Here is a 144179-nt window from a genome sequence, read left to right as displayed (position 1 = left end):
AGGCCCAAACGTATTGTGAGGGTCTGCTGGGAACGTCTGGCAGAGTCTCCTGTCAGAGAGAGTTTCAACTCACACCTCCGGGAGAGCTTCGACCATGTACCGGGGAGGCGGGGGACATTGAGTCCGAGTGGGCCATGTTCCGTGCCTCCATTGTCAAGGCGGCTGACCGGAGCTGTGGCCGCAAGGTGGTCGGTGCCTGTCGGGGCGGCAATCCCCGAACCCGCTGGTGGACACCGGCGGTGAGGGATGCCGTCAAGCTGAAGAAGGAGTCCTATAGGGCCTTTTTGGCTTGTAGGACTCCGGAGGCAGCAGACAGGTACCGGCAGACCAAGCGGAGCGCAGCTAGGGCGGTCTCTGAGGCAAAAACCCGGACATGGGAGGAGTTCGGTGAGGCCATGGAAAAAGACTTCCGGACGGCTTCGAAGAGATTCTGGACCACCATCCGGCGTCTCAGGAGGGGGAAGCAGTGCACCGTAAACACTGTGTACGGTGGGGACGGTGCGCTGCTGACCTCGACTCGGGACGTTGTGGATCGGTGGAAGGAATACTTCGAAGACCTCCTCAATCCCACCAACACGCCTTCTGGTAAGGAAGCAGGGCCTGGGGGCTTGGGTGTGGGCTCTCCTATCTCTGGGGTGGAGGTCGCCGAGGTGGTTAAAAAGCTCCTCGGTGGCAGGGCCCCGGGGGTGGATGAGATCCACCCCGAGTTCCTCAAGGCCCTGGATGCTGTGGGGCTGTCATGGTTGACACGACTCTGCAGCATCGCGTGGACATCGGGGGCAGTGCCTCTGGATTGGCAGACTGGGGTGGTGGTCCCTCTTTTTAAGAAGGGGGACCGGAGGGTGTGTTCCAATTACAGGGGAATCACACTCCTCAGCCTTCCTGGTAAGGTCTATTCGGGGGTGCTGGAGAGGAGGGTCCGTCGGATAGTCGAATCTCGGATTCAGGAGGAGCAGTGTGGTTTTCGTCCGGGCCGTGGAACAGCTCTACACCCTCTGCAGGATCTTTGAGGGTGCATGGGAGTTTGCCCAACCAGTCCACATGTGTTTTGTGGACTTGGAGAAGGCATTCGACCGTGTCCCTCGGGGGATCCTGTGGGGGGTTCTCCGGGAGTATGGGGTATCGGACTCCCTGATAAGGGCCGTCCGTTCCCTGTATGACAGGTGTCAGAGCTTGGTCCGCATTTCCGGCAATAAGTCGGACTTGTTTCCGGTGAGAGTTGGACTCCGCCAGGGCTGCCCTTTGTCACCGATCCTGTTCATAATTTTTATGGACAGGATTTCTAGGCGCAGCCAGGGTGTAGAGGGGGTCCGGTTTGGTGACCTCAGGATTGGGTCACTGCTTTTTGCAGATGATGTGGTCCTGTTGGCTTCATCAGACCGTGACCTCCAACTCTCACTGGATCGGTTCGCAGCCGAGTGTGAAGCGTCCGGGATGAAAATCAGCACCTCCAAATCCGAGGCCATGGTCCTCAACCGGAAAAGGGTGGAGTGCACTCTTCGGGTCGGGGATGAGATTCTGCCTCAAGTGGAGGAGTTCAAGTACCTCGGGGTCTTGTTCACGAGTGAGGGAAGGATGTAACGGGAGATCGACAGGCGGATCGGTGCGGCGTCTGCAGTAATGCGGACTCTGCACAGATCCGTCGTGGTGAAGAGAGAGCTGAGCCGAAAGGCGAAGCTCTCGATTTACCAGTCGATCTTCGTTCCTACCCTCACCTATGGTCATGAGCTTTGGGTAGTGACCGAAAGAACAAGATCGCGGGTACAAGCGGCCGAAATGAGCTTCCTCCGTAGGGTGGCTGGGCTCTCCCTTAGAGATAGGGTGAGAAGCTCAGTTATCCGGAGGGAGCTCGGAGTAGACCCGCTGCTCCTCCACGTCGAGAGGAGCCAGATGAGGTGGTTCGGGCATCTAATCAGGATGCCTCCCGGACGCCTCCCTGGTGAGGTGTTCAGGGCACGTCCCACCGGTAGGAGACCCCGGGGAAGACCCAGGACACGCTGGAGAGACTATGTCTCTCGGCTGGCCTGGGAACGCCTCGGGGTCCCCCTGGAAGAGCTGGACGAAGTGGCTGGGGAGAGGGAAGTCTGGGCTTCCCTGCTTAGGCTGCTGCCCCCGCGACCCGACCCCGGATAAGCGGCAAGAAGATGGATGGATGGATGGAACCTGAGGACAAGCTGGCTGTAGCTCCCAAGGCTTTACAGAAGGCTTTCCACACCTGAGAGATGAACTGAGGACCCCTGTCAGAAACAATGTCTATGGGAATTCCATGAAGTCTGAAGACATGCAAAACTAGAAGTTCAGCTGTGGTGAACGCAGAAGGCAGTTTAGGGAGAGCAATAAAATGAGCAGCCTTAGAAAATCTATCGACTATAGTGAGTATCACCGTCATACCACTAGGAGGGAGGTAACCCAGTAACAAAGTCCAAAGAGATGTGTGACCAAGGCCGACCGGGAACTGGAAGCGGGCGCAGCGGTCCAGCGGGAGGCCTGATTAGCGGCCTTGCTACGAGCACAGGTGGTGCAGGCTGCCACAAACTCCTTGGCATCCGCGTCCATGTTAGGCCACCAAAAATGCCTTTTCAGGATGGCAATAGTGCGCCTAGTGCCAGGATGACAGGCAAACCGGGAGACGTGGCCCCACTGCAGCAACTGGGAGCGAACAGAGCTGGGGACAAACAGGCGGTTGACTGGGCCGGTGCCTGGGTCAGGTTGGATCACTTGAGCATCCCGCACAGTCTTTTCAATGCCCCAAGTGAGCATGGCCACTACCCGCGAGAGAGCATCTGGCTTCACATTTCTAGACCCAGGACGATAGGTGAGCGAGAAGTTGAATCGACTGAAGAGACCCCAACGGGCTTGGCGAGAGTTCAACCTCTTAGCCGTCTGGATGTAAGCGAGGTTCTTGTGATCTGTCCAGACGATGAACGGCTTCTCTGCCCCCTCCAGCCAGTGCCTCCACTCCTCCAGAGCTAGCTTGACGGCTAGTAGCTCCCGGTTGCCGACATCATAGTTCTGCTCTGCAGGGGACAGACGACGAGACAGAAAAGCACATGGATGCAGACGATTATCGGGACCCACATACTGAGACAGCACAGCCGACACCAGAATCAGAAGCATCGACTTCCACAATGAACTGCTTACTGGTGTCAGGCTGTACAAGAATAGGTGCAGAAGTGAACAACTTTTTAAGCTTCAGAAAAGCCATGTTAGCCTCCTCTGTCCACCTAAACGTCACTTTGACAGACGTTAGTTTAGTCAGGGGTGAGGCAACCTTACTGTAGTCCCGAATGAAGCGCCGGTAAAAATCGGCAAATCCCAAAAAACGCTGCAATTCCTTCCTGGAGGTTGGGACCGGCCGCTTCTCCACTGCCTGGACCTTGGCTGAATCAGCCATGAGACGACCACTCTGAACAATGTAGCCGAGGAATGAGACAGAGTTAGTGTGGAACTCACATTTCTCAGCTTTAACGAACAGCTTGTTTTCCAACAGACGGGAGAGGACTTGTCTGACATGGGTGACATGTTCATCAATAGAACGAGAAAAAAAAAAATCAGGATATCGTCAAGGTAGACAAAAACAAATCTGTTGAGGAAATCTCTCAGGATGTCATTAATCAGATTTTGAAAAACTGCAGGAGCATTGGTGAGACCAAACGGCATTACCAAATACTCAAAATGGCCTAGTGGAGTGTTGAAAGCTGTCTTCCACTCGTCCCCCTCCCTGATGCGAATGAGATGGTAAGCATTCCTGAGATCTAGTTTAGTGAAGATTGTTGCACCATGAAGGAGTTCGAAGGCAGAGTTGAGTAAGGGGAGTGGGTATTTGTTCTTAATGGTAATGTTGTTCAAACCCTGAAAATCAATGCAGGGACGGAGAGTATTGTCTTTCTTGTCGACAAAGAAAAAAACAGCTCCTACAGGTGAGGAAGAGGGCCGAATTATGCCCGCAGCTAGGGACTCAGAGATATATTTCTCCATGGCTACACGTTCTGGCTTGGAAAGGTTGTACAAACGGCTGGATGGGAGGGGTGCCCCAGGCAGCAGGTCAATAGGACAATCATAAGGTCTGTGTGGAGGAAGCGATAAGGCCTTACTTTTACTGAAGACTTCCCTGAGGTCGTGGTACTCGCTGGGTACAGCAGTCAAATCAGGAAACTCAGTTTTGTTGGTTTCAGACTGGGGATTAACACAAGGTGGTCAAGCCGAATGAAGGCAGAAAGAATGACAGTGGAGACTCCAACCCCTAATGGCGCCTGTGGGCCAATCAATGTGTGGGTTATGGAGCATTAGCCAAGGGTGTCCTAATACCAGAGGTGTGCGTGGAGCTGAGATTACCTTTAGAGTGATCTGTTCATGATGGTTGCCAGAGACGATGAGGGTTACCAGGGAAGTTTGATGTGTGATCTGTGTAAACATGTTACCGTCCAATGCCAAGGCAGGAATAGGTCTGTCCAACTTCTCCAACTGGCACCCCAGTAGAGTAGCAACCTCCGAGTCAATGAGGTTATCCTCGGCGCCAGAATCAATTAGGGCCTGTAGAGATAGCACAGTCTGTCCACACATAACAGAAGCAGGTACCAGCAAACGAGACAATTCAGGGGATTTGACTATAGGTGCAGAGGGGCTCGTCAGGACCCCCAAACTTACTGACGAGCCTCCCCTTTTGGCCGAGTCGGGCAGGTGGCCACTAAGTGTCCCAATTTGCCACAGTTCAGGCACTCACCGGACCTCAGACGACGCTGGCGCTCCTCTGGTGACAGTTTGGCTCTACCGAGTAGCATGGGCTCGTCAACGGGTGAGACCAAGGCCGGTGGAGCAGGAGTGCCTGACCGAGCTGGCAAGAGGGACGGTGACCATCTCCGAGGTGCTGATTCAGTAGAAGAGGAAGGAGCATATCTCTGGCGTCGTCGCTCTCGTAGCCGGTTGTCCAGACGGATGGCTAAGGACACAAGAGAAGAAACACTGGAAGGTTCATCTCTGGCAGCCAGCTCATCCTTAAGCTGCTCAGAGAGACCGTTCAAGAATACTGCCTGTAAAGCAGCACCATCCCAATTTGCATCAGCTGCCAGAGTCCAAAATTCAACAGCGTAGTCAGCCACGGTTCTGGTGCCTTGCTTCAGCCTTAAAAGACGAGCTGCCGCGTCTCCCCCATAATTAGGATGATCAAAAACAGTTTTTAGCTTTTCTTTGAAGACAGCGAATGGCAAAACACAAAAGTCCTCATGGGAACCAGCCGCTTCTGCCCAAGCCAAAGCTCTCCCCCTCAGTAACCCCAGCACGTAACGTGTCTTGGCTGCGTCAGAGGAAAAAGATGCCAGACGTTGAGCAAAGACCAGTCCACATTGCAACAAAAATCCTCGGCATAGATCCAAATTGCCATCAAATGGCTCAGGGTCACTCACGTGAGAGTCCTTGGGGGAAAGGGTGGTTGGAGATGACTCCGGAGCCGAGCTGGCCTGTGAGGAGTGGATTGTGGAAGCCAGGGAAGTAACCTGCCTGGAAACCTCCATTACACTGGCGGACAGAGCCTGGTTACTCTCAAACAGAGCACGGATTATGTGATCATGCTGTCCGATGATGGTGCCCTGATTAAATAGTGTCTGATGAGTTGGATCTGCGGGGTCCATTGTAAATGGCCAGTTCGTTCTGTCAGGAGTTTACTAAACAGAACAAAAAGACTGGACCCACAATGCAGATCTGAAACCAATGAAGGTTTATTCAGGCAACAAAAACAGAAGCAAAAATGCAGCAGGAGATGACAGGGCTGGGCGAGGCGAGGCTGAGGGCAGGCAAATGGCTGGGAAGAGAGGAGAAAAACAAAAACAGGTAAGTCAAAAGCAAGGTAAATCCAAAAACATCCAAAACGGGGTCAAGGTTTACAAAATACTAGATCAAAGAGCCGTGAGCGTTACCACTGTGGGTGAAACAACGAACTGGCGATGAGTGGAGGAAGAGACCGGCTTATAAATGCTGTAGAGCAGGAAACGAGGTGATGAATCTCAGGTGTGCAGAAGAGGGTGGCTGCAGAAGTTCCCAGAAGGCCCCGCCCAGCCCTGGAGGAAAGAAAACATGGACAGAAAAAAGGAGCAGCGGCGAACTGGATCCTGACAGCTAGAACCCGTGGCACTAACTATCTAATTTTTTCAGGTACCTGCAATTCAGGAACTATATATAACATTTTAAATTTTGAAATGTATAACTCACCGGATTAAGTCTACTCTCTTCTAACAAAGGAACCTGAGACCAAAAGGCTAGTGTCCATGTTTGTAAATGTGTTTGCGGCTCAAACTGCTCCAAGTACACAACATTTGAGAGAGTGTTGGGAGAGGGAAATAGGCACTGTTATCTTAGAGGATGCATGGTGTAAAACTGTAAACAACATTCATTCTTTTCATCTTATATGTGTAAAATGAAAACAGTACGATGGTACACTGGCACATATGTTCTGGTTTTGCAACAAACTCCGTAGATTTTGGTGCGAGGTTTTCCACTTCTACTCTGAGGTTTATGGATACAATCTCCCTCCAGACCCAGATACAGGAATCCCTGGTCTCAACAGCTCGAGACTCTTAAAAACTGGAAGGTTCTGTCAATCCAGTATGGGGAGGTTATTGCTAAGAAATTATTCTCAAAATCTGGAACAAAGTTATAGCTCCAAGTTTTGAAGCCTGGCTCACAGAGCTCTTAAATACCTTATATCTGGAAATTCGATTTGAGATATCAGGGAAAACAGATTCCATCAGATAAGGCAACCATTTCTTGATTATCTTTCACAGTGGAGAGGACCCTCATGACACCTCAATGTCTTGATTGCGTTTAAATATTTATTCGTCTGTAATTTTTTAAAGTATAATTTGATTACAATCACAGATGGCCACAGATAATCTCGTTTTAGAGTACAGTTTTTCCCCCTTTTCTTTTTTTTCCTTTTCCCAACCTGCTTTGGGGGAGAGGGGTGGGAAGAAAGGGGTGGTAGTTCGGATTGTAATTACCTTGATGTTCTGTTTTGTACATCTGAAAATGAGTAAATAAAGTATTTTTTTAAAAAACAAGTCAATCTCGGGGGGACTAAAATCAGAATAAGTCATTTCTGTTGTGTTGAGACATGGTATTGAGTTCAGTACTGATGGAATTATTTCCTTGAATTTAGTGACATCACCGTCAGACAGACATCTAGTAAGAACATGTCTGTCTAAGTCCAGTAATAGAAATAGTCAGAACAAGGTCGAGGATGTGGTTATTCAGCTGAATGGCTGCGCTGTGGTCACCGGAGCTGATCGCTGCCACTCTAATCAATGAGAGTGTTTCCACCAGGAGTGCCGTGGCACGTCTCAGGAGGCTCTCTGCACACGCTCCCAGTGTGAGTTGACACCGGGCATAGGACGGAGCAAAACCATGGCGCAGCTGTTTTACACCACTGACGAACCCGGTGGAAATCCTGGGTAGGTCTGGTCCTGTGCTGTGCTCAGTGTGCTGTGTGAGAGGGGGAGTGGCCAGCGGCCAGAGCTTCTTTTACCGATATATTTATCTATATCGTTAACATTTCTTATCCAAACAACGTCAAACTAACTTGTGTCCGTAGCAAGACACCTGTCACATTTGAAATCAATTGGACAAACAGTTCGAGAGATATGCGAATGACAGACGTCGCTGTCATTTATAGATAGATAGATAATGAAATAAATGCAGTGTTAGATTTGTCATTATCAGCATCCACATCAATATTGAAGTCACTAAAAAATTTGACAAAAACTCTGAGAAGTTGGATAAAAATCCAGCATACGGGCCAGGAGGACGGTATAAAAAAAACTGGCTGTAAAGTTTTCCAGGTTGGATAAGAAAGGCTGAGAACAAGACTTTCAAATGATTTATAACTAAGTTTAGGTCTGGGGTTGACATATTCTTCCTGACACAGCCAAGTTTCAGACAGAATAAGTCAATATGATAATTCAATATTATATCATTTATTAATACACCTTTAGAGGAGAGAAATCTAATGCTTAGGAGTCCACATTTAACTCTCCTATTTTGTTGTTCTATTGCTGAAGTGTTTTTTATTCAGATTTTTGTGACTCCTCTTCCATTTACAGCTGATTTAATTGGTTTAGGTGGTCGGGGGACAGACACAGTTTCTATATGCTATTAGAAGCACAGAGAAGAGTGTAAGACTGCAGCTCTGTCTCCTAATCTGGACTAGTCTCTGGGTTGTCATCGGTTCAGGCTAATAGATTTGGCCATATTTCTAGATATGAGAGCAACTCCATCCAAAGTGGGATGTATGCCGTCTCTCCTAATCAGACCAGGTCTTCCCCAGAAAGTCCCACATTATTATCTGGACATCACCTCGACAATCAGCGATTGAATGATTACATGCGGCTATACATGTAATCACTGATCAAATTAGGCAGAGGCCCAGAGAAAACTACAGAGTCCGACATTGTTTTTGCAAAGGTACACACAAATCAAAATGAATTTTTGTGACCTCCGATTGGCGTAATAAGGTGTCATGTTCACCAGCATATATTATCATTTTACTGTATCTACATTTATCCTTAGCCAGCAGTTTTAAACCTGACTCTATGCCGACCGCTCTGGCCCCAGGAATACATTTGACTATGGTCGCTGGTGACGCTAATTTCACATTTCAGACTATAAAGATGCCAATAATCAGAGTCTGTTTCTCAGCATGTGTGTTGCGGAGTGGGGCGAAACATGAAGTGGTTTGTGGTGAACCGTGGGCTTCTGTTTGGGGCCACGCTTCTTATGAGCAGTCACCCAGGCAACCTGGTTTCCCGGCTGCTCGGGAACTACCAGGGGATTAGCAGCTATACTAGGACTGGAGCTGACTGGCTTTCCATGGTACGGAGCCGTGCTTCTAACTCAGTAAGCCTCGCCTCCAAGGCTACAAACAAACTACACTTAGTGCAAGTACCAATACCATCAAAAGAGGCAGAGGAGTAGCTAAACATGACACACCGAGCAAGAGCAAGAGCAAGAGAGAGAAGCCATGTCTAACCGCTGACCAAGACTAGTCCTGGAGCTAACAGGAGAGCAAAAATAACAACAGATGTTAAATTAGCGGGAGGTCGCTAAAAGATCGGAAAAGCAAGAAGTGCTTAGACCAAACTATTGTATGCTTAAGTGTACAATGGATACATATCCACAGGAATGAAGAATATATCAAAGTTAGCTGAGTAGAGAGCAGCAGAAATGCTAACAGTAACGCAGTCGAAAACCGGAAAAGACGGAATACGCTTACCACAACATGTCAGCACAAGCATGTCTCGTGACTTCCTGTTTCCTGAAAATTAACTCTCCTCTCGTTTCAGGTCACTTGCCCTTCCTCATGTGTCACAGGTCTGATTGTCTTCCCTGATTCCTGATTGTGTCCACCTGTTCCCCATTACCCTCATGTGTTTTATAGTCTGCGTCTTCATTTGTCTTGTGCCAGAGTCTCTCGTTCTGTCGTGCACCCCAGCCAGTCTCCACAGTCCATGTTATTCCTCAGCCTTGTTATTCTCACGTCAAGTAAGCCTGTGTTCTTTGCCTCCTTGCGAGTGATCTTTTGTTTGTATTTTTTTCATAGATTAACCGTAGTAGTCAGTTTAGTGTCTTAGAGTTTTGTAGAGCCTCCGATTTTCTGCTTTATTTTCTCTTTTGTGAACGGAGTTTGGTTCCTCCAGTGTTTAGTTTTCCTAGTTGTGGCTTTTTTGTTTACCTCCTAGTGGAGTGATTTTCTGTTGTTTTAGTCCTTAGTTTTTTAGGCCTTTTTCCCTCCTCGTTAGGAGTGGTTTTATTTTATTAGAAGATATTCTCCCTGTTTATTTTTTCTCCCTAGATTTCCTGCCTTGATAGAGTAAAGTTTTTTTCTAGCCTGTTGTTTTGTCACATTGGTGCGCGGATCGTGAGAGGAGCGCTTAGGAGAGAATGAGTTTTTAGGGATAGATGCAATTTTTTAATTGGCCAAAATATATATTTAAAAAATAATCCTTGAGACACAGGAGGGAAATTATTCTGTATATTATACAGTTGGTTTGACATCCTGAGATGAAAGGGTCAGGGAGCATAATAACTTTATTTATTGTAATTGTAAAAAATTGATGAAATGATATTTGTAAAATAATCCTTGAGGCACATGAGGGATATTAGTCTGTATGTTATACAGTTGGTTTGACATCATTCACTCAAATGGTTGAAGTGCAAAATAGGTTTGTATTTTGAATGTTGAATATTAAACTAATTTAATGTCTCTATGAAAGGAAGCGCTCTGCCCCAAACGTCTGTGCTGTAATAAAGTGACATTGTGTGATCAGAGTGCTGTCTGTTTATATTGTCCAATTTATTAATATTCTAGCTATAATCTCATGAATTAACGCATTAACAGGGTCAGCAATTTTCTGCCAGCATTCCTTCCTGGCTTTTGCTGCATCAGTGTTGCTTTTGGCCTGGATGATGTGTTTGAATTCTTCATATTGTTGAAGAATAATTGTCTGCTCCTCCATGGTAAAGTAGTCTGCTCTGCAGGGTTTCTCCATGTTTGTGATTGGTCAGACTCTGCAAACACCACCCCTTTATGTGAGCGCGCAGTGATCCAGATTGGAAAACCCTGGGTTCAATTACCAAGTTGATAACCAGCTTCGTAGTACCGCTTGCAGTTGCAGCCATTTTTAACTCAGACTTAATAATTAACCCCAGACCTAAACTTAGTTATAAATCATTCGAAGGTCTTGTTCTCAGTCTTTCTCATCCAGCCAGTTTTATTTGTTGTAATATACCGTCCTCCTGGCCCGTATGCCCAATTTTTATCTGACTTCTCAGAGTTTTTATCAAATTTAGTCCTTAGTACTGATAAAGTAATCATAGTAGGTGACTTTAACATTAATGTGGATGTTGATAATGACAGCCTTAAGACTGCATTTAGTGCATTATTGGATTCAATTGGCTTCTCTCAAAATGTGAATGAACCCACTCACTGTTATAACCACACCCTCGACCTTGTTCTGACATATGGTATTGAAGTTGAACATTTAATAGTTTTCCCTCATAATCCTTCTTTATCAGACCATTATTTAATAACGTTTGAATTCCTATTACTGGACTATACGCAGTTAGACAAACATGTTCTTACTAGATGTCTGTCTGATGGTGTTGTCACTAAATTTAAAGAAATAATTCCATCAGTACTGAACTCAATGCCATGTCTCAATACAACAGAGATGACTTATTCTGATTTTAGTCCCCCCCAGATTGACTGTGTTGTGGATAGTACTGCAGACTCACTGAGAACAACTCTGAACTCCATCACCCCTCCATAAAAGAAGGTAATTAAACAACAGAGAACAGCTCCATGGTACAATTCCCAAACTAGACAATTAAAGCAAACTTCACGAAAATTAGAAAGATTATGGCGTTCTACTAAATTAGAAGAATCTCACTTAACCTGGCAAAACAGTCTTAAAGCATATAAGAAGGCCCTCCGTAACACCAGAGTCGCCTACTACTTATCACTAATAGAGGAGAATAAAAACTGTCCAAAGTTTCTTTGGCTAAACTGACAAAGAGCCACAATACTACTGATCCATGTATTCCTTTAACTCTCAGTAGTGATGACTTCATGAGTTTCTTTAATGATAAAATTTTAACTATTAGGGACAAAATCATTCACCTCCTGCCCTCAATAAGCACTGACTTATCCTCTAATACAGAATACCTAGAAATCGCTGTTAAACCTGATACTTTAGACTGTTTTTCTACTGTCGACCATATAGAATTAACTTCAATGATTACTTCATCCAAACCATCAACTTGTCTCTTAGACCCGATTCCAACTAGGCTGCTCAAGGAAGTATTTCCCTCAGTTAGCACTTCCTTATTAGATATGACTAATCTGTCTTTGGTGACAGGTTATGTAACGCAGTCCTTTAAGGTAGCTGTAATTAAACCACTTCTTAAAAAATCTACTCTTGATTCAGAGGTTCTAGCCAACTATAGGCCGATATCGAACCTTCCCTTTATCTCTAAGATCCTTGAGAAAGCAGTTGTTAATCAGCTGTGTAACTTTCTACATAGTAACAGTTTATTTGAGAATTTTCAGTCTGGATTTAGAGCTCATCATAGCACAGAGACCGCACTAGTAAAAGTTACAAATGACCTTTTAACCTCATCAGACAATGGACTTCCCCAGCAGGTGGACCTGCTATCTGGCACCCTATCCGGCTCGTTGACCAATCAGTGCATGGGGCGAAGTGATAAAAGGAGGCTGTGCCCCTCCCTCGGTCTCTCACTGTTATGTTTGTTGCTCTCAATGAACACACCGGCATAGGTTTTCATGCAGCTTTACTGACCAACTTCAGGTAGACATCTTGAGCAGTCACGTCACCAACATGTGACCGCATATATGGCATTATGGGTAATGTAGTTCAACCAGTACTACCAACACATCTCCCCTTCTTAAAGAAAAGAAACACATCTGCTTTCTTTTACCACATCATTATCCTGAAAATCTGCATAACACATTAAACCAACATTAGAAAAATATATTATGCCAAAAAAACATGTAACCAACAATCAGTGAATATTGACACACACATTCACCACTAAAATCTTTTTTTTTTTTTTTTTAGGTTTTCAAAAACACAACCCATTACATGCTATCAATCAGTCTGTCTGGTTTCTTAACAGTCCTTCTTGGTCTATTGGATATGTTAGGCACAGCAGGTCTGCTGGACACTTCAGGCACAGTAGATGCTGTAACTCCAGTGCCTGCAACATCTGGATGTGTCTGCTTGTCTGAACAAACCTGCAGCTGGTTGTCATGTACCTCTGCTTGCTTGGGTGAAGACTCAGGAGTGTCCATGGTTTGATTTGACTCGTACGACAAGCAGACACATCCAGATGTTGCAGGCACTGGAGTTACAGCATCTACTGTGCCTGAAGTGTCCAGCAGACCTGCTGTGCCTAACATATCCAATAGACCAAGAAGGACTGTTAAGAAACCAGACAGACTGATTGATAGCATGTAATGGGTTGTGTTTTTCTCATGAGATTTTTCACCACTTTCACTGAACTTTCTGCCAGGCCGTTGGATCTCGGGTAATGCGAGCTTGAAGTGATGTGATGGAAACCCCACTCCCTTGCAAACGAGGCAAACTCACCACTGGAGAATTGGGGGCCGTTGTCTGACACCACTTCGCATGGAACCCTGTGTCTGGAAAATACAGCTTTCAAGAAAGTGATTACTGCATTACTGGTCGTTGACTGTAATGTGGCGACCTCTGGGTAGTTTGAAAAGTAATCTGTCAGAACAATATTACTTTTTCCATTACAGTCAAACAAATCTACTCCCACCTTGTAGAAGGGCCTATCAGGCACGACGTGTGGCATGAGCGGCTCTGCTTGCTGCCTGGACCTGTAGGTGAGACATATTTCACAGGAAGCAGTGGTCTGACTGATGTCTTGGTTCATTCTTGGCCAATACATGACCTCACGGGCTCTGCGCTTGCACTTTTCCTCCCCTAGATGTCCTTCATGTATTTTGCCAAGCATCTCTTTGCGCAGCGCCACTGGAATTACGAACTTGTTTCCCTTGAACACAACATCATTTACAACAGACAGTTCATCTCTGCATGCCCAGTAGTCCTGAATCTGTCTGGGGCAGTCATTTTTCTGTGCTGGCCAACCTGACAATATTGCCTGCTTGAGCTTTTCCATTGTGTCGTCCAACTCTGTGGCTTGTCTGATGTGCTCCATCCTGTCATCAGAAACAGGCAGGGAAGTGATGATCATGTTGACATAAGCCTCAATGTCTGCATTTGTTCTGTCGTCTGCTCTTTCACTTTTGTCCACTGCCCGTGACAGAGCGTCAGCAGCGAACATATACTTCCCAGGTGTGTAGATCATTTTGAAGTCGTACCTCTGCAGCCGTATTAACATTCTTTGTATGCGCATGGGACAGTCGTTCAGCCGCTTTGACATGATGGAGACCAGCGGTTTGTGGTCAGTCTCCACTTCAAACGCTTGTCCATAGACATACTGGTGAAAACGCTCACACCCATATGTGCTAGCCAAGAGTTCTTTTTCTATCTGAGCGTAATTACGCTCTGCACTGCTCAGGGCTCTTGAGGCGTAAGCCACCGGCTGCCATGCTGCCTCATGCTGCTGCAGAAGAACTGCTCCGAGTCCAAACTGGGATGCATCAGCTGTAATTCTTACTTGCTTGTCTGGATCAAAGAACTTCAGCACTGGCTCCTCAGTTAAGAGTCTTTTGAGAGTCTGGAAACTCTCTTCCTGTTCGTGTGACCACACCCACTCATTTTTCTGCTCCAAAAGACATCTGAGTGGTGCTGATTGAGTGGACAACATTGGGACGAACTTGGCCAAATATGTTACCATGCCCAAAAAACGTCTGACTTCTTCTTTGTTTTTGTGTCTGTCCATGTTCACAATAGCAGATGTCTTTCTGGGGTCTGGCTGCACCCCATCCTCTGAAACAACATCCCCCACAAAGGTCAGCCTCTTTACTCCTAGTTCACACTTTTCTCTGTTCAGTTTCAGGTTTACTTTTCGGGTGGTGTCCAGTACCTGTTTCAGCCTGATGTCGTGTTCCTCCTTGGTGGACCCCCAAACAATGATGTCGTCCATCATGGTACGGAGCAGACAGGATCCCATATGGCAGGCGTAGAAAGCGATAACGCCCCTCTGGAGTGTTAAACGTGCAGAGTTTTGAACTGGCGTCATCGAGCTTCATCTGCTAGAACCCTGACGACGCATCAAGCTTGCTGAACCACTTGGCACCTGCAAACTGAGACATGATCTCGTCCCTAGTGGGCAGTTTAAAGTGCTCCCTCTTAATCGCTTTATTCAAGTCTTTTGGGTCTAAGCATGTTCTCAGTGATCCATTTTTCTTTTGAACGACCACTAGTGAGCTCACCCAGTCCGTTGGCTCGTCCACTTTTTGTATGACTTTTAGCTTTTCCATGCGGGCAAGTTCTTCCTTTAATTTTTCTCTTAGTGCGAACGGCACCTTTCTGCATGCATGGACAACAGGAGCCACAGTTTCATCAATATGGATTTTGTGCACCCCCGGCAAACATCCAAGTCCTTCAAAAACATCCCTGTATTCCTCCATGAAAGGATGCTGATCCCTCTGAGGCTGTGATGCAACCACATAAACTCTCTTGACCAGGTGGAGTTTTTCACAAGCTTTCAGGCCTAATATGGGCTGTACCTCGTGTGCCACGATCAGCAGCTGAGCCTTCAGACGTTGTCCCCCGTGCTCGAACGTTGCCACACAGCGCCCTTTAACTGGAACCGTCTCCAGTGTAGCCTCGCACTCTAGTCCTGGCAGGATAAATTTTGCTTTTAACTGTGAGTTGTCTGTAATCAGCCTCAGACATCAGATTTGCTTGTGCTCCCGTATCAAGCTTAAATGGCATAATTGTGTCATTCACAGTTATTGGCACTATCCATTCATCATCTCCTGTATCCTCTGACAGTTCAAACACATCATCTTCTTTAAGCAAACAGTCCACAAATAATTCCTCTGGCTCTTCTTCCAGTGCGTTCACTTTCTTTTTCACAGTCACATTAGCTATACAGCACTTTGCATAATGGTTCATTTTGCCACAATTATTGCAAGTCTTACCAAATGCTGGACATTTGTTCGGCAGGTGTGCACCTCCACATCTTTTACAGGCGCCACTCTCTTTTTCCTCTGTGTGAGAATCTGCGTGTCTTTGCCTTGGAAATCTTTTTGTTGGCCGGCCGTCTGCTTTCACTGCGTGCACAGCCGCGCCGTCCCTCCGCAGCTCCTTCGCCTGCGCCCGTGTGGTCTCTGCCGCTCTGCACATTTGCACTGCTTTGTCCAGGTTTACGTCTTTTTCACGCAACAGCCGTTCCCTCAGTGCGTTGTCTGGTATTCCTGTGACTATTTTATCCTTAATGAGTTGGTCCTTTAGATCGCCGAATTCACATGACTTTGCCAATGTCAACAGCTCCGCATAATACTGATCAAAACTCACTCCTTGTTTCTGATCACAAATAAAAAACTTGTATCTCTCGTACGTGACGTTTGTGCTCGGTACAAAGTACTCTTCAAACTTCGTCATTATGACATCTAGTTTCAGCTCACCGTCACTTATGTGGAAACTGTTGTATATTTCCAGAGCCTCTTCGCTGATCACATGGAGGAGAATGGAAGCTTTTTTCTTCTCGTCGTCTCCACCCGCTCCACTTGCATCCAGGTAAATGTTGAATCTCCGTCAAACCTCATCGACGACGGTGGAGTGAGTAAGTTATCCATGGCGTTGCTCTGTTTGTCTTGTGATATCCAGGTGCTCTCGCGTCGACCACTATCAGCTGTGTTGATGCTAGCTGTAGCCTGCTGCTAACGGCGATGTCGGCGTCGGCGTCCAACTGCTGCTTTTCCTCTCGCTCTTCGGCGAAGGTCTCCCTCCGTCCGAGAATCTCAGCGCGGACCATGAGATCCCACTTCTGACACCATGTTATGTTTGTTGCTCTCAATGAACACACCGGCATAGGTTTTCATGCAGCTTTACTGACCAACTTCAGGTAGACATCTTGAGCAGTCACGTCACCAACATGTGACCGCATATATGGCATTATGGGTAATGTAGTTCAACCAGTACTACCAACACACTCACTTCCTGGCTCGAAGGCCCGCCCGCTTCCTGGCCGCACGTTACCTTATCCGCTCCCGCCGCGGTTGACCCTTTTTGTCAAGGTGGTTGCTGTCCTGCTGCAGTTGGTATGGAGGACTTAACACATAGGCATGCACACCGTAGGTACTGCTCTGGCCGTAGCCTGTTAGCCCAGGAGTTGTTCGTTTTCTTAGCAGACCCTGAACGCATCACCAGCCAAATAGTGGAGGCTCTGCTTGTCACTCCTCTGAGCAGACCCTCCTCGCTCTTCCCCTCTGGTGGACGCTCGCTGGTTGGGACCGGCTGAACTCTCCGGACGCTTAAGTTAAATACAGGAACTTCGCCGACCCTTTTCTGTGTGTGTGGCAGCTGTTTTGCCCGGGATCCACCGGTTTGGCTGCGCTGCGGCGGACTGTCGCTGGCTGTGCTTGAGGATCCTGCCTTTGCTGCTGCATGCCGCTTCGCTGCTACCTGTTTTGTTTGACTGTCTCCAGCAAGTAATTGCTCTCCACACTGCAACAGACTGTTGCTGGCTGCGCTTGACGCTTCTGCCTCCCTTGCTGCTGCATGCCACTTTGCTGCTACCTGCTTTGCTGACTGTCTCTCGCCAGTAGCTGCTCGTCCCCCGGGCCAGTAGCTGCTCGGTTTCCGGGGACCGGTTTCTCTCTCAATAACCAGCGTTAGTGACATTCGCCGGTCGTATCGGCCGTGTGCGCTGGGTGTGGATGTGTGGACTGGGATAGTTTGAATGGTTATACCTGGTTTTTGGCTGTGGGGGTGAGCGTATGAGTGTATGTGTGTGGGGGGTTTAGCAGGGTCAGGCTATCTTAATTGTTTCTTTGTATTTTTCTTTTGAATTTATTGGTTGTTGATTTTCCTTACTTTTTCTCGTCATGAAATGATTAATGTTTAATTGTTAATTTAGCATTGTTTCCTATTTCTTTGCTCTTTTTGTTTTCTTTTCTTTTAAAGTAATTTGTTAATTGAATAGTAATTAATTGAATAATTCTTTTTGTCCGATTTTTGTGGATTTCTAGTCTTAGGTTGTGCAGTTATATCTCTATTTTTTGGTTGCTTTATTTTGATGTCTATATTTTATCTATTTGTATTATTATTGTGCAGTTTGATTGTGTGTTTTGCAGTTGACTAATTGTGCTTCTTTCTCCTTCCCCTCTAGTTGCTGAGAGACAGCAGTGGTGGTGGTGTCCCGGGTGTCGGTTTCCCCTCTGTGTGCTGTGATTTTGTGTGCTGTGATCTTGGGTGTAGGTTTTCTTATTATTGAACTTCACAATTTTTCTTGTGTGTCACGTACGAGTGGGGTGTTCATATTTTTTGGATTCCCTCCGCTTGGCCTCAGTTGCTTTAGAAGGTCAGCAAGTTAGTTTCTTTGAATTGTATTGTAATGAGTGCTATGTTTGTTAAATAAATTAATTGATGATTGTTAAACTTGTGAACCACGTCTCTTGCCCTCACTTAGTGTAACGTCCCTGTGTGCCTTCTCTATTATTAAATATTAAGAATTCCCTGGGTGAAATTCCCAGGGTGGCGTTGTTGGTCCTCATTCCAAGGTTAATCAATTTGGATCTTGAGGAAGAATCAGAGTTCTCCCTCGTATCGCCACATTCTGTTAGATCTTAGTGCTGTATTTGACACTATTGATCATCAAATCCTGTTGCAGAGACTTGAACATTTAATTGGCATTAAAGGAACAGCATTGAAATGGTTTAAATCATATTTATCTGATAGATTTAAGTTTGTAAATGTTAATGATAAATCCTCCATGCAAACAAAAGTTAGACATGGTGTTCCTCAAGGCTCAGTGCTTGGACCAATACTATTCTCCTTATATATGCTTCCTTTAGGAAACATTATCCGGAATCACACGGAATCACAAATTTTCATTGTTATGCAAATGATACTCAAATATATTTATCAATAAAGCCAAATGAAATTAACCAATTAACTAAACTACAAACATGCATTAAGGACATAAAGGCCTGGATGACCTGTAACTTCCTGTTATTAAACTAGAAAAAACTGAAGTTATTGTGCTTGGCCATAAACACCTTAGAAATTCATTATCAAATGACATAACTACTCTGGATGGCATTACTCTGGCCTCCAGCACCACTGTAAGGAACCTAGGAGTTATATTTGATCAGGATCTGTCCTTTAATTCCCACATAAAACACATTTTAAAGACTGCCTTCTTTCATCTGCATAATATTGCAAAAATTAGACATATCCTGTCTCAAAATGATGCTGAAAAACTAATCCATGCATTTGTTACTTCTAGGCTGGACTACTGTAATTCATTATTATCAGACTGTCCTAACAAGTCTCTAAAGACTCTCCAGCTGGTCCAGAATGCAGCTGCTCGTGTTCTGACAAAAACTAGAAAGAGATCATATTACTCCCATCTTGGCTTCACTGCATTGGCTTCCTGTAAAATTCAGAATAGAATTCAAAATCCTTCTCCCCACCTTCAAAGCTCTTAATGGTAGGGTCCATCATATCTTTAAGAGCTGATAGTACCTTATGTACCTATTAGAATACTGCACTCCCAGCATGCAGGTCTACTTGTGGTTCCTAGTATCTCTGAAAGTAGAACAGGAAGCAGAGCCTTCAGCTATCAGGCTCCTCTCCTGTGGAACCATCTTCCAGATTTGGTCCGGGGGGCAGACACCCTCCCTACATTTAAGAGTAGGCTTAAAACTTTCGTTTTGATAAAGCTTATCGTTAGGGCTCTTAGAGCTCTTATAGCTTATGCTGCTATAGGCTCATCTATATCCATTAACATTCATGTTCTATTAATTGCATTCAATAACCTAAACTTATTCCCCGGAGTTGTCTGTGCTTTCTCGTCTCACAGGTAATCTGGGCCTGTAGACGTCCGGATGACAGATTTCAGTCCCGGACCTTCTAGCTTCATTGTTGATTTTCATTGTGCTTCTCTCCTCTATCCTTCCTTTCTCTCCTCTCATCCCCAACCGGTCGAGGCAGATGACCGCCCACTCTGAGTCTGGTTCTGCCTGAGGTTTCTTCCTGTTAAAAGGGAGTTTTTTCTTGCCACTGTTGCCAAGTGCTTGCTCATGTGGGAATGCTGGGTCTCTTTAAAGTTAAAACCTGAAGAGTTCTATGTGTAAAGTGCCTTGAGATAACTTTGTTGTGATTTGGCGCTATACAAATAAAAATTGATTGATTGATTGATTGAAATCCAGAAATATCGTTGTCCCTCTTGCAGATCAGCACTGCTGACCTGAACCTTTTATTTCTTTCATCCATGAGTTACTCCACTCCTTGGATATAATAAGCAGTGGCAGGTGTATTCAGGTTGTATGTTTTGGATTTTTTTTTTCTAAAATTCACTTTATTTCACTTACATTTGACAGCAACAAAAAACCAGAATGAAAATAACTGAAAAAATATGACTTTCTATTAAGTTTAGTATGAGTCTGACCCCTCACATCCATTTGCTGTTAGCTAATTTTAGCAATTGTCTATAAGCACATTAGATGTTTATGGCAAATAAACACTAATGCACAAATGAAACAAGGCAAGAATTGTCATTGTCCCTGATTTTTAAAGTGATGATGGAAGAGGATGATACATAAATACATACATGCTATTATGATCTACCACTTATCATTTGCATGATCATGGAGGCCTGAAGCAGACCTTGCGTATGGTACAACATGCACACAGGGCTAACTGTCCTAGTTAAATAAAAGTGAAACAAACCCAGAATATTCAAGTTTTGTATGTTCCTAAGTTGCTGGTGCTGACCTGTTTAGACACTGTGGAGAGTCACAGCAACACTTCAACCTCTTTTTTCTAAATGGCCACACAGTTCGTAAGCCCCAGTGGTGCTGCTCAGATTTTTAAAAAATGGATTACTTAATGAGGCCAAAAGTGGAAGTTTGTAATCATACAAGACGGTCACTTATATTCTTTACATCCTTTAACCAGGTAAAAGTGTCATTACGATTAAATCTCTTTTATAAGAGTGACCTATGAAAACGATCAGCATAAACAAGTAATCAATTAATTTGTAACCAAGTGTCAGCCATCACCGGTTTATAAAAGAGTTTAAAAACTGCTTTGAGAAAACGTTAAAATATACAATTTGATGCCAAAAACATGAAAATGAGCCTTGTAAGCTGCTTCTTTCTGGGTCAAAATGAAGGATACTGATTTGTCCCACTGTTTTCCCAGTTAGTTGTTACATTGAGTAGCAGGAGATATTTTTGTGGACATACACAGTAGACAGAGGCACACAAAGGACAATACATTTTGGTAAAATGTAGGATGGCAGGAAGACTGATGAAAGATACATCCTGTGGATGCACTGATCATAGGGCAACCCAGCCAGGGTTGATCAGGTCCCAGCTTGTATCCCAGCAGCATTCGACCACGGATCGGCCTTCTTGATCCAAAGCCACCTTTGGCTTTCTCTGCAGCTTCAGTCGCGGCTTGAATAGCATTCTTCTTCACCTCCCCGATGATTCAAAGCAGCATGAAGACTTTACAGAGCGATTGCCCTGCAAATCCTTTGCAGCCCACTTCCAGAGGCTCACAGCGAGTTTGTCAGCCCTGGCCTTCCACCAGCTCCTGGTACTTGGTGCGCTTCCTTTCATTAGCTTCGCCCATGTGCTCTTCCCAGGGCACTGTGAGCTCCAGAATGATCAGTCGCTTGTTGGAGTCTGAGTCAGTGGTCATGTCTAGTCTGAGCTATGTTGATGTCATTTTGGCTGGGAAATGTAGCTGTTTGCGAAGATCCACTTCGAGTGGCCAGTCGGTGGCAATGACAAGGAGGCCAGACTTTGTTCCCAGTAGTGCGTGGGGGTTCTCTCCGGCTTTGAGGAAGGTGATGGACTTTGGCTTGTGGTGGCCCTTGATGGTGTTGATGGCAATGGCAATGCTTTCAGCAACTGCCCTAAGCACCTGGTCATGGCGCCAGCGGTAGCGCCCGTCACCGAGGGCTTTTGGGCAGCTGCTAAGGAGATGTTCCAAGGTTCCCCTTGCTGGACATAGGGGACAGGAGGATGTTTCGCTTTTGCCCCAGACTTGGAGGTTTGCTGAACTTAGTAGTTCATCATACACGGTAGGAATCTGCTCTCCAGATGTTGGCCTAGGTGATCTTTCGTTGCAGAACACTTTCCCACTTAGTCCATGCTCCTTGCTGACTCATTCCTTCTATCCTGCTGGTTCATACTTACTCCACACCTGCCCGCACTTCCTCCTAGACAAGATGTTGCCACTCCTTGCCTTGAGTGTTGTTGACCCTGGTTGTTGGGAAGTAGCCAATGCCTACACACCCTATCGCTATTGACCCCCCAGCGCCTTCTGCCTCAGCCGTGACTCAGCCACCTCGAAAGATTTGTCTGCTCTCCACTTCCTGCCTGTTTGCAACTGAATGCCAGCTGAAGCCACCTTAGGATCCCTGGATTCTCTGTATTGCAATGCTTCCAGAGTCCTTGACACCATAAATTCTTCAGTGATTGGGAGCTGCAGGATGTTGCTGGTGCCATACAGAGCAGCACTGCTCAGTCTGCGAGGTAACTCGAGCCATCTTCTTAAGAAGCTGCTGATTTTTCTCTCCAGTGCCTCGACTATGTCTCATTATGCCTGTTTTAGTTTGTTTTGACCAGAATTACATCTTAGTCTGTAGTATTAGTAGCTTTTACTATCCCACAACTATGTGGGATACATGTGACCATCTCTCCTTGTGTCATAGAGATGATCTCAGAGAGGTGTTGAGCTGGTTTACAGGACGTGGTTCATAACCTGTGGCATTATTTAAACAACATGCTTGTTTAACTTGATTTTTTTTTAATAGACACTTTTTTTGAACATAATAATATTAAAAGTAGTTATACAACTACAGTTGTCCAGTAGAAGTAGTATGAAATATTTCAAGAGTCATTTTCAGCATAGTTGCTTTATATTGATTCAGTGCTTCAGAAAGATTAGTTCACCCATCATTGTTTTTGAGGTTTTGTACAAAGCAAAGGAGTTCTGCATATGATTAGATTGCATGCCAGCACAGGAAACACATTATGGCAAATGATTTGTGTCACTTTTAACTTTTTCATTATTAAATAAAATACCACCATCTTTTTCTATCTTCATCAAAATGCTGTGAGTGGCTTATCATATGCCCATGTTGGGCAGGTTATTAGTTTACAAACTATTTCAGGGCTAAGATAGCATACATATTTTTGTGGAAGTTTGTGTTTAGCCCTTTCCTGTTTGAACATGACAATGTGCCCACGCACAAAGCCAGGTCCATAAATGAATTCTTTTCCCAATTTAATGTGTAATAATTTGACAAGCCTGCACAGAACCCTAACTTAAATCTCATCCAACCCAATGTGATTTTAATTTCAGGTCCTGCTTTCCAGATTTTAGCCAGTGCCTCAAGTTTGTTTGAGACTTCTAGTGGACTATAATTGGAGGTAAAAGATAATTATATTATTTAATGTAATTAATTGATTGCTGGCAGTGGGCCACTCATTTAATGTGTTTTTTTCTCTATAGACTGCCACTGCTGTTTTGTTTAGTTTTTCTTTGGTCCAGTTGTTTAGTTCTGTTACTTTTAGCAGTTTCTTATTTTCCTGTTATTTGATCTAGCTATTTATTTGTTTAGATTAATAAGTCTCTTTTTGGTTTGACTGTGGTTGCTCTTGTTCTTTGACCTTTGTACATTTTTGACTATTATTTTGACATTATTTTCCCTCAGGAAAGAAAGTATTTATCATTGAGATGTAGAAATTGAATTGCTTGTCTTTCTCTTTGTTTTCTTTTTTGTGTATGAGTGTAGTGTTTGGAGTGACTGGGTCAGTGGTCGCTAGTCCTAGGGTTCTGGTGATAGGGTCTCGCCTCCCTCCCTGCCCCCCCTCTCTCTGATTGTGTGGGTTAGTAGTTTGTTTTGTTTTACACTGCCATCACTATTTTATTTTTGCCTTAACCTCTTAACCCAGGCGAAAAAAATGTATACTTTAACATACTAAATTTAAGCACACTTAGTGTACTTCATAAGAACAAAATTATTGTACTCAAAGTGTGTTATTTTCGAGTACTAAAAACATACTTAGTATACTAATGATATATCATTAGTGCTACTTAAGATATACTAAAATACAACTTAGTGTACTTGACTGTACTATTTTGAGACACCATTAAGATCAACTTAAATATACTTAAGTACAATTTTCTCTACTAATACTGTACTTATTTATAATGTTCTTTAATTCGATTTAAAGTATACTTTAATCCACTTTTCAGATTACTATTAATACATTTAGAATATACTGGAAATGTATTTCTAATTTAATCATAATGTGTTGCCATTGCATTTTAAATATATTTACAAAAATTAAATAAAAATTAAAAAGTTGTACTTAAGTATATTATAGTTCATCTTAATGGTGTCTCAAAATAGTACAGATAAGTACACTAAGTTGTACTTTAGTATGTCTTAAGTAGCACTAATGATATATCGTTAGTATACTAAGTACATTGTTAGCACATCGAAAATAATATACTGTGAGTACACTAATTATGCGCGCAGAAAGTATACTAGGTGTACTTCATTAAAGTACACTTCAACCGTACACACAAAGTATAATTTTTTTATAATTAATTTGAATTTCAAATTACTTTTAAGTAAACAAAAAATAATTAGAACATACTTGAAGTAGAAAAAAAGTTGGAAAAAAGTTTATTTTTAACATGCACGGCATTACAGGGAAAATGTGCATAAATAAAGTACATTTAAATACAACTTAAAGATGTACAGTTTAGTGTTGGTACATCTAAACAACATTTTCAAACAGTTTCTCTTCATCGTAACATTTGTATTCAAATCTGGATCATTTGACCCCAGAGAATTCTTTTCAGTTATACTCTTTAACAAGTTCACTAAAAAACAATAATAAAAGGAAAAAAAGAAAAAAGAAACAATCCCTGTGTTAGCACTACCCTGCTAGCTGTGCACCGCAGAGAAGCTAGTAATAATGACATGTGAAACATTGACACAGTTTGTTTAAACTCAAAATGTATGTCCACCAAAAAATAAACAAACAAAAACGATTACAGTCAGTTACTGATGTTACTGCTTACTGTTTCTTTTTGGTCACAAAATTGTCATTGTTACATTTTCTCCGAATCACTGCCCTCACATCAGACACATTTGTTCCTGGAAATTCAGCAATAACTGTATCTGTAAAATAGAAAAGGACATATAAAATGGTATTACAAATCATGCTTTTCCAGAGTTATCACATTAGCAAAAAGGGGGCGTACATACATGAGGACAACCTGAAACATGTTGCTTCTGGCTATGGCCAAAGCAAGGGTAGAGGCATAAAAAGAAAATGATGATAAGGAAAAATAGACTTAACCAATACTTACCAACAAGGGCACTCAGCTTTTCTGGATGTAGTTGCTCTTTCGCTGTTCCAGTAGGCTGGTTTTCCTGTGAGAGTCGAGGATGCCAAAACATCCCGCCCAAAGATGAGCACAGCTAAGTGCTCACATTACCGAACATTCTTGTTCGATTTAGTCTTCGGAAACAGCTTTTGCTGACCTGCACCCCCGTGTTGCCCAGGGAAATCTGTGTCCAGGAAATAGAGTTAGTCAATTATTAGAAATGGCATAAGGAATACGTTGTTGGAATGCATTTCTTAAAAGACAAAGCCGAACTATAGAATGCCAAATGTTAGTTAAGTTGTAATTTCTGCAAGTGGTCTTCAATGAATTAAAGTATAATTTCTGAACAACTGCATGCTGAAATGGAAAATACAGTTTCTATCAAATACAGTATGTGCAAAATGTGGGTTGAGACTACAGAGACAAAACTGCTAACAGTCAAGTAGTTTACAACAGTTTTGGATGAAATGTTTCCTGTAATAAAAAGGCAGTATTTACAAAACTTGTATAAATGCAAAACATACCATTTCTGGAGCTGGACTGGAAGAACCAGAACTTGTACTGTCAGTGTCCATGACAGGTGGCATTCTCTTCATGGTTGTAATAAGATCTGTGACACACTTGACTAAGGCTGGTATTTCTGCATTAAGGAAAAAAAACACAACAGTCACAGATATATGAGAGATAAGACTTCTATCGATACATTTACTGACATAAAAAACATTTCTTCTTTGTATGAATACCTTTCAGAGCATCCATCACTTCCTGTTGCATGTTAACACTGGATCTGGATTGATCCATCAGGACACTCTCCTCTTCTTCACTTTCCCCTTGGCAGAGGTCCTGCATAAATCAAAATGTCAACAATGCTATGTTAGTATGACTCACCTGGAGTGTATCGTTGTGTTTCTTAAATTTTTTGCCAGCGAAGGTGGATTATTGTGAAGCCGCTTCGCCATGCTCGCATGTTTTGAAACATAAATTGTTTTAAAGCAGGAGGGGGCACAGGTGAATTTCAGGGCTGTGTCACGCAGATTAGCGTCCCTTTGGTAAAATTCCCCCTGGGTTTACGTTCCTTTTCCCCACGATAACAGCATTTCAGTCAAATTATGTCATTTTCCGTGTTAAAAAGTAGATTCCATTTTTATTGCTCAATTCCGCGATTCCGTGATCGCGGAAACAATAGGGCCCTACTTCTAGTTTTATTTCTTGCGTTTTGTAAATACTTGAATACTACTATGTCTGTATCGTCTTCACTTGTCAAGGGGGTGGAGGTTGTTGGATTTCTTCTCTGTCTCTTGCAGCCTTTGTCATCTTCGGCTTCTTAAACAAAGGGCAGAAAAAGTAAAATGTTAAACTGCAAAGGCAAGAGAGGGGTAGATGTTTGTAGAATCTATCACCTACTGTACAGCTTATTAAGGTATTGTCAGACCATATTTCACCAGAGGAACAGTACTCACTACGGCTGGGCAATATGACAAAAACTATAATCACAATATATTTTTTCCATATTGATCGATCTCGGTATTTATCATGATATGTAGTTTTTGTTGATATAGCCAGTTCAGGGAGCATCCTGAAAAACAAGCGATTCATTGAAACTTAACAATAAAGTTGAATAACATGAAATATTATATTTTACTTTAAAAAAACAAAACAATTTAAACAACATTTTATCACAATCCCGAATCAAGATCGTATTATCGCCCAGCCCTAGCACTCACATACATTTTGTACCTACCTAACCCTAACCCTAACCCATATCATACAATGTGTCATGTGTTGTAGTAGTTTTTGTACTTACTAAACAGTCAGTATTTCAAAACTAACACAGCTGGAGTGCCACCATCCACTTCTGCAACTGCACTGCTGTCAAACCTAAAGCCACTTATTATGAAAAATGTGTCTTATCCTCCCACAATATTCCCGTAAATACTTACATTTGTTTGAAGAACTTGTTATGGGTCAATCTGTGTTTCATCTTCATCTGAAGTGAGACTGGAAGTTGCAGTAATTCTTTTTTTCTGTACCGAAGAGAAAGAATGTATTACATGACAACAACATATGAACTATACCATAGATGCTTTCTGGTGAAGAGATTTTTTAGAAAAACATTTCAACTAAAAAACATCATAGTATTACAGTGTCATAATTCATTAAGGATTTTATGTGTTACAATTAAAAATAATTCAGTGGGTGACATTCACTTCATATCATTTTTCATAAACAAGATGAGACAAGATATTAAAAGCATAACCAACTTACAAATAGTGATTTCAGTGAATCAAGACTTGTGTGAAGTGTGATACGAAATGGAGCAGCATTTTAAACCTGCAGGTGTTTTAATCTGATATGAAATGCAAAGAGAGGAGGGAGGGCAAAAGGAAAAAACAACCGCTGTGGTAAGTGCTAGTGCAGGGTTAGGGTTAGTTAACATTGAAACTACCAACACAAGCAACAAAAATAACCTTTGGTTTGCTTCCATCATGTGTTGTGGTACAAGGTGTGGTCCTTCTCCTTGCAACTGCCATGTGCCAGATGTCCTCATCCTTGAGGAAGGCTTCTTTTTTTCCATCAACTCCTTGTAGTTGTCTGTAACCACAACCATACATCAGGCAAACTGTCAAAACCATGTTTTTTCCCTCTTTTACTCAATATTTTAGATATTTTGTATGTCTCGTGAAATGCACCACAGTCAATCTAATATTATACACAACAAGTCACTTTAAGTCTTTTTATAAACATAGTTACATAAAAATTAAATTACATACAAGGTTAACATTAACAACATTAGCATGAGTCACTGGCAAATTCTTTATCAAATCATCACTAACACGTATGGGGATCATCCCTATGTTCCCCGCTTTGTATGTGACCGGGGAACATAGGGATGATCCAGTCTGCAGTTAGCCAGTTAGCTGAGTTAGCCGCCGAGATAGCAGCAGAGTTAGCTGCCGAGCTAGCAACCGAGTTAGCCGCCGAGCTAGCAGCCGAATTAGCAACCGAGTTAGCCGCGATCGGGGAACATAGGACCCGGGGAACATAGGTACGCTCCCCACGTAGTGGCTGGCAAGTGCTAGCATAACAAATTTGTACAAACAATTTTTTCTTGTTCTTTTCTTTTCATTGGGCAATTGTCCATTTATGGTTAGTGCCACACAAAACTTTTGCTAAACATTCTCCACACAGCACGCTCACAAATGTTCACACAAAATGTTATCTCAAGTTGCACAAAGTTAGTACCATTTACGCTAGCATTAGCTGCCGCTAACAGCTAGCTAGTTAGTTATTAGCTAATGCAGCTTGTGAATGATAAGTTTGCCTATTAACTTGTTTAACTTAGTCATTGTAGAAACAATATTCATTCAAAAGATACTTCACACCATGCACGAGCAATACAAACCTAACCGAGTACAAACCGAGTAGAAGCAGTTTTACGGCCACCTTGTTTTTAGGTGCTTTCCTGGTGCCCCAGCACACTTGTGTCAATCCGTCTTCACTCGAGAGGTCCGGCCGTTTTAATACCTGAACAAGCTGCTGTCTGTACTGAGGCGTCACAATGTCAGTACTTTCGCCGTGAATTGTGTTGTCCCTAAAATAAAGCATCCCAAACTTGAACTGCGCCATTGTAACTCAACTACGACCACGCTTCCCTCAGCATCATTCAAGCAGGTTGCATTCAGGGGTAACCAATCAGCGGCACAAGTACTTCAGGGTCAATTTGAAAAATGTCCACCACATGCATGACTGTTTTCATGCAAAATCAAAGACTTTCAAAAGATTCATTTTTCAGTCAAGCAGCAAAGCAAATTTCCTGTTATCTACACAGCTTAATATGTTCTTAAGTGTAATGTGTTTTTTGATTGCTGTCAAATGTAACGAAACAATCCAAGCTTTGGAATATGTACTTTCCATGTGATGATAAGAAATACACAAGGTTGTACTGTTTTTTTATTAGAAATACTGGTGACTACTGCATTATATAAAAGCACATGGTCAATTGAAGTGCTCTGTTGTTGATGTTCATGTTTATTCAAAATTCACCATTAAATTTGGATGGATGGATTTTTAAATATTGCATAAAAACAACGGAGGTGTTGAAGTAATCCAAATACTTTATAACACTAATTGCTAACATTTTTAAAATTGAAATAGAAAAGTAAGGATATTTTTTCAATTAGAAAAGGTATTATTACATAACAGCATTGTTGCATTTTGCTGGTACATTAATTTAAAAAGTTGAAGAGAAAAGGTCAGCTACAGAAATTAACTGTTATTGTACATGCTTTTAAATTGATCTTAGCACACTAAAAGAAAAGGCTACATACTGATGAATTTGTTCTGGTTTATAGTGTACTTATGAAGACTACACTAATTTACCACTGAAGTAGTATTTAATTATTAATATACTTATTTTAAGTACACTTTAACACTGCTGTGCTAACAATGATATGAAAAAAAGTGTTATAAAAGTGAATTTATTGAAAGGGTGCTAAAAGTGCACTTCATAAAAGTAGATGCAAATACACTAACATTAAACTTATATTTAAAGCATTCGAGGTACATAATACTAATCAAACACTTACATATATTTCAGTGTTAGTATATTTTATATGAATATACTTAATATGAATTTAAGTATTAGTACTAAGTAGTGTACTTTATCTAAGTAAACTGTAGTACTGAGGGAATAATATATTTGTAATTAATACATTTATAATATATTTTTGGTTTACTTTATTTTAACATATAAAGTACATTAAAGTATATTACTTTTTTTACCTGGGAAGCCCTAGCCATATTTTCAGAAAAAAACGCCTAAAAAGACATACTCAAAGTAAATGATGAATTGCTTCACAATTAAAAGGTTCATATGCATTCCCTTGGTGTCTGGAGACATCTAGGGACCTCAGGGAATGTATTCCCAGTGTCAGAAATAGTGTGTCTGTTATTAATACCTGAGTAAATTGGAATAAAGCAAAGGAGAAATGTGAAATTTCTATCCTTGCCTATTTTTTTTTTTATTTGACAGAGGATAACACCATGCTAACAATAATTCCATGCACACAGATGCCACTGATCACCTTCAGCAACTCCTTGACTACAAATGTACCAAATTTGATTGATAGAATTTGAGCACAGGGCAAAGCCCCCACAAAGGTTTTAATAAGGATAAGACTAGGCGGACATTCATTTGGCATTATTTGGCACAGTTTGGCACCAAAGTGTGCCAAATAGGTTATTTTCCACTTCCAAAGGAAACTGACTGACTTACAGGAGTCTATTAACATTTACTGGAGCTTTTGGATATGAAATTTACCTTGTGGCCCATCAACTACTACCACTGTGCACAGTATAAAATCAATTAAAAAAACCCCAAAAAACTAAATTGTATAAAGTTTTGTAAAACTTGTAAAAGCATTTTTCACAAGACAAACAACAATGAAAATCCTGTAAACTATGTACAAATATAAAAAATATATAAGAACAATGATCATAATAAAAAAGAATAAGAATAATAAATAAGAATAAAACAATGAACTGTGCATAATATCACTGAGGTGAAAGACCCTTCTTTGACTGAGAGGGGGCTGGGGCAGGGACGGGGGAGGGTGACACTCTTGTTGTAGATGCAGAGACTCTCTGTGATCTGCGTGTCATGTATCTTGAGGAAGCAGAACCGCGCCTTGTCTTCCTTGCACAAACACCTCATCTTTATCATCCTCGCTAGAAAGAGGAGATGTCGCTTCAGCTGGAGGGCTGCTGGTACCAGAGGGACCTGGGGTCTCATCCAGTTGGTCATCTTCTTGGCTTTGGAGACAAATGGAGATAAATGATGAGAATCACTCCACATACGTCTACCCAATTCATCATAACATGTTTAGCCAAAAGAGATAAATCTACTACAAATAGTGATTGCAGCACAAATAATGGAAAAAACAAACAAACATACAAGCAGGTTGGTGAAATGAAATCAAAAACATAAAATTCACACTTTTAGCTATTATCAAATGTCTGCACATGTGGGACTAATGCCAGGTTGTAAAGGTTTTCAGGCTATGTGATAATAGTGAAAATAAAAATAAAAAATCACTAACATGAAATCAAACAGTAAAATATCAGATTTGGTGAAAGGTCAGGCTTGAAAAAAAAAAACCCGCCATCTTGTTGCTGGTCCCTTTACACGGATCAACTGTTAGAGTGAGAGTGTAGGTGAAATAAAACATGAATGTTTTCAGGCTATCTGATAATAGTAACAGAATCACTAACATTAAATAAATAAGTAAAATATCAGATTTTGTGAAAAACATGCAGACAAAACCCAAGTACAAAAGAAAACAAAACTTCAAAGTAGGCGCTGCCATTTTGTGGCTCGTCCCTTTACACAGATAAGCTGGCACTATTGTTTGAAAAGGTGAAATAAAACCAAAACAGTCGCTATTGTCTGCAAAATTGCCAACATGAAACTTACTCATAAACTGGATCCCTGCGCAGCAGAATATAGGTGTCCTCCTCTTCATCATATTCAGCATTGCTGCTATCAGATGAGTCTGCAACCTTGACATCACTCCTGTTCTAGATTTTGTCCAAGGCATCCAGTATTGTAAATCTGTTTTGTTTTTGCTTCTCAGTCATTGTAAAACTTGCTAAATGTCCTCAAAATACAACGGTTGATAGTGCTCGTGCATAATGTGTAAAGATCGCTTGTATCAACAATGGTTACGCATGAAAGGACCGACGGATATTACCCGGGTTACTTATAGTCTCATAGGAGTGTGACATATCGTTGGAAAGCTCGCGAGATGTAGAATATCACTGCAGTGTCATTGACTCTGAAATACCAACACACGACCAGTAGGTGGAGGCAAAAGACCGTGTTTGAAATTGAGCAGTGAGGATGCTGTATCTGCAATATAGGCCACCATGGCGTCCATTTTGATCGGAGAACTGTACAGATAGACTCAAAATGACCAAGAAAGGGTAAGGAAACAATATTAGTTGCTGTTGATGACATTTGCTTTTTATTTTATTTTATATTTTATGGAATATTGAGACATAAACACAGAATTTCAAATTTTGACGATAAAATGCTGAATTGTGCTGCATATTTTCTACGGGGCTGACACGAGCTGGTTAGGTCAGCTTATGTTTTTCTTGGTGTCAGCAGAACGATGAGCTTCTCTAGTTTAATTTGACACCTAACATGACTGAGTCGAGCAAGCAGATATATGTGTACTACTACGTTTCATTTCGACTGTCCCTTATATTCACAGAGCTGTTATTTTTTTAATTAATTGTTTAAATTATTGCCAAACAAACTGTGTTTGAGAAAAATACACTTGGACTGTTGTTTTGGTAGAGTTGAAGCCTCATCTTTTGGAAACATTTGAAAAAAAAAACACCACGGCGTTTTATTAACTTTTTAGAGGCAGTAAACCATTGTAGCGCTCACCCGACCCGGTACCGGGTCCGTCGGGTCTAACAGGTTAATTTGCGATGTATGAGGGTGGGGTGCGAGGGTTTGGCGAGTGCTCTAACCCAGAGCTGGTGACTCGGACTTGCGACTCGTACTCGAGTCGCACTTAAGTCGCACTACACATTTATATTCTCATTATTTATTATCTGTCATTCGTCTTCTCTGTTTGCATTTGGGATGTGATCTGGCTGTGACTGAGGATGACAGTAAACACCAACATCACGCGTGCGTCGTGTGTACGCGCATTTCGAGCAGAGCCCGTCTACTACTGTATACTGTATTAGAAACTCTCTGATTTCAAGACAATAGCGAGTGAAAGAAGCCCAACAGGAGTCCCTTGGATCGTTACATTTGGCTACAATGCCTTCACACAGTCAGCCAACAAACGGACAGCAGTGTGTGTTATCATTTACAACATTACTAAGACACAGTTATTTCTTGTTAAGGAAAATATTTGTTTTTTGGTTGTTTTTTTTCAGGAATGTGAAAGAGGTTTTAAAGAACCAGTTTTTCATTTTTAAGTTAGTAAGTCAAATGAGTACAACTCATAATTTACTTGCACCATTGTGGGTGTGTTTTTTCATTTATTGTTCAAATGCAAAATATTGTGTGCCTGTTATCATAATACATTGTTGGTGCGATATATTTCTTTTATTGTATTTTACAGCATTGTTAAAAAAAACTCTTGTTAAAGAAAAATACAGTTATGAAATTGAATTATTTTTTCCACATCACATTGCTGTAGATTCTAGTGAAACAATCATCAATACTGTCTTATATAGAGGATTTTACAGCTTTTACAGGACTCTCACTCAAAGACTTGAGACTTGACTTGGACTTGCAAAAAATGACTTGTGAACACCTCTGCTCTAACCCAATCTGACTTGTGTCCCCTCTGCAGCTGCAACCACAGCTGGTCATAATATAGCTCTCCTTCAGAGTCTCATGTTATTATATCATAGATTCTAATAAAGTAACACAGCATTTCATAGTTGATTTTATGGCTTGATAAATAATAAATATTGTTATCCTGGGGGAAACCGCTTGTCTCTGTCCATTATTGACTATCACTTTGTCATCTTGGGTATTCAAAAGGATTTTCTTTACCCAAAAATTAAGGTGTCTCACTGCATAGTCACATTATCGTCCAACATCTGTAACTAACACTGTAGCTGAATGTTAACAAATCCCATCCAAAGTCAGGTAGAAAGCCTGCAATTGGAAGAGTGTAAACTGTTAAAGTAGCAGATTAATGCCCATGGTTTTGTAATGACATGTTCAACAATTACATATCGAATGGATGTAATGTCTGTGTGTCCACACACTTTTAGCCATGTAATGTGGCCTGCCTGAAGTTGTAATCGGCCGCAAAATACACTGGGATGTTTAAACATTGTGACAACATTCTTGATCATCCTTATTTTATGTTTTACTACTTTAGAGATTACAATTTCAATAAATGTATAGTTATCTACAGCTAGCTTCACTTTCAGTTTTAGCTGTGCAGAAGCTTGGCTGTGTCTTTCATCTCACAATCCAAATGCCTTAATTTTTTGCATTAACTATTAAAGATTACTGAAACATTTCCTGTAATCCCATTGCATGTAATCTGTCACTTTCCAAACCTGCATAGCCACTCTACAACAACCAATATAAGATTATAATAATCTCAGTATATGGAGATGAGAGAACACTTGTTCTTTGCTGGTAGAGAATATGATTCAATACACGTCATGTGTTATGAACTAAAAACCTTAACTCTTTTCTGCAGTTTAAAAGGTCTTCAAGCTCTCAGTTTTAACCCTTGAGGCACTGTGGTGAACTTTATCACCCTCCGAGTGAGAAGAATGGATTAATTTAAGACCAAGTCAACACTCTTTTTAGTTTTCTTTATTGCCAATAGTGGAGACAGAACTCTATCAAATCTGAGGCTGCTGAGGTGTCCCTGGTCAAAATGGAGCCTTCATTTCTGTCTGTCTCTGCGTGCTCTCTGTTTGCACAATCTTTTTATACTGAAGTTACACCCCACAAATGCATACGTCCTAAGCATGAACACAGGACACAATCAATTACTTGTTTATGTTCCCATGATCCAATACCTCCTGATGTTAATTACCATTATATAGAATGGTTCCATTATACAGGATAGTATCAGCTGTCCTCCTGTCTCTCGGGCTATTATGAATGGAGGTTCATATCAAGTTCACACAGATCTTATGACTCTGACCGTTATATAAACTATAATATAGGCCTACACACAAAACTTTAAGAAATACATAATACATTGATCTGTAGCAGAAAATACACTACAGCACCCTTAAAAAAGCATCCACTTTTTCACCGAGGGACCCAAAACGGTCCCTCCCATAAAAGTGTAATAAAAATGTAATATATTAATTTTTTTCTTTTACTTTCACCTCATCATATCTTTTCAACAACTTCAGACCTAACCATACATATAAAGTTTTTTATTATTTTTTCATATTTTTTGTGTTTTTATGCCCTTTTTGTCATAAGAACCCTAGATTTTTTCAATGGGAAAAAGACAAAATATGCAATATTTTCCAAATATTAGGTGCAAAGTGGAATATTTGGGATGAGGTTATTACAGCCTTGACTAGGTCAATGATTGATAACAACATTGATTTTTGATGCATTATTATTTTTGGAGCAATGAGCGTTTATTCAAAAAACATCCACTTTTTCACCTAGGGACCCAAAACGGTCCCTCTCAAAAAAGTGTGATAAAAATGTAATATAAAAAATGTTTTTTTTTCACTTTCACCACATCAAATCTTTTCAACAACTTCAGACCTAACCATAGATATAAAGTTTTTTATTATAATTTTTTCATACTTGTTTATTATTTTTTCATATTTGTTTGTTTTTACGGCCATTTTGTTTTTATGCCCAATATACCCAATATATATATATATATTTTTACTTTCACCACATCAAATCTTTTCAACAACTTCAGACCTAACCATAGATATAAAGTTTTTTGTTATTTTTTATGTTTTTATGCCCTTTTTGGTTCTCAAAATCCTCACTACTGGTAATATCCTCCTCAGTAGCCCCGTTTCCACTAAAGAAAGGTCCTGGTAAAATTTAGGAGGCGGGACCTTTACAGGAACGTCCTCTCACTCTGTCCTCTCAGCTGTTTTGTCTCCATAGCAGAGAAGGACCCAGATAGGACCCACCGTGACGTCACAGAGGCGACTCGCCAAAAACATAAAGAAAATGACGAGGAGATAAACATGGAGGAGGTGAACATGGAAAGTGCTGAGGTGGTTGGTTCTGGTTTGTGTGTTCGTGTACATGGCGGTGGACACTATGGACTTATTTTCAAGCGGTGTAGACGCTTTCTACTACTGTTCATCTTCTGCTGGTTTTTTAAAAATGCTGCTATTTTAGTGCTTTCTGTTGATGCCACATACCGCTTTGAGTATACCCAATCCAAACCCAAACATGCACCTGCGTAAACATGCGAGGAGGCTCTCTCTTGATCAAGAAAAGAGCCCTTTTGGCCTTTGATGATTTGAATTTCACACACACACACACACACACACACAGACAAAATATATCCTCAACCACATTCACACCACTCTTCAATCATCAATCCCAATACACCAAGACCATTTTTATACTGTTCAGCTTTTTTATTGCCATGCATTTTGCAAGGTAAGAGAACTAGGCCTCCATTGAAACTTTACATGATAAAGCTCTGCTGCCCCTGGTGGTTTTGGGGGGGTCATCACACCTAAAACCTAATTTCCCTTTATTTTGAAGGTAGATTTATTAGGTATTTGTGGGAAAAGCATTATAATATGTGAGGATTATGGTATATCAAAAATATGTGGTTATAATGGGAGTCAATGGGACCAAATCGGTCCCTAAGGTAAAGAGTGTCGGCATTATGCATATCTCCTATTCTATGCACCTTGTAATAGAGGGGATTGTGGAATTTTAAAAAATTATAATAAAAAACAAATCCTGGCCAAGTTTCATACAATTAGCCTTTAAACTGACAGATATATTGAGAATCAAAAACATAAAATAAGCAGAATGTACATGTTTGGGCCCTAAGGTGCCTGGAGGGTTAAACTCAAAAGTCATGTACTTTACTACACAAAGGCAAAGTTTTTAAAAGATATTTTACACAAGATTTTTAGCTGAAAACATCAATATGTTGCCCCTATAGATTCACTATCCTGCAGGAAAATCTATTGATTGAATTGCAGCTTTGAGAAAGAAACAAATGCACTCTACAAATACTAGCACAGTCTACAGAGTAAAAAATCTGTTTTGAACAAAAGTTCTAATCTCTATGGGTCCAAGCCCACGCTGTGGTATTCATCCAGGTTTTCTGGTGTTAGGTGCGGCAGAGCAGCTTGGAGGCTTGGAGGCTGCTTAGTCTCTTGTTTCGAAGCTCTGGGGGACTCACACACTTCAGTGCATCCCGAGGTGACAGGGTGACCTCAGTCTGTCCCATCCACCGCACCAAGGAGATGATGTTACAGTCACACAGCCAGGGGTTGTCATGGAGGTACAGCTTCTTCAGGTCTGAGAGGAATCGGAAAGGAAAAGTGATCACAACAAGTGAATCACACTGGCATCACTAAACAACGCAGTCCTCTCTACTTCTACAATTATGTAGTTACAATTACTTCTACAGTCACTCCTTTGAAAATGGCAGCTGTGGCTGCAGGCTGCAAGTAAGTCTTACCAGGCATACGGGCCAACACGTTTCCATCCACTGTCTTCAGGTGATTTCCACTGAGAGCCAGCTGAGAAAGCATGGGCATGTTTTTGAACACATCAGGTGGCAGGTAGTCTAGCTCATTATTCCTCAGGTAGAGTTCCTATTGCAAGATTTAGCAACAAAGCAGAATATGCATTATCACAAACATACTGTATAGATTATACAAACACCGAAAACTGGTGCTATCTGATATGAGCATGTCATCATTCTGGCAACTGTGATGCTAGTAACTCCTTCTGCTGGGACAAAACAATATTTGTAAATATAAATGCGCTGATATATCACAGCAACAGAATTTCACAAAAAAGACTAAGAGCCTGCTGATTTTCTTATATGACCACTCCACCAAGTGCTTTTACATTACATGTCTCATTCACCCAATCATACACATTCATACACTGTTGGCGCAGCAACAGGAACAATTTTGGGTTAAGTATCTTGACCAAAGACACATCGGCATGTGGACAGGAGGAGCCGGCACAAAGCCAGGTCTTATTGGTGGACAACCAATAAGACCTATGCCACAGCCGTGAAAGAAATGTTGAAAGAAATTTATTAGACAGAATAGCAAAGAATTACATCTGACGATTTGACATGATGATGGTGCTTGATGAAAAACTAAGGTATTGAAGTTCACAAGGACCATTAATTTCTGCATTAAATCCAAAAGTAATCCATTCAACAGATCTTGAATGAAGGGGATCATCAAGTCAGTAGGATTCATCATTTGGGGACAATTAATCTCTAAATTCATCCAATTGTCAATAATTCAGTCTGGACCAGTGTTGTACTAAATGAGGGGCCAATCCCTGGGGCCATGCAGCCAGTATGCCTAATAATGTATGCATTAAGTTTGAAGTGAAAAGGTTTCTTTTGTTTCATCTGATTTCCTTTTTATGTATAAAACCCAGTTGAAACAAGGAAAATACCTTTTTGTCCTGTTTCAACTGGGTCGTTACCTGCAAGCTGCCAAGACCATCCAACGCTGATCGGCTTAGTGTGGACACAAGGTTGTTGTCTAGAACCAGCATCTCCAGAGATCGCAATGGCTTGAATACTCCAGCAGGAATGGTTTTCACACTGAATGGGGTGATAAAATCAGATTCTCTTTATCAACATCAATACAATGTGCAACTACTGTATGTAGAAACCATGGCAAAAGCAAAACTTTGAAACTTATATAAAGCCATGTCCTACAGCTGTATAGTTGTTCATTTTCAGAAGTGTTAGCATGGGGAGATGAACCAAATAATACATTTTGTTATCTAGACACATTGATGTATGTGCTGATGGCAGAACCAAAGGATAACCTACATATCTTAAAACCTTTAACATCCACCACATATTTTAGGAGCTACCCTAACACTAGGAGTCTGATTCTCACTGGATATACCCACAAAAGGAAAACAATCTTCTTTTGGCTTTGCTAGGCATATTTAAAAATTGTCCAAAGGGCATATGTGGTGTGACCTGTTGTTGTCTAAGTTGAGGAACAAGAGCTGTCTGAGTCCAGTGAAGGCCTTAGGAGAGATCCTCTCAATGCGATTCAGGGAAAGATCTAAAACTTTGAGAGCAATCAAAGGCTTAAAGGCGCTAGGCGGGAGCATCGTCAATGCGTTGAGAGGAAGATCCAGATCTGACAGGTTCCTCATGCCAGTGAACATCTCAGGTTTAAGTATGCTAATCTGGTTTTGTCCCAGCATGAGGAAGCGAAGGTTCAGGAGGTCCTACAGACATGAAAGAACAACAGTTTTTGTGGTCAGATTATTAATTAGTAATGTGATTACTGTACTCTCCAAACTAGACTGCTTCCAAATGTCTTTACCTGGAATCCCCTTGGTGGAAGGTTGGTGATGTGGTTGCCATAAAGATTGAGAAGCATCAGCTGCTCTGCACCAGAGAGAGCCTGAGGGTGCATGGACTTGATAGCATTTCGTTCCAGGTTGATACTCTCAATCTTTGGAACTGATCTCAGAGCTTTGGACTTTAGGTCTGTGATGCCATTCTCACCTTTACAAAGCAGAAATGGAGTGAGTTAGTAATGCATATTATATAAATGATGTATCCTGAACATTACAACAATCTGAGGGATGACTTCGTTACCATAAAGTACCCACCCAGTTTGAGGATCCAGGCATCAGAGGGAAGATTGGAGGGAAAGACACGAAGCCCTCTCTTATGACAGTTGACCTCTGACTTTTCTGGGCTTGACTTTCTGGAGCATTTACAGGTATCAGGACAGACATCTGCTCCAGCCTGAGCCATCCACAGCATTGCAACAATCAACCACACAAGGTACTGCATTTCCCCTGTAGAAAGGATGGTTTTGAGAGAAAGGCAGAGAGATTGAGAAAGAGATGACTTGACACTGAGAAAGTAGTTTCAGTTATTTTGATTGGAATTGTTTCATTTTGATAGTTTTTTCTTCCATTATAAAATATTTCATGAATGTTAGAGTTGAATACTTGGAATTAATATTAATGCATTTCTGGTAATTTCATCAAAATTTACCCTGTTGTCCAGAGGAAATAGTTCCAGGAGCAGAAGATTTTTAACATGAGTGTGTGCTTTTTTGTCTCTGTTCCTGTGTCTTGTGATACTAAGACTTCAGATCATATGTTCTGGAACAAAGACACACCTACAAAACCTCATTAACATTAAAGCTTATTTGTCATAGGTATAGGTTGTGTGTATATCCTTACAGGCAAAAATACTGAATGCATTTCTTCCATTAGCAGATTTTTAAAATATTTTACATGGTAGCCTCCAATGTTTCATCAGTATTTTTTTGCTAGCAATCTTCCTTTTCACTGCCTTTGTTGGCACTAGGAATGGGCATTTGAATACATTTCCTTGATCAATCATTGGGAAAATTAACAATCATCATTATTGATGAATTATTATTTTTATATCTCAAAAATGCCATGAAAATACAAAATACAGCATGATTTTCCTCAATAAAATCATTATTTCAATAACTTATTGTCCGACAACAATTCTCTTAGATAAGACAGTAAAAGTTCAACTGTTTAACTTAATCAAATGCAGTGCTCGTAAAAGCAACTGAGCCAGACCTCTTCACATATGTATCTCTTCAGCAAAACGTAATCAAAAAACATAATATTACTCAAGACTGACAGTTTTTGCCGAGATATAACGTTAAATGACTTCAAAGGAGAAACAAAAATGGAGAGTGAATGAGAGAGATAGTGGTGAATGTCCACTCCTAACAAAGTGAAGTAAATCCAGCCAACTGATTCTTGTTGAGGAAGGTTAGCATGTTAGTATGTAAGCATGCTTAGGGGACAGTGAGCGCAGCATGGTTACAATGAACTCCGTCATTTTTTAATTTGAAATGGTCCCATGCCAAACTTCGTCTTGACCTCTTCATGTTTACGTTTGATATCTACTGCAGCTCGAAGGTAGCTGAACCGCTATCTCCCCGTTGGTAAGATGCCTTATTGCTGCCACATAGTGAAATGATCATCAAAATTCTTAATGGCAAATTATCAATCCTCGATTGATCATGCCCACCCTTAGTTGGCACACTACATTTCTTTGCATGTAATGGCCACCAACTATCGATCAGCAACATACCGCAAAACCAGTGCCAGGAAAGTGTCTTTGTGCGTGTGTGCGATACAAACAAAACAACCTACGCATAAAAACATTAGCTTAAAATAAAAACACTTTGAAAGAACTGTAAACTACAACTGGTAAGTGATTATAAAAACCCTGACGTTACACCTAAACACTGAAGAACAATGGTCTTGTGCTTCAAACCACCAGAGCAAAATAGCAAAATGGCTCCATATGATGAATCTTCCTTCACTACCATTAATATAGTTGTAACTAATACTGTACTATAAACATGGAAACACTTTCCTATAAAACCAGATGTATTAGAACGCACAATAGCTAAACAAAAACTATTCTATGGTTGGCACTAGATTTGTTTCCTCAAGTATGTGTACTTGTAAGAATTGTTAAGATATATATAATCCCTTAAGTGATACATCTTATCTTACATCCCATCCGTAGTAGATAGACATCATTGATATAGATACAAATCATAGATGCACATATCAATACATGCTCATCTGGACCATCATGAGATACAAGTTGTAATTTGTCTCTTTACAGCTTTTAACATTAAAAAGGTTTTGGTTTCAGGTTTAAGTAAGCCAAAGACAGCAAAAATACTATACAAAGGGATGTGTAAAATCCGAAATGTGTTTGCTGCTAATCCCAATTCCTGAACTAGATAAGAGTGTGCAGAGACAGCTTTTGAAACATCAAAAGCAAAGCAGAAGAACAAACCAAGGTCTCCCACACTGCAGTGACACAAAGAGCAGCTTTTCATCAACAGGACTGAGCAAAAACATTAATGCCTTAGCACCTCTTAAATAACTAAGCTGTCTGATGTGCATTTTATTGCTCCCATTTGACTCACAAGACTGATCCTGAGCTTATTTGAAAGTAGTCAAATTGTTTACCTCCTGCTGGGTACCACTTACCTGTACAAGCTATCATCACACTTTGAAAACACCACTTGATTTTGCTGTTGCTTGTCCACTTTGTTAGTAGGTCAAGTTTCAATTTTTCCTTTAGAGGCGTCCGTTACTGTACACTGTTCTGTGAGTTCCCTGCTGTCTGTGGCTTTGCCTCCTCTTTGCCTTAAAAAACGATTTTGTAGATATACAAATTATACTTTTAAGTCCTTTTAGTATCAAAGGAAGCTCTGCAAAATCCACAGCTCACACTTTGTGCTGGAACAAGTAGAGACACCCAAGCCTGACACAAGAGTAGCTATAAAACAGTTTTTCTGTGTAACCGTGTGAGAACAGCCTCAGTATCAGTAGACAGTGAAAGCAGTGTGCGAAATTTCCAGAGCAGCAAGTTCTGCAATGTCACAGAGTCCAGAGAAATGTGGCAGCCACACACATTATGGCACAGATCCATGTTATGCAGCCATCTCCACAAAGTGTGTGGTTTGGTGGGTGAGTGTTGAATTGAGTGTTGATTGATTCTGTCCTCTTGGCCATTCAATGTGAAGGCATTTTTGCAAACAGTTCCATTTAGGACTTGAGTCAGAAGGAATATTTCCTCCAACATCTTGGGAAATATGCTTATTCAGTTTTTCACAAAGGAGTTACATGAAAATTTGATTATGTAATGTATGGTAAATAATAAGATACAGCCAGCAGCCGGTTAGCTTAGCTTAGCATAAGGACTGGAAAAAAAGGGATATCAACCAGTGTCGCTCTGTTCAGAGCCGGTAAAAAATTCCCCCTACCAGTGTAGCTCACTGTTATTCCCTTACTAAGACATACGGAAGATAACTCATTACATTTCATGAGTCAATTGGCCAGCTAGCTATGTGATATTAAAAAAGGGCTAAGAGAGCGTAAATGCATCCAAGAGGAATTGGAGACAGGTTTGTTTACCCTACACAGTTATAAGAAATAATGTAAAAAAAAAAACAACAACAAAAAAACAACATGGCAGTATACTAGCAGCTGGGGCACCAATACAGTACTGTACAATAACCATCTATTAAAACATACAGTAATTTTCTGTTATTAAAATACAATTCATAGCTAATTAGGGCCCGAGCGATGACCAGCGCAATGCCCTATTGTATTTGTCCTGATTATTCTTCTCTTTATTAGGGCCCGAGCGCTGACCAATGTGAAGTCCTATTGTATTTGCCAAGATTATTAGGGCCCGAGCGCTGACCAGCGCGAAGCCCTATTGTATCTGTAAGGATTATTAGGGCCCGAGCGCTGACCAGCGCGAAGCCCTATTGTATTTGTCCGGATTATTAGGGCTCGAGCGCTGACCAGCACGAAGCCCTATTGTATTTGCCAAGATTATTATTAGGGCCCGAGCGCTGACCAGCGCGAAGCCCCATTGTATTTTCCAAGATTATTAGGGCCCGAGCACTGACCAGCGCGAAGCCCTATTGTGTCTGTCCGGATTATTAGGGCCCAAGCACTACAGTGCCCAAAGAAGTCTCTTGGACTCACTCCAACAGGAAGTCGGTCATTTTGAAGTGAATTAGCAATTTGGCCACGGTTTGATACAATTTTCAGACCATGTACTTAAATGAATTCTTCCAACAGATTTAATCCGACCAACTTCATATTGACTCTGTGTCATCCCAAGACCTTGAAGATGCGTCACGGCAAGTCTCGGTCAGGCGTGGCGTGGTGGGGGAGCTTGGGCCCGGTCATCGCTGCTTGCAGCTTTAATTAGGGCCCGAGCGCTGACTAGTGCAAAGCCCTATTGTATCTGTCCGGATTATTCTTTTCTTTTTTCTTGTGACAAAGTAACAGCCTTTTTGCTCCCCTAAACGTGCCAAAGCACTAAACAGTACGAAGGCCCTATTGTAATTGAAGAAACTATTAGGGCCCAAGCACTACAGTGCGAAGGCCCTATTGTAATCGTAAAGATTATTATTAGTCTTACAAAACGAATACGTTTTTGACAGCCTAAACGTGCCCCAAAACTCACCAAAATTTGAAATCATGTACGACCTGGTGAAAAATTTGATATTTTAAGGACTGCCAAAATGAGCGTTGTAAAATGGCTTAATAGCGCCCCCTAGAAAATTTTTAAAAATTGAGCCCCTCGACTCAGATTGACGTAGACAAACGAAATTTGGTACACATATGTATCGTGTAAAGACGCACAAAAAAGTCTCTTGGACCCATACCCTCACTCCTACAGGAAGTCGGCCATTTTGTATCAAATCTGCGTTTTTGGCACCATTTTGGCGTTTTCCACGTATCGTACTTTAACAAACTTGTCCTAGGGATTTAATCTGACCGACTTCAAATTCACTCAGAAACAACTTGAGACACTGGAGATGAAAAGTTATCAAAAACTTTCTGATTAGGGATTTGGTTGCTTCGTGACGATGTGAAGAATTTTGACGTTTCGCCATTACGCAGGAACTGCTGGCCAAATGGGGGTACTGCACCCCGGTAGAAGATTAAGAAAATTGAGCCCCTCCCTCCAGATTGACATAGATTAACAAAACTTGGTATATATATGTATTGTGTAAAGACGCACAAAAAAGTCTTTTGTACCCATATCTTCACTCCAACAGGACGTTGAATTGAATTTTGAATTTTGAATTTTGGCGCTATTGTCTCCATTTGACTCAGAAGATGTGTTGCGACAAGTCTCGCTCAGTCGTGGCGTGGCGGCGGAGCGTGGGCCCGGTCATCGCTGCTTGCAGCTTGAATTATTCTTCTTCTTTTTTTTCTCTCACAACAACGCCCTTTTTGCCCCCCTAAACGTGCCCCAGAACTCACCAAAGTTTGCATGCAAGCCAGACCCGGCTGAAAATTTGATATTTTATGGTTTGCATAAATGGGCGTGGCAAAATGGCTCTCTAGCGCCCCCTGCAAAATCAATAATATCGAGCCCCTCACCAAGGTTCCATTACAGCACATTTGACCTCAAATTAAAATACAAAGTAAAAGAAGCCTGATAATGAAAAATATTAAATAAAAATAATAGCTGAGTAGTTATTCACTAAACAACTATTTTTGCAATATCTAAGCAGTTTCTTCACATTACATCTCAAATCTGAATATGCCATCGATTGCTCATGTAGGAAAACCTACAAAAGCACATTTAATTCATGTTTTTACCTTGTCTATTCAAAAAAATACACTCAATGATAGATTTCAGCCTGGCGGCGGCGGCCGTGTTGGTTTTCTCAAGTTTGAAGAATTTTGGGGCATTTTTGAGCTTCATATACAGCAGATTTGGATTCAGCGCCCCCTTAATACCCCTAGAAACATTGTATATTATAAATATTCACAAAATGCCTTCGGGGTTCTGATTTTGTGAAAACTGACCCTGTCTAAAACAGATACCCAGTTGCCTGTTTTAGCTGCCCAATAAGTGTTTTCTGTATTATTAAATTGCACTTGCCAAATTGACCAGGACTGACATCTTAAGGATTACAACATAACACATTTTTCCATATGATGAATGTTTTAACTTCATGTGCAGAATGATGTATGAGTTAGATGGCTGTTTTCACATTAATTTGCTGAAGGATGAACGTTTGTCTGTACTCACCTTAAATCTTCAGATTTGTGATATCACAAATTAGTTAGTACTGAGTGGTGGTCCAGTGTGCAATAAAAACAGGTGTGATGTGAAAATGTGAAGTCGTCAGTACATTGAGCACAAAGTTTTCAGTGAAATGGAGACATGTGTTCAACAGTTAAACTTGTGAAATTAATAATACTTGCATATTTATAGATTTAGGATTTTTTCAATCAGGGAGAATAAGTATTTCAGAATTTGTATAAGGTGTTCTGACTTTCTTACGGACTATTTTTGTATGTCTTGAAATATGTCTGGAAGGGACCTTTAACTACTAACTCCTCACATTCAGTCTTCTTCAGGGAGGATAAATGCATACTTGCAGTTCCAAAAATGTATTTTCTTCATCAAATAATCCTAGTTTAACAGCAGAAAACATTGTCTTTTTAATTCCATTTCTTTTCAGATATGTGCAACATTTAGCAAAACAGCCTGACCACACTTCATGGTGTTGGAGAGAAACCCCTACCACTATCACATTCAGTGAAAATCCTTCTAAGTCTGCGACATTACAATTAAAGTAGTGATTCTTTTTGGGTTTCATACCATACCACAGTAAGGTCCAACAGGCAGTGAGGAGCCCATCATACAGCTTCAAAAAGTGTTGACAATCAGTCATCCTCACTGATTTGGGTAAAGGTGACAGTCACCACCCTCTCTGGGTGCCATGGAGACATGTCACAGTGGGTATTTAAATGTGATTTAAGCGTGTTTTCACTGTGGGTTCAAATTTAACTTCATACAGTGTATTTCTTTCTCTTTGCCACAAGAGGGAGTATTCACCAAGGTGAGCGCCTGTAGATGAGCTGCAAGACTCCTGCTCCTCTGACAATAAACACAACTTATATAAATGATCAGTGTCTGCTTTTCCTGGAAAAAACTAGTAATGTGTGTTATCTTTTGACAACTTATTCCTAAGAACTCTTAGAGCTCTTCTGATGTCATTTGGGCATTTGGATGATCATACCATGTAAATTTCTAATATGTTATATGTTTTCACATGTGAATTGTGCATTTTTTTCATGTGAAGATAATTGTGAAGAAACTATGGTGCAATGGAGTCACAAATATCACTGGCAGAGATGTTTTCAGGAAATTCATTCTGAAGAGGAACTGCCTTTTAGAATTGCTAATACTATCTCTTGAAGAATTGGCCTGTTAAATGTTGTGTAATTAGGGCCCAAGCGCTGACCAGCGCAAAGCCCTATTGTTTTTGCCAAGATTATTAGGGCCAACAGCGCGAAGACCTATTGTTTTTGCCATGATTATCCTCTTTATTTTTCTTCTGACAAAGTAACGGCCTTTTTGCCCCCCTAAACGTGCCCCAAAAGTCACTAAAGTTTGCATGCAAGCCAGACCTGGTGAAAATTTTTATATTTTATGGTTTGCATAAATGGGCGTGGCAAAATGGCTCTCTAGCGCCCCCTGCAAAATCAATAAAATTGAGCCCCTCGCCAAAGATTGACATAGAGAAACGAAACTCCGTACACATGTTCATCATGTCAAGACGCACCAAAAAGTCTCTTGGACACATACTGTTGTGTTTTCTGTGGAGTTGCATAATTTGTGGAGTTTTGTTATTTCTTATTTACATGTTTATTCAAATACTTATTTACGTTAAACCAGAGCTACAAATGCAGTCATAGAGAAACGTTTGAGGTGTCGCAGCCTAATAGTGTAGTGTCTCTTTAAGAGAGAGGTGTGCTGTGAGAACATATGACCGGTGTTTACTACGTTAAAAGGAAGCGCGAGATTCATTTAGTTTGTAGTAACTTTCAACCCGGTGTGCAGCCACTTGGTAAGTTCTCTCTTAATTTCAAATGCTTTCTTGTCTGCTTTAATGTTGTACGCTTCATGTCGTCTGCTGTCGTCATGCTATGTTGTTTATTGTGCTTATGTCCGTTGCATGTTAGAGAACACTATGCTCCGGTGACGAAAGTTAAGCAGTTTGGTCAAGTGATAAAGACAACGCTATTCTCCAAAGTTAAAAGCTGATGCGGTGGCAAGCTGTGGGATGTAAAGCTGACATTTAGACTTCTAATATTGCATTGTACCTTCCGTGTCCGTTTGTATCTATTCTCCTTAGCTTTATAAATGTTTGAATGAATCGCGGGCCGGTATATTCCCTGGTTTGCCGCGGGGCATTTTGGGAGCTGTAGTTCAGCTGTAGTTTCCTGCTTAGCCTATACAAAACGAATGCACTTTTGGCTTTTGATTGAATTTAATATGGTGCTTAATATTGACTTATGAAGCGCACATTCAAATTATGAAATTAGTATTTTGAAATTAAATGATTTATATATTTGTATTTTGATGAATGTATGATTTGGTAAATATGTTGATATTTATAATGGGATATGGGTTAATGTTATTTAATGTAACTTATTGTTGCTTATTGGGCTATTGAGGTAAAAGATTGATGGGCTGTGTTTGTAGTGTGCACATGAAATTTGAAAAGCTGCATTCTTCATTCTTTTCAGGTTTATTACCTGACTGATTCCCTTTTGTGGAAAAAATAAACAAAAACAAATGTGGAATACCGAGTAATATCCGTTTTGTACACTGGGTTGCGCTTTCCGTGGGGAGAACACGGAACACATACCCTGACACCAACAGGAATTCGGCCATTTTGAATCAAATTATTGATTTTAATGCCGATTTTGGCATCATATTTGAACAAACTAGTCCTAGAGATTTCATCCCATCCACTTCAAATTCACACAGAGTCATCTTGAGACATTGGAGATGATGATGAAACTTTTTTGCCAGTCATTCCTGGTTGCCGTGGTGACGCGGTGAATTTCGATGTCTCGCCATGAAATTTCAAACCCTCATAACGTGACTCCACATGGTCTGAGCTTTTCCACATTTCAGATGCTTGTTCAGCGTCCTGGTCTGAACACATGTACAGTCTCATATTTAGTGACAGTCATAGCGCCACCTCCTGGCAACAGGAAGTCACTTGCTTCATTCTTTCACTAATTACTCCCATAATCGTAAGTATTTACACCTGAAATTGACACAGCTGAGACATAAGACCTTGGTGATGCTACATTCTCCGACTGAGACACAGCCCAACATGCATGGGGGCGCGAGGGCCCGTTCATCGCTGCTTGCAGCTTTAATTCTTCTTCTTCCTGCTCTCAACGAAGGCGGGCGCATCTCTCCCTCTCTCTCCTTCTCCCTTATCTTCCCTGCTTTGCTTCTCACGTCTCGTCCTGTCTTGTCTCAACTTGGAGCCTCTCTCTGCACTGCTCTCTAAATCTGAAATCATGGAATTGGTCAACTGGTCTCTCAACGCAATTGACAGAATTTTCTCGACGAGAAGCCTGGGTTCGGGGGAACCTGTCTGTCCTGATGGAACGTTCGCCGCTGGCTACACGATGGACTCCTAGGAGAGGTGGAGGGTCGTGTGCCTGGCGATTCTTTCCGTTGAGGACATCGAGGATGTCTACATATTCGGAACCATGATAACAGGCTATCATGCTGATTGGATTAGGCATTGCCCTGGTGTATCGGAAAATTCGGGGGTCGGTGTCAGCAGTGCAAATCTCCACGAAGCTGCCCGACATGATTGAGGGAGTGGGCAGAGCTGTTAGCACTCAGACTGCAATTATGAACCGCAACATGGAAAACATGGACAGAGCTATTAGTGCTCAGAATGTGGTCATAGATCGCAACATGGGAATTATCTTGGAGAAGCTTTCGGCTTTTGGCGGGCAAAGGGATCGATCTGAAGACCAGAAATGGACAAGACAGTAAGTCGTGTCTATTGAAATGTGACTGCTCGTCTTAACCCAAACAATCATAATCTAATCTGCATTTCGGCCTTCCGCAGCACCGGCCTTGGCCAAGGCCGCTGCTGAAAACAACTCCCCCATGAGATCGCTGCAGTGAGAAGACCTGTATTGTTTTCCCTTCCTCACGGACTCGGCCTGGGACACAATCAGGGACGTCTCCATGGCAACTTGCTGTGTTATCGCGATGACACCCTACGAACTGAGGCACTGATTGTGAAGCGGGACGAAGAAACTCTCCGGGCTTATGTACACACATGCATCCATGGACACTTACACACATGAACATATACTACACTTCCCCACCCCCCCCCATCCCACGCCTTCGCCGCTTTTACCCCCCAGTGCGACAGGCGGGGTCCGATGGCGGTGCCGAAGATGGCTGCGGCCGCGGCTGGCTGCCCGTCTGAACTGGAACACCTCCCTCTCCTTTTCCCCCCTACCCCGGTGCAAAAGTTTTTTTTTTGGTGTTTTTAATGTTGTAAAATGTGCCTATATGTGCTCATGTTGCTGGGGTTTTGTTCCCGTTCCCACACTGTACTCACGAGAGCACAGTCTGGGTGCTGCTTTTTTTTTTATCCCCTTCTCTCCTCGTTTTCCTTCCCCTTTTCTCCCCTCTTTATTGTGCTCAGTTATCCAGTTCTGTCTTGTTATGTATTGTATGTTGTATATGTACGGACGGGTGATTGCTGTAATTTCACTGTACTTGTACTTGTACTTGTTATAGTGACAAATAAAGCTAATAAAGCTATTCTATAATTGTTTTTTTATTATATGCTCTGCTATTCGTACTTATCTATTGTTCTTTATTCTTTCTTATTGCTGCTCTCTGTATAAAATGTTTTAGAGCTTTAATCTAAACAAACCCAACATGACCAACAATTCACACATTAAACATTTCAGAATTGCTAAGCTGTCAATTACAACAAACTTCTTTAGAAAACACCAGTTAGTTTAGTCTAATGTGATTGACAGTTCCGGCTGTCATTCACACCCTCCCGTCAGCTGTTGTCACTCTAACTCCTGCTGACTGTAATTTTAGGAGATGACAAAAGTGGAGCCGCGGAAATTAAAGAAGATTTGGTTATTTCTCTACAAAAACATCCTTTCACAAGACTTTAGAGGAAAAAACGAGGATAAAGCAGCTTGGACCGACCTGGTTTACAGCTCCAGCTGCAGGTGAGGACAAGCTGAGACCCGGAGCTTCTCCCGCTGCGGTTATGAGAGACAGTTGGCAACAGAGCCCTGCAGCCATCCAGACAACACCACCACATACATAGCTATGTTTTTAGATAGATTCAGTCCGTATCAGTGTGTGACCAAGTCCAGTAAATACAATGAGGAACAGGTATCAAGAGTACCAACAGAGGCTGCAATTGCTGGACAATTGACACAAGCAAATTTTACAGGTAAGAGCCGTAGTCGTGCAGTCAATAAATAATATTTATTTGCAAAAATGAAATGAAGGACCTAAAGATAAACAGGTTAATTTTATAACAAAAGCCTTTTTATTATACAATGATAATACTAAAATAAGTACTATGTCAACTACTAAAATAAAATTAACAAATACTAGACGGGGCACTCACTGCGGGGAGATTCTATCGCCAAACCCAACAACCACCGTGTGTACACCATGAGTACTGCCAACCACTGCAAACTGCAACAGAAAGGGCATATCTACACACCAATAAAGTGACCACTGCACTGCAAACCTACCACCATGCATGCAGTGTGTGTATCCCAGACATACTCCCCGCAGGTCTTCCCTCTGCCTAGAACAAAAGACAAAACAAATAGTAAAAAGTAGTAGTAGTAAAAATAAACAAATCCTGGTCTACAGTGACTCATAGCATGGCTAGAATTATGAGCCGCTTACCTCTTCAACAGGGGGTTACAAACTCACATAGGGCTGAACATAGGGCTGTGTGTACACAGTGCTGTGGGAACATAGACATGCTCCCAGTCCATCAGTCTGATAATCATACAACACAGTTATAAGAGTGATGGCAGCTTTACCTCTGTAAATTTATATGATGCCTTTGTCCACTACTCTGCGGCGTACCCTGACTTTGTGGAGGCAGTCAGGTTCCACCGTGCGTTTGTGGAGGCATGGGCAAAGTCAGAAGGGACAGGCACATCTTTTTTCATCTTACTGAAATACTGTATTTCTCTTCTTTTTTTTTTTAAATTTTCTTTTTATTGTTTTCCTTTTTTTTAAGTAGACAGTACAAATGAAACAAACAATAACAAGTCAACAGACAGGGTCATCAGTAGCCATGTGGGAACTTTGACATTCAGGTATGTTATACAGTATAGCAATGGATCGTTCAGATAAGAAAAAAAAAAAGGTGAGGACAAGCTGAGACCAGGAGCTTCTCCCGCTGCGGTTATGAGAGACAGTTGGCAACAGAGCCCTGCAGCCATCCAGACAACACCACCACATACATAGCTATGTTTTTAGATAGATTCAGTCCGTATCAGTGTGTGACCAAGTCCAGTAAATACAATGAGGAACAGGTATCAAGAGTACCAACAGAGGCTGCAATTGCTGGACAATTGACACAAGCAAATTTTACAGGTAAGAGCCGTAGTCGTGCAGTCAATAAATAATATTTATTTGCAAAAATGAAATGAAGGACCTAAAGATAAACAGGTTAATTTTATAACAAAAGCCTTTTTATTATACAATGATAATACTAAAATAAGTACTATGTCAACTACTAAAATAAAATTAACAAATACTAGACGGGGCACTCACTGCGGGGAGATTCTATCGCCAAACCCAACAACCACCGTGTGTACACCATGAGTACTGCCAACCACTGCAAACTGCAACAGAAAGGGCATATCTACACACCAATAAAGTGACCACTGCACTGCAAACCTACCACCATGCATGCAGTGTGTGTATCCCAGACATACTCCCCGCAGGTCTTCCCTCTGCCTAGAACAAAAGACAAAACAAATAGTAAAAAGTAGTAGTAGTAAAAATAAACAAATCCTGGTCTACAGTGACTCATAGCATGGCTAGAATTATGAGCCGCTTACCTCTTCAACAGGGGGTTACAAACTCACATAGGGCTGAACATAGGGCTGTGTGTACACAGTGCTGTGGGAACATAGACATGCTCCCAGTCCATCAGTCTGATAATCATACAACACAGTTATAAGAGTGATGGCAGCTTTACCTCTGTAAATTTATATGATGCCTTTGTCCACTACTCTGCGGCGTACCCTGACTTTGTGGAGGCAGTCAGGTTCCACCGTGCGTTTGTGGAGGCATGGGCAAAGTCAGAAGGGACAGGCATCTTTTTTCATCTTACTGAAATACTGTATTTCTCTCTTTTGTTTTTTTTAATTTTCTTTTTATTGTTTTCCTTTTTTTTAAGTAGACAGTACAAATAAAACAAACAATAACAAGTCAACAGACAGGGTCATCAGTAGCCATGTGGGAACTTTGACATTCAGGTATGTTATACAGTATAGCAATGGATCGTTCAGATAAGAAAAAAAAATAAAATAAAAAAATAAGAAAAAAAAAAACAGGATCACATTAGAATCATCATGGGATATCCATAGTCTATTATCACTATGTCTCAGAGTCCTTCACAGTTGCCAGTGTTCCTCGTGCCTGTCGGGGTTCTCCATGAGGCCTCAGTCACAACCATGGGTAGCAACAGCAATAGTAATAGAGTAATAGAATAATAATAAAAAAAAAATAAATAAAATAAAATAATAATAATAATAATAATACAAGGGGGAGAAAAATAATAAAATACAATATTATACACGGTTTAAGTAATGCTTCCATTTCCTCCAACCTTTTGTATATTTGTCAACAGCACCTCTTAGAGAGAGGGTCATTTTTTCCATAGTGTGGATTTCTTTCACTAATTCAATCCATTCTATTATTGTTGGGGGTTCTTTGTCCAACCATTTCCTGGTTATACATTTTTTACTGCTTACTAGTAATATTTGCAACAAATATCGATCATGTTTTCCCAGTTCTGATGGCAAGTTACCTAAATAAATAATGCTGAAATCGAGAGTAATCTTTAGGCCGGTTATTAATCTAATTTCTGTCGTCACATCTGTCCAGAACTGGACTACAACCGGACACTCCCAAAATATATGGAAGTGACCCGCAGACATATTACCACATTTTTTCCAACAGTGACTGTGTTCAGGATTTTTGGTTTGTGATTTTTTTATTTTGGGTGTTATAAAGAACCTTACGATGTTCTTCCAGGCAAACTCCCTCCAAAGATCAGAACTGGTAGTTATAGATTGTGTGTTACAGATATTTAACCATTCATCGTTGGTTAGTGTTATGTTGGTTTCTCTTTCCCATCTGGATTTAATGTATATCGTGGATGTACCTCTCTCCAATTGCAGTGCTGAGTAAATCAAAGAGATTATTTTCCTATTCTTATTACCCTTATATGCATCAACAAATATCTTTATCAGAGTCACACCCATCTCCCCTGTGGTTTTAATATTCTTATCAAAATAATTCCTCAGTTGGAGATATCTAAAAAAATCTTGTTTCTCCAAACAAAATGTTTCTTTGAACCGTTGAAAGCAGTCTAAGTGATTGTTAGATGATGTCATACAATAGGAGGTAATACCTTTAGTTATCCAGTGTTTAAACCTGTTATCTAGCTTTGCTGGGGTGAATTCAGTATCATATGCAATCCACCGTAGTATTCTTGCATTCCTTTCAATTCTCCCCTTTTTAAGTTGTTTATACCAAATGTGTAATGGTACAGTGGTCCATGTGTTCAGATTTTCTAAATATTTTTCCTGTAGTGTTCTGTCCCCCACAAGAGCTTGGAGAGGTACCTCGATCTGATTTTGTTCTAGGTCCTTCCATTTAGCTTCATATTTTGGGTCGCACCAATACACTAAGGACCGCAATTGTGCTGCCTTATAATAATCTTCCAGACAAGGCAACGCTCTCCCGCCTTTATTTTTAGGAAGCTGTAGGGTCTGGAATTTAATCCTGGGTCTTTGTTTTCCCCAAATAAAAGAGGATATCATTTTATTCCAATTATTGAATTGTTTAGGGGGTATTTCAATGGGGAGTGATTGAAAAAGAAAGAGCAGCTTTGGTAATATACTCATTTTCACTGCATCTATTCTGTTATACATGTTCATGGGCAACAGTGACCATCGGTCCAGGTCAACTTTAATACTCGCAGTTATAGGGTTGTAATTGAGATCGTAGATGGTTGAAAGATCTTTCGGTATTTGAACCCCTAAGTACTTAATTACTTTATCTTTCCACTTGAAATTACACAGTTTATTAATTCTATCTGGTGGTTTATAATTAAAGGTAAGTGTTTGTGTTTTGTTTAAATTCAGTTTATATCCTGAGTACCAACCGAATTCTTGGAGAAGGGACATTAGTTTAGGCAGGCTTACGTTGGGATTAGTAAGTGTTAAAAGGATATCGTCCGCATATAAACAGATTTTATGTTGTGAATCTCCCATCTGTACACCTGTTATATCATTGGCTTCTCTGACTGCCTGAGCCAGGGGCTCAATAAATAAGGCAAAAAAAGTGGGACTAAGGGGGCATCCTTGTCTGCATCCTCTCTCAAGGAGAACTGATTGAGAAAGGTTTCCATTTATTTTAATTCTGGTTGAGGGGATGTGATAGAGAGATCTTAAACATTTAATTATTTGATCATTAAAGCCGAATCTTTTAAGGGTTAAATACAAATATTCCCAGCGAACCGAGTCAAAAGCTTTTTCGGCGTCCAAGCTAATGACTACAGATTCAATATCATTGTTTCTTATATGATCAACAAGGTGGAGTGCCCGTCTCACATTGTCTTGGGTCTGTCTGTGTTTAACGAAGCCCGTTTGGTCTGTATCTATGAGGTCTGGGATTATATCTTCCAATCTTTTGGCTAATATCGATGCAAATAATCTGTAGTCAATATTCAAAACAGATATTGGCCTGTAGGAACTGCAGTTTGTCTTGTCCTTACCAGGCTTAGGAATTACTGAGATTACTGCTTGTCTCCATGACACAGGGGGTTCTCCGCCATTGAGAACATAGTTAAAACTTTCTTTAAGCATCGGTAGTATTATTTCCCTGAATAATTTATAAAATTCTGAGGGGTAACCGTCAGCGCCTGGCATTTTATTTGACTTAAGATTTGAAATGGCCTTATTTATTTCTTCATCTGTTATCTCTCGGGTTATTATTCTGTTCTGCTCTGTTCCTATAGATGGTAAGTCCAACGATGTCAGGAACTCAGTTATAGCTCCTATTTCAGACGCTTCAGGTTGGGCATATAAATTTGTGTAATACGTCTCAAAAGCTTTTTGTATATCTTCCAATTTATGGTATGTCTTATTAGTTTGGGGATCTTTTATTTTATGTATACACCTCTCTGTCTGCTGTTTGCGTATTCGCCACGCCAGGAGTCTCTTGGATTTGGGACCATTCTCATAGAAATTTTGTTTGATGAACTTAGCCCTTTCAGATATCTGCTTTTCATAAATATTATTTAAGGTTTGTTTTGTATTTAAAATCTGTTTTAGGACATCAGGGTTGTTATTTACTATGTGTTTACTCTCCAAATATTTTAATTTTCCAGTCAGATCCTTAATTTGTTTATCTCTTTCCTTTTTCTTTTGGGTGGACCATGTTATAAGTTTGCCCCTCAAAACTGCCTTAGCAGCATCCCAGAGCGTACTTGGAGACACAGATCCATTATTGTTATAAGTGATATAGTCTTTGATTTCGTTCTTTACATATTTCTGACAGTGAGGGTCGTTCAAAAGACTTGTGTTAAGTCTCCACAAAGTGTCCTTGGGTTTACTATCTAGATGTAATGTTAAGTATACCCCTGCATGATCAGAAATGTCCCTTGTTCCTATATCACAGTTTATAATCCTATGTCTGTCAAAGTTGGACATGAAAAAATAATCGATTCTTGAGTAAACTAAATGGGGGTGGGAAAAAAAAGTAAAATATTTATCATGTGGGTGTAGGTCTCTCCATATGTCAATCATGCCTAATATTTTAAGAAATTTTTTAATATATACTGCTTCAGCTCCTATCTTCTTTAATTTATTTGATGAGTCCATGATTGGGCAAAGCTGAGTGTTCCAATCTCCCCCACATATTAACACCCCAGATGCTTCCACCGATATTAGATCAAATATCTTTTTGATCAACTGTTTATTATTTCCCAGAGGTCTATAGACATTCAGTAAAGTGACTTCCTTATGGTCAATAAAACCCTTAACTAGGACATAACGCCCTTCATTATCAACAATTTGAGAGGAAAACATAAAGTTTATTCTATTTGAAATTAGTATTGCAACTCCTCTTGAATTTCCCTTGTCAAAAGATGAATAGTATGTGTTTTTAAAACCCATTTTTTTCAGCTTATCATGTTCGATGTCTGGGAGATGCGTTTCTTGCCAAAAAATTATATCCTGTTTTTCTCTCTTCATCTTAGCAATAGTTTTACTTCTTTTTATAGGGTTATGTAACCCGTTTACATTCAGAGTGATAACTTTATATGTTTGATGAACCATCTTAACTGACAAAAGGGAAAATGTAGTACTTATTCACCTGAATAATAACCTGACAAGATGACCTGAACAAAACAACTTCTGTCTGTGAATCAAAATAGAACTGAACATATAATTACACATTACAAACTCAAATGACTTCCAGTTCTGAAGTATGAACTCAACTTCAGAGTTCGGTGGGGAAACCCTTAACCATGAAGGGACCCCTGCCTGTGCATTCTGGTGTCTCTGAATAAGGATGTTTACATTCAGAGCAGTGCACATTACGAGGCAAGCATAATTTCCGTGCTTAACGGTCGTTTTTAAATGTAAGGATAGTATAGGACAAATCGCTTAATGTTTTTTTTTTTTTTTTTTAAATTAACTTACACCCTCATATTGCTTACCGGTCTCTTACGTCTGTTTATTTACACAATAACGTTCATGTAGCATCCGGGTTCCGACGGAATGTTTTAAGTTTCTCCTGGATGTGTCTCAGGTGATCACGGCGCGGTCTTGCACCTGCTTTTTCCCAGGGGGGTTGTCTCGGTCCTGTCGCGGCTGCGGGTCTGGTCCCATGGCGGCCGCCCTGGAACTGTCCAGTGTGTATCCTCTCTTTTTGAGATCATCCGTTGCCTCCGCTGGGTCGTTGTAGAAGACTGGTCCGGTACTGAAAAACACTTTCAGTTTTGCTGGATACAGAGTCTGGAAGCGCAGCCCGTTCTCTTTCAGTATCTTCCTGATGCCGGCGTAGGCTTTCCGCTTTTTTAGTATTTCGGTTGGGAAGTCCTGTTCAAAAAACACTCTTTTTCCCTCGACAGTAATATCCCTCTTCTTCCAAGCGGCTCGGAGAACCGTTTCTTTTGTTTTATATTCCTGGAAGTAGATCACTATCGACCTCGGACTGGACCCCTCCGGTGGTTTGGATCCGAGAGACCGATGGCAGCGCTGTATCCCTAGTCTGGGCTCGGAAAGAGACAGTTGGGACCTGATGAACTTCTCCACGTAGTCCTGTATATCCTCGCCTTCAGACCCCTCAGGGATTCCGTGGATGCGTATATTATTCCGGCGGGAGCGGGCCTCCAGGTCTGTGAGCTGGGCTTGCATGCTCTGCTGGATTTCCAACGTGTGTGAAAGCAGTTCACTGATCTCGGCGCTCTGCTCCTCCACAGCTCCCACTCGTTGCTCCGCTTCTCCCACTCTCTCCGTTATTTCTTGTAACTCAATACCAATAAAGCTGAGCTTCTGGTTGATTTCCTCTCTGAAATCCGTCAGTTCTTTCTTCAGAACTCCTAAAGTCTCGGAGTGTTCTTTCTTCATGTCTATGCGGATCGCTTTTATCTCGGCGATGATGTTAGCTTGAATAGCATCCATGTCCTCTTGCTTAGCTTGGTTGCTAGCAGTCTCGTTGTCGTCTTCGTTTTCTGACAAATTGTCGTTGATACACTGGTCCTGTTGCGATTTTCCTTTCGTCTTATTTTTCGTGCCCCCTCCCATGTTCAAACACGCGTTTTTTAGACTTACAACGCTGATATCTCAGAGGGGTAGAGAACGACCATGCAGGAGCTCGTGTGCTACGCTGTTGCTCGCTTCAGCGCCATGCCGGAAGTCGTCTACTGTATTTCTCTTTAAGCCTCCCAAGTACTGGCCCCTCTCTCTCTCCGGCTGCATCCACCTCCTACCATCACTACCACCACAGCAGCACCACATGAGGGGGCTGATGGGGAGGCAACCCAGGAGCACCACCACCCCAAGGAACCTCCAACAGCCCTCATCTTGGACCAGCCTGCAGAGTCACCAGCTCCCTCCACACCAGCACCATCGGCACCACCACCTGCTGCAGAGGACTTGGAGGAGATGCCCGGGCCTGCCTTCCTCCCTCCCTCACCACCAGCTAGCTGTCTGTCAAACAGTAAATGTTACCTGTCAGGTCTCAGAGGTCAGTGCTGTCCCCATCCATGAAGTCATTTCCTAAGATATTAAAGTGCTTTGTATGTTTGTCTTGTACTCCCTCCAGCTACTGCCTGTGTCCTGTATTGGAAAATGTATGTAAGCTCTAACTTCGTCAAAAAGAGAATCAAATACACAAGATACACTTTCTGCTTGTCATGAAAATTGTTTTTCTAACTCTGTATACAACCAAACTGCAGAACTGTATGCCCTGTTTTACCTTTGCAACTATGTATCTCCTGCTTTCATTGTCAGTGACTTGTTTTTTAGTGTTTGCTAACCAAGCTATCCATTCCGTCAGCTTGAGATGATCATGCGCTTTCCTTGAGCGCTGATTGGTTGACATCTCCCTGTCATGCACAAAGCGAACAAAGAATGATAACTTCATCCAAACCATCAACTTGTCTCTTAGACCCGATTCCAGGCTGCTCAAGGAAGTATTCCCCTCAGTTAGCACTTCTTTATTAGATATGATTAATCTGTCTTTGGTGACAGGTTATGTACTACAGTCCTTTAAGGTAGCTGTAATTAAACCACTTCTTAAAAAGCCTATTCTTGATTCAGAGGTTCTAGCCAACTATTGGCCGATATCGAACCTTCCCTTTCTCTCCAAGATCCTTGAGAAAGCAGTTGCTAATCAGCTGTGTAATTTTCTACATAGTAACAGTTTATTTGAGAATTTTCAGTCTGGATTTAGAGCTCATCATAGCACAGAGACTGCACTGGTGAAAGTTACAAATTACCTTTTGACTTCATCAGACAATGGACTTTTTCTCTGTCCTTGTTCTGTTAGATCTTAGTGCTGCCTTTGACCATCAAATCCTCCTGAGACTTGAACATTTAATGGGAATTGAAATGGTTTAAATCATATTTATCTGATAGATTTCAGTTTGTAAATGTTAATGATAAATCTTCCATGCAAACAAAAGTTAGACATGGTGTTCCTCAAGGTTCAGTGCTTGTACCAATACTATTCTCCTTACATGTGCTTCCTTTAGGAAACATTATCCGGAATCACTCAATAAATGTTCATTGTTATGCAAATGATACTCAATTATATCTATCAATAAAGCCAAATGAAATTAACCAATTAACTAAACTACAAACGTGCATTAAGGACATAAGGGCCTGGATGACCTGTAACTTCCTGTTATGAAACTAGAAAAAACTGAAGTTATTGTGCTTGGCCATAAACACCTTAGGAATTCATTATCAAATGACATAACTACTCTGGATGGCATTACTCTGGCCTTCAGCTCCACTGTAAGGAACCTAGGAGTTATATTTATGTGTAAAGTGCCTTGAGATAACTTTGTTGTGATTTGGCGCTATACAAATAAAGATTGATTGATTGATTTAAAGAATAATGGGTTGATTCTTATTGCGGGAAGGCGGGTAGCCCGAATGTATTAAAAGTGTTGCTTATCTTAGATTTGGCAGACTTCCCTGTACAATGCCTCATCATCTGGTCAGAGTCACCTTTGACGCTCCAATGAGTAAATTGGACCAGGTTTGATATAGAGACTGACAAGGTCTCTCTCTTGGACAAACAAAAATCCGTTAACATTCCATGGAGCAACCAAAGTGACAAGAACTACATAAAAGTGGTGTCTCTTTCGGACGTCATAATTTGTCGGAGAGACCATCAGATGAGAGTCACACAGACTGCGATCATAAACTAAAAGACATATTCCTGACTTCCCCCCCTCTGTGTCTCCTGAAACCACACAGAGCATGAAAGCGAGAAAATTAGTGTCTTAGTAAATAGTGTGGTTTAAACAATATCAATTACTTATATCAGTATCAATTACCTAAAGACACCTCCATTGTAACAACTATTACAGCGATCACAGATAAATGTGTATTTGAAGAACTGTCATTATAATTTCTCCTTTCATCAACACAAATGTTGGTATGAGAATGTTTACTTGATGTGAGAAAGTGTTACATTGATGTTATGCTTACATTATGGTGATTATCAATTATCTATCATGGAATAAGTAGAATAGCAATGTGTTATGCTTGATCATATTAATCCTTTTCCCGGGTTCCCGGGTAAAAATAAGATAAGATAAGATATTTCTTTATTAGTCGCACAGTGGGGAAATTTGCAGTGTTACAGCAGCAAGTGGACAGTAAAAATGGAAGAGCATCAATAAGAAAGAATAAAGAACAAATAGATAAGTACGAATAGTAGAGCATATAATAAAAAACAATTACAGGCCAATTCTTGAAGAAATAGTATTAGCAATTCTAATAGGCAGTTCCCTTTCAGAATGAAAGTCCTGAACACATCTCTGTCAGTGATATTTGTGACTCCATTGTGCCATAGTTTTCCATTATGGAACAATTTTTCATGCTTATGGTTTTGGATTTAAAGGTGCAGTGTGTAATTAGCGTTGTTTTTAACGGTATCTAACGGTGAAATTCTAGATTGCAACACTCCGCCATGTGTTTGATTGTCCTAGTAGCACATGCTAACATTAGCAACATAATGCTAAACAAAGCTAACGGTTATTTTATTGTAAGGTTTTGTATTGTTGATAGCGCTGGCAGGATACATGTTTTATTATACGTCTGCAGAGTGAAGTATCGGAGGTTAGAGGAAGAGGAAGAGGGCGTGGGACAGGCAGAGGTGCGGCCGCAGGCAGGGCCAGGTGAGGCGGGATAGGGAGGAGAGCGAACACCGGCAGCAAGGGAAGAAGTGGAGGCTGGAAACCCTCCGGAGGGACGCGCCTGAGGTTTATAACGTTATTAAATTATATTCCTTTCCGTCCTGCATGGTATTAACAACACACAGTGGTTTTTAGATAGCAGTTCTGTGCTTTACATTACTGTAGTCTATATGACGTGTTATCAGTGTAACGTGAGTCATTGTAAATATCAGCTACACTACTGAATGATTATATAAATACCATATAGGACCAGTATCAAAATGATTGTTGTAGACATGTTGGAAAACGCTGGACAGCCCAGTCCATATTCTGCACTGATATTACCATATTTCCAACAAAATATCATGAAACTTATGTGGCAAAATGGAGAGGGGGAAATTGTCGGACTACGCCAACTGGTGGCCAAATGAGGGAGAGTTATCAACTACGCCACCTGGGGATTAACACCCAGGAAATACATCAACCCATAGGTCACGCAGATTCGCTCACAGAGGATGGAGACGGACTTCACAATGTACAAAGTTTATTAACGAAGAATTGCAATAATTAAAATGACATGCTAATACAAAGCCTGAGCGCCAAACAACCAAAATTATATTAATTCGGTAACAGAAAAATAATAAATCAATAAATCAAACAATAAATAAAAGGAACAGGGCTAGGATCTAAGTTGAGCGACAGACTACACGAAACCAAAGGGGGAGAAGGAAAACAACACAAATCAAAGAAAACCACTACAAACCAAACCACCACGTATCACACCAAATGAAGGGGAGTGCGAGGGGAACCACCACCCGGGGGCCTGCCGCACACTATGCCAGCTCCTGTCCTGGAAAAGAAAAGAAAAGAAAACAATTATAATACCGCATACAGGAAAAAAAGGGACACTCAGGCAAATGTAAATTGCACAATTTAAAAAGAGATTAATACTAACATGCACGCACACACACCCACACACACAAGAATAAAATCTACTACACAAAGGGCAAAAAAAACAACCACCAATACACAGAACACAAAAATAAACAGCAAACAATGAAACAAAACACCAAAACTCAGCTGTGGACGGGTACCAGGAATGGTAACTTAATTACAGACAGGTCCACAGCTGAAAACAAAAAAATACACGAGAAAGAAAATAATCTAAACCAATAAACAAAAATAGTAAATGAAGAAATTAATCAAACAAAAGTTGTGATGAGAGGATAAGCCCCAAAACTGCGTGAGCAGCGGACACTAACGAGATTTATTGTCCCGTTAAATCAAACCATATCCAGTGGCAACAATAGCAGTAAACGGAGTGACAGCACCAGGGCTGGAGGCCGCAAAAAGCCGTCTCCCAGATTGCCCAGTTAGTGGTGCACGTCACTGGGCTGGACACTGCAGCCCCACGCCGAGCGCTGGAGGAGGAGAGGAGGCCTGTGGCCTCGACAGCTACAGCAGGCAGGGAACAGGACAACTTTAATAAATAGCTATTTAAGATAGCAGATCATAGGTGTAAATAATGGCAAAACTTACCCGAGCAAAACGAGCTTAGCACCATGCCCAACACGCAATTACCAATTCACGGTGAGGGCAGAGAGCAGACACCACTCCTCAGGATCCCCACAACTGCATGCCACAACGGCACGGCCGACAACGCTGTAAAGTGGTCAAACAACGGCAGCTATCATACCATTATGCCCCATGGAAAATAAATGTATGGCAGCACCCATGCTTTCCTTAAGTCACCGGTTTGGTGCAAAACAGCTGAGCACGCCAGAGAGAGCCCTCGCCAAATGAACAGCCAGGTAGTAGTGAGCGCACCAGCCAAGCTTGGCCAGATAAGCAAGTGGCTTACGGTGTAATCAGGCACAGGTGAGATTGATTGGGTGGAGGTGGAGCAGCGCTAGACCTGCCACCCCCACTTTCTGCGTCGTCACCCCGATGACGAACTACTAGTTAAAAAAGTACACTAAACTAGGACCAAGGCCTGAACAGGGCAACCTGAGTGTGAACCAAAGGTTGTGCAGGTTCAAGTACCCCATTACCATGTTAGGCAACAGGTTGGGGAAGACGATGAACATTGGAATGTTTGCCGGCATTGGAACGACCAGTTCGACGCAAAGCTGGCTGAGAGGGGCTGGGCTGACTACTAGTGGGAACGTTCCTGTGCCGAACTCGGGCCTGGGTCAGGCTGAGCGTCTGCTGGGGCCGTCGCATTAAGCCCAATAAAGCAGGGTTGGACTGGGGCCTCAATGGCAACAACTGCAGAAGTTTCACGGGCCAGCAGCCATAGCTCACCATCTCCAGACGGATCACCGGAGTTTGCCAGTGCTGCTGAAGCAGGTGGAGACGGCACTCTAGGGGGCGAGCACTGGACAGGACCTGGGCCTTCAGCATGTCTCGGTGCACCTGCCGAGCCCTATGCAGCTCTTCCACAGGGGCAATGGTATAAACCGTTCCGTCGCCTGATGGGACTTTCAGCACGTGATAAATCACTGAGCTCCATTTATCATGGAACTTGTGCCGACCCCTAACACCACGATCTCGGAGATAAACCAGCTGGCCCACCTGCAGAGGGACATCCCGAACATGCTGGTCATACCGCTCTTTCCGTCGGCTTGCAGCAGCCAACAACCTCTCACGAGCATTATCGAAGGCCACCTTGAGCCTTTCCTGATGTTCTGTCATCCAGTCCTGCACTTCCCCTGGCTCAGGGTCTCGGACCCGACCCAAAAGGAAGTCCACGGGAAGCCTAGGCTCTCGTCCAAACATCAAAAAGAAAGGCGACTCTCCTATACTTTGATGTGGTGTAGTGTTACAACAAAACAACACCTGCGGGAGACAAGAAACCCAATCCCGCTTCCGGGAGGCTGGCAACGTCCGCAAAAGATCATGAAGAGTTCTATTAAATCGCTCACACTGCCCGTTGCCGACTGGATGGTAAGGAGTGGTTCGCGATTTATCTACCTCATACAAGCGACAGAGCTGTTGAATCAAGGAGCTCTCAAAGCTTCGACCTTGGTCAGAATGAATACGACTTGGAATACCAAATTTGAAGAACCATTCGGTCAGCAAGACCTGAGCCACAGTTGCTGCCTGCTGATCCCGGGTTGGGACCGCCACTGACCATTTGGTCTCATTCAGCTGAGATGCCAGTAGGTGACCCATGAAACTATGGGGCACTGACCCCGAGTCCTTGTCTGGACCCACTGCTTGATGTCGGCAGACATCCCCGGCCAGTAGCAGCGCTGCCGCACCAATTCAGTGGTGCGCTCGATGCCCTGGTGACCATGGTCTTGGTGCAACTGAGTCAGTGTTTCCTCCTTAAGAACAGCAGGTAGGACAAGCTGGAGGTACTCCTCCCCCCCATCCGAACTAAACGTCCAGCGGTACAATACACCCTCCTGCTCAACCAAGCGGTCCCACTGTTTCAGGAGTGTCAATGCAGAAGTGGGAAGTTGCTGCCTCTCGTCATGAGTAGGCTTAGCCAGCTTCCTCCAAAAGGGTAGAAAATGGTCACACAAAAGAGCATCAGCCTCCTGCAACGAACGGAGGTCCAATGGGGAATGGCCCCAAAAGACAGACACCATCGACTGGACAGCAGGCACCACTGGGTCTGTGCCTGAAGCTGGTGGGAAAAGCAGTGGGACTGAAGTCCCAGGTAGCACATGTTCAGCCAGATACTGCCGGGAGAGAGCATCAGCGTTCTTATTGACGCGCCCGGAGCGATACCTGATGTCAAAATCAAAGACAGCTAGTTGGGACGGCCACCGCTGCTCTGTGGCCCCCAACTTAGCTGAATTAAGGTAGCTGTAGGAGCCAATTAAGACGTCTGCTATAAGTAGGAACTATACCGTGTAGGTTCAGGTGCCGCCCGGAAAGGGAAACAGATTTTTGACCACACGCGCACACACACACACACTCACACACACCGACTCTCACCACACCTACCCTGTATTCACCTGGTCACATGAAGCTCAAGGCAGAGGAGCTGCAGTTGGGCTGTGATTTTGTGAACTGTTGGAGTATTAATGCTTGAAAGGAAAGGAAATACTACATGGAATAAATGGACAATTTGCAACTGGCAAGTACTGAATGGACAATGTTTCATTTAATCGGAAGGTGAAATGTGCGTCAATTAACTAATACGTGGTGGAGCACCTCAGTGGCCTAAAGCGTGGGCTTGGCCACTATACTTTCATTCAAAAATCTTCCCGTTTTGTTAATTAATCGAGAAGAAGTTTGCCCTGATTTGCGGCAACGCGGGAGAGCAGACATGGATTGCGTAATTGGAGCGTGTAGCGAGCTGTGGCTGATCAGCTGATTGGGACGCTGGAGAGGAGCTGCGGTGCATCTTCTCATCTGTTGTGGTCCACCTGCTCATCGGCTGACCAGGACACCGGAGAACATCTCATCACAACAGGCTGCTGACTGGAGGATTCGGTTTGGACGTTGCAGAGTTTCCGCCGGAGACACACAACAGCTGTTTCATCTGACTGGGGTAAGGTAGCGCTACCGCAAGTTTAGATGGCCATTTAGTTGTGTGCACACAAAAAATAAGGCGTAAGTCCAATGCATTGGTTGCTGAATGGGATGAACAAAAAGCTTTGTGTTGGTAATTTTGTAACAATTGTTTGACGGTCGGACTATTAAAATGGACATGGAGCAGTGCGTTGCGGACACGGACATAACGTCAGCTATGAGCGTGCCAGCTGTTGGCAAACAGGACACTGTTGTTGAATGTGAAACGCAAAGCAAGCGGGTTGTCAAACTTTCTGCTAAAGCTCTTGCCGACAGGTTAGACAGGTTACAAAATGGTAGAAAATCTAAGCTAAATAAGGCTAGCAAATTAAGAAAAACAATACAAGGGTTAATGCAAAATGGAAACAATTCTGAGGTACAAAATGCTCTTGATGGTTTCATTGAATTGTGTGATGATATAAAATGCGTGCATGATTCAATAATGAGTTTGTTGCCCCAGGATGAAAAAGAAAGACATGAAACATGGTTCAAAGCAAAAATGATGTTCAATGATGAATTTATTGCCAATACACAAGAGTGGGTTTTGAAAAATGAAAAGTGTGTGCCTGAAAATGAAGGTAATCATGAAAATGGTGATTGTGGTGATGAAATTAATCCTGATGATAGTGTTTCCAATGTGGGTAAACATTCAAACAAAAGTTACATCAGTAACAAATCAAGTACCACTTCCTCTGCACAAATTAAAGCAGCAGCAGAAAGAGCTGCACTTGTTGTTCGGATGGCAGCATTAAAGGAACAACATGCATTGGATGAACAGGAGCAACAAATAAGGAGGAGAAAGGAACAGCTCAAGTTGGAAACTGAGTTAGCAGCATCTACTGCTAAGCTAGCAGTTTTGCAGGCTTCAGATGGACGTTCCTCTCGGGTACCATCAAATGGCATGAACTCATATTTTGAAAGGGAAAAGAGGAAGCTGAAACCACTTAACACTCTTAACCCCGCAGCAAAGGAATATGAGCCCGTTGCAAGCAAACCACAGCAAAAGGATTGGTCATTGCCACAGTACAAACAGCCAGCAATGGACGTTAACCCAAAGCCAACTCAAATACACGATTCAAGTGCAGTAAAACAAGATGCTGATGCATATGATCAAAAACATGGAAAATCATCACAAGGTTTGCAAGCTGGTACAACAACTGCTTTGGAAAACAGGCAACATGCAAACCTACAAGGTGATGAAATTACATCTGGAGATGTTATTGCTATTATGCACAAGCAAAATGAAATCACAGCTACTCTTGTTCACCAGCAGCGCTTATTGTCTCTTCCAACACGAGACATTCCTGTATTTGAAGGAGATCCACTTCAATGCAAAGCTTTCATTAAAGCATTCGAACAAAGAGTGGAGGACAAAGCTAGTGGAGCTGACTGCTTATATTACTTGGAACAGTTCACAAGGGGGCAGCCAAAGGAATTGGTTCGTAGCTGTCAACACATGGCTCCTGAACGTGGCTACATTGTGGCAAAGGGTCTTCTGAAGGAACATTATGGAAATGATTACAAGATTTCAGCTACATATACAGAAAAGGTTCTGGCTTGGCCAACAATCAAGTCAGAGGATGTCAAAGCCCTACAAGCTTATGCTTTGTTTCTGCGTGGATGTTGCAATCTAATGGAAGAACTTCATTACATGTACGAGTTGGATTTGCCAACTAATATGAGACTGATCATTTCCAAACTGCCATTCAAGCTCAGGGAACGATGGAGAACTAAGGCCCATGACATTATGGAAGCCTCCCATGACAGAGCTCATTTTTTGGATGTGGTTTTATTTCTTGAAAAGCATGTGAGGATTCTTTCTGACTCCATCTTTGGAGATCTTGAAGTCGTAACACCGAAATCTGTTAGTGTAAACCCTACCAACAAGTTAAAGCTACAGTCAAGGAGTGGAGCGAAAGGAAGCAGTTTTGCCACTACAGTAGCACCTATGTACTCCGTGGAAAACAAAGTTACTCAAAATGACTTCAAGAAACAGGAAAGCCTAAACTGTCATTGCTGTTCACGTGCTCACCCTTTAGAAAAATGCCAACAGTTTAAAGGAAAGAAGCACCGAGACAAAATTGATTTTCTGAAGGAGAAAGGCATTTGTTTTGGATGCTTATGCACCGGACACATAAGCCGGACCTGTAATAAACGCTTGGTTTGTGAGGTTTGTGGACGGCAACATCCCACTGTGCTCCATATCAAGAAGGCAGATGTGGAGTTAGAACCATCAAGTGAGTCACCAGGAGTTAAACCATCAACTCTCCCTCAGACATGTGGACATACAGGGGCCGGAAAGGATCGCTGCATTCTCTCTATTGTGCCGGTGAAGGTTAAGTCCACTAAGGGAAGTGAGGTCATACAGACCTATGCATTTCTGGACCCTGGAAGTTCAGCTACATTCTGTTCAGAAGATCTTATGCAGAAGTTGAACATTACAGGGAAAAGAACCCATTTTCTTCTGAAAACAATGGGACAGGAAAAAGTTGTTCCTGCACACTCCTTATTGGGTTTGGAGGTGTCTGGTCTTGAGGAAAACAACTTTTATCTCCTTCCGGAAGTTCTCACACAGAAGAAGATGCCAGTCACTGCAGACAATATTGCTACTGCCGCAGATGTGAAAAGGTGGCCTCATCTGTCAAAAGTCCATATTCCAAGTATAAACGCCAATGTTGACATGTTGATAAGAACCAACGCTCCCAAGTTATTGGAACCATGGGAAATTGTCAACAGTTGTGGAGATAGCCCATACGCTATAAGAACAGTCTTGGGATGGGTTATCAATGGCCCTGTAACTGGAAGTGGAAATGGCAGCAGTCTTGATGTGGAGCTTTCCTCTGTTGTGGTGAACAGGATTTCAGTGTCTAACTTGGAAATCATGCTGAGGAATCAGTATATGCATGACTTTAATGAAAAAACCTCAGAGGACAAAGAAATGTCTCAAGAGGACCTTAAGTTTTTGGAAGTCATGGAATCCTCTGCTGAGCTACAGAATGAGAGGTACACCCTGAAGCTGCCTCTTAATAAACCTGATGTTCTTCTTCCAAACAACTTTGCAGTGGCAAAACAAAGGATACTTGGATTGAGGAAAAGCGCTAGTTATGCGCTGAGACGGACTGCTGATGACAACAAGTCTGACTTTTCTGCTGAGACTGTTCAAGCTGTCAAGCAAAACTTTTATGTGGACGATTGTTTGATGAGCCTGGGCTCAGAAAAGGAGGCCATCCAGATGATAAAAGATCTCTCGGCTCTCCGTAAAAGAGGTGGTTTCATTTTGGAAAAATGGATTAGCAACAGTCGGGCAGTGTTGCAGACAATTGCAGAAGAACAACGGGCTAAAGATCTGAAAGAGCTGAATCTGGATCGAGACAATCTTCCTATGGAAAGAGCTTTAGGTCTGCTTTGGTGCGTCGAGTCAGACTCCTTTAAGTTCAAGATGGAAGTGAAGCAGCAGTCTCTAACCAGACGTGGCATGTTGTGCACAGCCAGCTCAGTGTACGATCCTTTAGGTATGTTGGCGCCAGTCACTTTGTCTGCAAAAATCATGCAACAGGAGCTCTGCAGGAGAAGCTGTGGATGGGACGATGTCATGCCACCAGATATTGAAAATCAGTGGAAAAGATGGTTGGCAGATCTGGAGTTGCTAGCATCGTTCAGGGTTGATAGATGCATAAAGCCACAAGACTTTGGTGCACCCATACACAGACAACTACATCATTTTGCAGACGCCAGTAAAGATGGTTATGGCACTGTAACTTACATCAGGCTGCAGAACTCCAAAGGTATGGCTCATGTTGCGTTCCTATTGGGAAAGGCCAGAGTTACGCCATTAAAATCTGTAACTATTCCACGACTGGAACTAACAGCTGCAGTTCTGGCTGCTAGGATGGATGTGATGTTAAAATCAGAGCTTCAACTTCACTTTGATGAATCTGTGTTTTGGACAGACAGTACTTCAGTTTTGAAGTACATCAATAATGAAGACAAGCGTTTCCATACATTTGTGGCAAATTGGATCACAGCCATAAGAGAAGTTTCAAGCCATTCCCAGTGGAGACATGTTGGCTCTAAGGACAACCCTGCTGATGCTGCCTCCAGAGGAGTAAAGGTGTCAGACTTTCTGAAAAACCATAGTTGGCTGGAGGGTCCCAAGTTTCTGTGGAAGTCTGAGAAAGACTGGCCAACAAATTATGGTGGTGATGTCCAAGTGAATGCAGACGATCCAGAAGTAAAAAGGGATGCCTTGGTGAATGTTATTGGTAACCATTCACTTACTGCCACTGATGAACTTATGAGTTACTTCTCAGACTGGAAAAAGCTCAAGGTGTCAGTGGCGTGGTTTCTCCGGCTGAAAGGAATCTTGTTGGAGCGCAGTCGTTCAAGAAAATGTTTGAAGGCCTGTGTAAATATTCGAGTAAAGAGATCAAAGACTGCAATAAAACACAGGAACATCTTGATGCCAAATGATCTGGTGAAGGCAGAGTTGGCAATCATTCGCTATTGTCAGCAACAAAGATTTCAGGATGAAATTTCTTCCCTGTTGTCTGAAAGAACAGTAAGCAGACAAAGTTCCATCTATAAGCTGGATCCAATATTGGAAGACGGACTCTTAAGAGTTGAAGGAAGATTAAGCAAGGGAGCAATGCCTTTGGAGGTAAAACATCCACTCATCCTCTCCAAAGAGCAGCATATTTCTATGCTTATTCTCAAAGATATCCACCAGTTATTGGGTCACAGTGGTCGAAACCATACATTGTCTGCACTGCGGGGGAAGTTTTGGATAACTAGTGCCAACTCAGCTGTGAGGAAGATCATATCCAAATGCAGTTTTTGCAGACGCTTTAATGGAAAGGCTATGGAGCAGAAGATGGCAGACCTTCCTAAGGAAAGAATTAGCCCAGATCTACCGCCATTCACCAATGTTGAAGTGGACTACTTTGGACCTGTGGAAGTAAGGAAAGGCAGAACAACTTACAAACGATATGGAGTGATATTTACCTGCTTGGCAAGTAGAGCAGTTCATTTGGAGGTGGCCAACTCCCTTGAGACTGACGCATGTATAAATGCTCTTCGTCGGTTTATTAGCAGGAGAGGTCAAGTCGTCCATATCAGGTCAGACAATGGAACTAACTTTGTCGGTGCGGAAAGAGAACTTAGAGAGGCTCTTGCTGCATTAAATCATGAGCAGATTCAAGGACCCGACCCAAAAGGAAGTCCACGGGAAGCCTAGGCTCTCGTCCAAACATCAAAAAGAAAGGCGACTCTCCTATACTTTGATGTGGTGTAGTGTTACAACAAAACAACACCTGCGGGAGACAAGAAACCCAATCCCGCTTCCGGGAGGCTGGCAACGTCCGCAAAAGATCATGAAGAGTTCTATTAAATCGCTCACACTGCCCGTTGCCGACTGGATGGTAAGGAGTGGTTCGCGATTTATCTACCTCATACAAGCGACAGAGCTGTTGAATCAAGGAGCTCTCAAAGCTTCGACCTTGGTCAGAATGAATACGACTTGGAATACCAAATTTGAAGAACCATTCGGTCAGCAAGACCTGAGCCACAGTTGCTGCCTGCTGATCCCGGGTTGGGACCGCCACTGACCATTTGGTCTCATTCAGCTGAGATGCCAGTAGGTGACCCATGAAACTATGGGGCACTGACCCCGAGTCCTTGTCTGGACCCACTGCTTGATGTCGGCAGACATCCCCGGCCAGTAGCAGCGCTGCCGCACCAATTCAGTGGTGCGCTCGATGCCCTGGTGACCATGGTCTTGGTGCAACTGAGTCAGTGTTTCCTCCTTAAGAACAGCAGGTAGGACAAGCTGGAGGTACTCCTCCCCCCCATCCGAACTAAACGTCCAGCGGTACAATACACCCTCCTGCTCAACCAAGCGGTCCCACTGTTTCAGGAGTGTCAATGCAGAAGTGGGAAGTTGCTGCCTCTCGTCATGAGTAGGCTTAGCCAGCTTCCTCCAAAAGGGTAGAAAATGGTCACACAAAAGAGCATCAGCCTCCTGCAACGAACGGAGGTCCAATGGGGAATGGCCCCAAAAGACAGACACCATCGACTGGACAGCAGGCACCACTGGGTCTGTGCCTGAAGCTGGTGGGAAAAGCAGTGGGACTGAAGTCCCAGGTAGCACATGTTCAGCCAGATACTGCCGGGAGAGAGCATCAGCGTTCTTATTGACGCGCCCGGAGCGATACCTGATGTCAAAATCAAAGACAGCTAGTTGGGACGGCCACCGCTGCTCTGTGGCCCCCAACTTAGCTGAATTAAGGTAGCTGTAGGAGCCAATTAAGACGTCTGCTATAAGTAGGAACTATACCGTGTAGGTTCAGGTGCCGCCCGGAAAGGGAAACAGATTTTTGACCACACGCGCACACACACACACACTCACACACACCGACTCTCACCACACCTACCCTGTATTCACCTGGTCACATGAAGCTCAAGGCAGAGGAGCTGCAGTTGGGCTGTGATTTTGTGAACTGTTGGAGTATTAATGCTTGAAAGGAAAGGAAATACTACATGGAATAAATGGACAATTTGCAACTGGCAAGTACTGAATGGACAATGTTTCATTTAATCGGAAGGTGAAATGTGCGTCAATTAACTAATACGTGGAGCACCTCAGTGGCCTAAAGCGTGGGCTTGGCCACTATACTTTCATTCAAAAATCTTCCCGTTTTGTTAATTAATCGAGAAGAAGTTTGCCCTGATTTGCGGCAACGCGGGAGAGCAGACATGGATTGCGTAATTGGAGCGTGTAGCGAGCTGTGGCTGATCAGCTGATTGGGACGCTGGAGAGGAGCTGCGGTGCATCTTCTCATCTGTTGTGGTCCACCTGCTCATCGGCTGACCAGGACACCGGAGAACATCTCATCACAACAGGCTGCTGACTGGAGGATTCGGTTTGGACGTTGCAGAGTTTCCGCCGGAGACACACAACAGCTGTTTCATCTGACTGGGGTAAGGTAGCGCTACCGCAAGTTTAGATGGCCATTTAGTTGTGTGCACACAAAAAATAAGGCGTAAGTCCAATGCATTGGTTGCTGAATGGGATGAACAAAAAGCTTTGTGTTGGTAATTTTGTAACAATTGTTTGACGGTCGGACTATTAAAATGGACATGGAGCAGTGCGTTGCGGACACGGACATAACGTCAGCTATGAGCGTGCCAGCTGTTGGCAAACAGGACACTGTTGTTGAATGTGAAACGCAAAGCAAGCGGGTTGTCAAACTTTCTGCTAAAGCTCTTGCCGACAGGTTAGACAGGTTACAAAATGGTAGAAAATCTAAGCTAAATAAGGCTAGCAAATTAAGAAAAACAATACAAGGGTTAATGCAAAATGGAAACAATTCTGAGGTACAAAATGCTCTTGATGGTTTCATTGAATTGTGTGATGATATAAAATGCGTGCATGATTCAATAATGAGTTTGTTGCCCCAGGATGAAAAAGAAAGACATGAAACATGGTTCAAAGCAAAAATGATGTTCAATGATGAATTTATTGCCAATACACAAGAGTGGGTTTTGAAAAATGAAAAGTGTGTGCCTGAAAATGAAGGTAATCATGAAAATGGTGATTGTGGTGATGAAATTAATCCTGATGATAGTGTTTCCAATGTGGGTAAACATTCAAACAAAAGTTACATCAGTAACAAATCAAGTACCACTTCCTCTGCACAAATTAAAGCAGCAGCAGAAAGAGCTGCACTTGTTGTTCGGATGGCAGCATTAAAGGAACAACATGCATTGGATGAACAGGAGCAACAAATAAGGAGGAGAAAGGAACAGCTCAAGTTGGAAACTGAGTTAGCAGCATCTACTGCTAAGCTAGCAGTTTTGCAGGCTTCAGATGGACGTTCCTCTCGGGTACCATCAAATGGCATGAACTCATATTTTGAAAGGGAAAAGAGGAAGCTGAAACCACTTAACACTCTTAACCCCGCAGCAAAGGAATATGAGCCCGTTGCAAGCAAACCACAGCAAAAGGATTGGTCATTGCCACAGTACAAACAGCCAGCAATGGACGTTAACCCAAAGCCAACTCAAATACACGATTCAAGTGCAGTAAAACAAGATGCTGATGCATATGATCAAAAACATGGAAAATCATCACAAGGTTTGCAAGCTGGTACAACAACTGCTTTGGAAAACAGGCAACATGCAAACCTACAAGGTGATGAAATTACATCTGGAGATGTTATTGCTATTATGCACAAGCAAAATGAAATCACAGCTACTCTTGTTCACCAGCAGCGCTTATTGTCTCTTCCAACACGAGACATTCCTGTATTTGAAGGAGATCCACTTCAATGCAAAGCTTTCATTAAAGCATTCGAACAAAGAGTGGAGGACAAAGCTAGTGGAGCTGACTGCTTATATTACTTGGAACAGTTCACAAGGGGGCAGCCAAAGGAATTGGTTCGTAGCTGTCAACACATGGCTCCTGAACGTGGCTACATTGTGGCAAAGGGTCTTCTGAAGGAACATTATGGAAATGATTACAAGATTTCAGCTACATATACAGAAAAGGTTCTGGCTTGGCCAACAATCAAGTCAGAGGATGTCAAAGCCCTACAAGCTTATGCTTTGTTTCTGCGTGGATGTTGCAATCTAATGGAAGAACTTCATTACATGTACGAGTTGGATTTGCCAACTAATATGAGACTGATCATTTCCAAACTGCCATTCAAGCTCAGGGAACGATGGAGAACTAAGGCCCATGACATTATGGAAGCCTCCCATGACAGAGCTCATTTTTTGGATGTGGTTTTATTTCTTGAAAAGCATGTGAGGATTCTTTCTGACTCCATCTTTGGAGATCTTGAAGTCGTAACACCGAAATCTGTTAGTGTAAACCCTACCAACAAGTTAAAGCTACAGTCAAGGAGTGGAGCGAAAGGAAGCAGTTTTGCCACTACAGTAGCACCTATGTACTCCGTGGAAAACAAAGTTACTCAAAATGACTTCAAGAAACAGGAAAGCCTAAACTGTCATTGCTGTTCACGTGCTCACCCTTTAGAAAAATGCCAACAGTTTAAAGGAAAGAAGCACCGAGACAAAATTGATTTTCTGAAGGAGAAAGGCATTTGTTTTGGATGCTTATGCACCGGACACATAAGCCGGACCTGTAATAAACGCTTGGTTTGTGAGGTTTGTGGACGGCAACATCCCACTGTGCTCCATATCAAGAAGGCAGATGTGGAGTTAGAACCATCAAGTGAGTCACCAGGAGTTAAACCATCAACTCTCCCTCAGACATGTGGACATACAGGGGCCGGAAAGGATCGCTGCATTCTCTCTATTGTGCCGGTGAAGGTTAAGTCCACTAAGGGAAGTGAGGTCATACAGACCTATGCATTTCTGGACCCTGGAAGTTCAGCTACATTCTGTTCAGAAGATCTTATGCAGAAGTTGAACATTACAGGGAAAAGAACCCATTTTCTTCTGAAAACAATGGGACAGGAAAAAGTTGTTCCTGCACACTCCTTATTGGGTTTGGAGGTGTCTGGTCTTGAGGAAAACAACTTTTATCTCCTTCCGGAAGTTCTCACACAGAAGAAGATGCCAGTCACTGCAGACAATATTGCTACTGCCGCAGATGTGAAAAGGTGGCCTCATCTGTCAAAAGTCCATATTCCAAGTATAAACGCCAATGTTGACATGTTGATAAGAACCAACGCTCCCAAGTTATTGGAACCATGGGAAATTGTCAACAGTTGTGGAGATAGCCCATACGCTATAAGAACAGTCTTGGGATGGGTTATCAATGGCCCTGTAACTGGAAGTGGAAATGGCAGCAGTCTTGATGTGGAGCTTTCCTCTGTTGTGGTGAACAGGATTTCAGTGTCTAACTTGGAAATCATGCTGAGGAATCAGTATATGCATGACTTTAATGAAAAAACCTCAGAGGACAAAGAAATGTCTCAAGAGGACCTTAAGTTTTTGGAAGTCATGGAATCCTCTGCTGAGCTACAGAATGAGAGGTACACCCTGAAGCTGCCTCTTAATAAACCTGATGTTCTTCTTCCAAACAACTTTGCAGTGGCAAAACAAAGGATACTTGGATTGAGGAAAAGCGCTAGTTATGCGCTGAGACGGACTGCTGATGACAACAAGTCTGACTTTTCTGCTGAGACTGTTCAAGCTGTCAAGCAAAACTTTTATGTGGACGATTGTTTGATGAGCCTGGGCTCAGAAAAGGAGGCCATCCAGATGATAAAAGATCTCTCGGCTCTCCGTAAAAGAGGTGGTTTCATTTTGGAAAAATGGATTAGCAACAGTCGGGCAGTGTTGCAGACAATTGCAGAAGAACAACGGGCTAAAGATCTGAAAGAGCTGAATCTGGATCGAGACAATCTTCCTATGGAAAGAGCTTTAGGTCTGCTTTGGTGCGTCGAGTCAGACTCCTTTAAGTTCAAGATGGAAGTGAAGCAGCAGTCTCTAACCAGACGTGGCATGTTGTGCACAGCCAGCTCAGTGTACGATCCTTTAGGTATGTTGGCGCCAGTCACTTTGTCTGCAAAAATCATGCAACAGGAGCTCTGCAGGAGAAGCTGTGGATGGGACGATGTCATGCCACCAGATATTGAAAATCAGTGGAAAAGATGGTTGGCAGATCTGGAGTTGCTAGCATCGTTCAGGGTTGATAGATGCATAAAGCCACAAGACTTTGGTGCACCCATACACAGACAACTACATCATTTTGCAGACGCCAGTAAAGATGGTTATGGCACTGTAACTTACATCAGGCTGCAGAACTCCAAAGGTATGGCTCATGTTGCGTTCCTATTGGGAAAGGCCAGAGTTACGCCATTAAAATCTGTAACTATTCCACGACTGGAACTAACAGCTGCAGTTCTGGCTGCTAGGATGGATGTGATGTTAAAATCAGAGCTTCAACTTCACTTTGATGAATCTGTGTTTTGGACAGACAGTACTTCAGTTTTGAAGTACATCAATAATGAAGACAAGCGTTTCCATACATTTGTGGCAAATTGGATCACAGCCATAAGAGAAGTTTCAAGCCATTCCCAGTGGAGACATGTTGGCTCTAAGGACAACCCTGCTGATGCTGCCTCCAGAGGAGTAAAGGTGTCAGACTTTCTGAAAAACCATAGTTGGCTGGAGGGTCCCAAGTTTCTGTGGAAGTCTGAGAAAGACTGGCCAACAAATTATGGTGGTGATGTCCAAGTGAATGCAGACGATCCAGAAGTAAAAAGGGATGCCTTGGTGAATGTTATTGGTAACCATTCACTTACTGCCACTGATGAACTTATGAGTTACTTCTCAGACTGGAAAAAGCTCAAGGTGTCAGTGGCGTGGTTTCTCCGGCTGAAAGGAATCTTGTTGGAGCGCAGTCGTTCAAGAAAATGTTTGAAGGCCTGTGTAAATATTCGAGTAAAGAGATCAAAGACTGCAATAAAACACAGGAACATCTTGATGCCAAATGATCTGGTGAAGGCAGAGTTGGCAATCATTCGCTATTGTCAGCAACAAAGATTTCAGGATGAAATTTCTTCCCTGTTGTCTGAAAGAACAGTAAGCAGACAAAGTTCCATCTATAAGCTGGATCCAATATTGGAAGACGGACTCTTAAGAGTTGAAGGAAGATTAAGCAAGGGAGCAATGCCTTTGGAGGTAAAACATCCACTCATCCTCTCCAAAGAGCAGCATATTTCTATGCTTATTCTCAAAGATATCCACCAGTTATTGGGTCACAGTGGTCGAAACCATACATTGTCTGCACTGCGGGGGAAGTTTTGGATAACTAGTGCCAACTCAGCTGTGAGGAAGATCATATCCAAATGCAGTTTTTGCAGACGCTTTAATGGAAAGGCTATGGAGCAGAAGATGGCAGACCTTCCTAAGGAAAGAATTAGCCCAGATCTACCGCCATTCACCAATGTTGAAGTGGACTACTTTGGACCTGTGGAAGTAAGGAAAGGCAGAACAACTTACAAACGATATGGAGTGATATTTACCTGCTTGGCAAGTAGAGCAGTTCATTTGGAGGTGGCCAACTCCCTTGAGACTGACGCATGTATAAATGCTCTTCGTCGGTTTATTAGCAGGAGAGGTCAAGTCGTCCATATCAGGTCAGACAATGGAACTAACTTTGTCGGTGCGGAAAGAGAACTTAGAGAGGCTCTTGCTGCATTAAATCATGAGCAGATTCAAGGAGCTCTCATGCCAGCTGGAATTGAGTTTCAATCCCCCAGCGGGTTCTCATTATGGTGGCGTTTGGGAGCGCATGATACGCATAGTAAGACGTGTACTCAATTCAGTCTTGCGCCAGCAGATGTTGGATGATGATGGACTCCACACTGTCATGTGTGAAGTAGAAGCAATTCTTAACGATCGTCCTATCACTAAGTTGTCTGACGATCCAAATGACTTGGAGCCTCTCATGCCAAATCATCTCCTGCTTCTGAAAGGAAAACCAGCTTTGCCGCCTGGACTTTTTGATCCATCTGATATGTATGTGAAACGCAGATGGAAGCAAGTTCAATACATATCTGATCTGTTCTGGAAGCGCTGGGTCCGAGAATATCTGCCATTGCTGCAAGAGAGACAGAAGTGGAACCAGAGGAAAAGGAGTTTAGTTCCTGGAGATGTAGTAGTCATCATGGATTCATCAGCTCCACGTGGTTCTTGGCCTCTTGGCAAGGTGTTGGAGGTTTTTCCTGACAAAAGGGGCCTAGTGCGTTCTGTCAAGTTACAGACTAAAAGCAACACTATTGAGAGACCTGTAACTAAGCTTTGCTTAATACAAGAGGGGTAAATTGAATGATGTTATTTGCATATCCATGTACATAATTGAGATTTTCACATTTGGCTCCTCTATTATTGTGTTGAATTGTAATGTTTGCCTACCACTTACAATTAGGGGCCGGTGTGTAGGAGCCAATTAAGACGTCTGCTATAAGTAGGAACTATACCGTGTAGGTTCAGGTGCCGCCCGGAAAGGGAAACAGATTTTTGACCACACGCGCACACACACACACACTCACACACACCGACTCTCACCACACCTACCCTGTATTCACCTGGTCACATGAAGCTCAAGGCAGAGGAGCTGCAGTTGGGCTGTGATTTTGTGAACTGTTGAAGTATTAATGCTTGAATGGAAAGGAAATACTACATGGAATAAATGGACAATTTGCAACTGGCAAGTACTGAATGGACAATGTTTCATTTAATTCATTTAAGATGAATGCACATGAAAAATCAGCATAGGCCAACACTGGGGCCGAAACCAACTTCGCCTTTAAGGCCTCATAGCTTTGCTCGCACTGGGGTGTCCATTCAGAGCTCAGGTCCCGCCCAGAGCCTCGCTTGGACCGGGTACCTGCGAGTTCTGCCACCAGCTTATGCAGGGGACCTGCCAGCTTAGCGAACCCCTCAACAAACCGCCTGTAATAGCTGGTGAACCCCAAGAACGAGCGCAGCTCTTGCACATGGCAAGGACGCTGCCATTTTGCCACTGCCTCAATCTTGGCAGGGTCTGTGGAAACTCCTTGACTGGAGATGATATGCCCCAAATAACAGACCTCCTGCTGGAAAAAGGCACACTTTTCAAGTTTGACCTTCAAGCCTTCCCTCTGCAGCCTACTTAGTACCACCTCCAGTCGCTGCAGATGTTGTGAGACTGAAGAAGAGAATACAATAATGTCATCCAAATATAGAAGCAAGGATTGGCACTGTTGATCCCCAAAAATCCTTTGCATCAACCTTTGAAAGGTGCTGGAGGCATTGCATAAGCCGAATGGCATGCGATTCCATTCAAAGAGGCCAAAGGGTGTACAAAAGGCTGTCTTGGGCTTATCCTACCCACTCGCTAAGTCCAGGGTGGTAAACCAGCGAGCTCCCGCAAGGGCATCAAGGCTTTCCTCAATGCGAGGTAGAGGGAATGTGTCCTTCCATGTCTTGCTATTAAGTAGGCGGTAGTCAACACACTATTGTGTAGCCCGCAATGGCGGTGCAACATGGCGGCCCCCTGAAGGGTCACTACCCCCTGTGTAGATTAAAATACTATTTCTCAAATAATACAAACACAACAGACAGTATTTTTTTTTGACTAAACAGGAATTGAAACATACTTTTGAATGTTATATTCCATTTTTACCAAGTCCTACACACTGCACCTTTAAGTTAGCAGTTTCAAGTTTTGATTTAAGTTTGGTTTAAATTTGTTTTTGTTGTTGTTCACTTACACTAACCACAATTTAATTTGCAATTCTATAAAGTCAAGAATTAACAGGAGAGAGATCATTAGATAAATACATGGTCAGAATTTCAGCAGAGGTTATGATAGGATGAGGATTTCTCTTTCATTCAAATGAAATGTTTATTCTTCACAATTATTGTCACATGAAAAAAATGCACAATTCACCCTTTAACATATAACATATGAGAAATTTACATGTGATGATCGTTTACTGCATCATTTACCCAAATGACATCAGGAGAGCTCTAAGAGGTCTTAGCAAAACAGCCTGTCAAAAGGTAACACACATGACTAATTTTATACAGGAAAAGTAGACACAAATCATTTATATAAGTTGTGTCCATTGTCAGAGGAGCAGAAGTCTTACAGCTCATCTACAAGCGCTCACCTTGGTGGTGAACCTCTTGTGGCAAAGAGAAAGAACTACACTGTATAAAGTTAAGTTTGAACCCACAGTGAAAACACATTTAAATCTGGCCTTTTTCAGAGCAAAATCGATAAAATGATTATTCCACCTTAACCATTATGACTATGGTGTATGTCACCTTTACCCAAATCAGTGAGAATGACCCTGGAGCACAACAACTTCTTGAAGCTGTATGATGGCTCAGATACCTCCTCACTGACTTTTGGACCTTACTGTAACCTTACTGTATGTAACCCAAAAAGAATCACTACTTTAACTGTAATGTCGCAGACTTAGAAGGATATTCACTTAATCTGCTAGTGGTAGGGGTACATCATTTTGTGTCACTCTAATTTTTTGATTCAGTTTTCACAACTCAAGATTTAAATGAGCTCAATTTATTTAATTTGCATGAAGTGTGGTCAGGCTGTTTTGCTAGATGTTGCACATATCTGAAAAAAAAAATAGAATTGAAAAGACAATGTTTTCTGCTGTTAAACTAGGATTATTTGGTAACGAAAAATACATTTTTGGAAGTGCAAGTATGCATTTATCCTCCCTGAAGAAGACTGAATGTGAGGAGATAGTAGTTAAAGGTCCCTTCCAAACATATTTCAAGACATACAAACATAGTCCGTGAGAAAGTCAGAATACCTTATTAAAATTGTGATATACTTATTTCTCCCTAATTAAAAAAATCCTAAATCTATAAATATGCAAGTCTTATTAATTTCACAAGTTTAACTGTTGAACACATGTCCCCATTTCACTGAAAACTTTCTGCTCAATGCACTGACGACTTCACATTTTCACATCACACCTGTGTTTATTGCATAATGGACCACCACTCAGTACTAACTAATTTGTGATATCACAAATCTGAAACTGAGATTTAAGGTGAATACAGACAAACTTTCACCCTTCAGCAAATGAATGTGAAAACAGCCATCTAACTGGCATGATTCTGCATATGAAGTTCAAACATTCAACATATGGAACAATGTGCAAGGAAAAATGTGTTATGTTGTAATCCTTACGATTTCAGTCCTGGTTAATTTGGCAAGTGCAATTTAATAATACAGCACACATATCGGGCAGCTAAAATAGGCATCTGGGTATCTGTTTGCAGAACAACCAACAAAACTGACCGCATTTTAAGGAAGCCTACTAATAATTTTAGACATATTTATAATCAACTATCACTTTTGGTGGTAACTATGGTGACAAATACAATGCAATCCTGTTTGCTTTACTATAAAAAACAGCATATATTTCACCAGTTGAACACTTTTAATCTGAAGCAGCAGCAGTAAGAAATATTGTTTTGCATTTGGAATAAGTAAATTCACCTCTTATGTGGCTATAGGAAAGTTAACAGTAAACTGAGACTGATATCAAAGACATCAAACTAAAAATGTACAACTGAATTACATGCTGCATTTTCCCCTGTAGATACGAATCAAAATACAGGAAAAAATGTAAATGTAATGGCTGAAGCTGGAAAAATGTTATCAAAAATAATATTAAAAAATGTGGTTTCATTAAATGAAGATATTTTATTGTATATTTATGTTGGACTGTAACTTCTAACTCATTTACTACAATATTTATGTAAACAGATGTAAAAAAAAAAAAAACATATTTTGAAGCCTGCTTCAAGAGTTGACCCTGGAAGGAGCCTTTTTGACCTGCAGCCAGGGCTGGTTTATGATGCTCTGATGATATGCAGCAGGGCCATCATGATGCTCCACCATCCACAGGGGCTCAACTACCATTCCATACCTACCTCTGACATCTGCAGCAACATGCACCCCAAATTGATAGGCATCATTTAGAGGTCAAAGGCAATTCAGTCCTGTTCAGTAGACTTCACACCTTTAATTAATTTATGTTCAGAAGTTATTATTGTTTTGCCTATTGTTTATTGATAAGTAAACAAATATTTGCTTCATTAACTAATGACCTAATTGTGAAACGCCGTAAGTTTCTGCTTTGTGGTAAACAGTACATCAATTTATATTTCACCTGTGTATGGTCAGTGATCTCTATGCAGTCGTGGACTAAGCCAGCGGAGCCCTAATTAATACTTTATCTACAGTGTTACAAAGAATTGAAGGTTGAAATGGATGAAGCATGACTATAATCTCAAATCATGTCAAGTTTATTGGTGAGCAGTATTGCACAGTCAATTCCAGAAAACAATAATCATAAATACTACATTTTTTAGAGGTATACATCACCTTTCTCTTCTTGCTGTAACCATCTGGACAAAAAAGATCAATTGTAAATCTGTACAATCTACACTTGGCAGTTGGAATGAAAACAAAACTCCACTGTAATACACATTGATGTATTACAGTTGTGTTTTAACATCTCAAATGTGGTTTACTGCCCCTTCAGTTTAGAACACGTCAAAAGCAAATCAAATTCAGAAACAATGACAATAATGACACCATGTAAGGTATATGATCAGTAGTGACAAAGTAGCAGCATGCAAAGTGTAATTCAGTATGGTTTGTCTGCTTTTGTGGCCTGCTGTACTCAAAGCCACTGATGAGGACGTGATGAAGAGTAGCTCCCGAGTATGCTGTACTACGAAACTGGATTAACATACCCAGGATATCTCTCCGTTACCTGGGTTGACTTACCCAGACATTCGCAATCTAGGATAAGCGGTACTACGAAGCTGGTTATCAACTCGGCAATTGAACCTAGGGTTTTTCAATCTGGATCACTGCACGCTCACATAAAGGGGTGGTGTTTGCAGCGTCTGACCAATCACAAACATGCAGAAACTCTGCAGAGCAGCCTACTTTACCATGGAGGAGCAGACAATTATTCTTCATAAATATGAAGAATTCAAACATCATTCAGGCTAAAAGCAACACTGTTGCTGCAGCAAAAGCCAGGAAGGAATGCTGGCAGAAAATTGCTGACTCTGTTAATGTGTAAATTCATGAGATCATACAATATTAATTTATCAGACTATATAAACGGACAGCATTCTGATCACTCAATGTCACTTTATTACGGCACAGACGTTTCGGGCAGATCACTTCCTCAGTGCCCTTCCTTTCATTAAGTTAGTTTAATATTCAACATTCAAAATACAAACCTATTATGCGCTTCAACCATTTGAGTGAATGATGTCAAACCAGCTGTATAGCATACAGAATAATATCCCTCATGTGCCTCAAGGATTTTTTTTAAAATATGTATTTGGTCAATTAAAAAATTGCATCTATCCCTAAAAACTCTTTCTCTCCTAACTGCTCCTCTCGCTATCCACGCACCAATGACAGTATCTTCTAAGAATGGGCAGGTCATTTTCTAAGAGACCTGATTGGTCAGGAGGTGGTGCTTTTATACTTGTTGATCTCTTATCCAGAACATAACCTGCTCCGGAGCAGGTTAGCCGTTCAGCATAAGTTACCATGGTGATTTACCCCGGTAAGAAGTGAACCAGCTTCGTAGTACGGAAAACCCAGGGTTAACCCTGAAGTTACCTCGATAAGAGAAAATCCAGCTTCGTAGTACAGGCCTCTGGTGTTATTCCTTCCATCACACAGCATCTGCCAGTCTGCCATGGTGGAGTAACAGCAGTATTGGGCATTATGACCTAAGGAATGCAAGACAAAAAATGTAACCTCTGTATAAAATATTTCAGAGCTTTAATCTTAACAAACCCAACATGACCAACAATTCACACATTAAAGATTTCAGAATTGCTAAGCTTTCAATTACAATAAACTTCTTTAGTTATAGAAAACACCAGTAGTTGGTAAGACCAAAATGTATCTATCACGCAGGAACTCAAAGAGAGGACTCGGATGCAGAGCTCAGGATGAAGCCGACAAGGCTTTATTCTCAAAAATGGAGATGAACACAAAGTGCCTCAATCGAGGGAAAAGCAGGGAAAAAGGATAACTAAACTTAGGAACTCTGATAAACAAAAAGCGCCTCAATCGAGGGAAAAGCAGGGAAAAAGGTGAACTAAACTTTGGAACTCTGATAAACTAAATGGCAAAAAGTCTAACAAAAAATCCTCTTCCGAGGAAATGACACACTACAAATACCATATACTATGAACACTGACTAACTATGACAGGACACTTGTTCTCTGGATGACAGACAAGACACACTCGCACAGGACAAACGGAGACGCAGACTATAAGCACACATGGAGGGAAATGGGGAACAGGTGGACACAATCAGGAATCAGGGAAGACAATCAGACTGGTGACACATGAGGAAGGGCAAGGCACCTGAAATGAGAGGAGAGTCAATACCAAAATAAAACAGGAAGTCACAAAACAAACATTGAGACAGGACAAAAACTCAACTTGACACTACCGGTGTGACATTATCAAAGTAACAGTCAGAGTATTTCCTCACCAGTCCAATAGCTTAATATCATACATATAGTAAAAAGTTTCTGAAATAGCAAGGAATAAAGCATGGTTAGCAGTAGCACTATTGTTACTATTATGCGTACTGTCCTGACAGCATTACTGTGTTTTGCCAACTAACATTACACAAGCAAGCCATACATATTTTCATACTCACTTCTTTCCGTTTGTGCTATAGAATAATTATGCGGGCATACAATGTGATAACACACAGCACTAGTCGTAAGCATTACTATTCCTTCCTGTGTTACTATTTTATAATGCTTATTGATAACGTTAGCCACATGGCTACCAGCTACTTCATGTGCAGAATGATGTATAAGTTAGATGGCTGTTTTCACATTAATTTGCTGAAGGGTGAAAGTTTGTCTGTACTCACCTTAAATCTCAGTTTCAGATTTGTGATATCACAAATTAGTTAGTACTGAGTGGTGGTCCATTATGCAATAAACACAGGTGTGATGTGAAAATGTGAAGTCAGTGCATTGAGCACAAAGTTTTCAGTGAAATGGGGACAACAGTTAAACTTGTGAAATGAATAGTACTTGCATATTTTTCTTTATCAAATAATCCTAGTTTAACAGCAGAAAACATTGTCATGTTTCTTTTCAGATATGTGCAACATCTAGCAAAACAGCCTGACCACACTTCATGCAAATTAAATAAACTGAGCTCATTTAAATCTTGAGTTGTGAAAACTGAATCAAAAACACTATCAGATTAAGTGAATATCTGCAACATTACAGTTAAAGTAGTGATTATTTTTGGGTTACATACAGTAAGGTCACAGTAAGGTCCAAAAGACAGTGAGGAGGTATCTGGGTCATCATACAGCTTCAAGAAGTTGTTGTGACAATCTCCAGGGTCATCCTCACTGATTTGGGTAAAGGTGACAGACACCATAGTCATAATGGTTAAGGTGGAATAATCATTTTATCGATTTCTCTCTGAAAGAGAGAACTCTTTATCCTATCTTCTGCTGAGATTCTGACCATGTATTTATCTAATGATCACTCTCTTGTTAATTCTTGACTTTATAGAATTGGAAATAAAATTCTGGTTTGTGTAAGTGAACAACAACAAAAACAAACTGCAAACTTAAATCCGAAACCATAAGCATGAAAAACTGTTCCATAATGGAAAACTATGGTGCAATGGAGTCACAAATATCACTATCACTAACAGAGATTTTTACAGGACTTTCATTCTGAAAAGGGACTGCCTTTTAGAATTGCTAATACTATCTCTTGAATAATTGGCCTGTTAAATGTTGTGTAATTGGTTTTTATTATATGCTCTACTATTCGTACTTATCTATTGTTCTTTATTCTTTTTTTATTGATACTCTTCCATTTTTACTGTCCACTTGCGGCTGTAACACTGCAAATTTCCCCATTGTGGGACTAAAAGAAATATCTTATCGACACAGGTTTATGTTTGTGTGTGTGTGTGTGTGTGTGAAGGTCTACCACTTTCAAAGTAAGGATTTGAGAATTAATAATCATTTAGTCTTATAAAATTAACCTGGGTGCCATCACTCACATATTAATTGAGTCAAAGATCTTCTAAATCAACCATCACTACATTACCGTGATAGATAGATAGATAGATAGATAGATAGATAGATAGATAGATTTAAGGGTTCTGTCTTTTGTGGTCATGTGCGTGTGTGTGTGTGTGTGTGTGTGTGAAGGTCTGCCACACACAGACACACATCTATGTTTGTGTGTGTGTGTGTGTGTGTGACCGTCTGCCAGGTGCCTTTCAAAGTAAAGATTTGAGAATTAATAATCATTTAGTCTTATAAAATTAACCTGGGTACCATCACTCACATAATGACCTTTGACCTGAGAACACAATAATATATATATATATATATATATATATATATATATATAGATGTAAGGGTTTCAGTAGACGCATGCTTTTCATTTCTAATTTCTAGTCATTTTTTCATATTAATTGAGTCAAAGATCTTCTAAATCAACCATCACTACAGTACTGTGGCTTCATTGTCCCATATGTGACCTACTATGTAGAATTGCTAATACTATTTCCTGAAGAATTGGCCTGTTAAATGTTGTGTAATTATTGTTCTTTATTATTTCTTATTGATGTTCTTCCATTTCTATTGTCCACTTGCTGCTGTAACACTGCAAATTTCCCCATTGGGGACTAATAAAGAAATATCTTATCTTATTTTGACCTGGGAACATCTATGACATGCTCTTATTGAGTGAGTTTGCATTGCTGAATAAAACTGCTGTGATTTTAAATTGATTCTAAAATGAAGTCTGATTTTTTTAACTGATCGAACATGTTACTGTCAACAGAACTCATGTGCACAATACAGACAGAAACATAGTCATAAACCTGCTTCATCAGGTGGCAGTCAATGATATACATAGATAGATAGATAGATAGATAGATGTAAGGGTTCTGTCTTTTGTGGTCATGTGTGCGTGTGCGTGTGTGTGTGTGTGTGTGTGAAGGTCTGCCATACAGAGACACACATCTATGTTTGTGTGTGTGTGTGTGTGTGTGAGAGAGAGAGAGAGAGAGAGAGAGACGGTCTGCCAGGTGCATTTCAAAGTAAAGATTTGAGAATTAATAACCTGGGTGCCATCACTCACATCATGACCTTTGATCTGAGAACATAATAATATATAGATGTAAGGGTTTCAGTAGACGCATGCTTTTCATTTTAATTTCTAGTCATTTTTTCATATTAATTAAGTCAAAGATCTTCTAAATCAACCATCACTACAGTACTGTGGCTTCATTGTCCCATATGTGACCTACTATGTAGAATTGTTGATACTATTTCTTGAAGAATTGGCCTGTTAAATGTTGTGTAATTGTTTATTATTATATGCCCTATCTATTGTTCTTTATTATTTTTTCTTATTGATGTTCTTCCATTTCTACTGTCCACTTGCTGCTGTAACACTGCAAATGTCCCCATTTGATATTTATTCATCAAGAAGCACAAAGTCGTTCGTTGTCTTTCTCTAGTTTATTCAGTTGTCTGCAGAAGGACTCCTTGCTGTCTCAAGCGTGAGATGGCACAGCGAGCCCGGAGCAGAGGAAATAGTCAGATTATATACAATACATTATCTTGTGAAAGCATGACCTTGTTCTATCATCAGAACAATGTAAGCACAATAGTCACGTCATAATGTGTGTACAATCAGGACAATGGTTAATCAGTAGATTATAACATGATTATACATGATGTTCACTCAATGTTCACTCAATCAGCATTTCATGTAACATAAGTGGTGTCATGGTCAGCAGATTATGACACACACATACACCTAATCATATCACATAGTTACTCATTTTATCAGAGAAGATGAATAATAAGAATTCCCATTACATTCCCCCATTTGAGCGTATTACGCTCACAAATTAACATCAATCAAACTAACATTAATCATTGAAATTCAAAACTGATGATCAAAAAAAGGTCTGAATAAATATATCCCCAGGAAGAGCTATTGTTCAGTGAAGCATTTCCTAGTGAAACAGACAGTTCCTTGTTGTTGGGTGGGGTTTGTTGTCATGACAGATTGGTGAAGTCACCTGTGTCATGCGCCAGAATCTAGCCGTTGAACCCCCGTAATTGGTGATGCTGATGTTTACACATGTTGATGCTCTTTGCCATGTCTTTCACAGTTCTGTCCTTCAAAGGCTACCATGACGCCTAGTGTATATATATATACAATAAATATCACAATTTCTGTTCCTAAATTTTCCATAAAGAGTAGCCCTGTTATAGGATGTTGGACTCTATTATAACAAATATAGAAATATAAGATAAATATGCTAAGTTAATCCATGGAATTGTTGTTTATGAGTCTTTGATACTCAAGAGACACTAAGAAAAAAATCTCTATTTTCCATCTTTTCTTTCTTTTAGCCACATGAGATGGGGAGATTCATGGGTGTCACAAGATGACCTGAAATTACTTTGAAATCAATTTTTAAATGTCAAAAGTGGTACTTTTGTGCAGATTGTGTTGAATACTTATATTTTGCATCTGCTGTTGAACTAGTATTCATTGAAATGTTTTTCATAATGTTGTTGTAATGCTTATATTTGCTTTACAAAATAATAAAAAAAAAATGTTATATTGTTATGTCATTAGAGTTTGTAATATATGAATGTTGTTATTAGTGCTGTGACTTCTGCATGCAAAGGGCCACTGATTTCATCCAGAACAGTGGTTGGTGCACTGTATTGAACTTTCAAATGTCTGAACTACATACAAGTATCAGCACTGATAATGCACTGTGGAAATTGTGCATACATAAGTATAGATGAAATACACAGTACATTTGAAACATTAATGTCCTCAAGAGATTAATCCACTTTCTAGTATCTGTTACATTAACAACATGCTAAACAGTAGCCTCCACTTCATTTGACTCTTTCTGTCATAATGCATAAAAAAGGTTGCCTTTAGACTGTAATATTTCAGAAATTGGGTGACTTAATGAGCACCATCATGTTTTGTTGGGAAGGAGTGGAAGAAGCTACAAAACAGTAGCATGATGGACTGTTCACTGGCTAGAGAAGGGTCAGCAAAGCCTTCAACAGTGATCCAGCTGCACCAACACAACCATAGCAACATTGACAAGAAAAGAAGAAGACCTCTGGACAAGAAAGCCTCATCCAAATACAACAATAATAACTCCAAACATGGAGAAAATATAAAACCGAATATAATATAAGATGAGTATCATATATTATTCAATACTGGCTACATATGTTATAGGCCTATTGTAAAATATAGTAAGAGGAAGACATTGGATAATAATATTGGAACTATTTGCAATTGTTAATGGTTTTATATTTGTTTTGGCAACTTCGCTGTGGGACAATTTGCGTCATCCCTAAACATTTAATATTTTATTTTACTTTTAATTAATGTATTTTAATTTTGTAATTCCGGTGACAGACCGGAAGATCCACCGCCAAAATGTTGGTTATCGTCTTCCGTGCCATTTCTCCTTTTAATGACGTCTTTAACATTTCCCAACACAAAAACATGAAATAGTTCTTAATAAATCAACAATACCGTAGGTTAATGTCAAGGCCATTAGTGTTAATTATATAGCTGTTTCTTTGTAGGGTTTTGATAGCGAGGGAGGAGCAGTGAGTTGTGGGCACGTTCGACTACTGTTTAGTTGTCTGATGGCTGCATTCCATTTCAACTGTCGACTGACGGCCGATCATACTCTAGTCTAAACAGCATATCTCTGATGTTTCATAGCCTCTGACTGTAAACCCCTGAGGTTGCTCATTTAAATGTATATGTCAACGACAATGTGGCAGAGGATATTTAATATGAATATAATAAAAATAATATTTCATTAAAAGTGTTCCTAAATAATGTTGAATCACGCACTCAGGCTGTGGGTCCAATGTACATCAAAATCTTATGCCGCGGAGGAGCAGCGAAACCCTAACCCTAACCCTAGGGTTTTACAACCCTAATGTATGCTTTCTAATATACACCAAGTTTCAGGTTTAAAGGTCAATATTTTAGAGCAGGAGCCATGTAGAGTTTTTACTGACATATGTTACTCTCCAGGCACACACATTCAGAGATTACAATAGGCTACTGCTGACAATTTATAGCACCCTAACCCTAACCCTAGGGTTAGGGTTAGGGTTTGCTTGTACGCTTGTACCCACGATCTTGTTCTTTCGGTCACTACCCAAAGCTTATGTAGCTACTGTCCTTATATGACTTATAGGACTTATTTGAATCTTGTGCATGATGATGTAAGGTGCGTAAGTTCATATGAACCTACAGATTTTATACATACCAACCTACATCTACTATATTCATACAGTGCAAATCGCAGAAAGCATCTACTGACACACTAACAGGGACACATCAGTGTTGTTTTCTGGAGTCACTGGGTGTTTCGGGTCTTACAACAGACACCCTTGTTCAGGCGACCCGACCAAGGTTGATCAGACCCCGGCCTGTGTCCCAGTATTCTGCTGTCCCCACTGTTACCCCCTCTTCAGCCAGAGCCACCTGGGAGCTTTTTCTGTCTAGTATTGTGTAAATAGGTTATGCATGAATGAGAATGGGTTGCCCTTGAAGCCTAACCCTAACCCTAACCCTAAATCAGGCCTTGGTACTGCTATAAATTGTCAGCAGTATTGTAATCTCTGAATGTGTGTGCCTGGAGAGTAACATATGTCAGTAAGAACTCTACATGGCTCCTGCTCTAAAATATTGACCTTTAAACCTTAAACTTGGTGTATATTAGAAAGCATACATTAGGGTTGTAAAATGATATTCCTAATGAATATATAAAATATCTGGTAGAGCCAAAGTAGTAATCATACTATGTATTTGATCTATGTTATATTCTCTAATATCCTAGAAATGGCATTTTTGGGATGGTAGTTTTTTGTCTTACACTGGGTTTGTAAAATATGGTTATGTATAAGTACAGTCCAACTAGTAACTGCTCTGTATCTAGATGACCTGTTTGATTTCTAGAAATTAAATAATACTAATAATTCTAGAAATAATATTAAACATGAATTGGGCATAAATCTTTCCAAATATAAAAATGAATGTATGAGGCAGACATCAATGTCTTTATTACACATGGCAACTAAGAGACACAACACTAATGAAAATGGTTGAAAAGAGTTTCCAAATGTGCTTACTGATTTGTCAAGTGGTTATATCAATTTACTCAGTTACAAAAAGCCAATGAAATAATCAGACAATTATAATGTGTGCACATCTTTTCTGTTACATAGGCATAAGGAGTCAATCAAATTCAAAATAAATAACTCAAAAACAGAATGTAAACAAGAAAAAATATGAATGGCTTTTGGAGGATAAAATAAGAAAAAGCTGGGTGCCTATTCAGAAAACAGTAATGGAAGAAAAAGCAATGTATTGTGATATACACCATAATTAAACACAAATCATCACTGCTGTAGGCCCTGTTATACAACACATAGAACATATATACAGATTTAGAATTTTTTTTAAGAAAACATATAAAACCATAGAAATAACATAAAACTATATACACCATTTATTTTTACTTATTATTTTATTATTTTATTAAGTATAAATATACCCATGTATACATGTATTCCTCCACCAAAGAATCTTAAAGTAATATTCACAGGTCACATTTCCTTATTCAAAGGGCAGATACGTTTCAGCTCTTAATGCAAAGTCAACAGTTTTTATTTTCAAAACATTTCCTTGAGTTAGGCTTCCAATGGGCTGGCTGGCGCTTTGCATGTTTACCTTAACAGTTTGTGTGTGTGTGTTGTGTGTGTGTGAATGCATGAATGAGGCATAGGTTTGTGTTGCGCTTTTAAGTTAATCTGCATTTACATGTCAGGAATTAAAGACTTCCTTTTATGAATTCTGCTCTTCACCTCCGGTCACCTATATGTGCAAATAAGAGAAACAGAAGATCATTAGGAATTAGTTGAATTTCTACAATACACATATATACCGGTAACATTTTTATAAAATAATACAACAATGGCCTTATTTACCAGCATGTCCATGTCCTCCTCATCTGACCTGCTCTCAAAATCATTTGCTACAGCTTGCTCCTCAAGCTGCTCTTCTCCCTCATCCAGGTCCATTGTAGTTCCATGAAGTCCTGCCCTTATCAATTGCAAGTACTTAGTCTTTACTGTGACAAGGTGAGACTGCAGCTGAGACCTTCTTTGGCTGAGCTCTGCCTGAAAACCTTGAAGGCCTTCTTCAGAGAGGCTACTGTGGCTACCTTCAGAGTCAGAAAGACTTCATGAATAAGTTGTCATTAATAAAAATAATGCTGAATATAAAAAAACAATCTAATAGCTTACCATCAGTGCAGATCGATAGATTACTCAAGGTCTGCTCCTTATTCTTGAGGAAGTCCCAGTGTTGCCTTAACTTCAGTGGCAAGGATCATCACCTCCTCCTCTAGTCGCCTTATATGCATTACCTTGTCAAAAATTTTCTTTTTTGACAGGAAATCCACACCATCTGAAAAACCATTTATAATAATGGCTCAGAGAGATTGAATTAAAACATAAATACACAAAAAGATTTCATCTTGTTTACCATTTCCTAAAGTCTTTCACAAAAAGTTAATGATATTAAGTGAACATGTGATCCAAGCAAACTACCAGACAAAGAATTTATATTATACTTAGTCCATCCATCTATCCATTTTCCGGCAGCCTTCCCCACCACCTGATCCAACTCGCCACCAGTTCTGCTCCTCTCTTCACCCGAGTGTCCAAAGGCGCTGTGTTTCTGCTTCATCTGGGATTATTTGAATCATTCTTTGTCTGGACCCTCACCTGGGACCAATTTGCCATGGGAGACCCTACCAAGGGCTAATGCCCCTGACAACATAGCTCCCAGGGTCATTGGGACACGCAAACCCATCCACCACGATAAGGTGACGATTCACGGGGGGTACTTAGTGTCATTAGAAAAGCAAGTGTTAGATGTGTACAACAGAAGTCCATAAGTCTAACAAGTACATAAATCACAGCTGGCAGTATTTGGCTACAAAGGACTTGAAAGCAAACATTAAAGATGACTACTGCATGTATTTGTATATTAACTTTGTGCAGCTATGTATTTAGGGCTAATGTAAACATCCTCACATTAAAGCAGCACTTGAATGTCACAGTCATTGTTGCATTAAAAAGAAATGTCCTTTAGTACAGAGGCAAAATAACATAAACGGTTTCTGTCTTGAATACAGGAGTGTATAATATGAAATATTAAAAGTATGTTTGAAACAAGTGATAGATAAACTTACCTCACACTTGATGCCATGTGCTTTTGCATGGAGCACAGACAAAAATGGCTTCATGGCAGTGAGGTCCTTGTACTCAGGACACACTCCCCCAATCCGGTTGACATATGGCCAGTATTTGCATATAACATCCATGCAGAAGAAGATTGGAGCACTGACAGCTGCAACTTCCTTCTGCAGGAACATAGGATACGCAAATATCTCACCCCTGTAAGATTGCATAACAGAATTGCAGTAATTGGTGAACTGATGCCAACAATGCATAAACAATTATACAAAAGAAGAAGAAAACAAAAAAAAGCTTTAGCTAAACATATCTTGAATATAATAGATGAGTTTATCATGCCAGTAAGCTTATGTGCAGAAACAGTGAAAACTGTGGGTTGTATGGCTACATAAAGACCATTAGGGAGAGGTATATAAACCAGCATACTGCCACCTGATGTTCATAGAAATGTGTCACATTATGAGTATTTGAAATAGATAAACTTACCTCACACTTGATGCCATGTGCTTTTGCATGGAGCACAGACAAAAATGGCTTCATGGCAGTGAGGTCCTTGTACTCAGGACACACTCCCCCAATCCGGTTGACATATGGCCAGTATTTGCATATAACATCCATGCAGAAGAAGATTGGAGCACTGACGGCTGCAACTTCCTTCTGCAGGAACATAGGATACGCAAATATCTCACCCCTGTAAGATTGCATAACAGAATTGCAGTAATTGGTGAACTGATGCCAACAATGCATAAACAATTATACAAAAGAAGAAGAAAACAAAAAAAAGCTTTAGCTAAACATATCTTGAATATAATAGATGAGTTTATCATGCCAGTAAGCTTATGTGCAGAAACAGTGAAAACTGTGGGTTGTATGGCTACATAAAGACCATTAGGGAGAGGTATATAAACCAGCATACTGCCACCTGATGTTCATAGAAATGTGTCACATTATGAGTATTTGAAATAAATAGGGCTGTATAGAAATTATAAAGAGAGTGTTATTAAACTTGCCTGTACATATTCAGGGCACGTAGAATAATGCCGTGACGGCATACAGCAACTTCTAGACCCTATGGAACAATTAAAAATTAAATGAAATTAATTAAATAATTCTGCCTTTTGCTGAAATGTCTTTCTGCATAATACAAATGTTGTCACTTGTGATAAGCTATTTGATAACTTCTACACAAGAATGGAAATTGCTAAACATATGTATATGCCCACCACCTTGTCCAAATTAGTAACAAGTGGGGGGCACGATGGCACAATAGTAAGCACTGCTGCCTCCCAGCAAGAAAGTATGGGTTTAAATGATGTTTACATTACTTGTGTTTTCAGTAATAACAACAGTAGTAGCAACACATGTATGATTACTAATAATAGTATATGATAATAATATTATAATAATTATTGCAGAATGCATCAGTGTCAATTACGCATCAAATAGCATGATGTTAATGTGAGTGCTAGGCTACATACTGTAGACTACCCAGCAGCCAAGCCACTCACAATATGCTAATGCAGCCACAACATAACCCACTGTTCTCTTTAAAGATCGCAGATATCAATTGTCTGCTAAGTTTCCCAATCCATGACACTATCCCATATGGTGATTTTGTAGATACACTAAACAGAATGTTGATATGCACAATTATGTCTGGTGTAGAACAGGATTTTAAATTAATACATTACCAATGTTGTGTTCAGATACTCTGACAAATGTTGAGCTTTTAGGAGATTTTGCTCCAGCCCTGGCTCTGTTTCAGAGTCTCCTGATGCCATAGTACCTAAACAACAAAAATAGATGTTGAAACCCTAATCTCTGGGAAAGGGTAATAAGTCATAAGCATAAGTATTGTCATAAGTATTTTAGATGACATAACTGTGTATCTCATAATGAAATCACTATATGACACTGATATAATACTATAGCCAGTGACAATTGAATTATGATCAAACTTGATCATTAACATTACTTTTGAACATATCTGGCATGCTATACATAATGTAAACTTACCAGAAATTCCCTGACAGATAAACAGATAAACAAACAGATAAACATATAGATAAACAGACAGGCTGAAAGGTTGGCTCTTAAAAGAGCTGTTGGTTTATATTAAATGGGTGCTTGGGTTGAGGGGTTTGAAGGGGAACTGGTTATCTGTAAAACAGTAATAAAGGTTCAGTAAAAGCATAGTCAAGCAAGACTACTTTAGTAAGGTTAGCATAAACACGAGCCTTGCTATGTTAAAAACCCATAAACCCACACAGAAACTTAGTCAATAACGTTAAGTACTCTGCAAAACGTTGATCCATCAGTCTTATTGTTGATGACAAGATCGATCGGTTTCATGTCAAAATACTTACTAGAATTTACAATTTATAACACAATTTGGTAGTCTTACCTGGGACGAAGGAAGGCGGGGAAATGGGTTCTGAGCGGCAGGGATTGCGCATGCGTACTGACGGCGTTCATGACACTCACCATAGCAACGATAAACACTGATAACATTTCGTAATAGGAACTGACGAACTACAGTTGGATTATAGTTACTGAATGAAATTTTTGACAGTAAATTGTACATTTATTGACATACATGTCATCAACAGGCATTGTAAAGACACAAAATGTTGCATTTTCCACAGAATGGAGCCATTCGGTTTCAGGGTCTAGTTTCAGGGGTTTGCGCAGGCGCACTGATCGTGTGTCTATCTAATATCTACTACAGCCGATTAATAAATCATTGCATATAGATGATCTGTGTTAAGAAAAAGTAACAATCTTGCTTATTCCAGATATTACAGCCAAAAGAGGAGACGCACGTTACCGGCCATAACAATACCGGGTTGAGTCCTTAGCAACCACCATAGCAACGTAGTGAGACGTGAAAAAATCAGTAGGGAATAGTTATAAAATCATACCCGCTGTATAATGAATATGAGAATACTTTTTCGTGACTATCTCACCGCCTGCTGTGACCTTTTCTCAATGAAATATGAAAAAGTGGGAGGGGGCGGACGACCGGGGTTCCCTTCTGGGAGCGCATGACGTCACTGGGGATGCCCCCTGATGTAAACGCTTGTTTCACAGCCTTATTATTATCATCATAGTGTGGTATCTGAGGGTGAAGAGGCTGTAGACCATATACATATATACACTGTAGACTAGGAGCAGAAGATTTGAGACATGAACGTTTATTTCTCTTTTTATTCCTCACAACAAATTACGTTCGCTGAGGGTCATGGGTAGGCTAAAGTAGCCACTTCCGCTAATGTCCAAAGCGGCAGAAACAAAACGTATTTCTCACAATCGAAGGTGAAATAATTGAAACTGATGGTCATAACATTCACCCAACATTTCGCTGAGTTATCCAGGACACTTGCTTGTTTTTATGTCAAGAAATGTTGAGGATATAAATACAATCGTCAGTGAATTAGCCAGTCTTTCCAGGACGTATAAAGACACAAAAGGGGTCAAATCTCCTGGTTAAATGTTTAATAATATAGCGTTTATATTGTTTAAGCAATATATAATATTCGTGGATTACTGGATTTTAATCAATACATTAAATGTCGGGGCTATTTTAAGCCACTGATCACTTGTGGGGTCACTTCATGTATTCAGATTCGTATGATATAGTACGAAAAGTAGTGCACTACTTTTCGTACGATATCATACGAACGGAATATGAGGATAAGTTGCACAGTAAGGTCCAACAGGCAGTGAGGAGCCCATCATACAGCTTCAAGAAGTGTTGACAATCTCCATGGTCATCCTCACTGATTTGGGTAAAGGTGACAGTCACCACCCTCTCTGGATGCCAGGGGGAAACATGTCACAATGGGTATTTAAATGTGATTTAAATATGTTTTCACTGTGGGTTCAAATTTAACTTTATACAGTGTATTTCTTTCTCTTTGCCACAAGAGGGAGCATTCACCAAGGTGAGCGCTTGTAGATGAGCTGCAAGATTTCTGCTCCTCTGGCAATAAACACAATTTATATAAATGATCAGTGTCTGCTTTTCCTGGAAAAACTAGTAATGTGTGTTGCCTTTTGACAAATTATTCCTAAGAACTCTTCTGATGTCATTTGGGCAAATGACGCAGTAAATGATCATCACATGTAAATTTCTCATACGTTATATGTGAAAGGGTGAATTATCCATTTTTTTCATGTGAAGATAATTGTGAAGAAGAAACTATGGTGCAATGGAGTCACAAATATCACTGAGAGATGTTTTCAGGACTTTCATTCTGAAGAGGAACTGCCTTTTAGAATTGCTAATACTATCTTGATTGGCCTGTTAAATGTTGTGTAATTGTTTTTTTTAATTATATGCTCTACTATTTCGTACTTATCTATTGTTCTTTATTCTTTCTTATTGATGCACTTCCATTACTGTCCACTTGCTGCTGTAACACTGCAAATTTCCCCATTGTGCGACTAATAAAGAAATATCTTATCTTATCTTATTTTGACCCACAACATCTATGACATGCTCTTATTGTAGTAATGGAGCTGAGTGTGATTTTTAATAAAACTGCTGTGATTTTAAATTGATTCTAAAATGAAGTCTGATTTTTTAACTGAAAGAATATATTACTGCCAACAGGACTCATGTGCACAATACAGACAGAATCATAGTCATAATCCTGTTTCATAAGGTGGCAGTCAATTAGATAGACAGATAGATGCTATATAGATATATAGATACATAGATGATAGATGCGATAGGTGCCATCACTCAGATAATGACCTTTGACCTGAGAACATCGTTGACATGCTCTTACTGTAGTAATGGAGCTCAGTGTGATTTTGCATTGTTTAAAGAAAATGCTGTGATTTTAATTGATTCTAAAATGATGGAGGTGATAGATAAATAGATAGATAGATGTAAGGGTTCTGTGTGTGCTGTTTCAGTAGACGGATGCTTTTCATTTCTAATTTCTCGTAATCTTTTCATATTAATTGAGTCAAAGATCTTCCAAATCAACCATCACTACAGTACTGTTGCTGCATTGTCCCATATGTGACCTACTATGTAGAAGTGTGGAGGAACACATAGAAAACAAACACAGATCCAACATCTTCACCTTGTCAAAAAAAATAAAGTGCCATAAGAATGATGGCACTTTTATTATTATTATTATTATTATCATTATTATTATTATTATTATTATTATTAATTAAAAGCACTAAAGTTTAAGGATCTGGTTTTACTTCAAAACTCTTAATAATATACAAGGGTTGTTTTAAATGATTTGGTACAGTGTGTCTTTTTGACTTGTTTATTTGAATGTGTTTTGGCTTTGATTTGATCACTGAATGATTAATATTTTGTTGGTTATTTTACTGTTATTTCTATTTTGGTATGTGACCTTGTCTATATATTCTACTTTATATAATAATGAATGAATAAACGAAATAAGAACCTCTGGTCTCCAGCGCTTCAGCAGCGTCCCTGAATGCCTCCTACAAAGTGGCCGGACAGCGACACTCAGTGGCTGATTGGAGCAACTGCAGCTAGTTTCTATACGTCTGAGCTTCAGTTTTCAGCTCACTCCTGATTTTCATGAACTTTTAAACTGTCCGCAGCAAGATGAGCTGTTAATGTGTGTTATTAATGTTGTATATTTCAGTTTAATGACAATGTCTTTTAACATGTGAGAAGTTGTAACAAATTAAAATATATATTGTTGAGTTTTTATTTGACAGTCTGTGGAGACTGTTGAAATAAAGCAGCTCTGTACACAAACTGCTCAACAGTGAACAGACACAGTGGAGGAAATGGTAAGTTTAGGTGAATTTTTTTATTTGAAAAGTGACTGTGTAATGCTTGAAATGTCTCCAACTGGCTGCTGTACTGCTACTGACACATACAGACACAAACGGAAAGTGTTTTGATCCACATAAACAATAAAGACAGGAAACATGTTTTTAGGAAGTTTTATTGTAAATTTTTTTGCTGTTTTTATTAGTTTATTAAAGATATTTGCTTGTGTTGCTTGTGCTCTGTAAAGCAACGCTACCGCCACTGAGCTTCACTGTTTCCCCGGTTTGTAATTTGTAACCTCATAACTTTTTGTAAATAAGTGAGAAAAAAAGTCAGAAAATGAGGAACACTTCACAAATTTGGGTGTCATCCTTGCACCTCTGTTGTGTACGTCTTCTCTGTCCCAATTCCTCACACTTTTGACAAAGCTATCTGCTGTCCGTGATCGTGTCGAGCTCAGCCAATCAAGTTGCTGTATCTGCAAATCTGAAACTGAGATTTAAGGTGAGTACAGACAAACTTTCATCCGTCAGCAAATTAATGTGAAAACAGCCATCTGTTTGAACTTCATGTGCAGAATGTATACATCATTCTGCACATGAAGTTCAAACAGTCATCATATGGAACAATGTGCAAGGAGATTGTAATCCTTAAGATTTCAGTCCTGGTTAATTTGGCAAGTGCAATTTAATCGAAGCTTGATAAGAGCAGTTTTGGGAGCGGGAACACACACCAATTACACCCCTTCCGGCTCCTATATAAACAGACCTAACAGCTTCCCCCTCGTTCACTCTCGCTTTCGAGTTTCACGTGCAGGCAGTCTCAGTCAAGCTTTCATGGTCATCCCAGAAACAGATCGTACTTCCCGCATCGCATCAACAAAACTTGAACACATGCTACGATTACTACTCCAATAGTGAACTCACCACGGATCACGAACTGCAGATCAACCCGTCCGACTTGACTGAAGATTCGTGGGAAACCGGTTCTCCTCTCGTCACACAGCAGCAGACCGCAGCCGAGCGCCCCGCACATGACGGCCTCGCAGGCACATGCCGGCCCCGCAGGCACATACCGGCCTTGCAGGCTCTTCAACCCACACTGATGTGACACTCCCGGTAGATCTCCGGCTTCCTCTCCTCCACTAGCGAGGGCAAAAACCAGGGAAGCAACGCACAAAGCCGCTGGAGCAGCAGCTTCAACTCTCCCCTCCTCAACCGCTTCAACAGTCCAGATAACTCTCCACTAGGCCTGCACGATTAATCGAATTTTCATCGTCATTGCGATGTGAACGTTCGCGATGAACCCATCGCAAAAGCTGGTCTGTAATGCGATAAATTGGCCACGCACACTTTTTTTTTTTTTTCGTGGCGTCCAAAACATTTTGCCTTGTAACAGTAGACCAATAAAATTGATGAGTAGTTCACAGAGGTCCAATGAAATTGTGTGATAAATCAAGCACGCTTTATTATTGTAAATCAGTCATTTGTACTGACTCTCATCAACATGGAAAATACTCGAAGAAAATCATATGATGCGGCTGTTACGTACTTTATTATTTTTTCACTTTGCTTCATGGTTGATACACGTTGTTGTCCGACTCGTTCATAGGAGAGAACGGGAGAGTTCGCTCAGTAGGTAAGTTTTAATTCAAAGCAAGACGTACAATGACAGGTGCCAACGAGGTAGATTACTCCAGTAAAAGTAAGACTTAGTTTAATGACTTAGAAGTCGCCAAATTACTTACTTTAACGAATTTCGTTAGTTTATATAATGCAGATTTGTAAAATATTACTTTTATGAGGGTCACAGTCACAGACTGTAGAAACTTAGCATTTGATAATTGTGATAGCAGCGGTGCAGCAGATGTATTGAAGTCCATGCAGCACGCTGTATGCAAACTAATATTAAGCATATATCCTATTCATTACAATGTCCATGGACATAAATTGAGTTCTTTTGCCTTAATAATGATAAAATAATACACAATAAATGCGTGATGGCTGTCAGGCATCGCCAGACCAACCATAGCTAATATCTCATATTACAACATGGGACACCTGAGGCTTAAAATCCGGCGCGGCTTGTACAAGTACAAAATTGATTTTCTTTCTAAAATTAGAGCATGCGGCTTTTAATCAGGTGCGCTCTGTAGTCCGGAATTTGCGGTAATTACAATCAGCTATTCAGTGTTTTAGAGTACCTAAAAGCAGGGAATCTTTTAAAGCTGAAAATCTGAAAGAGACAGGAACTGTATGCAAACTTTAAATATTTTCTTATTTATCGCAAGTCATATCGTCATCGCAATATTGAACAGTGTGATCGCACATCGCACATTTTGCTGATATCGTGCAGGCCTACTCTCCACCACACCGGACTCGCACTCTCCGTCCGGCCGCCTTTACATCCACAAACGGACCCCGACATCAGCGACCGAACTGCCAACGATTCCTGCATAGGATGCATTCCCTATCAACCTCAGCCACAGTTCGGTTCGGCACGCGTGACGTCACAGAGCCCCGTAGCCCCACGGCCACAGCGCCCCCCGGCAGGGGCCAGGTAGTATTGCGCTAATCATTCTACTCAGACTTGTCAGTATTATCGTTTTGGTGTCATAAAAGAAAAAGAAGGAAAATAAATAAATAAATAAATATAAATAAATAAATAAATATTTAAATTAAAGTGGCTCCCGAGCAGCAGTCCACAAACCAGTGGGTGACGTCACATTGTTACGTCCATTTCTTCTATACAGTCTATGGCATTATACCAACGGCATCAGTCCTGCATCATACGTTATCCATCTCCACTACTTTGTAGTAAAGATTCATAATTAATTTAAAGTTACTTCCACATTGTCTTTTCCATATACCAGCTGGAAGCTTCTCGCGCAGCTACTCTAACGTCACTTTGCCATTGCACACCGTTACACGTGCTTGAACATTACAAACACCAGGTTGCACGTTGCCAGCATATCGAGTCAATCGTCATTTTAGGCATCATCTGTCATTAAACGCATCGTATTGCACGTTACTAACACAGTTATCACAATACTAACCGAAATCACTCTGTATCGTCCACGTTAAAAGCTGGATCGCAAGCTATTTATCACAAATACAACTAACCTGAAATTGTCTGAGTCATAAACCCCCTGCCGTCTCCTCACTCCAACCGCAGCGACCCATGCGGTTTCTTACTCCAGCCACAGCATTTCGTTTAGACGGAACATCAGTCACAGTGATACCAGCAACCACGCAATTTCCTCAATACAACCGCAGCGCTTCGTTTAGACAGGGACATCAGGCACCAGGATGCCTGCGACCCATGCGGTTTTCTTTACTCCAGCCACAGTGTTCTGTTTAGACGGAACATCAGTCACAGTGATACCAGCAACCACGCCATTTCCTCAATATGACCGCAGCGCTTCGTTTAGACAGGGACATCAGACACCGGGATGCCTGCGACCATGCTGTTTTCTAAATCCAACAGCAGCACTTCGCTTAGTCGTCTACATCAGGCACCGGGATGCCTGCGACCTATGCCGTTTTCTTTACTCCAGCCACAGCATTTTGTTTAGACAGGGACATCAGGCACCGGGATGCCTGCGACCCATGTGGTTTTCTTTACTCCAGCCACAGTGTACTGCTTAGACGGAACATCAGACACAGTGATACCAGCAACCATGCCATTTCCTCACTACGACCGCAGCGCTTTATTTAGACAGGGACATCAGGCACCGGGATGCCTGCGACCCATGCGGTTTTCTTTACTCCAGCCACGCATTTCATTTAGACAGCATTTCGTTTAGACAGGGACATCAGGCACCGGGATGCCTGCGACCCATGTGGTTTTCTAACTCCAACCAGCGTTCTGCTTAGATGGGAACATCGGGCACAGTGATACCAGCAACCATGGCGTTTCCTCACTACGACCCCAGCGCTTCGCTTAGACAGGGACATCAGGCACCGGGATGTCTGCGACCATGCTGTTTTCTAAATCCAACAGCAGCACTTCACTTAGTCGTGTACTTCAGGCATCGAGATGCCTGCGACCGATGCTGTTTCCTTAAATCCAACAGCAGCACAGCGCTTGTTTAGACAGGGACATCAGGCATCGGGATGCCTACGACCCATGCTGTTTCCTTAAATCCAACAGCAGCACAGCGCTTGTTTAGACAGGGACATCAGGCACCGGGATGCCTACGACCCATGCTGTTTCCTTAAATCTAACAGCAGCACTTTGCTTAGTTATGGACATCAGGCACCGGGATGCCTGCAACCCATGCTGTTTATTTGTCCAACCACAGCACTTCGTTCCAACGGGAACATCGGGCACCGGGATGCCTACAACCCTTGCCGTCCCTTCATTCCAATCACAGCACTCGGCTTAGGCCAGAACATCAGCACCAGGATGCCAATGACCCCTGCTGTTTTTCACTACATCTGCACCACTTGAATTCGGCCAGGATGTTTGATGTCAGTGACCCCGCCGTTTACTCAACCCAACCTTGGCCTAGTTCGACAGCAGGCAGCTTTTATCGTGGACATCCTGCTCTAGTTGCCACAGAAGCCTGCTCTAGTCAAGGCTCCTGGCACCGAGCTGCCAGCACTCTGCTTCAACCGGAACATCTGCCCCCGGGCTTCCAGCGCCCCGCTGTCTCATCATCAAGGTACCAGGATAACCCATATTTGACTACACTGATCCCTGCAGCTCATTTCTCCCGGGCAGTGACACCGGGATGTCATTGCCCCCAAGTGCTACTCCCACAACTTCATCAGACAGAACGATGCATCGTTCTCCGCCAAATGGCCAGCTGAGACCACCCCCTTTCACACGGTTAACGTAAACTACCTGTCGTTCTCTCTCGTCACTTCGACCATTTCATTATCAATGCCCCTTTCACATGTTTAACGTAACCTACACTTCGTCCTATCTCATCACTTCTACCATTTCATTATCAATGCCCCTGTCACACATTCAAAGTAACATATATATGTCGTCCTATTTCACCACCATAACTATTTCATTATCGACGCTCTATCGTATCGTCCTGTCGCTTCTGTCTTCCTTGTCACGGAACCAATCCTGTCTCGCCGAGCTTCGCTTGTGGTTCCATCTCCCCTCTAGCCGGAACGGTATCTCCTTCTTTTATGATGATCAGCTGACTAACTCCCTTGACATCCAGCTACACTGATGCCGCTCCTTCTGCTGATTTTGGGGGTTTCTACAACGGTAGATGGTTAGCATCAGAATGGCCCCCAGAACTCATGGACAATTGCCAGGTCGCTTCCTCCGCCTCTTCGAAATCTACCCCCGTAGTAGCCACCACTGTTCTATGGGGACATGAATAGTCTAGTTAATCCATTCTTATACACTATGATAATCTCAGTCGTTGAAATCATTAACCAAGGTCGCTCCAACTCCTTTTCAATCACGCCATTCATGCGTCGCTCACGTGGCACTCCATCACTAACCAATATCCTCCGCGCCGCCTACGTCCCAGGCCACCATAATACCATTGCTGACTCTCTCTCATTTTATGTTCCAGAAGTTCAGAAACTGGCTCTGCACGCCAAACCGCTGCCGACTCCAGTTCCTCCATATTCTGCACTGACTTCAATCTGTAAATCCATCTTTAATACTACTGATCTTCGAATTCCAAACTACAATATTAACAGCTTGTCTTCTACACTCTCCTCCTACTGGACAGCTTGGAATAAGTTCCAACACTTTCATGACCGACACAACATCATTTCCCCCTCGTTCTATCTCACCACCGTCATCTGCTGCATCACCTATGCTCATTCTGCCATGAACATAAAACACCTACTATCAAATCCTACCTCAGCGGTACTAGTTTTTCTCCAAACTAATCACAGGTAATCCCAGCCCAGCCATAAACCATCCCCAAGTAAGTCACTTCTTGCTGGTCTCGTCAGCCAAGAACCAGCCAAACGGCTTTCTCTTACCGCCGATCTGCTGTTCACTTGCTTACACACCATTCGCTGAGGATACCAAACTCCTCACATCGCCCTGACCCTCAAAGCAAGGTTCATATTCCATATTCCATATAGCATCTTCAGTTTCCTTGGATGCTCAGAATTCACTGTGTCACCATCACACTTCGACCCGTGCCGTCTTGCTTGTATCTTGGACTCTCACTATTAACGCTCATTAACATATCACAGCTATATCTGCTCAGACTCAACGATCTAAGATCCGCACGAGCACGTCTCAAATAATTGGAGATTTTTTGGGGGTTCGTCACTGCCCGGGCGCAGCGGCGGATCCTTTGTCCGACCTCCCCACACCGCCTCAAGAATCACCGTATCAAGAATCGTTCCGCATCAAGAATACACAATTCATTCAAATTCTGTCAATAAATCTGTTAAAACGTATCTCGTTGGTGATGTGTTCCTTGCTCGTGAATCGAAGCTTGATAAGCGCAGTTTCGGGAGCGGGAACACACACCAATTACACCCCTTCCGGCTCCTATATAAACAGACCTAACAGCTTCCCCCTCGTTCACTCTCGCTTTCGAGTTTCCCTCCCCCCCGCCCTCTCTTCTGTTCTTCTCTCCTCTCTCATAGGTTCCTGGGGGTTCGTCACTGCCCGGGCGCAGCGGCGGATCCTTCGTCCGACCTCCCCACACCGCCTCAAGAATCACAGTATCAAGAATCGTTCCGCATCAAGAATACACAATTCATTCAAATTCTGTCAATAAATCTGTTAAATCCTATCTCGTTGGTGATGTGTTCCTTGCTCGTGAATAATACAGCAAACACTTATCAGGCAGCTAAAACAGGCAACTGGGTATCTGTTTGCAGAACAACCAACAAAACTGACCGCATTTTAAGGAAGCCTGTCGAAAATTATTATTTCAGACACATTTATAATCAACTATCACTTTTGGAGGTAACTATGGTGACAAATACAATGTATTTCCTGTTGCTGCTTTACAATAAAAAAACAGCATATATTTCACCAGTTGAACACTTTTAATCTGAAGCAGCAGCAGTAAGAAATATTGGTATTGCATTTGGAGTATGCAAATTCACCTTTTATGTGGCTATAGGAAAGTTAACAGTAAACTGAGGCTGCTATCAAAGAGATCAAATTAAAAACTGTACAACTGAATTACATGCTGCATTTTCCCCTGTAGATACGAATCAAAATACAGGGAAAAATGTAAATGTAATGGCTGAAACTGGAAAAAAGTTGTGTTATCAAAAATACTATTAAAAAATGTGGTTTGATTTAATGAAGATATTTTATTATATATTTATGTAAACAGATGTAAACCCCCCCCCCAAAAAAAAAAACACATATTTTGAAGCCTGCTTCAAGAGTAGGCCCTGGAAGGAGCCTTTTTGACCTGCAGCCAGGGCTGGTTTATGATGCTCTGATGATGCAGCAGGGCCATCATGATGCTCCACCATCCACAGGGGCTCAACTGCCATTCCATACCTACCTCTGACATCTGCAGCAACATGCACCCCAAATTTACAGGCATCATTAGAGATAAAAGGCAATTCAGTCCTGTTCAGTACACTTCACACATGTTTAAGTAATTTATGTTCAGAAGTTATTATTGTTTTACCTATTGTTTATTGATAAGTAAACAAATATTTGCTTCATTAACTAATGACCTAATTGTGAAACACCATAACGTAAAAAGTACATCAATTTACATTTCACTTGTGTATGGTCAGTGATCTCTATGCAGTCGTGGACTAAGCCAGCGGAGCCCTCACTAATACTTTATCTACAGTGTTACAAAGAATTGAAGGTTGAAATGGATGAAGCATGACTATAATCTCAAATCATGTCAAGTTTATTGGTGAGCAGTATTGCACAGTCAATTCTAACAACAATAATCATAAATACTACATTTTTTAGAGGTATAACCATCTGGCTGTAATCATCTGGACAAAAAAGATCAATTGTAAATCTGTACAATCTGCACTTGGCAGTTGGAATGAAAACAAAATTCCACTGTCATACACATTGATGTATTACAGTTCTGTTTTAACATCTCAAATGTGGTTTACTGCCCCTTCAGTTCAGAACAAACAGATCAAATAGATCAAAAGCAAATCAAATTCAGAAACAATGACAATAATGACACCATGTAAGGTATATGATCAGTAGTGACAAAGTAGCAGCATTGAAAGTGTAATTCAGTATGATTTGTCTGCTTTTGTGTGGCCTGCTGTACTCAAAGCCACTGATGAGGACGTGATGAAGAGTCTGAAGAGTAGCTCCTGGTGTTATTCCTTCCATCACACAGCATCTGCCAGTCTGCCATGGTGGAGTAACAGCAGTATTGGGCATTATGACCTAAGGAATCCAAGACAAAAAATGTAACCTCTGTATAAAATGTTTCAGAGCTTTAATCTAAACAAACCCAACATGACCAACAATTCACACATTAAAGATTTCAGAATTGCTAAGCTGTCAATTACAATAAACTTCTTTAGTTACAGAAAACACCAGTAGTTGGTAAGACCAAAATGTATCAAAGTAACGTTAATGTAATGTATTAGAGTATTTCCTCACCAGTCCAATAGCTAAATATCATACATTTAGTCAAAAGTTTCTGAAATAGCAAGGAATAAAGCATGGTTAGCAGTAGCACTATTGTTACTATTAAGTGTACTGTCCTGACAGCATTACTGTGTTTGGCCAACTAACATTACATTACATAACATTACAAGCCATACTTTCATACTCACTTCTCTCCCTTTGTGCTGTAGAATATGCGGGCATACAATGTGATAACACACAGCACTAGGCATAAGCATTACTATTCCTTCCTGTGTTACTATTTTATAATGCTTATTGATAACGTTAGCCACATGGCTACCAGCTATTTCATGTGCAGAATGATGTATGAGTTAGATGGCTGTTTTCACATTAATTTGCTGAAGGGTGAAAGTTTGTCTGTACTCACCTTAAATCTCAGTTTCAGATTTTTGATATCACAAAGTAGTTAGTACTGAGTGGTGGTCCATTATGCAATGAACACAGGTGAAGTTTTCAGTGAAATGGGGACATGTGTTCAACAGTTAAACTTGTGAAATTAATAATACTTGCATATTTTTCGTTATCAAATAATCCTAGTTTAACAGCAGAAAACATTGTCATGTTTCTTTTCAGATATGTGCAACATCTAGCAAATCAGCCTGACCACACTTCATGCAAATTAAATAAAGTGAGCTCATTTAAATCTTGAGTTGTGAAAACTGAGTCAAAAAATTGGAGTGACACACTATCAAAAGTTGTCACTTCAAGAAGTTGTTGTGACAATCTCCAGGGTCATCCTCACTGATTTGGGTAAAGGTGACAGACACCATAGTCATAATGGTTAAGGTGGAATAATAATTTTAGCGACTTTGCTCTGAAAGAGAGAAATCTTTATCCTATCTTCTGCTGAGATTCTGACCATGTATTTATCTAATGATCGCGCTCTTGTTAATTCTTGACTTCATAGAAATGCAAATGAAATTGAGGTTAGTGTAAGTGAACAACAACAAAAACAAACTTAAACCAAACTTAAATCAAAACTTGAAACTGCAAACTTAAATCCAAAACCAAGCATGACAAATTGTTCCATAATGGAAAACTATGGTGCAATGGAGTCACAAATATCACTGACTTTCATTCTGAAAAGGAACTGCCTATTAGAATTGCTAATACTACCTCTTGAAGAATTGGCCTGTGTAATTGTTTTTTATGATATGCTCTACTATTCGTACTTATCTATTGTTCATTATTCTTTTTTTATTGATGCTCTTCCATTTTTACTGTCCACATGCTGCTGAAACACTGCAAATTTCCCCATTGTGGGACTAATAAAGAAATATCTTATCGACACAGATTTATGTTTGTGTGTGTGTGTGTGTGTGTGTGTGTGTGTGTGTTTTTGTGTGTGTGTGTGTGTGTGTGTGTGTGTGTGTGTGTGTGTGAAGGTCCGCCAGGTGTCTTTCAAAGTAAAGATTTGATCATTAATAATCATTTAGTCTTATAAAATTAACCTGGGTGCCATCACTCACATAATGACCTTTGACCTGAGAACATAATAATATATAGATGTAAGGGTTTCAGTAGACGGATGCTTTTCATTTCTAATTTCTAGTCATTTTTTCATATTAATTGAGTCAAAGACCTTCTAAATCAACCATCACTACAGTACCGAGATAAATAGATAGATAGATAGATAGATAGATAGATAGATAGATGTAAGGGTTCTGTCTTTTGTGGTCATGTGTGTCTGTGTGAAGCAAAAAAAACTACAATAAAACTTCCTAAAAACATGTTTCCTGTCTTTATTGTTTCTGTGAATCAAAACACTTTTGTGTCTGTATGTGTCAGTAGCAGTACAGCAGCCAGTTGCCAGAGACATTTTAAGCATTACACAGTCACTTTTCAAATAAAAAATTTCACCTAAACTTACTGTTAGAGTATTTGTAATAATTTGTGTGTCATGTAATTCCCTGTTCGCCACAGCAGGTGGCGCATTGAGGGTCCATTAAGTGGCAGCAGGTGAAACCTTATAAGTAGAGGAAGAGGCGGGAGCTCACCAGGTGTGCTGCTTACCGGGAGAAGCACACAGTTCTTTGACCGTTGTCATTGTCTTTGCCGTCGCCGTCATTAATGTAGTTTTTTGTTGTTTTGCATACAAGTTATCTGTTATCTGTTATATATATGTGTATGTAGACTCTTGAAGGCCGCACGGCTGATGGTAGTGAATAAATACATTTTTGAGCATAAGTACGCTACTGATGTTTGATTTATTACACGGAGCCTGTGATGACGTGTCAATCAGTTATCCCGGTAGCAGCCCCTCATTGTGGCTTAGGGTTTGTTTGTTTTTGTTAAAACCAAGTCACTACACTTACCATTTCCTCCAGTGTGTCTGTTCACTGTTGAGCAGTTTGTGTACAGAGCTGCTTTATTTCAACAGTCTCCACAGACTGTCAAATAAAAACTCAACAATACATCTTTTAATGCATTACTCTACTTCTCACATGTTAAAAGACATTGTCATTAAACTGAAATATACAATATTAATAACACACATTAACAGCTCAGCTTGCTGCGGACAGTTTAAAAGTTCATGAAAATCAGGAGTGAGCTGAAAACAGTGAAGCTCAGAAGTATAGAAACTAGCTGCAGTTGCTCCAATCAGCCACTGAGTGTCGCTGTCCGGCCACTCTGTTGGAGGCATTCAGGGACGCTGCTGAAGCACAGGAAACCAGAGGTTCTTATTTCGTTTATTCATTTATTATTATATAAAGTAGAATATATAGACAAGGACACATACCAAAATAGAAATAACAGTAAATTAATCATTCAATGATCAAATCAAAGCCAAAACACATTCAAATAAACAAGTCAAAAAGACACACTATACCAAATCATTTAAAACAACCCTTGGATATTATTAAAAGTTTTGAAGTAAAACCAGATCCTTAAACTTTAGTGCTATAATTCTTATGGCACTTTATTTTTTTTTGACAAGGTGAAGATGTTGGATCTGTGTTTGTTTTCTATGTGTTCCTCCACACTTCTACATAGTAGGTCAACATATGGGACAATGCAGCAGCAACAGTACTGTAGTGATGGTTGATTTGGAATATCTTTGACTCAATTAATATGAAAAGATTACAAGAAATTAGAAATGAAAAGCATCCGTCTACTGAAACAGCACACACAGAACCCTTACATCTATCTATCACCTCCATCATTTTAGAATCAATTAAAATCACAGCATTTTCTTTAAACAATACAAAATCACACTGAGCTCCATTACTACATTAAGAGCATGTCAACGGTCATTATGTGAGTGATAGCACCCAGATTAATTTTATGAGGCTAAATGATTATTAAAACTTCTCACACACACACACACACACACACACACACACACACGCACGCACGCAGACCACAAAAGACAGAACTCTTACATCTATCTATCGATCTATCTAATTGACTGCCACCTTATGAAACAGGATTATGACTCTGATCACTCAGTCTGTATTGTGCACGAGTCCTGTTGGCAGTAATATATTCTTTCAGTTAAAAAAAAAAAAAACAGACTTCATTTTAGAATCAATTTAAAATCAGAGCATTTTTATAAAAAAAAAAAAATCACATTCAGCTCCATTACTACAATAAGAGCATGTCATAGATGTTGTGGGTCAAAATAAGAAGATATTTCTTTATTAGTCCCACAATGGGGAAATTTGCAGTGTCACAGCAGCAAGTGGACAGTAATGGAAGAGCATCAATAAGAAGAATAAAGAACAATAGATAAGTACGAAATAGTAGAGCATATAATAAAAAAAAACAATTACACAACATTTAACAGGCCAATTCTTCAAGATAGTATTAGCAATTCTAAAAGGCAGTTCCTCTTCAGAATGAAAGTCCTGAAAACATCTCTGTCAGTGATATTTGTGACTCCATTGCACCATAGTTTCTTCTTCACAATTATCTTCACATGAAAAAAAAAAAGGACAATTCACCCTTTCACATATAACATAAGAAATGTACATGTGATGATCATTTACTGCATTATTTGCCCAAATGACATCAGAAGAGTTCTTAGGAATAAGTTGTCAAAAGGTAACACACATTTAGTTTTTCCAGGAAAAGCAGACACTGATCATTTATATAAGTTGTGTTTATTGCCAGAGGAGCAGAAGTCTTGCAGCTCATCTACAAGCGCTCACCTAGGTGAATACTCCCTCTTGTGGCAAAGAGAATGAAATACACTGTATGAAGTTAAATTTGAACCCATAGTGAAAACACATTTAAATACCCACAGTGACATGTCTCCATGGCACCTAGAGAGGGCGGTGACTGTCACCTTTACCCAAATCGGTGAGGATGACCATGGAGATTGTCAACACTTTTTGAAGTACGGTTAAAACCGTAGTGTTACCTTTGGAGATCGGGAGCCCCGTGACAAAGTCCATGGAGATCTCTGCCCATGGTCGGGATGGAATGGGGAGAGGCTGCAGCAGGCCGGCGTGGGCTCTGGAGGAGTTCTTGTTCCTGGCACCGGCTGGACACGCCTCAACGTACTCCCGAACCTCTGGTTCCATGGACGGCCACCAGGACCGCTGCACGATGGCGAACATGGTTCAACATACGCCCGGATGGCAGGTGAGCAGAGACGAGTGAGCCCAGTGAATCACCTGTGGGCGCAGATTAACAGGAACAAATAGACGATTATCGGGGCACCCACTAGGTGGAGGGGTCTCACCATTCGCCTGCTTCACCTCGGCTTCTATGGGCCAGGTAACCGCTCCAACCACAGGGTTACGTGGAAGGATGGGCTCAGGTTCCGTGGACACGGGCTCGGGGCTGAAAAGACAGGACAGGCATCGGGCTTAGTGTTTTTCGACCCCGGTCTGTAAGATAGAGAAAATTGAAAACGGTTAAAAAAAAAACAATGTCCAGCGGGCTTGATGGGAATTCAACCGTTTGGCCTTATGTACTGCAAGTTCTTGTGGTCTGTCCAAACCAAGAACGGGTGTTGTGCCCCCTCCAGCCAGTGCCGCCACCTTCACTGCCAGCAGCTCTCGATTTCCCACGTCATAGTTCCGCTCTGCTGCCATCAGGCGTTGTGACAGGAAAGCACAGGGGTGAATCTTGTGGTCTGACTCTGCTCACTGGGACAGAACGGCCCCGATCCCCTCATTGGAAGTGTCGACCTCCACCACCAACTTGCGAGAGGGGTCGGGAAGCGTGAGGATGGGCGCTGTGGTGAACTGCCGCTTAAGCTCTTGGAAGGCTGCGTCCGCTTTAGTGGACCAGTGGAAAGGCACCTGCGGAGAAGTGAGTGTGGAGAGGAGCTGCAATCGCGCTGAAGCCTCTGATAAACCGCCTGTAAAAGTTGGCAAAACCTAGAAATTGCTGCACCTTCTTGCGGCTGAAGGGTGTAGGCCACTCAGCTACAGCGCTAACTTTAGCCGGGTCCATCTGAACCCTTCCAGGAGCTACGATAAAGCCCAGGAAGGAGATGGTGTCGGCATGGAACTCGCTCTTTTCTGCTTTCACAAACAACCTATCGTCTAGGAGACGCTGCAAAACGAGTTTGACGTGCTTCTTGCGAGTCTCCAAGTCGGGAGAGTAAATCAGGATGTCATCAATATAAACATATACAAAGTGATCAAGAAAGTCTCTCAACACATCATTAATCATGGACTGAAAAACTGTGGGGGCCTTTGTGAGACCAAATGGCATAATGAGATACTCATAGTGGCCAGATGGTGTATTAAATCCAGTTTTCCATTCATCCCCTTCCCGAATGCAGACGAGGTGATATGCATTACGTAGATCTAATTTGGTGAAGACCTGTGCCTGCTGAAGTTGGTCGAAGACTGAAGTCATGAGGGGAAGGGGATATCTATTCTTCAGTGATTTCGCTGAGGGGGCTATAGTCAATACAAGGACGGAGAGACCCATCCTTTTTCCCCACAAAAAATAACCCAGCACCGGCTGGGGATGAGGATGGTCGAATCAGGCCCGCTTTCAGAGAGGTTTCAATATAGTCTTTCATGGCCTGCCTCTCAGGCCCAGAAACCGAATAAAGTCGGCGCTTGGGGATGGTGGAGCCCGCAAGAGCTCGACGACACAGTCATGGGAGCGATGAGGTGGAAGAGCTGTGGCCTTGCTCTTGCTAAAAACCTCTGCGAGATGGTGATAGGCCCTTGGCACTGTGGTCAGGTCGATGGTCTCCTGGTCTGTGGCAGAGTGAGCAGAAACATTATTGAAAGTCACAGCTTTATCTTGGGAATGTGGCCCCCGGCAACGGTCCTTACAACCCTCCCCCCACCCTGTAATGTCCCCGGTGCCCCAGTTAATGCTTGGGTTGTGGCGCACCAGCCACGGGAGCCCAAGGATGAGAGAGTGCAGAGGAGAGTTTATCAAATAGAGCCTAATGCGCTCCCAATGATCACCGATGTGAATGTCTACTGGCTCCGAAATGTGTAAAATGTTAAATAGTGCGCCCCCGTTGAGGGCGCTCACCTAAATAGGCTTACTTAGTGACTCCGCCTGGAGCCCCAGTTTCCGAGCTAACCCCCAATCGATCAGACTCTCATCAGCCCCAGAGTCAATCAAAGCCCCCAGCTCAATGTCTTTGCCAAGGTGCGTGATCTTAACTGAAGTTAGTTTTCGTGAGGTGGGGGTGACGGCCGTGAAATGACTCACCACAAGGTCCGCCTTCACGGGACAGGCAGCGAAGAGGTGGCCCTGCGTGCCACAGTAAAAACACCTGCCTTCCTGGGAACGCCGCTGCCGCTCCTCCGGGGAAATTCGAGCTCTTCCCAGCTGCATGGGCTCCTTCTCCTGTTCGGAAGAGGGTCGAGGATGTTGCGCAGGCAACCGACGTTGCGCAGGCAACCGACGTTGCGCAAAGCGCCAGAGAGCCACGGAGGAACCGGGCGTAGTGGTTGGCACCGACCTGGACCCACGCCGCTGCTTCCGCTCCAGCAGCCGGTTATCCGTGCAGATGGCGAGGGCAATGAGGGAGTCAAGGTCCGGAGGGAGGTCCAATGGAACCAGGAGATCCTGGATGGGATCTGAGACCCCCTTCAGGAAGACGTCGTATAAAGCAGTGGCGTTCCACCCGCTCTCCGCCGCCAGGGTGCGGAAGTGGATGGCGTAGTCACAGACCGAATCCCCCCCCTGCTTCAGCCTGCTGAGCTCCCAAGCCTTCTCCCGATCAGTCGCTTCTGGGTCGAAGACGATTCTGAGAGCTCCGGCGAACTCCTTAAGCGAGGAACACACTTCGGAGTCCCTGGCCCACTCTGCGGTGGCCCACGCCCAGGCCCTCCCCATGAGATGTGACATCATGAAGGCGACCTTGGATCTTTCTGTGGGGAAGTCACGGGTAGAATGTTCATAATGCATTTTGCATTCAGTAATGAATGACCTACTTTGTCCGAGGTCCCCGGAGTACCGTTCCGGGGGGGCCAGTCTGGTGCACACGCCAGCGTGTGTGGCTACAGGAGAGGGCTCCGGAATCGCGGTGGGCTGGTCTGGTGCTGCGCCTGCAGCTGCAATCTTAGAGAGGAGGGGGAGGATCTGCTTCATCTGGGCTGCGAGGACCCCCATCCGAGATGTAAAGGTGGTCTCAAACTCCTCTTGGCTGTGTGCGAGTCCCTGGACTTCTCAGCCAAGGGTGGTCACCTGCTCCTCATGCTGCGTGAGTCGGGATGCTTGAGAGCGCAGCTCTGCGGTCAGCTGGTCCCGCTCTGCCGAGTCCATGCTGGCGAGTGTGTACTATCAGGCAGGAACTCAAGGAGAGGACTCGGATGCAGAGCTCTGTATTAGCTGACAAGGCTTTATTCTTAAAAAATAGCAAAAAGCGCCTCCATCGAGGGAAAAGCAGGGAAAAAAGGTGAACTAAACTTAGGAGCTCTGAAAAACTAAATGGCAAAAACTCTAACAAAAAATCACTCTTCCGAGGAATAAACACACTATAAATACCATAAACTATGAACAATGACTAACTATGACAGGACGCTTGTACTCTGGTCGACAGACAAGACACACTCGCACAGGACAAAGGGAGACGCAGACTATAAGCACACATGGAGGGAAATGGGGAACAGGTGGACACAATCAGGAATCAGGGAAGACAATCAGACTGGTGACACATGAGGAAGGGCAAGGCACCTGAAACGAGAGGAGAGTTAATACCAAAATAAAACAGGAAGTCACAAAACAAACATTGAGACAGGACAAAAACTCAATTTGACACTACCGGTGTGACATATTTCACCAGTTGAACACTTTTAATCTGAAGCAGCAGCAGTAAGAAAAATTGGTATTGTATTTGGAGTAAATAAATTCACCTCTGATGTGGCTATAGCAAAGTTAACAGTAAACTGAGGCTGATATCAAAGAGGTCAAATAAAAACTGTACAACTGAATTACATGCTGCATTTTCCCCTGTAGATACAAATCAGAATACTGAGCAAAATGTAAATGTAATGGCTGTAGCTGGAAAATGTTGTGTTATAAAAAATATTGTAAAAATGTGGTTTGACTTAATGAAGATATTTTATTATATTGTTATATAGTTATGTTGGACTGTAACTTCTAAATCATTTACTACATTATTTATATAAACAGATGTAAACAATAAATAAATAAAAATAAAAATAGTGTCCCACCTAAAGAATATTACTGGCTGCTTGAATCACACCACATTGTACTGGAGCTCCTATGAGCCAGTAAAAATAAGCAGAATGTCACTGAGGGAACACAAGGGAACAGAAAGGAAAACACAAGTTTTTGTGAAATTAGCTATTTGTAAGATTGCCAGTCCCTCCTCCCATATATAATTAGGTATAACTCTTTTCTCTGTCCTTTCTATGTTGTTTGTTCAGGAAACCAACATTGCACCATTAACAGCCTCCTCCCATTGAGTCTACATTCTACAATCTACCAAGTTCAGTTGACCAGCCTGCCTTCAGGGTTCAGAATTACCTGGAGCAGCTGAAAAAAATCACTTATTCACACAATCGCACACACCAGCATGTGCAGATAACAGAGTTACTGTAGACCTGCAAGACAATACAAATTCTCTGACTTGTGAACGCAGCACAATATAATTTGTACAGTCTCTTGAGCTGTGCATACATGTGTACGCACACACATATACACATACCCACACACACACACATGTGACACACACCTCACATTAAATAGCGTACTGTAACATACAGTAAATGTACTGTTCATTTGAAGCCCAATATATTCTATTCTAATGAGTTTGACAGCCTGTGCATGCACATGCGTGTCTGTGTGAGTAGGTGATGAGCGAAAATGGTGGTGTGCCAGTATAGATGTGTGTCTGTATGGAGAATGTGAAACAAAAATAAAAACCTATGAGCAACAGGCGAACAAAATACAAACATGTAAGTTAAATGCCAAGCTTTGATTTTCATTGAGTTTCATTGTGAGTGTGAAACTTTGTTTGTGCATTCTTTCAATAAACAGCACTGAGTGAAAGACTGAAAAGTGGATGGAACTTGTCCCACCTCCATGAGCAATGCCCATGCACGTGTGTGCGAGAGAGAGAGAAAGATTGAGACATAAAGCTACAAATGCAGACCTGAAAGACTATGAATTCTCCATCTGTTGCACATGCACACATTAATTTTTCTATACACAAATACATAAATACCACACTCTGACATCCATACCAAACAAACAGGTCATTTTGGACGCACTCATAAATTGTATTCATCCTTAAGCAAAATACATGAAAATGGCACCATCAGGTAAACAATTGGATAAAACTACAATTTGAAGCCACGGCATGAGATATTTTGACAGGTGGAGGGCAAAAAAAAAAAGCAGTTTTAACACTAACTTGGATGTTAAAAATGTATTCATATGCACAAATACAAAATTATCAAAAATGTCCTTACTTTACATTTGAATGCATTTCATCAAGCACATAGTAATGCGCAGCTCAACAGAATAAGGTCTTGTAAAGATAAAGATAAAGATAAAGAAGCTTCATTGTCATTGCACATAAGATACAATGAAATTTCGTTTGGAAGGAGGGCCTTCACCAGGTGACCCACCCCCTACAGAAATATGGCAGCCCACCTGTACTGGCAACAACAACCGTATAAAAAAAGTCACTCACAGGTCAGTATAACAAAATGAAATAACCCAAAAAATACACAAAGTAAAATAAGTGGGGACAAAAAGAGCAGTAGGTCAGAGCTCCTCCTTGGCAATTATCTTACTGCAATTAGGTCAAGCAGTAATCACCATCATACCATTCCTGAGAGCTGCGAGTTACTGTCTGCATGTGGTCTGGTACACCAATGCACTACACAGCACAAGGAGGGGAGGAGAGCAGCCACTACGTCCACCTATCGCTCTGATCCTTCCTGCAACAATCTACAAAAATAAAAATACTTGAGTCTATGCGAAAAACATTCTTTCATATCCATAAAAGAGCGCACCTTACCGGGACATAAATATTGCTCCACCAGGACGGTCAGGTAGGGAGAGAGAGCCAGCCTGCTGCAGGCTGTTTGCAGCTACATTTAAGAGGACTGAGAGGTGATAAGCGCTCACCTGTTATCAGTTCGACTGATTATGGGGTGTGGCCACACCGGCAAGAGGAAGTGGAGAGCCCTACTCATCACAATCTACCCCCTCCTTTCTGTCGGCGTCCCGCCAATAACCAGATCTAAACAGGACATCTGGGGAATTAGTTCCAGAGCCTAGAAATGGCAGAAATCATATTACAGGACCCAGGGACCCGAGAGTTTGCAGTCCCAGTCCCTCTCCTCTCCACTGCCACAGAAAGGTGATAGAGATTTGTGTGCTGTCCTGCTGTCCCACGCTGAGTTCTGCGAAGAGGGAGCCTACTAGGCCCTTCCATTGGATCGTCAGTCTCCATGTTTGCTGGAGGGACAGTGGCAACAGGCTCTGTCGCTGTGAGTGGCTGCGGAGGAGAAGCAGGTGCATCATGAGTAACTGTCACTGATTTAGGAATGATCCACCACTCACCAATGGGTTCTTCATCTCCACTGGCAGAGGGACCCACTGGTTCCACAGGTTGCGGCTCGAGAGGAAGCGGAGTAGTTGGTGGAGCTGGTCCATCAAACAAGGTTCGATGGACATGTTTAAGTAGCAAGTAGACCACTTCACCCTCCGTCAGGCTATTACCGACTACCTGTTGGTCGTGTCGTTCTTTCCTGAGGCGAGCCGCTGCTTGAATCCGCTCCTTGGCCCCATCAAAGGCAGTCTGGAGCCGCCTTTGATGTTCCCGCAACCAATCACTGACCGTACCTCTGATCGGTTCCTGAATCCTACCAAGACGTCTGTCATGATTAGAACTTGTTCTCTTCCATCGCGAGAACGTTCTAATAGGGAAAAGTCGATGGCTAGGATCTGATTTGGTCGGGAAGCCAGCAGATGACCCATGGGTGTTCTCACAGCAGGGTGTACCGGTTTGGCCAGGGTGCAACGGTCACACTTCTGACACCAGTCTTTCACATCCTTATACAAACCTGGCCAATAACACCGCTGTCTGACCAGGTTGATGGTTCTCTCCACTCCCTGATGTCCATGCCCCTGGTGTAATTGTTGGAGGACTTCTTCTTTCAAAGAGGCGGGTAGTAACAGCTGGTCGATTTCTTCCCCACCGTCTGGGCGGAGGATGCGGCGATACAGAAGCCCGTCTTTCTCCACCACACAATTCCACTGACGTACCAGTTCCCGAACTGATTTAGAGAGGGTCTGACGTTCCGCCTTGTCAGGAATAGAGTTACGGCACCAAAACTGGAGGAAGGGCCCCAACACCGGGTCTGCCTGCTGAAGGGTGAGAAGATGATTTGAAGTGTAAGAGGGGAGGACAGACGTCGACAGTTGAGTTACCTGCAGTGGCTGTTTAGCCTTTTGGTTCCTCAGGGACTCTGGGAGGGCCGTGCCAGGGAGGACAGTCCCCAGATCTAGGGGTGGGTTAGCGCTTTGGTGTTGCCTAGAGAGGGAGTCAGCATTTGTATTAGAGCGGCCTGAACAGTACCGGATGGAGAAGTCGAATGCTGCCAACTGGGCTGCCCACCGCTGTTCAGTGGCCCCCAATTTTGCAGTGTTCAGGTGACTGACTGGATTGTTATCAGTCCAAACCACACACTTTTGGCCCAGCAAATACTCCCGAAACTTTTCAGTCATGGCCCATTTCAGGGCCAGGAACTCAAGTCTCATGGAGCTATAGTTGGGCATGTTCCTCTCTGACTGGGTCAGAGTCCTGCTGGCATATGCTACCGGCCTCACTTTACCATTCTGCTCCTGAGACAGCACGGCCCCCAATCCACTGAGACTGGCGTCCACTTCTAAAATGAAGGGCAGAGAAAAGTCAGCATAGGCCAATACAGGGGCACTAACTAATCTGGCCTTAAGGTTCTGGAAGCTTTCCTCACATTGTCAGTCCAAAGTTCCCCAATTACTCTCCGAGATGCTCTTTTTGTGTGAGAGTCTGTCATTTCAGTAACCAGGCGATGCAGAGGGGTAGCAATCTTCGCAAAGCCCCCCACAAATCGTCAGTAATAACTGCAGAAACCTAAAAATGACCTTAACTCCTTCACACCTGTTGGCCTCAGCCAATCTGACACTGCTAATATCTTTCCGGGGTCTGTGGCCACTCCGTCTTTGGAGATCACGTGACCAAGATAGTTTACCTCTGGGCGGAAGAAACAGCATTTTTCCAACTTCACTTTCAGGTTCTCATGTTGAAGACGAGTCAGTACTGTGTCAAGACGCTCCAGATGTTCTTCTACTGTGGAGGAGAACACAATCACATCATCCAGGTATAATAACTGTGTCTGAAAGTGCTGAGGGCCAAAGATTCGCTCCATCAGCCTCTGAAATGTACCTGGTGCATTACAGAGGCCGAATGGCATGCGGTTGAATTCAAAAAGGCCAAAAGATGTGCAGAAAGCTGTTTTTTCCTTGTCTTTTTTGGCTACGGGTACCTGGTTGTAGCCACTGGCCAAATCCATTGTTGAGAACCACTGTGCCCCAGACAGAGCATCCAAAGACTCCTCTATCCGGGGAAGAGGGAAGGCATCCCTACGTGTCTTGCTATTGAGCTGACGATAATCCACACACATCCGCAGGCTGCCATCTTTTTTCTTCACAAGGACTATGGGGGAAGCATAGGGACTGCAACTCTCTCTGATCACCTGGGCCTCTAAGAGCTGGTTAATATGGGCCTTAACACCATCATAGTCTGAGGGGGGGATTCTCCTATACCTCTGTTTCACAGGCACATCGTCCAGCAGTGGGATCTCATGTTCAATGAGATTAGTACACCCCAGATCCCCTTCAATTGCAGAAAAGACAGACTGATGTTTCATTAACAGAGACCTTATCTTAGCCTGCTCTGCCTCTGGAACATTACTTAGGTCAAGGGACTCTAAAGTATCAGAAATGTTGCTCACCTGCCCTGTCTGGGAACTCAGTGGCCGTGGTATACAATCCCTCTGGTTCCTTGGGGACCTCGCTGATGCCTGTGGGTAAACTCACTATCTGGGCCTGGTTCAGCATCCCTAGAGCGCAACGGGGATAGAGTTTAGCATCAGTAGCACCAACATTCACCACTGGGATGTATGCAGTGCCATGATGCACTGTCACCATGGCAGGGGACACTAACAAACCTGAGGGGAGGGCATCATGGTTGGCCAAAGGTTCAAATAAAGCCTGAGATGACAGAAAACATTTTTGAGAACAGGTTGCTGCCACCAACTTGACTGTCCCCCCAGGTATGTGAATCGGATGCCTACCCCTTACCCTGGCAACTCCGCTGTCATGTGCTGGCCTCTTGAGCCAAGCCTCCTGGCACTCCTGGAGGGCCCTCCTCCACATCATGGGGGCGTCTTTCACAAGGGGGGTATCAAACAGGGATGAAGCATACTGACCAAACAACTCTGCATAGCATGGCTGTATTACATTCATGCCCAGTATGCCTGGGACATCAGTCTCAGGGGAGGACCCAGGGGGGTCCTTTACAATAAGAATCCCCCTCTTGGCAATGACTTTACCCAATACTGCAACATCTAGCTCTACATACCCCACATATGGAATGCGAAGCCCATTAGCCGCTTTGAGTTCTAACCAGTGGCATGCATTAGGAGAGTTGCTATAATGCTGAAGGAAAAATGACTCCCTGATGGACCATGGATCCAGTATCAAGTAGACATTTCACCTTCACTCCCCCCATACCCACTGTGACATGGGGGCAAGGACTTACAAGTTGAGAGATAAACTGTTCATCTACTGTATGATCTGAGCCTGCAACGCTCCCTTCTGATTTGTGGCTCGGCAAAACAGAGGGCGCTAGTTTTCCGACAGCTGGTTCTGTACAGCTGACCTTTGTATGGGACGTGACTGGGGGTGCTGTCGCTGAGAAGTGACCCTTTCATTGTCACAATCTTTGGCAAAGTGCCCTGGCTGTTGGCAACGTCTACAGATCAGAGGACCACTATTAGGAGGCCGGGACCACTTGGGAGGGGTCTGTAGCTGCAGAAGGTGTGCAGAAAGCTGATTAAGCTGTTCTTGATGGTTTTTTAGCATCTCTTTTATCTCAGACAAATCAGTTTGAGGTGGCCCACTGTTCTGATCTGACACCCTAAAAGTATGGGTGGCACAGACAGAGGGGACTGAAAAGCTGCGTGGCCTACCTTCTGGTTGTCTACCTTCCCTTTCCCATCTGATCGCCTCACCTCGCACATCTAGGAGGGTAGCTGCTGGCTTGGCACAAACGATTTGTTTTAAAGTCCTACGGAGATCTGGGTCATTAACATGTTCAACAAACTGATCTCTCAATAGGATGGCAGAGTTAGGTAGAGCCTGGGGGGCATTTCTCATTATTTTTTCCATAAACTCAAATAAAGCATGGGAGTATTCTTGTAATGACTCACCCTTAAGCTGTTTTCTGGAGAAGAAATCCTTCTGCAAAGCAACATAAGACAGTGGACATCCATACACTTCATGCAATATAGACAAAACCTTCTCTGGGTCCTCACGATCTTGTTTAGGCCTATACTTTATCTCATCTTTGGCAGGCCCTGTCAAATGATCATAAATAAAGTATGCCTGATCTATAGGAGCCAGATGCCTAGCTCTCATGCTAGCACGAACCTCTTCAACCCATTCTACTATACCCATACCCACATTCCCACTAAACACAGGGCACTTCCTCTCTCTGGGCACGTAGAGGAGGCGTTCGGGAACTGTACCAGAAGGGCCAGCAGACCCAGAAGGGACAGAGGTCCCAAAGGAGCCAGAAACAGAGCTTGGAGGGTGCGCTTGCGCAGACAGTTCCTGTCTAAGCAGTTCATTTTGAGCTCTGAGCTGGATCACCACGTCCCGCAAATCCTGCTGTTCGTCCTCCATATCTGTGGAAGAGAGTCAATGTGCTGGACTGACAGCAGGGAGCAAAGTCCAGAGCAGGAATGAAGATTCTGTCCCAGAAGAGATGTCTGAGTAGAATTCCAGTCAAACTGCTGTTTTTGTCCCAAAAAAAAAACAAAAAAAACAAAAACTACTTCTCTTTAAACCAACCAAAGCAAAATGTACATCATAAGAAAACAAAACAAATTATGTCCTGTGAGTGAATATACTAGAAGGACACGTCTCTACTTTACAATCCTGCCGACAACGCCAAAATGTGACCGGGGCAACTATAAGCCCCTGACACTGGATGTGACAACGCCACCCTGGGAGTTTCACCCAGGGAAATACACTCTTACTATACAGGTTCGTATGAAAAGGAGGAGCAGGGACGTGAGTTTCCAGGTATAAACAAAGGTAATTTTATTAGATGGCTGTGATTATAAAGACTTAATAATAACCTGTAATGGAAATTCTTATTATTCATCTTGTCTGAGCAAATGAGTAGTTATGTTATTTGATTAGATGTATGTGTGTGCATCATAATCTGTTGACCATGCCATGAAATGTTGATTTAATGAATATCATTGAACTTTGAATTAGAACATCATGTATGTTATAGTCTACTGATTAACTATTGTCCTGATTGTATACCCTTGATGACGTGCCTATTGTGATGACATTGGTCTGTTGATAGAACAATGTCTCCCTTTTCTATGATAATGTATTGTATATAATCTGACTGTTTTCTCTGCTCCGGGCTCGCTTTTTCATCTCACGCCTGAGACAGAAGGAGTCCGTCTGCAGACGACTGAATAAACTAGAGAAAGACAACGTTACCGGCTTTGTGCTTATTGATAGATAAATATTGCCAGAACATTTGGCGTTGTCGGCAGAATCACCCGTGAGCCGGCGTTCGGAACTCAGCGCTGCAGGTTAAGTCTGTACAGCTGGAGTCTGGGACTCCAAAACGCCCCAAACCTCCCTGTCAAAGAGGGTAGAGAAGTGGGGGACCTGACACGTGAGAACCGACGCTCACTCACTGGCGTGATCGAGGAACTTTTTTCTGGCACACAACCTTGTCTTTCTGGTGAGTACAATCAGTAATAATAGATCCTCGCCACCGAGGGTGGGCGTAATAGACGTATTAACAGGGCAGGTGCTTACCGCTGTAGGATCGCTGAAGCTTCAGGGGTCTGGGACCTTAGAGACTGTAGCAGACAGTCCGTGTGCACATTAAAAAAGCTTTGAATGTTACCATCAACGATCGTTTAGTTTTAAGGTTTAAAGTTCTAAGAACATAGGGGTATAAAATAGTTTCACTTTTCACTCTACCTACTTGTAAAAAAAAAAAAAAAAAAAAGTGAGGAGTTTAGTAAAATAACACAAATTGGATTAAAAGAGAAAACTCTAGAGAAAACTAAGAGTAAAATATCTACACTAAATTAACTGAAGTAGTAATAAATAAATAACAAAATCCAAGGTCCTTACAAGTCCACCTAAAGAGAAGAAGCAACTAAAAAATCTAAAACAAATTTTATTTTTTGCCACAATGGGCTGTAATAGTACCAAGGATGAAACACCTGAGGATCCACCTGTAATGTCTTCTCCCAATATTAAGTTTATGATCACAAAATATGGGGAACAAAGTACTGACCAACTTGGAATCTGGGTTCAAGAGTGTGGGTTTCCAGTTACGGGCAGTTTTAGCCTAACACAATTAGAAGAATTAAAAATCCAACTAAAAGTAAAAGAAGAAATCAGTCAGTCAAATCAAAAGAAAAAAAAGGGGAAAGAGTTTAAAGCTAATTGGGGAGCTTATACTTGTTGGCTTAATGAAGCCAACCTCAGGGACAGAAAACAGCAGAAAAAGGCAGGGAAAGGTACACTAACATCTGCATCTCAGTGCCTCAAACTAGATCCCGATCTGGACTCTGCTCCACCCAGAAGACAGCCAGCACCAGCTGTGGACCAAGGAGGAGCAGCCAGCTCTCCGGAGGCGATGGCAGCTGAAGCCGAAGACATAACATCACCACAGACAGATCCAGACCCGAAGGTGGGACAGAGATTTCTACCCCCACCATACGCCACAAAATATTGTGCGCCGCACACCCCTCTTCCACGGGACGAAAGCAGAACAAGACAAGGCACCGCTTTCAAGTCAACAGAAAGCCCCTTGTTGTCAGACTCTATGCTAATTGCACCAATGGTTGAAGTAGCTGGGGGAGACGGAACCTCTCAGCTAATCTTTAGACCGTGGACATACAGCGACATGAAAGAAGCTGCCACTCACCTACCCCTAGTCCAAAATGGGGGAGATGACTTTGCAACACAATTGGTCATTTTCTGTCAACAATTCAGACCATCTACCAATGAACTGAAACGACTTCTCATGATCCAAATGGGAAACAAATGGACAAAAGTAGCTGGGAATTTCCCGGAAGAAGAACAAAGATTGATTAATCCAACATGGGCAGATGAAGCCAACATTCAATATAGACAAACAGCGACTGAGCTTTGTGACAGAATCAAAGCAGCTTTCCCGCTAAGACTGGATATGGGAAAGATATCAGCTTGCAGGCAGGGGGATAATGAGACTGTGTCTGATTATCTCACTCGACTCACAGAGGTCCACAACACACACAGTGGCCTCCAAAGACCAGCTGACATAGGGGGGGCTAACCCAATCACCCCATGGGAAGCCCACCTGCGAGACCGCTTCATCAATGGCATTCGCCCAGAGATCAGTGCGATGGTTAAACGTAACTGTCTGACATGGGACTATGGCAACCTGGAGACGGTTGAAAGACATGCCGTACATGCAGAGAAATTCCTGAAAGAAAGAAAAACACAGAAAAGTACACAGCTGACAGACAGATTGCAGATGGCACAGCTCGCAGTGTATGAACAACAAGCTGGAAGAAGGGGCCGCGGACGTGGGCGCGGACGTGGCCGCGGCCGAGGACAAAACAACAGAAGAGAGCGTGCAAACCGAGGGCCACCTGGCTCTTGTTACATATGTGGAATGATGGATCATTGGGCTAAAGACTGTCCGAGAAACACCGAAAATGAGAACGGGACACCACAAGTGACCGAGGCAGATTGACTGGGGGTGGAGCAGAGGACAGTGACGGACACATCTGGTTATGACGCAAGGGCTGAGACGGCAGACCACTCTACACAGCCGATAAGTATAAATACATTCACTGACACACACAGCAAACAACAACTTATCTTACAAGCCATTCAACACCTAGAGTCTACACAAGAAACTGATGAAGCTGAAATTTACATAAAATTCACACACGAAGCATACAAGAAAATGCCACAACACACACTCACAGTTGAAGGGCAAGACATAACTTTTTTAATAGACTCTGGTGCCACCGAATCAGTTATCATGCAGAAAGATATCAGCCCAATCCCAAAGCTAAGCGGCAGATATGCAAAGACAGTGGGCGCATCAGGCTCTCACTTGATAGAGAATTACACGACCCCACTCTCATGCCAAGATAACGTTGAGGGAAAGCTCAAACATTCATTTTTGCTGTCGAAACGCTGTCCTGTAAATTTGCTAGGGAGAGATTTGATGTGTCGGCTCGGCATTGTTTTGGTTTCCACTCCCCAAGGTATTGTTGTGACTAGGATTCCCCAAACACATTCCTTTGTCAAATATGGTAGGGAAGACCTAATGTATGCTTATCAGTGGAGGATTCCAGACACTGCACTCAACTCTGTAAACAACACACTGATACAGGAAGCTAAGACACTCACTACAGACATACACACTGACGTCATGACGCCACAAGGCCTCCACTGCACTTCTCACATCTCGCAGGGAGCAGACAGTGAGTTTGAGGAAATATGGTATAGGACAGATCAGGGCAGACACACACTCAGACTAAACTGGTTATATTGGACTCATAATCAATGTGCTGTGTCAGTAACTTTGTCTAATCCATCTTCTCAAACTCTGTTCAGGATACCACACTCTGACCCCCATGTTTCACTGGTCAAACCCAAAACAACAGGGTGGGAGGACTTGGGACCTTGGATAAAAATGTGTAATGAGGCCTCCGGGTGGGGAAAAACATCAGATCCTGATGTTGATTTCCATCCGCTTCTAAAGGTGCACCGAAAAAGGTTTTCTGCTGTAGTGACTGCGGAAAAGACTGTTGAGCTCATTCCAGACACACATTTCCAAACAACCACAGAGGTAAAAGATTTCTTTGATTCATTTTTCGGCAATCACATTTTCATAGAAGACGTCTCTGAAATTCCTGAGCTAAGTCAGGTACCATCATGTTTGTGGGCACAGCACAAATATGATGTAGGACTGATTAAAGGCGCCGAACCAGTTGTGATCACACCAAAATCCTCATACAGACCATGCAAAAATCAATATCCTTTGAAAAAAGATGCAGTGGAGGGCATTAAACCAGTGTTTGAATCCCTCCTTAAAGCAGGAGTAATAGTTCCATGTGAAAACTCTCCTGTGCGAACACCAATCTTTCCTGTAAAGAAAATCAGAGATATTGGACAACCTGATGAATGGAGATTTGTACAGGATCTGCAAGCAGTAAATGCAGCAGTCCACGCACGTGCACCAAATGTACCAAATCCACACACAATTCTTTCTCAAGTTCCATCTGACAGTAAATGGTTCTCGGTTGTTGATCTTGCAAATGCATTTTTCAGTATCCCAGTGGATAAAGATAGCCAATTTTGGTTTGCTTTTCAATTTGAGTCAAACATGTACACTTTTTCTAGGCTCTGTCAAGGCTACACTGAGTCTCCAACCATTTTTAATGCAGCATTAAAAGACAATCTAGATTCACTTAATTTGCCAGCTGGAAGTGCACTTTTGCAATATGTGGATGATTTAATGATTTGCTCTCCCACACAGGAAGCCTGTGTCCAAGACACACTTGCTCTCCTGAACCATCTGGCTGATAACGGTCACAAGGCCAGCTTGTCAAAACTTCAGTTTGTTTCAAAACAAGTCACTTTCCTGGGTCATGTGATCACAGCAGAGGGCAAAACCCTCTCACCCAAACGAATTGAAGCAATCCAAAACATTCCACAGCCTGAAACAAAGAAACAGGTAATGAGTTTTTTAGGAATGACGTCATATTGCAGACAGTGGATCCCAAATTATGCAGAAATTGAAGCGCCATTAAGTGCTCTCGCCCATGGGAGAGGCCTTACAGCAAAAGATAAGGTCATTTGGACACCTGAGGCTGTAAAAGCCTTTGTTGATTTGAAATTGGCATTACAATCCCCACCAACATTGGGCCTTCCGGATTGCACCAAACCATTCACACAGACTGTGGGCGAACGGGGTGGGTACATGACTTCAATATTGACACAAGACCATGGGGGACGACAGAGACCGGTGGCCTATTTCTCATCAAGACTTGACTCGGTTGCTACAGGACTTCCTACATGTCTAAGAGCTGTGGCAGCTGCAGAAAAAGCTGTGATAGCTTCACGTGACATTGTAGGCTATGCTGATCTCAACCTGTTGGTACCGCATGCTGTTTCAATGATTTTGCTTGAACAGAAAACTTCCCACCTGTCAACAGCGAGGTGGCTCAGATACAACACAATTCTGCTTGATATGCCTAACATAACTGTTAAAAGATGCAATGTTCTTAACCCTGCAACTCTTCTCCCTACACCAGACGATGGACAACCACATGACTGTGTGGCAGTAATAACTGAAACCTGTTCCCCCAGACCTGATCTGCAGGACACACCTCTGCAGAACGCTGACCTGGAACTGTTTGTGGATGGCTCAGCCTCGAGAAACTCAACAACCGGTAAAAACCAAGCGGGCTTTGCTATTACAACATTACATGACACAATTGTTGCACAGCCACTTCCCTCAAATTATTCTGCCATTTGAAATCCTCTTTGCACGACCTATGAATACAGGAATTGGACCGGTCAAAAGGCAACTCCCCCACACCAGCCAGTGTGAGGATGAAATGTTACGTTATTGTGCAAACCTGTCCTCTGTGCTTTCTGATATTCACAAACAGGCTAAGGACGCCCTACTGAAGCCTGAGGAAAATTCTTGGTACGCTGTAGTACTATCGACAGCCAGACGGATTACAAATGACAGCTGCTATGCCTGCACACAACTTCCTCACGGGGTGGGAGACGCAATACCTGTGACGCCAACCCCATTGAATGTTTCGGAGACACTAGGCGTCATGGTAGCTTTCACCCTGGGGGTTTCCCTGGAGGACCGGACTGTGAAGGACATGGCTGAGAACATCGACATGTGCAACATCAGCATCGTTAACTACGGGGGTTCAACGGCGAGATTCTGGAACATGACACAGGTGAAACAACCAGGAGTTCACCAATCTGTCATGACTACAAACCCCACCCAAAAAGAAGGGACTGTTTGTTTTACTAGGAAGTGCTTCACTAAACAAGAGCACTTCCTGGGAATATCACCGTGCAAGCAGGTGGTTACGGCTACCTGTGGGACATGGGGTCATGATGATGCGGCCTCATGCAAACGCATACAACCATACATTGCCTCTTTGAATTTGACGGACACTGTTAGCTTGAACCGCCCAGGTAATGACAATCCTGAGCTCCTGCTGCCCTCCGGTGACGGCTATGGATCACTGAGACAACATGTCTGGGTGTGTGGACGACATGTTTACCAGTCTCTTCGCCCCGGATGGTGCGGTACCTGCTATCTGGCAAAGCTGATGGCCTCTGTTACTATTCTCCCCACACTAAGCCACGCCCACACTCACTATGCGCACTACTACCAACCACATAGAAGTAGACGCAGCACGCAGACGGAGAGAGTTCCAGAGTGGCAGAAAGGGCTTGGGGGATTCTTCCCCTGGTGGGGAACTGTGAACAATGCTTTTATGATTGACGACTTGGCAGTGGATTTGGAGAATCTGACAGCCCTTGTGTCAGCTGGGTTTTCTGCCCTCACTCCCACTGTCCAAGGTATCCGAAATGTGGCACTGCAGAACCGAATGGCATTGGACATGATGTTTGCCAGTCAAGGAGGAGTCTGCCACATTATCGGTGCGGACTGTTGTACTTACATTCCGGACATCACGGACAATATGACTCATGTTGTCTCACACCTGAATGACCTGTTGTATGAACAGAAGATCAAAGACTCTGTGTATCAAAGTCCATGGTTATGGCTGACCCAGGGAGGATGGAAAATGACGTTACTGAAAGCATGGACACCTGTGCTTGTTACCCTGACAGTGTTTATGGTTGTGATCTGTTGTGCTATACCTTGCATTAAAGCTTTGGTCACTTCATTGGTTAAAACCTCTGTTGGGCAATTCATGATTCAATCTGAAGGTGGTTCCTCTCTGAACTGGATTCCACCCTATGCTGACTTAGATGATTTTGACAGTACTGTTTAATCTAGTATTGCTCAATCTAGCAATATTGTTTGCTTTGATTACTTGAGACAAAAAAAAAAAAGATGTTGTTAATCAGATTTTTTTTTGATCATTAGTTTTGAATTTCAATGATTAATGTTTGTTTGTGAGCGTAATACGCTCAAAGGGGGGAATGTAATGGAAATTCTTATTATTCATCTTGTCTGAGCAAATGAGTAGTTATGTTATTTGATTAGATGTATGTGTGTGCATCATAATCTGTTGACCATGCCATGAAATGTTGATTTAATGAATATCATTGAACTTTGAATTAGAACATCATGTATGTTATAGTCTACTGATTAACTATTGTCCTGATTGTATACCCTTGATGACGTGCCTATTGTGATGACATTGGTCTGTTGATAGAACAATGTCTCCCTTTTCTATGATAATGTATTGTATATAATCTGACTGTTTTCTCTGCTCCGGGCTCGCTTTTTCATCTCACGCCTGAGACAGAAGGAGTCCGTCTGCAGACGACTGAATAAACTAGAGAAAGACAACGTTACCGGCTTTGTGCTTATTGATAGATAAATATTGCCAGAACAAACCTCACTAGCCGAATTAGATATAAAAGAATACAAACAATACTTAAAAATGCACAACAGTGACAAGCTAAAAATGTTACCAGTACAAGGAAAGGGGGTGTCAGGGAAATCTGCAGGAGGGAGTGAGTGAGGGGAAAGGGGAACCACCACCAGGCCGGGATAGGGGAAGTCAAAAACACTGCAACACAAAAAAAGAGACACACAATAAGTTTTTCACACAAAATCAAAATAATCATGCAAAATGTTGTAAGGTATACATGCAAAACACAAGCAGGGAGAAGCAAACGAAAAGGAGGGCCTTCACCAGGTGACCCACCCCCTACAGAAATATGGCAGCCCACCTGTACTGGCAACAACAAACGTATAAAAAAGTCACTCACAGGTCAGTATAACAAAATGAAATAACCCAAAAAATACACAAAGTAAAATAAGTGGGGACAAAAAGAGCAGTAGGTCAGAGCTCCTCCTTGGCAATTATCTTACTGCAATTAAGTCAAGCAGTAATCACCATCATACCATTCCTGAGAGCTGCGAGTTACTGTCTGCATGTGGTCTGGTACACCAATGCACTACACAGCACAAGGAGGGGAGGAGAGCAGCCACTACGTCCACCTATCGCTCTGATCCTTCCTGCAACAATCTACAAAAATAAAAATACTTGAGTCTATGCGAAAAACATTCTTTCATATCCATAAAAGAGCGCACCTTACCGGGACATAAATATTGCTCCACCAGGACGGTCAGGTAGGGAGAGAGAGCCAGCCTGCTGCAGGCTGTTTGCAGCTACATTTAAGAGGACTGAGAGGTGATAAGCGCTCACCTGTTATCAGTTCGACTGATTATGGGGTGTGGCCACACCGGCAAGAGGAAGGGGAGAGCCCTACTCATCACATATGTATATAGTGTTTATTTATGGATTTATTTATCTTATTTAAAGGTTTAATGATCAGGGGCAATGCACATTAATAAAACATTTTCACAAATGTAAACATACCGGAATTAGCCAAAAGGCTATTTTACATCGGCTGTCTCTGGACTGATGTTGAGTAGTCACCCTAAAAGAATATTTAAAAAAATGTGCTTGTGGTTCTGTCATAGTTTGTGCAGAATTGTGTTTGTTGTCTTGTGGCAATGTTGGAGGTGGTGATTGTGCACTTTAAACAGTGTGTTTGCTGTTCTAAGTGCAATAGTTTAATAACTGGATTCTCTTAAGAGAAACCCGGGGAAAACAGGAATGTTGGCAGCTATGGTGTACAGTGCATGCTGCAGAGGAGGGACAGAAATAAGCATGTGCAGCTTTTTGCAGGAACATTACAAAAAATCGTTTCCCCCCGATTTTATTCGTTTTGAGATTGTCTGGTCCCAAAATCGTAATCACGGTCAAATTTCGATTAATTGAGCAGCCTTACCAGGCAGCATGCCTCCTTTTTTCCCCAAAAAGAGCAGACTCACTGCTTAGCACTATCTGAAAGGGAGACAGTGTGTAAACCAAACATTTTGTGTGGCCTTGCTATAACCGCAAAGCCTAGTTTGACCCAGTGCATATTAATGATGAAAACACTTGGGAGGCTTAAAGAGAAATACAGTATTTCAATAAAATGAGAACGCCACCCGGAGGGAAAGGCCTTGATCACAGGGCCAAGAGGCCTACAATGAGAATAAATGACACACAACAGCATGTATAATTTCACAACATGACAAATACTTTTCTGCAGAGAGTGCATCTATTCATTTGCAACTAACATCACAGCTTTAGAATAAAACACATACGTTGATGCACTCTTGGCAACCAAGACAGAGGCTGTGCAGCAGGAGCAGCTCTCTGCCCGTCTCTCTTTGACAAACCTGTGCAAATCAGACAGCTTGTTAGACGTACTTAGCACTAGCTCTTGTTCCTGAGGAAGGAGGTTTTACATTAAAAAGTGAACTTTTTTTCTATGAGAATACAATATATTTTATTACAAGCCATGGCACACGATCAGATATCAGATGAACTGGTTGAGGTGGTGGTGGAAGGACTCCAAAGACGTGGAGCCCCTGGCGCAGCAATAAATGGGCAGGATGTACAGCTGCTCGTCTGTGGGTCCTGGATGCAGCTGAGATGGCGCCTCTGCGTACTAAAAATGTCTGGTATGCAGAGATTGTCGAGCAACCCTGCCCAGGCTGTTGTGTGTGTCGACTCCTCGGCCTCACATGTCCTGCGACAACACTATCCTTGGAGATCCTCTGGATCACCTTGGCATCAGTCAGACCGACCATCCCGTGCTTCCCCTCCAGCTGGAACCGCTTAGCCTCAGTGAGACGGCTGGCATCTCCAGGGTCCACCCCGAGCCCTCGGAGCATGTGAGGACACTCATGAGCACCTGCCCGTGCTCGTTATCGACATTGTTAACCCAGGAGGCCGTGTCAGAGACAGCACCCAGCTTCTTCGTCACCTGGTAGGGGGGAAAAGAGAAAGAGAGAGGGGAAGAGATAGATTTCAAATGTTACTGTAAGTGCACACAAACACAGACACACACAGCTGTGGTGTAAAAGACACAATTTGCCGTCATGGTCGAATCCATCTTTAAGATGGATCCAAAGGTGGACGTGATCCTGGCCTTGAACTCATCCAGCCGCGTCAGGACATCGTACCCGAATACGGTCAGCAGCCAGATGGGTGATGGCATTTGGGGCAGTGGTGGAATCCCCCCCTCACTTTGGACAAGGCCAGGAACTGCTCGCAAATGCCAAGGTAGTGGATGGCTCTCCGCATCCAAGCATCCGAGTGCTGCTCCCGCAGGGTGCTGCACAGGTGATTTGCACTGTTGCCCAGAATGTTGGACTTCAGCTGTCCAACCACCCTCAGGTCACAGGACAGCCTGCAGAAACACAACATCTGCATCTGTATTTCTGATAAAAATATCTGGGGATGCAGGGGGTGCCATTGGGGCCATACCATACACCTGTACCGTCAGCAGAGCAACCATTTTGCTGCCAGAGACGTTTTTCTTGTGCAGTAGCAAACGTTTGGAGGGTGTTCTGGCAGTATTTTGTATCAAGAAGCACAAAGTCGTTTGTTGTCTTTATGATAGTTTATCGAGTCGTCTGCAGACAGACTCCTTGCTGTCTCAAGCGTGAGATGGCACGAATGAGCCCAGAGCAGAGGAAATTGTCAGATTATATACAATGCGTGAAAGCATGACCTTGTTCTACCATCAGAACCCAGGAAGTGCTCTTGTTCAGTGAAGAATTTCCTAGTGAAACTGACAGTTCCTTGTTGTTGGATGGTGTTTGCTGTCATGACAGATTGGTGAAGTCACCTGTGTCATGTTCCAGAATCTAGCCGTTGAACCCCCGTAATTGGTGATGCTGATGTTTGCACATACTGATGCTCTAGCCATGACTTTCAAAGTTCTGTCCTTCAGGGAAACTCCCAGGGTAAAGGCTACCATGACGCCTAGTGTCTCAGAAATGTTCAATGGTAGTGGTGTCACAGTTATTGTGGCCCCCACTCCGTGAGGAAGTTGTGTGCAGACATAGCAGCTGTCATGAATAATCCTTCTGGCTGTCGATAGTACTTCAGCGTACCAAGAATTTTTCTTAGGCTTCAGTAGGGGGTGAATAAACTCAGGCAGCAATTCTCTCCTCTTTCTGCAGTTGGATGCTCTGCAGCTGCTGTTTGAGTTTTCGCACAGGACAGTGAGCAGGAATATACTGCAAATTCCTCTACATCTGTCACCCCTCCAGTGCCACTGTATATTCGTTGGCGTCATTGCATCAGCCGTGGTGCCTCAACTTACCCCTGTAATCTAAAAATGTATTAGCTCTTTTGCACTGCCAAGGACTGCACTTAATTTCTTTGTACCTGTTACAATGACAATGAGGAAGTTGTGTGCAGACATAGCAGCTGTCGTTTGTAATCCTTCTGGTTGTCGATAGTACTACGGCGTACCAGGAAATTTCTTCAGTAGGGGGCTTCAGTAAGGGGGTGAATAAACTCAGGCAGCAATTCCCTCCTCTTTCTGCAATTGTGTGGTCCCACTTTTAACCACACCCCTCCTTCACTCACAGTTCAAGGCGGGGGAAAGTGTTTGTTAACTTACTGATACTCTGCATGCTTGATGGCGTCTTGTCCGTGGGCTCAGGAACATGTTTGCAGTGGCTGGCGTGTATCTAGGTGGTCCGTTCTGCAACTTTCACTGCTGTTTCCGTGGTAAGATTCTAATTCTGGGAATTATTTCTCTGATTAAAGCTTTTGCTACTGCTGCCGAATCCTGTTTAGAAGTGGGAAAAGCCTCTACCCATTTGGAAAACATGTCAACAAAAAAACAAACAGTATTTCTTTCTCTCTGCCTGCATTGTTAGTAGCACAGATCACACAACTTTGATACAATTTTTGGGAGAAGTTAGAGAACCCCTTTGTGAACCAATACCTCTGTATTTCACTCATCATACCCCCTTTTGACACATGAACCCTCCCATGTGACAATTAGCAAAATAAGGAAATAAGTCCATCCATCCATCCATCTTCTTGCCGCTTATCCGGGGTCGGGTCGCGGGGGCAGCAGCCTAAGCAGGGAAGCCCAGACTTCCCTCTCCCCAGCCACTTCATCCAGCTCTTCCAGGGGGACCCCGAGGCGTTCCCAGGCCAGCCGAGAGACATAGTCTTTCCAGCGTGTCCTGGGTCTTCCCCGGGGTCTCCTACCGGTGGGACGTGCCCTGAACACCTCACCAGGGAGGCGTCCGGGAGGCATCCTGATTAGATGCCCGAACCACCTCATCTGGCTCCTCTCGACGTGGAGGAGCAGCGGGTCTACTCCGAGCTCCCTCCGGATAACTGAGCTTCTCACCCTATCTCTAAGGGAGAGCCCAGCCACCCTACGGAGGAAGCTCATTTCGGCCGCTTGTACCCGCGATCTCGTTCTTTCGGTCACTACCCAAAGCTCATGACCATAGGTGAGGGTAGGAACGAAGATCGACTGGTAAATCGAGAGCTTCGCCTTTCGGCTCAGCTCTCTCTTCACCACGACGGATCTGTGCAGAGTCCGCATTACTGCAGACGCCGCACCGATCCGCCTGTCGATCTCCCGTTCCATCCTTCCCTCACTCGTGAACAAGACCCCGAGGTACTTGAACTCCTCCACTTGAGGCAGAATCTCATCCCCGACCCGAAGAGTGCACTCCACCCTTTTCCGGTTGAGGACCATGGCCTCGGATTTGGAGGTGCTGATTCTCATCCCGGCCGCTTCACATTCGGCTGCGAACCGATCCAGTGAGAGTTGGAGGTCACGGTCTGATGAAGCCAACAGGACCACATCATCTGCAAAAAGCAGTGACCCAATCCTGAGGTCACCAAACCGGACCCCCTCTACACCCTGGCTGCGCCTAGAAATCCTGTCCATAAAAATTATGAACAGGATCGGTGACAAAGGGCAGCCCTGGCGGAGTCCAACCCTCACTGGAAACAAGTCCGACTTATTGCCGGAAATGCGGACCAAGCTCTGACGACACCGGTCATACAGGGAACGGACGGCCCTTATCAGGGAGTCCGATACCCCATACTCCCGGAGAACCCCCCACAGGATCCCCCGAGGGACACGGTCGAATGCCTTCTCCAAGTCCACAAAACACATGTGGACTGGTTGGGCAAACTCCCATGCACCCTCAAAGATCCTGCAGAGGGTGTAGAGCTGGTCCACTGTTCCACGGCCCGGACGAAAACCACACTGCTCCTCCTGAATCCGAGGTTCAACTACCCGACGGACCCTCCTCTCCAGCACCCCCGAATAGACCTTACCAGGGAGGCTGAGGAGTGTGATTCCCCTGTAATTGGAACACACCCTCCGGTCCCCCTTCTTAAAAAGGGGGACCACCACCCCAGTCTGCCAATCCAGAGGCACTGCCCCCGATGTCCACGCGATGCTGCAGAGTCGTGTCAACCATGACAGCCCCACAACATCCAGGGCCTTGAGGAACTCGGGCCGGATCTCATCCACCCCCGGGGCCCTGCCACCGAGGAGCTTTTTAACCACCTCGGCAACCTCAGCCCCAGAGATAGGAGAGCCCACATCCGAGTCCCCCGGCCCTGCTTCCTTACCGGAAGGCGTGTTGGTGGGATTGAGGAGGTCTTCGAAGTATTCCCTCCACCGATCCACAACGTCCCGAGTCGAGGTCAGCAGCACACCGTCCCCACCGTACACAGTGTTTACGGTGCACTGCTTCCCCCTCCTGAGACACCGGATGGTGGTCCAGAATCTCTTCGAAGCCGTCCGGAAGTCTTTTTCCATGGCCTCACCGAACTCCTCCCATGTCCGGGTTTTTGCCTCAGCGACCGCCCTAGCTGCGCTCCGCTTGGTCTGCCGGTACCTGTCTGCTGCCTCCGGAGTCCTACAGGCCAAAAAGGCCCTATAGGACTCCTTCTTCAGCTTGACGGCATCCCTCACCGCCGGTGTCCACCAGCGGGTTCGGGGATTGCCGCCCCGACAGGCACCGACCACCTTGCGGCCACAGCTCCGGTCAGCCGCCTTAACAATGGAGGCACGGAACATGGCCCACTCGGACTCAATGTCCCCCGCCTCCCCTGGTACATGGTTGAAGCTCTGCCGGAGGTGTGAGTTGAAACTCTCTCTGACAGGAGACTCTGCCAGACGTTCCCAGCAGACCCTCACAATGCGTTCGGGCCTGCCAGGTCTGACCGGCATCCTCCCCCACCATCGGAGCCAACTCACCACCAGGTGGTGATCAGTTGACAGCTCCGCCCCTCTCTTCACCCGAGTGTCCAAGACATGCGGCCGCAAGTCCGACGACACGACTACAAAGTCAATCATCGAACTGCGGCCTAGGGTGTGGCCTAAGTGCACATATGGACACCCTTATGCTTGAACATGGTGTTCGTTATGGACAATCCGTAACGAGTACAGAAGTCCAATAACAGAACACCGCTCGGGTTCAGATCGGGGGGGCCGTTCCTCCCAATCACACCCTTCCAGGTCTCACTGTCGCTACCAACATGGGCGTTGAAGTCCCCCAGCAGAACGAGGGAATCCCCAGGGGGAGTGTTTTCCAGCACCCCCTCCAAGGAGTCCAAAAAGGCTGGATACTCTGAGCTGCTGTTCGGACCATAGGCACAAACAACAGTCAGGATCCGTCCCCCCACCCGAAGGCGGAGGGAGGCCACCCTCTCGTCTACCGGGGTAAACTCCAACATACAGGCACCAAGCCGGGGGGCAATAAGTATTGCCACCCCCGCCCGGCGCCTGACACCAGTGGCAACTCCAGAGTGGACGAGAGTCCAACCCCTCTCGAGGAGACTGGTTCCAGAGCCCTTGCTGTGCGTCGAGGTGAGGCCGACTATATCTAGCCGGAACTTCTCAACCTCACGCACCAGCTCAGGCTCCTTCCCCACCAGAGAAGTGACGTTCCACGTCCCTAGAGCCAGCTTCTGCAGCCGAGGATCGGACCGCCAAGGTCCCCGCCTTCGGCTGCCGCCCAGCTCATTACACACCCGACCCCTTTGACCCCTCTCACTGGTGGTGGGTCTGTGGGAGAGGGGTCCCATGTCCCGGGCCCCATGGGTGAAGGCCCGGCCACCAAGCGCTCGCCTCCGAGCCCCGCCCCCAGGCCTGGCTCCAGGGGGGGGCCCCGGTGACCCGCGTCCGGGCAAGGGACACGGAAGACCAATTATGTTGCTCGTCATTGGGGTCTTCTGAGCTACCTTTTGTCTGGCCCCTCCCCCGGGACCTGTTTGCCATGGGAGACCCTACCAGGGGCATAAAGCCCCCGACAACTGAGCTCCTGGGGTCATTGGGACACGCAAACCCCTCCACCACGGTAAGGTAGTAGCTCAGGGAGAGGAGAAGGAAATAAGTATTTGGGTAAACATGGTCTACCATTTGGCCCGTACCACACTTGCTTAGAAAAAAAGCAACCTGCTTTTTTTCCCCCAAGACATCCCCTCTACAGGGCTGGCTCTGGCCTATAGCTCCAGCAAATCAGCTGTGGATATCAGTGGTGAGTCAACAATGGCAAGATATTGTATGTTGTTGTTAGTGTTATCTAGCTGTGCCGCTGCCTTGGCTGCAGCAACAGCTCTGGCATTCCCCTGTGAAACAAAATCAATATTTGTGTGTGCTTGGCACAGAGACCTGTTTTGGAAGGAGGACAGCATCGAGAAGTGCAGCAACCATGGTATGATGGGCTATATGTTTGCCTGTAGATGTTAAAAAATCCCTATTGGCCCAAAGATGGCCAAAATCATTTACCACTCTCCAGGCATATCTACTGTCAGTATATATGTTGGCTGTTCTGTTAGCTGCAATCTTGCAAGCCTCTGTCACTGTAATTAATTCTGCCGCTTGTGCAGAATAATTTGAGGGGAGTGGCTGTGCAACAATTGTCATGTAGTGTTGTAATAGCAAAGCCCATTTGATTTTTACCGGTTGTTGAGTTTCTCGAGGTTGAACCATCCACAAACAGTTCCAGGTCAGCGTTCTGCAAAGGTGTGTCCTGCAGATCAGGTCTGGGGAAGAAAACTTCAGTTATTACTGCCACACAGTCATGTGGTTGTCCATCATCTGGTGTAGGGAGAAGAGTTGCAGGGTTAAGAACATAAGAGAGAATATAGAACCCACTTTCTGTCAAAACGTGATGACGTCACATAAAAAATAATACGAAAAAATTACCTCACCGATGTCCCACCCCCTCCCTTCCGGTCATGTGAGCGGCAAAGGCGTGAATTCAACAAAGGGGGTCTTCTTTGATAAAACCATGATGTCATGGTTATTCTCTTTCCAGAGAGATAATGATGCGTGATAATAAGAAACAGGGGTGTTATTGTATATAATGGGAAAATGGATGTGTATGTGTGTATATGTGGTGAGGGGCCGATGTGGGTATGGAATAGTGGCGGGAATTCTACATGTCACTTAAGGAAGTCAATGGCGTCATTGACATAAGAGTTACAGTGATTAATATGGGGTTAGACCATGGGCGAGCGGTCATAGTAAGCTATAAATGCAGTGCATGCCCAAGCCCTTCAATAAAAATAATAAAAATAAAATAAATATTAATCTGGCAGTGTGTTCAATTATACAATACCTTAGTTCTACTGTTTTGGTCTTAAATCCGTGCCATCCTTTTGAATGGCAAAAAAGCTGTCGATGAAGCAGCTTATCTGCCAACTCGCATGCGCAAAACTGACTTGTTTGAATTGTTCAGTGGGAAACTGTCAGTGGTTCATTTCATCGTGTAGTTAAAAATGAGTGAAAATATTAATTCTATTCAGTCTTTGCGTTCAGTGCCATTTTCGCGGAGAATTTTTGAGGAAAAGAAAACTAGAATTTCAAGTGGACGGCCTACTCCTGAAGTAAATATAACAAAAACTGCAAAGAATTTCTTCGGTCACTTTCAAGCCAGTACGTATGATAAACATACATGGCTAGCTGGCTGTCCACAGGTTAGTGTGAGAGTGTTGATATAGTAGTTAAAAACCATATTATATTTTTTATTAATAAATAAATACCCCCCTTACAGGCACGCATGGTATTGACACTTCAGCATGACCACAGTAAAAGGTCACCGCTCGCCACTGGGTTAGACATTCTACAAATTAAAGTTAAAAAATAAATAAAAAAATACAAAAGTTCTTTATCACGCAATATTAGTATAAAGAGCCTAACTTACAGGCTGCCTGTTTTCTGTTTTATCTAGCTATGATAGCTAACTTGTTAGCTACCGTTACAATCATGCTACAGTCCAGACCCAGCTATATGTCAAGCTATTAAGGCAAAACATTCAATGAAAATAAATGTCTCTTCCTGTGGAGAGGAAAGTGATGGCTACCTTCTGGCAGTAGTATTTGTACTTTCAAGAGAAATGGCTTGCATACTTGAATATATTTATCTCAGGCTACATTGCATTTGATAGTCCACTTAGGTTTGATTGAGTCAACCTTTATTGGTTCAAATGACCTTTTCTGCAGCAGATACAGACAAGCGCAGACTTTTAAAAGACTAAAGATAAGAAAACTGTGATGACTAAAGTTTGTAGTGTGTTATGGCGCAAACCCTGCAATTCTAAAACCACGCTATTGGGTATTTGCAGTTATTTTAAAAATTGATTAAAAGTTTTTTGTCTTGGAGGCAGCCACTTCCTTGAGATCGTTCTGTTTTTGAGTAGCCATACCAAAGCTCAGGCTGATGCCATTTCGTATTACTACACAGAGGGTTAAGGTCAAAGATGCATTAAATGTTTTGGCTGGTTTACTTGATGGAGAGAAGTCCATGTTTTGTTTCATGGATTTCACTGCCTCATCCATTATACTGCTCTACGGGGACACCTTGGTGTGCATTATCCCTAATACCTCAGGACATTTCAGAATATGGGATTATTCCCATTATTCATTTTTCAGGTGGATACACAGCTGTAGCAAATCTTGCATCCGTTTTACAAGTACACAGTGTTGCTTAGGATGTTTGTAAAACATGGATGTTTTATTTTTATGTTTTTTTATTTTTAGTGCTTAACTTTTGACAGTTAACATTTGCAGTCATATATTACATGTTTTTAAGTTAAAGTTGATTAAGAAGTAACATGGCACTGTAACAATAACTTTATGTTTGATGTTAAACTTAATGTGATGCAGACTTTTTTCTTATTTAATTGTTTAGTTTGTACACTGCCATTCCTTGCTCTCACTGCAGGGATGTTTTAGTTAATTTAGAATGATTTGCATTATCTCTCACTCAAAGGTAAAAATGTTCATTATTTGGTTAACCATTAGTGTTGTTGATATGCCAAACCTGTAACTCATAATCAATGTCAATTCTTACACAATAAAGCAAAAATAAAGAAAATAAAGAATTACTCAAAAGTCATGCTTTATTTTCTCATTCGGTGTCTAATGCATCTTCATGAATACATGAATACATACAAGTGCTTAGTGTTTATTGATAGGTAAGATATGAATATGGGCTCCACATTATTTATTGTAGCAAATCTAATGGTCAACTACCTCATCTGGAATATCCATATCACCGTTTACTGTTCTCATAGCTGTTTTATGTAGCAGTTTGTCATGTACCCAACACAAGTTTATTGTTGAAAGATGGATTGATACTGATTTCAGTAAAGCTTGCAAAATGAGTTGTCACAGAAATGACAGTAGAAAATCTGTCAAAAAGATTCACCACATGTAATTATCTAAATGTATCTCTGTAGTGATCTATTTAATGTTTTATAATTACTTTTATCTGTGGGATAGGGGAAGGACGAAGTGTAGATGCTTCTTGATGTTGAGATAGTTGGTGATGAGATCATTTTGTTTCTTTTTTCTTTTTTTTTAAATAGGGGAGTTTACTTCCCCTTACATACCTTACAAACTGATTATGTATTTGAGGGAGGAGTTATTTTGCAAATGCAGTATTTATTAATCAATATTTATTAATTAATAGTTTTATCATCACTTAAGTAACCATGAATGTAAATGGCTTTAATAATACAAAACATTTGCACAAGTGTTTATAGACACATACATATATAATGCTTAAAAGATATATTAAACTGTCTTACATGATAGATATGAAAGGATGACATTTAAGATTGTCCTTTACTTCACACATGCACAAGTTGTTTTTTTCTTTTCTTTTGTTGGTAAATATAATGTACATGGCAAAAATATTTGTGAACTGACAGGAGGCCAATATAGATTACATCAATTTTGTCATGTATTTAATGACTGGTGCAAAGGATAACAAATACAAGTGCTCAACAACTTAAGACAAATTAACCAGTAAAAGAAAAACAGTAGCATTAAAATACAGGTGTGGCAGTACATATGCAAAATCAGTAAGTCTAATGCCTGAGAAGTGTTCTTTGTGCTGTTGCAAATCTAAATTAATCAGGTAATTCGTTGGTGAGCATACTTCTGTGTTTTTGGCTAAAGTTGTGTCAGTGAGGTAGGTCTAAAAAATCCCACATAATGCCAAAAATATATTTATATTATAATCACTTTGAAAAGTTAGTTTTATTTGTTAAAAAAGTCTTTTCTTAGCTACACTGAGGTCTTATAACAAGGAAATGACCAGAAAAATGTAACCACATCTGGATTCCTGAGGTGGCCCTTTTAACAAATAGCATGTCACAAAGCGATGTTGAGTGATGAAAAAGAAATTGCATTGCACACAGTGTGCACTACAGAGCGGAAAAAGTTCAATGCTATGCTAATTATTTAAAACCCTCTGATAATAACAACCTTACAATACATTTGAATAAAAATTATACTGCTGCCAAACATCAGGCTACTAATATTCTGACACATTAAGATCCATGATTTTTCAAATGTTTTTGCAAAGATGATGGAAAAACAAAAATCAGCATGAGTATGAAGGCTTTACTCAGTGTTGTACAGCTGGGCAGGTAACTTAAATGTGGGTTTTTTTTTCATTTACTTCTTTGAAATTCTTTTTGCATTCTCCACTAAATGCATGGACAGAAGAACAATATAGTAATTAAAAAACATTACAGAGTTCAGCTTTAAACCACATTGGTTAATACAACCTTTGAAGTGGGAAGCATGAAAAATGCAATACATGTACACTAAGTGAGCAGAGTCCTAGGACTTTTGTTGAAATTTTCAGGAACGCAGTTTTAGAATGTGTTACATGAGCAGT

At 42.2% G+C, this 144179-nt stretch overlaps 1 protein-coding gene across 1 annotated transcript; it reads right to left on the bottom strand.

Annotated features, from left to right (window-relative positions):
- Window positions 1-63455: 63455 nt before the first annotated feature.
- On the bottom strand, window positions 63456-123542 carry LOC128376902 (uncharacterized). The gene is given in 11 exon segments (XM_053336756.1): window positions 63456-64423; window positions 64594-65216; window positions 70231-70427; window positions 71129-71539; window positions 119460-120571; window positions 120574-121588; window positions 121674-121847; window positions 121938-122257; window positions 122353-122372; window positions 122518-122666; window positions 123288-123542. Coding segments are annotated over 11 exon segments (5244 nt in total).
- Between the last annotated feature and the right edge of the window lie 20637 nt (window positions 123543-144179).

The sequence above is a fragment of the Scomber japonicus genome, chromosome 17 (genome assembly GCF_027409825.1).
Source record: "Scomber japonicus isolate fScoJap1 chromosome 17, fScoJap1.pri, whole genome shotgun sequence".
Classification (NCBI taxonomy): Eukaryota; Metazoa; Chordata; class Actinopteri; order Scombriformes; family Scombridae; genus Scomber; species Scomber japonicus.
This window is presented reverse-complemented; position numbering and strand designations above follow the sequence as displayed.